Source organism: Mauremys mutica, chromosome 3, assembly GCF_020497125.1.
Source record: "Mauremys mutica isolate MM-2020 ecotype Southern chromosome 3, ASM2049712v1, whole genome shotgun sequence".
NCBI classification, from domain to species: domain Eukaryota; kingdom Metazoa; phylum Chordata; order Testudines; family Geoemydidae; genus Mauremys; species Mauremys mutica.
In genome coordinates, this window is record NC_059074.1 from 125,939,606 (window position 1) to 126,083,784 (window position 144,179).

General features: G+C 43.8%; 2 protein-coding genes across 3 annotated transcripts; both read left to right on the forward strand.

Moving 5' to 3' along the window:
* The first annotated feature begins 13,977 nt into the window (after window positions 1–13,977).
* On the forward strand, window positions 13,978–82,660 carry CEP43 (centrosomal protein 43). Of its 2 annotated transcripts, XM_045011663.1 has the most exons (13): window positions 13,978–14,278; window positions 31,997–32,050; window positions 34,350–34,404; window positions 35,138–35,226; window positions 38,774–38,908; window positions 45,774–45,854; window positions 59,120–59,179; window positions 69,672–69,892; window positions 73,938–74,050; window positions 74,313–74,381; window positions 79,624–79,663; window positions 80,278–80,371; window positions 81,243–82,660. In XM_045011663.1, exons 1-13 carry the CDS (start codon window positions 14,198–14,200, stop codon window positions 81,321–81,323), a joined length of 1,173 nt encoding a protein of 390 aa, XP_044867598.1. In that variant the 5' UTR covers window positions 13,978–14,197; the 3' UTR covers window positions 81,324–82,660. The 2 variants fall into 2 exon arrangements, with proteins under 2 accessions (XP_044867598.1, XP_044867599.1); XM_045011664.1 differs by lacking the exon at window positions 59,120–59,179 and having other exon boundaries at window positions 13,981–14,278; window positions 81,243–82,659.
* Window positions 82,661–134,146: 51,486 nt separating this feature from the next.
* CCR6 (C-C motif chemokine receptor 6) lies at window positions 134,147–142,419 on the forward strand. The gene is made up of 3 exons (XM_045010839.1): window positions 134,147–134,916; window positions 137,709–137,783; window positions 139,509–142,419. The coding sequence occupies exons 2-3, from the start codon at window positions 137,775–137,777 to the stop codon at window positions 140,592–140,594; spliced, it is 1,095 nt and encodes a 364-aa protein (XP_044866774.1). The 5' UTR covers window positions 134,147–134,916; window positions 137,709–137,774; the 3' UTR covers window positions 140,595–142,419.
* The last annotated feature ends 1,760 nt before the right edge of the window (window positions 142,420–144,179 follow it).

Sequence of the window (144,179 nt, forward strand, 5' to 3'; positions counted from 1 at the left end):
CCACAGCAGCTCCAGAGCCAGGGCAGAGGTGTCTCTTTCCAGCTGCAGCAGCTCCGGGGCCAGAAGAGAGGTGCCTCTCCCCCGTGTGTGGCCCTTGATAGCCTGCTGTATTGCCAAGCAGATTAGAGGGAACTTAGCTCCTTATTGAATTTTGTGTGCTTTTCTTCACACAAATCCCACAATGATTTGCATATTATTAAATTGTGGCACGAGTGATGATTTCGAAATGATAGAGGACCTCAGGAAGCACTTACAATCTGGCACATTTTGTCCCTGTGACCCATGTGCAGTGGAGACCCTCCACTTTTGGATCTGCTCCAGTCAGTATGGAGGTGAGGTGGGGTGGGAATGAGGGGTGGACAGACTTTGACACTGTCTCCTGACCACAGAGGAATGGACTGGGGATCTGCAAGCAACAAGGCAGTAGGAGTGAAAAGACTGAGTAGACACACATTATCCCTTCCCTAGCCTCTCCCTTCCTTTTAAAATAGTTCTGAGAGCAGTTGCTGGCAGGAGAAACTTTGCCACCAATGAGTCTGAGTGAATGGAGGAGGGTCCTGGAGCAAGTGTAGAGACACAGAACCTCCATGAAGATGAAGCTGTGCTCCACAGGATCACCAAAATCTGCACAGATCTCAAGGGATCCTGCAGGGTTTGTGTGCTTATCCTGTGTGAGTGTGTTTAAACTCGACCCCATCAACAGAAAAATTTGGAAGAAACTTTTTTGGGGTTTCCTGCCAGTGGGAATGATCTGGAGCCTAGTGATTAGCATATTAGAAGCTGAAGGCATCACTAAACAGAGTACACAAAATCTATAGAACTCAATGCTATATTCCTTGTAAGACAGCTAAATAAATGGATCATAGTTTATTTCAAAGATGTCTGTACACAGTGGTAAAGGGGAAGTAACAAAAATACATACTTAGGTACTTGATAAGCAGAATACAAAATGCAAACCATCCAGAAGTCACAGTGCCGTTATCATGTATGTATCTTCATTGTTATAAAAATGTAAGAATGCCAATACTGGGTCAGACGAGTGGTCCATCAAGCCCAGTATCCTGTCTTTCAGAGGGAATGAACAGAATAGGAAAATTGTTGAGTGATCCATCATTCCTCCAGTCCCTGCTTCTGGCAGTCAGAGGTTTTGGGACACCTGGAGCATGGGGTTGTGTCCCTGACCATCTTGGCTAACGGCCATTGATGGTCCTATCCTCCGTGAACATATCTATTTTTTTTAATCCAGTTATGCTTTTGGCCTTCACAACATCCTCCGGCAATGAGTTCCAAAGGTAGACTGTGTTGTGTGAAAAAATGTTGCCTTATGTTTATTTTAAACCTCCTGCCTATTAATTTAATGAGTTGACCCCTGATTCTTGTGTTATATAAAGGGGTAAATAACACTTCCCTACTCACTTTTTCCATACCATTCATAATTGTATAGACCTCTATCCTATCCCCCCTCAGTTATCTCTTTTCTAAGATGAACAGTCCAGTCTTTTTAATCACTCCTTGTATGGAACATGAGTCCAACACCCCATATCAGATTTGTTGTCTTTCTCTGTACTTTTTCTAATTCTAACTCATCATTTCTGAGATGGGGAAACCAGAACAGAACTTAGTATTCAAGTTGTGGGCATACTATGGATTTATATAGTGGCATTATGATATTTTCTGTTTTATTAGCTATCCCTTTCTTAATGGTTCCTAACATTCCATTAGCTTTTTGGACTCTTACTGCACATTGAGCAGATGTTTTCAGAAAATTATCTAAGATGACTCCAAGGTCTCTTTCTTGAATGGTAACAGCTAATTTAGAACTCATCATATTGTATGTATTAGGATTATGTTTTCCAATGTGCATTACTTTGCACTTATCAACATTGAATTTCATCTGCCATTTTGTTGCTCAGTCACCCAGTTTTGTGAGATGCCTTTGTATCTCTTCAGTCCGCTTTGGACTTAACTACCTTGAATAATTTAGTATCATCTTCAAACTTCATCACCTTACTGTTTACCCCTTTTCCAGATCATTTATGATTATACTGAATAGCACCTGTCCCAATACATATCCTGGGGGAACTCCACTACTGACCATTTTCCATTCTGAAAACTGACCATTTATTCCTATCTTTTGTTTCCTACCTTTTAACCAGATACTGATGCATAAGAGGTCCTTGCCTCTTAGCTCATGATTAAGGTTATGTTTTAGTCATGGGTATTTTTAGTAAAAGTCATGTTCAGATCACAAATAGTAAACAAAAATTCACAACCCTTGACCACCTCTCCATAACTTGTACTATATATCCCTGACTAAATCTTTGGTAGGGGAGGGCAGCGGCCCAAGGGGCACCATGGGTGCCTCTGGGGGAAAGAGGGGTGGCCTGGGAACCCACTAGTACCGAGGGGGAGCACCGCTGATGCCGGGGAGGAGGCGAAGGGGTTGGCAGCGCTGGCAGGTTCCCTACCCGGCTCCTCCTGGCTCCCCGGAAGCGGCAACATGTCCCTCCCTCAGCTCCGTGCCCTGCCCCTGCCCCAAGTGCCAACTCCACAGCTCCCATTGGCCAGGAACTGTGGCCAATGGGAGCTACGGGGGTGGTGCCTGCGGATAGAGGCAGTGCGTTAGGCTGTCTGCTAGGAGCTGAGGGAGGGGAATGTCACAGCTTCTGGGGAGCCTCCCAAGATAAGCACCGCCCAGAGCCCACCTCATCCCCACCTGTGCCTCAACCCCTAGTCCCCTTCTACATGTACCGAAAATCGTGCTGCTGGGGCAGGGGGAGGCGAAGGGGCCGGTTGCCCAGGACTGCCCCAGCAGCAGTAGGTGCAGCTGGCTGAGCAGCTGCCCAAACTCCTCAGGTGGCTCCCTGACTTTGATGACCTCTGTGAGAAACTTGTAGCCTTCCTCATGACTGCTTTCTCTGCTTAAGAGCCTTTGGCGTGGGACCTTGTCAAAGGCTTCCTGTAGCACAGGGGAGGGCAAACTATGGGCCACGGGCTGGATTCAGCCCATCAGGGCTTTGAATCTAGCCCACGGGACTGCCAGCCCCGTTGCACAGCAGGGCTAAGGCAGGGTCCCTGCCTGCCCTGGCCCCACGCCACTCCCAGAAGCAGTTGGCACCATGTCCCTGCAGCCCCTGGGGGGAGGCGAGGGAGGGCAGAGAGCTCCGTGCATTGCCCTCGCCTGCAGGCACCGCCCCTGGCAGCTCCCATTGGCCCAAAATGGGGAATTGTGGCCAATGGGAGCTTCTGGGGTGGTAGATACAGGTGAGAGCAGCACACAGTGGCTCTGCCTGCCCCACCCCAGCCCAGGTGCCACTGCCAGACATGCTGGCCACTTCCAGAAGCGGCACAGGGCCAGGGCAGGCTGGGAGACACTCAAAGTAAGCAGTGCCTGCCTGGAGCCTGCCCCCCAAACCCTTCCTGCACCCCAACTCCCTGCACTGAGCCCCCTTCCACACCCACCACTCCTCACTCTGAGCCCATTCCTGCATACCGCACTCCCTCCCACACCCCAACCCCCTGCCCCAGCCCTATATTAATGGGCCTGCATACAATTTCCCCATCCAGATGTAACCCTCAGGCCAAAAAGTTTGCCCACCCCTGTCCTATAGCTCAGTGGTGAGAGAACTCTCCTGAGATGTGTGGGATCCTTTTTCCCCTTCAGGTAGAGGACTGAACCGAATCTGGGTCTCCCACATCCCAGGTGAGTGCTCTAAGCACTGTGTTAAGAATTGTAAGGGAAGCACTGCAATCTCCTCCTCTGGACAGATTCTGAATGTGGCCCAATTTGTTAATGGGCCCCATGGGGAAAATACACATTTGCCCACCTTTCTTTTCCCCATTTTTGAATTGCACTGGGATTTAGGCAGAAGCCAGGCAAAAGGACAGAAATGTAGATACTTAAATATTTTTTATCCTGGAAATTTAAGTACTGGTGAGTTTAGACACAGAGGGTTAGGTGACAACCAAGCAGAAGTCTTGTAGATCTCAGTGGCTCCTGAGATTGGTACTTAGGGGCCTAAAATCATGCACTGAGGCACATAAGGTCCATTATGGATCTAGGCCTCCCTCATTCCCACACAGGAGCTACTCATATGGCTAGTAACAGTAAGGGAGGGAGAGCAGCCTCTGTGGGGCCATTGCACCATCTTCCACAGAAGTAGCTGAAGAGTAGGGGCCAGCAAGAATCATATCATGGTCCCTGCTCTGCTCCTGCATCAGTGCAACTACATGCTGGCCCTTCATCAGGGCTTGTGGCAAAGCCACAATTTAACTATATATTGCCACTTAGCCAAGAATAGCTGCTCCAGAAATGGGTATTTTACGTTAACAAAAACTAGCTAGCAGATTTGTTTTAGCTTTCTCTTCAATTTTTTCACCCAGCACATTGTTTACCAGTTTATATTGTACATTAAAGGTAATCATTAGAGGTGTGAGTGCCTCTTATGTAATGCTAAGTGCTTTCAGTTTCTACTTAACCAATGAGAATGAGGGTACTCAGTATACCTCTCAGCAGGCACTTGTTACCATGCGGGAAAGAGTTATATTCTGGTTCTTCTATTCATGATAGAAACAAGAGGGATCATATACTTATATGAAATAGAGAAAATAACTATGTCCTATATATACTTATTAAAATTGTATATGACAGCCAAGACTGAAACATGATGATACAGCACCTTGTCTCAAGCCTACCACAATGTTTTTTTGCATTAAAGCTGTAATTGAACATGTTTGTTCTCCATACCTCATTATTTCCAGAGCAGCTCAAAAAGCAACTCCTTTTGAGTTCCCATATTTGTAATCAGGCCTTTCCTGGCTGTTGTTTCTAAAACATCTGTGTTACTTTTGTCTTTTCAAGAACTATAAGAGATTGCAGAATCTTTGCTCCAAGGAGTGTGCCATGTAAACACAGCAACAACTGACTATAAACCAAGAGACAGTGCCAAGTGTATATAGGAGGACAAATTACAACAGTGTAAGATCATCTGATATTCTTAATGTTACTGATGAATCCTTTTGTTTCCTCTCTATTGTTAGAAAAAATATTAGGGTTGGTAGATGGTGTCAGGAATGAAGGCTGTCTGGAGTAGTGACAGTGACAGAAGGACTGTCGTGTGGTAGAATTATTTTTATGACAGTGTCATCTATAGTTTTTATGCTAAGATAAGAATGATCAAATCCCATGTTTACAGTTTTAGGGTGTCTGCTGATCACCACAGCAGTCAGAAAGGGGAAATTATTTTTAAAACATCCAAACTTTTGAGGTAGTCTTTACACATCATGAAGAATCAGTAAGAGACACAATCTTTTGCTTTGAAGTTCACTCTTATCACCACAGAGTGCAGTGAAGTCAAATTATTTTTTCAACTTCAGCTCCTTTGTTGTGATAATTCACGAAGAGCCAAACCCTGCTTGCCTTTTTAACATAAATGGAAGTATTGACTTCAGCAGGGTGCGTACGGAGAGCAAATATAGCAGCAAGAGTTAATATACTGATGCTAATATATCAAATGTTTTCTGCTAATGAGAACAATGTGGCCTTGTCTATCTTCAAATAGGGGAAAGAGGAGAATGTACAAAATTATAAACCAATCAGCATAATTTTGATCCCCAGAAAGATACTGAAACAAATTATTAAACAATTTGTTGAAATCTAGAGAATAAGGTTGTAATAGCCAAATGCCAAGAACAAATGTTAAACCAATCTAATTTCCTTCTTTGACAGGGTATTGGAATTATTTGAAATTATTCATATTAATATGGGAAACCATCAAACACTAATTTAACCATAAATTCCTTTATTAAATTTAAAGGCCAATACAATAGCTCTAAACATGCCTAAAAAGCCTAAATAATAAGCAATTTACTACATCTAAACAGTAACAAAACATTTATAAGCATTTGATTAAGAAACTTACAAACAGGCTAAACCTAGGGGTGCTTAGACCCTTATTGGTTGGCTCCAGCATGGTCAGGCAGCAGGTATTAACAATGAATCCTTTAAGACGGTGCTTCTTAACCTTTACTGTAGCCTGCACCCCTTTGGTTCTCTGAAATATGTTCTCGCACCCCTTATCAAAAATCATTGAAGTAGGTCAGTTCTTTAAACCTAGATATATCATAACTATAGAATGAAAGAGATAGAATTATATATTTATTTTAATTTTGCAGTTAAAATTTAACACCGTAATCGTTAAAAAAAGTATAATGTTAATACGTACATAGGTTTGATTAAACAAAGTAGTTGTACTTACTTGCCTGTGCTTAATTTGTGTTTTCGATGATTTACCCTCTAAAAAAATCTGGCATGTCACACCCACAGAAAGGGCATCTCATACCCCCAGGGGGTGCATGCACCCCAGGTTAAGAGCCACTGCTTTAAGAGGTTACTTTTTATACCCTTTAACAAACACATGCTGTCACTTCCCATTACAGACTCCAGCTAAAAACCAATTTGAGACCATTCACCCTTATTTCCAGTCTTAACACAGAGAAGTTTTTTACAATCTCCTTTCTCACCAGGCCTTTCCTCCTCTCCTTCTTGATGACCAACAGTTTTTCTTTTGCACCTGGGTTCACATAGGCCCTAAATTTTGAGATAACACTGGTATGTGTGGTGGGAACGACCATGCTGGTTCATTTAAAGACAGATTTATTTTGTTTTATTTAAAACCATCTGCAGACACCCTTATTGGTCAGAGGCCTTCTTTTTAGAAACTTCCCCTTATTTCATTAGTTATTCTTTGAACTAGACATCCTTCCTACTTCATTCCTTCTGACCTTTTACATTATTATTTTCAAGGCATTCCTTCTACTTGCAAGTCAGATCCTTTCTTTACAACACATATATAGTCCCTTAAGTTAAATATGAAATTAAAGAATTAGAGTTATCTTACACAGAGTGACTGGTCTAGTGGATAGGAGGATGCTGTAGATGTGACACAGCTGGACTTTAGCAAGGCTTTTGATGCAGTCGCATATGAGTCTCATCAGCAAACTAGGGAAATATGATCTAAATAAAATTACTAGAAAGTAAATGCTTGTGAACTGGACTTCCGATACAACAGAGGTACAGGCTGCTTAAGAGAGCTGCGACTGTGGTGGTTTTTTAAGTGAAAGCCTGGGCTTCGAAGGAATTTGGAAAAACCATGGAGAACGACTACCGGATGGTCTCAAAGGTGTTCTGGCAACCCATTTGTCACCTTAAGAGAGGTCAGTGGGACATTGCTCAGGCTGTTCCCAGCAACGGTGGTAAAACACTGGCCTCAGCTGAGGAGATTGTTGAAAGCACTTTGAGGAACTCCTCAACCCAGTGCACACGCTCTCTTTTCAGGAGGCAGGGCTGGAACTCCCCCGGTGAGATCAGATCTATTTCTATTGTAGAGGTCACTACAGCAGTAAAGTGCCTTCATAGTGGTAAGGCAACAGGGGTGGACAAGATTCGTCCAGAGATGTTGAAATCATTGGACAACGTTAGAGTGTTGGAGTTAATGTGCCTCTTCAATGTTGCACGGAAGGCAGGTTTAGTACCTCTGGACTGTCAAACCAGGATGGTGGTCCTGATTTTTAAGAATGGAGAGTAGAAGGTGTGTTCCAACTAGAAGGGGAAAATCACACTCCTCAGCCTCCCCAGCAAAGCCCATGCGAGGGTGTTAGAAAGGAGGCTATGCCCGTTAGTTGAACCTCAGATTCAGGAGGAAAAATGCAGGTTCCATCCAAGCCATGGAACAACGGACCAGCTCTTTGCTCTCTTGCAGATATTTAAGGGGTCATGGGAGTTTGCTAATCTGGTCTATTTTTGTTTTGTAGACCTGGAGGAAGCATATGATTGCATTCCTTGAGCTATTTTGTGGGAAGTGTTTTTCGAGCGTATAAGGTGCCAGTGCCACTTTTGCATGCTATCCTGTCCCTCTATTCTTGGAGTGAGTTGTGTTTGTATTCTTGGCATTAAGTTGAGTTTAAGGTGGGTATTGGACTCCACCAACAGTGTATTTTGTCCTCACTCTTGTTCATGATTTTCATGGACAGGACATCAAAGTGCAGCTGAGCTGTGGAGTGCATCCAATACGGGGTGTCATAGGTCTCCTCCCCCACTTGGACCTTTTGGGTTCCAAGATGGGGACCTGCATGGGCTCCTCTAAATTAATCCTAGTCTAGATCCGGTTCTGCTGCCACCAGTTAAGTTTAAAGTGGGTAACACACTGCCTGTCCCCCAAACTTCCCCTGGGGAACCCAGATTCAAACCCCTTGAATCTTACCAGAGAGAGAAACAGTCAGTTCCCCTCCCCTCCTTCCCCCTCTCCAGCCTGCTCTGGAGAGATTACACACCGAGTCAAATCCTTGACTCAACACAAAGAGGGACTCACCTCCCCCTCCCCTTCCCTTGAAATGCAACCAAGAGAAGAATCAATCAAGTCCTAAAAAGAAAAGAGTTTATTAAAAGAACAAAAAGAAAGTACACTCTCTCTGTAATACCAGGATGGAACAATACACAGGGTCTAATTTATAAACCTGGAGAGATTTCTCCCTCCCCCTTTCTTTCTCAGTAAAAGCAAAGTAACAGCAACAGAAATAAAGATATTCCTTGAGCAAAACACACAATTGCAAATGTAGAAATAAACTTATAATACTGGTTCGCCTTGTTAACACTTACTAGCCTGAATAGATGAACAATACTGCAGAAATCTTGGAGGACTTGAACAGGTGTCTGGACTCCCTTAGCTCCAAAGAGAGACTCCTCTCAAACAAAAACCACAGAAAAAAACTTCCCTCCACAGAGATTTGAAATTATCTTGTCCCTGATTGGTCCTCTGGTCAGGTGTTCATCAGGTACTGCTTGTTAACCCTTTACAGGTAAAAGAGACCTTAACCCTTAACTAACTGTTTATGACACGGGGACTTGGAGGTGGGATCTCTGCTATTTGCAGATGATGTCCTTCTTGCTTCTTCAGACTTATCTCCAATGCGCACTCAAATGTTTTGCTGTTGAGTGTGAAGCAGCTGGGATGAGAATCAGCAACTCCAAATCAGAGGTCATGATCCCTTCTCCGAAGAAAATGGACTGTTCTCTCTAGGTGAATGGGGAGCAGCTGCCCTTAGTGGACAAGTTCAAGTAACTAGGGGTCTTGTTCACAAGTGATGGTAAGTAGGAGCGTGAAATTGACCTGCAGATTGGTGCAGCAGTGGCAGTGATGAGGGTGCTGTACCGATCTGTGGTGGTGAAGTGGGAGCTGAGTACTTGGATGAAGCTCTTAGTTTACAGGTCAATCTAATCTATGTCCCCATCCTCACTTATGGTCATGAAATTTGGATAATGACCGAAAGGACAAGAGAGCAGGTAAAAACAGTGGAAATTAGGTTTCTCCACAGGGTGGCTGGGCTTACTCTCTGAGACAGGATGAGGGGCTCAGCTATGTGGGAGAGCCTCAGATTAGAGTTGCCACACCTCCAGATCCAGAGGAGCCAGCTGAGGTGGTTCAGGCACCTGGTAAGGATGACCCCTGGAAAGCTTCCTTTGGAACTCTACTGGGCACGTCCCACTGGGAGGAGGCCCCAAGGCAGACCCAGTACATGCTGAAGGGGTTACATCTCCTGACTGGCCTGAGAATGCGGGAAATATCCCCCCGCCACCCCTTCCAGGAGGCACTGGAACCTGTTGCGGAAAAAAGGGAAGTCTGGTCCTCCCCACTCTCCATGCTGTCGCCGCGACCCTCACCAGGAAAAAGGCATAAAGGAAAGAAAAAGCAAAGTAAATGCATAACTGGCAGAAAGACCACTCTCAAAATGTAGTTATTAATGGTTTAACTGCCAAACTGGAAGGATGTATTTAGTGGGCTCCCGCAAAGGTCTGTCCCTGGGTTTGGTATTATTGAATATTTTCATTAAGGACTTGGAGGGTGGAGGGGATAGTATGCTTATAAAATTTGCAGATGACATCAAGCTGAGAGAGGTTGCAAACACTTTGGAGGACACAATTAGAATTCAAAATGATCTTGATGAATTGGAGAACTGGTCTGAAATCAATAAGATGAAATTCAATAAAGACATGCAAAGTACTACACTTAGGAAGGAAAAATCAAATGCACAAATACAAAATGGAGAATAACTGACTAGGCAGTAGAACTGAAAAACAGGATCTAGGGGTAATATAGGGGATCACAAATTGAATACGAGTCAACAGTGTGATGCTGTTGTGAAAAAGACGTCATATGTAGCATCATATGTAAGACATGGGAGACTGGTGAGGCAATCAGGTGAACTGTGTCTACTTTTGGGCACCACACTTCAAGACAGATGTAAACAAATTGGAGAGACTCAAGAGGAGAGCAACAAAAATAATAAGTTTAGAAAACATGACTTTTCTAACTATAATTATACATGCAACAAGTTACCTAGGAAGGAGGTGGAGCCCCCATCTTTGGAGGTTTTTAAGAACAGGTTAGACAAACATCTGTCAGGGATGATCTAGATCTACTTAATTCTGCCTCAATGTAGGAGGATGGACTAGACCTCAAGGGCCCTTCCAGCTCTACATTTTCGGATTCTGTATTTTGCTTATTGCAATATTTTGCAAAACTAGGTTAAAAACATTTTTTATAAATTTGAAAAAACAAAAGTTTATGCATTGATTTTAATGGGGTTTCACATTATGGGTTTGCCCACGGAGAGCAGCTTTCAGGATCAGGACTTTAGACTGCAATACTACATTCTTTGCATCACTCTAGGTATGAGCTCAATCATTCAGCAATACATGCAGCAGGAAGGACAGAGAAATATTAACATGGTGAAACAGGCCATGGCATTGCTAAAATCTGACTTCTCAGATTTCTTTTTAAAATAATCTTAACCTTGAATTGTGTAAAGGGAAAATAGTATGTAGCTCATTAGTGCCACCTATTGCACATTTCTGGAAACAAAATACCAATCAACAATACATGTATACTAGTGTACAGTATCTGCATCTTATGGTTAACCACTTTGAATTTTCTTATATCTTTTAAAATTTCTAATTACATATTTCATTTGGGGTTGCTTCATCTCCTGAACTTCCTACAACTTTCCCTTCATTTCTATAGTTTACTACAAATGGATTCAAAGGTTTCTTTACATACTGCAAAGAATAATCACATACTGTAAAGCATTTGCATGTTTTAGTCTATAGCATTAGTAATGCTTTACATGTTCAAGGCACTGCATAACCATTAATTAATCCTCACAAAATCTCTTTGAGGTAAATAAATCGCAATTTATAAAATACTTATCTGAACCATATTCCAAACATAAATTCATCAAAACCACTTGCGCCCTCATTTTCTTTTGTTGAACAGTATTTTTTCAACAGTATTAACAAATGTTAAAACATTTAGAGAATCCTCAGTCTCTTTTTTGTTTTAAATCTGTGGTAACTCTGCATATAGAATTTAATTTGCATCCCCCTCCCTTAGTTGCATATTTGCTTATCAACAGGGGTTGGATCAAGCCAACTCCTGTTTGGCTTACTCACACAAATAGTCCCATAAATTGAGTAATTAAGCAGAGCAGGATTTGGTCCCAAGAGCATTTTAAAAGTGATTCTCAATTTTTGCTGTGGGTAATGTGCTGTTCATTGAACTACATGTGCCTTTCCTAAAGTTCTGCTGCTTTTGCTATGAAACATTCTACTGAAATGAATGTTACTTAGTGACGTGCAAACAGCTGTGAGAACTACTCAGTTATATTAACAATAGAGCAGATCAGAAACATTTTCATGGAAACTTTTTAATGAAAAATACCTGATTACATTTTAGTGATTTTTTAAAATGTTGATCAAAATTTTTCAAAACTAAATGTTTTAAAAAAAACTTTTAAACTCTCCCCCCATCTGAAAAAAAAAACACTCTCTCACTTTTCTTTTACTCCTTCCTCTTCCCCCCCCAGCAGAAAAAAAAAAGTATTGTTTCCACCTACACAAAACTGAAATGTAGGGGGAAAAAAAGTATTGAAAACCCCAAAAATATTCATAGGAAGTTTTTGAAAGTGAAAAATTTATTTTTAAATATTTCATGAAATATACTTATCTGTTTTCAACTAGCTGTAATTAAGATGTGAAAGTATCAGATTAAGATAAAAGCAATTTTATTGATCTGAATTTATGCTTTCAGTTTTCACACAACAGAACCACCCATTATCCTAATTATTCTATACCAGAGGTTCTCAAACTGTGGTCTGTGGACCACCAGTGGTCCACGAACTCCATTCAGGTGGTCTGTGGATAGTTCTCTCTAAGGTGCACACCTGGGCGGCTGCACACAAGACTAACTAGGTGCCTGGACCCTGGAGATGACACACATGTAAGGTGAGGTAGCGGCCTTAGGGGGAATAGGAGGTAGGAAGGAGGGGGAAGTGGGGTAAGGGGAAATTTGGGATTTGCAAGGCTGCGGCAGCCAGAGAAAGAGGTGACTTTCCCCAGTTCCAGGGCTGTGGCTACCAGGGAGAGATGGCCCTCCTTCCCAACTTCAGCTCTGTGGCAGGATAGAGACCCCCCCATTCCCAGCCTCAGCTCTGTGCCAGGGGAGAGAACCGGCCCCACCCCTTCCCAGCCCCAGCAAGGGAGAGAGGGCACATCCATTGCATTAGAAAGGTAAGACTACTGATATTAAAATACGAGTTGTGTGCTTTTATTTGTTGAACAAAAAAGTTAATTATTAGTAAAGGTTTTTCATATAGCACTTTTATCCAAGGTGCTTTACAATAGTTAAGTATCAGAGGGGTAGCCGTGTTAGTCTGGATCTCTAAAAGCAGCAAAGAATCCTGTGTGGCCACACAACAGCAGATCTTAAGGTGGTGATCCTGCAGCAAAAAACCCAACAAACTTCAGGACCAGACTTCAAAGAGAAACTGCTGAGCTTCAGTTCATCTGCAAATTTGACACCATCAGCTCAGGATTAAACAAAGACTATGAATGGCTTGCCAGCTACAGAACCAGTTTCTCCTCCCTTGGTTTTCACACCTCTACTGCTAGAACAGGGCCTCATCCTCCCTGATTGAACTAACCTCGTTATCTCTAGCTTGCTTCTTGCTTGCATATATATACACACCTGTCCCTGGAAATTTCCACTACTTGCATCCGACGAAGTGGGTATTCACCCACGAAAGTTCATGCTGCAAAATGTCTGTTAGACTATAAGGTGCCACAGGATTCTTTGCTGCTTTTACAATAGTTAGCAAACAGTACAAACAACATTTGGAAAGATCATTAAGTGGTCCATGAAAAATTTTTGAGAACCACTGTTCTAAACCATTTTGCTGTTATGAGTCAAACTCAGATGGTGATTTAAACTATGCAGTTAGTGTAAATTGAGGAGCAAAGAAGTGTGAAGTGGTCACCAAGAATCACTCTTTGCATGGATTTAGCATCCAGGCTCCATTTCAGCAAGGTACTTTAAGCATGTGCCTAACTTTAAGCACAACATTCATCCCTATTCTGCAGAGCCCTTAAACACCTGGCTAAGTTCGGGCACGTGCACGATTTCCAGGGATGCTTAAGCCCCACTGATTTCCTTGAGGTCCATGGGGCCTGCGCCTCCTTGGGCGCTGTGCTGAAGAGGGAGGGGATCACTCACGTGCACCGGGTGAGGCAGCAGTTTCACTGGGGCCGGGCGGGGCCTTGGATAGGTCCCAGCCAGGGGAAATAATTTGCGGGGGGAGCGTTAAGCGTGAACAGCCTGGACAGGAACGACCGGGTCGTGGCCCTTTGTCTCACCTCTCCCGTTATTAGCCGGTTTCCCAGCTGCACCCCGGCTCCGCGCTCTCCACCCCCGGTTACCCCAGGGCAGCAGCCGCCGCCGCCAATCCGGGCCCCTGAGCAGCTCTAGCGACCCCCGCGACTCCCCCCTTCCAGGGCCGAGCGCCGCTCCCCAGCCAAGGCCCCGGCCTAGCCCCGCCCCTTCCCTTTAAACTTCCCGCGCCCGCCCGCCCGCCAATCGCGGCGCTGCCTGTTGGCCCCCGCACATTCCACGCGCCGGGCCCGAGACAGGCCCTGAGCAGCGCCAGTCCCGGCCCGTCGCCGCTCGGGTAGCCAGTAAGTCGGCACGGCCGCTTGCCCGCTCCCCTCCCCCCCCGCCCCGACGTTAGCGCCTCTTCTCTTCCCCGCGGCGAATCTGCGCGACCCGTCCCGCCGCTAACATAGTTTGGGCGGTTGTCAGGGAGAAACAAGATGGCGGCGGAGGAGGACACGGAGCTGCGGGACCTGCTGGTGCAGACGCTGGAGAGCAGCGGGGTACTCAATAAAATCAAGGTATTGGCGGGGGAGGGGTTTGTCCCCTGGGGCGCGAGACACGTGCGTGTGTTGGGGGGGAGGGGAGCGGGCGGAGCCAACGGCACTAACGGTACTAACGGCCACTCCGCCCGCCCCGCGCCATGAGGGGGAGGCGGGGCCGGGGACTCGGTTCGCTTCCTCCTGCGCCGCCCCTACCCCTGCTGGGAGCTGCTAGGCCCAACGCCGACCCCGGGAGTCCGGGACGCGATCGCCGCACTTGTCTGGCCTACGGCGCCCGTGGCGAGCCTCTGCCCTGCGGGATCTTCCGCGCCCGGGGAGCGCCGCAGGCCTGGCCCCGGCCCCGGCCCCTGACCCACCCGCTCGGCCCCTGGCGCTGCGCTCGGGGGCGAGTTTGCGCCCCACGCTCGCGTGTCAGCTCCGGGCCCAGGGCGCGCCTGGCAGAGCCCAAGCAAAGGAACCCGCTCCAAGCCCTTCCATGCTGCAAGCAGAGGCCGTCCAACGTCCCGGTTCAAATAGGGCCCCTCCTGAATGTCCGTGGGCCTGACCCCTGTAGCCTTATTGATGGATGCGTGTGTTGATTACCGAGTGTTGCAAGTGATTTTCGCTTTTATTGGTTAAAAAAGAATCGATCGCCTGAGGGTTACAGCTGCAGGAGTAGTGCTGGTATTAGGAGATCTAGGTGCACACAAGAAACACTGAGCAGATAAACAATCCCACAAATACTAAAATACAGTAGCAGATAAAAAGGGTTCAGCTGTGTGACCAGCATCTCTCACATCTCCCAGTGGGAGTCCCTGGAGTGTCAGTCATTATTCTCCTCATCCTTATCATCACCCAGGGTTGTCATCCTGGTGTCTCGCTATCCATGTCTTCCTTGTGCACACAGGCTGGCCAACCCCTTTTATTCGCAGTCGTGCTTGCACCCACTAAGGGTCATTCATGTGCATAAGGGTTAGTGACTGCGTATTATAAACTGTAAGCCTTTCTTTGGTTGCTAACCCTTGGATTTCCTTTAAATGAGGTTATGTTGGCTTCTTCTTGGGTCACGTAATTAATTTCTTTTAATTCTTTTGACATTCCCATTCAAAATAGACCTGTGAGGTTTCCCAGGATGCCAAAAGGATGAATTCCTTGTTTGTTTCTGGGTATCTTTTATTCTTGTCTGCACCCGTGTGTCTGAATTGCCTTGCAAATCCTGAGGACAGCCGCACTGTTTGGGCCTGACTCAAATATGGTTAACGCTTGTGCATTAAGGAGGAGTCCATGGACTGAGGGTCGAAATGACAGTCTGGACCTATACATTGAATGCTTCCGCCGACGTGCACAGGCAGAAATTGTGGAAAAACAACATCGCTTGCCTCATAACCTAAGTCGTGCAGAACGCAATGCCATCCACAGCCTCAGAAACCATCCTGACATTATAACCAAAGAGGCTGATAAAGGAGGTGCTGTTGTCATCATGAACAGGTCTGACTACCAAAAGGAGGCCGCCAGACAACTCTCCAACACCAAATTCTACAGGCCACTTCCCTCAGATCCCACTGAGGAATACACTAAGGAACTGAACCATCTACTCAAGACACTCCCTACACTAACACCGGAACAAGTCAACATACCCTTAGAGCCCCGACCAGGGCTATTCTATCTACTGCCCAAAATCCACAAACCTGGAAATCCTGGACGCCCCATCATCTCGGGCATTGGAACTCTCACTGAAGGACTGTTTGGATATGTGGACTCTCTACTCAGACCCTATGCCACCAGCACGCCCAGCTATCTCCGTGACACCACTGATTTCCTGAGGAAACTACAATGCATTGGTGAACTTCCAGAAAACACCATCCTGGCCACCATGGATGTAGAGGCTCTCTACACCAACATCCCACACGCTGATGGAATACAAGCTGTCAGGAACAGTATCCCTGATGATGCCACAGCACAACTGGTTGCTGAGCTCTGTGCCTTCATCCTCAGACACAACTATTTCAAATTTGATGACAATATATATCTCCAGATCAGTGGCACCGCTATGGGCACCCGCATGGCCCCACAATATGCCAATATTTTTATGGCTGACCTGGAACAACGCTTCCTCAGCTCCCGTCCACTCACGCCCCTTCTCTACCTACGCTACATTGATGACATCTTCATCATCTGGACCCATGGGAAGGAGACTCTGGAAAAATTCCACCACGATTTCAACAGCTTCCACCCCACCATCAACCTCAGCCTGGACCAATCTACACGGGAGGTCCACTTCCTAGACACTACGGTGCAAATAATTGATGGTCACATTAACACCACCCTATACCGAAAACCTACCGACCGCTATGCCTACCTTCATGCCTCCAGCTTCCATCCCGGGCACACCACAAGATCCATTGTCTACAGCCAAGCACTGAGGTACAACCGCATCTGCTCTAACCCCACAGACAGAGACCAACACCTACAAAATCTCCACCAAGCATTCTCAAAACTACAGTACCCGCACGAGGAAATAAGGAGACAGATCAACAGAGCCAGACGTGTACCCAGAAGCCTCCTACTGCAAGACAAACCCAAGAAAGAAACCAACAGGACTCCACTGGCCATCACATACAGTCCCCAGCTCAAACCCCTCCAGCGCATCATCAGGGATCTACAACCCATCCTGGAGAATGATCCCACACTTTCACAGGCCTTGGGTGGCAGGCCAGTCCTTGCCCACAGACAACCTGCCAACCTGAAGCATATTCTCACCAGTAACTGCACACCGCACCATAGTAACTCTAGCTCAGGAACCAACCCATGCAACAAACCTCGATGCCAACTCTGCCCACATATCTACACCAGCAACACCATCACAGGACCTAACCAGATCAGCCACACCATCACTGGTTCATTCACCTGCACGTCCACCAATGTAATATATGCCATCATATGCCAGCAGTGCCCCTCTGCTATGTACATCGGCCAAACTGGACAGTCTCTAAGGAAAAGGATAAATGGACACAAATCAGATATTAGGAATGGCAATATACAAAAACCTGTAGGAGAACACTTCAACCTCCCTGGCCACACAATAGCAGATCTTAAGGTGGCCATCCTGCAGCAAAAAAACTTCAGGACCAGACTTCAAAGAGAAACTGCTGAGCTCCAGTTCATCTGCAAATTTGACACCATCAGCTCAGGATTAAACAAAGACTGTGAATGGCTTGCCAATTACAGAACCAGTTTCTCCTCCCTTGGTTTTCACACCTCAACTGCTAGAACAGGGCCCCATCCTCCCTGATTGATCTAACCTCGTTATCTCTAGCTTGCTTCTTGCTTGCATATATAAACCTGCCCCTGGAAATTTCCACCACTTGCATCTGAAGAAGTGGGTATTCACCCACGAAAGCTCATGCTGCAAAACGTCTGTTAGTCTATAAGGTGCCACAGGATTCTTTGTTGCTTAAACCTATTGGATTATCCATCTAGTCACTCTTCCAGTTGGAGTGTAAAATTAGCACCAAGGGATTTATTTGGGCAAATGTAAGGGGATTAGAAAAACCTGAAGTTGAAAAGTATATAATGACAGAGGGAAGTCACTAACTTTAAAAATCAGCTCGGTTTGGTCAGGTATGTGTGCCACACTTTAAGCAAAACTGTGCAATTGAAACATTACTGTCCCCTGTAGTTGGAAATAAGTGTGCTGTTTTTTGCTTCCTTTCTTAAATTTCATTCATAGATGAAAAGTGCTCACTATATATAAGACCATATGTAAATACAGTTGATTATAGTATGGTTACTACTAGTAGTTGCTAGTTCAATTTAATTTCTTATGTAAAGTAAGTGTGTGTGTGTGTGTGTGTGTGTCCTTGCTTAAATACTTCCGTTCTAATGTCCTGCAATTTGTAATTAGGCTTGGAAAGTTTTGATTTTTATCAATAAATGTTGGTAAACATTAATTTCACCAACATAAACAAACAACAAAGAAATATTTTTATCTATGTTTGAAATTAACGATTAGGCGAAGTAAGAAAAATGCTGCTTGAGAATTTCTTAGAGTTTAATTTTAGGATGTTTACTTTATGTTCTGACACATGATGTTGACAGTTTGTGTTTTAATGGTAAACAAAGATTTATCTTGATGTTTACTGTCATTCTCTGATCACCCATAACTTCTTACAACTGTGAAAATTAAATAGATAAAAACACTGAAAAATTAAGTTTAAAAATACATGTTGGCTTTATGGATCAAAATCATTTGAAAAAATTGAACTCTGCCAAGTCTAGTTATAATACAGAAACTCACAGTAACTGATAAGGTTAAATTTAGCTGGCCTTGGTTGAGATAAAAGTAGTGAGAGACTCTTGGAAGTTTACATCCTACTCCTCACTTGGCCCCAGTGCCCTACAGAGACTTGTAAATGGTTCCTGTAGCTTCTGCTGATAGCTTTTTTTTTTTTTTTTTTGTTAGTGGCTCCCACTGATGCCATGCTTCCCAGGGCTTTGGAGCTGTGCTCTGACTCTGCTCAGGCTCGAGGCAAAACCCTGTAGCTCTGCTGCTCCAGGTTCTGCTCCAAAGCTCTGGTGCTTCCCTGAGATTGACAGTTTTCATATCTTAAACACAGTATTCTAAATGGCCATGTAGTAGCAGCCGCCTGAATGAGGGTAAGCACAGACTTTTGATAGGTAGTTGTGGTAATTTATGGGAGTTGCGCTACTTCTATTGATCTGACCGATTTTGATAGGCATTTGCATTTCAAGTTGGTTTATATCATGCATAAGGAATTTTTCTTACAGTACATTAAATGTAATAATACTCAACGTATTGCTTGCTTGAGTATTGTGTACCTGTTAGTACTTTATTATTTTTTTTAATAATAATATCTAAGTTAGGGAAAACAAGCTATGCTCTGATATTGCGTATTTATACCTCAAAATTAAACAGTCTACTTTCCAAGGATGGGTGAGCGTAAAAGCTAGAAAGTAAGGCATAGAAGGATGTGTGTTCAGTATCATGTGGAGATCAGTAAGACATAAATGAGAGCAAACTATAAAAAGGGTATGTATGTGACTCTGATGCAGACGAAGTAGAGAGAATGTGAACTTGTCATAAGAGACGAATGTGGAAAGACTCTAGTTAAAATAGAATATATTCAATAGAAGACGTATTATAAAGGTGACCAGCGATAAAACTGGGGAAAATATACGAGACCTATTTGGTTAGTTTTAGGCCTTCTACAGGGACATGTGAAGGAACTTGTCCTGCAGGAGTTTGTATGCGGTTGTAATAATAATAAACGTAGTTTGCTCGGGTTTGGCTTTTCTTTATATTAATATCTTGTGCACATTGGCATTTGTGTCAATTATTTAACTTGACAATGCAAAATGTCTATTACCTTCTAAAACCGTTAATGTTTTGCTGATACACACTTCTTAAACTGAAATATATAATATTAGTGTTCATAATCCATGAGCATGAAATTAGTTAATATTCAAAAACTATCCAGGTGTGTGTTTCTTCCTGTTACTTCATGTATTCTTGTGACATGTTTCTACAAAAGCCTGTTCTTCACATTTGTACTCTTATTACTTGTTTCCACTAAAACTGACAATGTGGTGTGTGCTGTACAAACACAAAAGAAGATTTGGTTCCGAAGAGCTTGTGCTTTTTCTTTTCTTTTCTTCTTTCAGGGAGACAGTCTTCATATGAAAAAGGAAGGCTTCTACTCTTTCCCTTCCTCGTCCCTCATATCCTGCTTTACAACCACTTTTTTCTGACTGGATATGATTTGTTCAAAATAATTTTATGCTCCTTTAGTTGGGTGAAATGTCACTAGTGACATGGGGTTTGCAGCACTCACAACACCTCTTGGTCATAGCAATAGGAGAGCAAGACTCCTTTGACAGCATAAAGCTAACGGCAGCCTGGATAAGTCAGTTTTATAAGTTCATCTTAAAAACTGTTTCTGTTGGGTAGTTATCAGGTTTGCCACAAAAAAGGGTTAAAAAAAGAATAAAATTTATATTAATTAAGATGTTATAAAGTTGATTCTTTATTTTAAAGAACTTATTAGTTTCCATAGCTCCTTCTGTCACCGTTCAGGGCAACTGCACCTATATTCCCCTCCATGGTCCATGAAGAGCACCAACTCGAGGACCCAGGCTAATCAGTCATGACCTCTCTTGGGTAGAGATCTGTGCGTCTCTCCCTCTTTACCAGGGTTTTTCCTGCCATAGTTTCCTGTGGTATCACTAACAAGCCAGACTGCCCAAACAGGCCAGCATCTGCACTAGTATTTCTCTTTGAAGGCTATAAATAGCTGTGATTGCCAGTAGTCACAAGTTACCACACAGCTCTTTCTAAGAAGCACACTTATTCTTAAATCAGAGGCATTACAGAGCAAATATATTAAAAACAATAAAAGAATCTACACCCATGCTACCAGGCTTATCAAAGATCACTCCCCACAAAACCCAAAAAGAACTCTGGTAGGAGTCAGTCCTTCAAACTTAACCAAGGGTTTTTTCTGTGGTTATAGTTTAGTAATAGTTTGAGCTAGCACACTCATTAATAAGTTGGTCTTTTCTTTATACAGTTTGAACTTTTGATCTTGAGACTCCGGGAACAGGTAATCAGCAGACGGTGGTTGTCTCCTCAGGGAGTAGTTTGCATAACTGGAGGTGGCGAATTTGCATTCACTTCCACCTAGAGATTTCCTCAGGCAAACCACTTGACAATGTTTGTCTCAGAAGTCCATTCTCGTCTGGCACATTGTTCAGTGTAGTCCTTTAAAGTTCATAACACTTCACAAGGTTCACATCCTGTCTCCCCTCTAGGAGAGTGGTTATGTACAGTCCTGGCCCAGACCATTTAAAACAGTGGACCTCAAATGTACTTAAACGTAATAAACTCTCCCAAGGATATTGCAAAAAAGATCATATCTGTCATACCATCCATTTATTATAAAGCACATTTTAATAATGTCTATTAATTACTAATTGCCTGAAATACTCAGCACATTTTGTACTATTTAGTCTCACAGGGTGTAATCTCCAGCCTTCCCATCCCTCTTACACGTATTGTTACAGAAGCAGCTTCATTTCAGGAGGACAGCTTGTTCATTAAACTGGAATGACTGTCTAGGTACCATTATAAATAATGTTAACTATACTTTTAGCATTTTTTAGCTTCTTTGAAGTAAATGAGTATTTTTTAAAAAGAACAGGAGTACTTGTGGCACCTTAAAGACTAACAAATTTATTTTTAAGAAATAATTGTTCATATTTTAAATTTAAAACTTGTGCTTGAGCTGATTTCAAGTGTTCCCCTCTTTTTATTTGTAGAGTGGGTATCTCCTACTTTGTTAATGACATGAGAGCCAGATCTGCTTGTGGCACATGAACTTAATCACTATGATAGGATCTTAGCAGGGACAGTTATTTTCATTGATGTAATGTGGTTTTCTAATAGGACTGGGGGATCACTTTGTATGTGGCTCAGGAGGAGATGTCACCAGAGGCTAGGGTGACCAGATCGCAAGAGTGAAATATCAGGACACATTGGGCGAGCAGGGTGGGGGAGACGACGATGATAGACACAGGTGCACAGCCCCGACCAGAGCCATGAGAGGGGGAACATGGCCCTAGGAAGCTGCAAGAGGAGTTGTACGGCCCCTGCTGCAGCCTGCACCACAAGCCACAGGGCAAGGATTCATGGCCCCAGCTCCAGCCCCCAGTAGAAGCCACGGGGCCAGGGGCACAGGGCTCTGGCTCCAGCCCCCGGCTGAAGCTGCAGGACAGGGGCACAGGATCCTGGTTGCAAAGTCAGATCCAGTTGCAGGGCAGGGGAGTGAAGGGTCCCAGTTCTAGCTCTGGCTCCAGCCACAGTCGCAGAGGGGAGGCCCCCAGTCCTGCCTTCAGCCACTGACAGCTGAAGCAACCTACGTCACAGAGGTCTGGAATCAGTGAGTCTAAATTATAGACTTAGTCGTAATACATATTTAAACATACAGATTTATTTGTATACTAAACAAAGAGGGGTAAAGGGCCGGGTTTTTTATTCAGTCAATAAATCAACTTTCCAATTTGCATACCTCTCAGATATGCCAGAAGTCTACTATTTCTGGGATAACTTTGCCATAGTCATGACTTGCTTCTGGGCAATCTCAAAGCTGTAGAAGTCCTTGCAACTCATCCGGAAATTCATTTTGACAAGGGTTTCACTCCGCACCAAGTCTATGCTGCTTCGATTCTGGACATCAGTCCATGCACCTTTCATGATTGAAAATACACGCTCTGAGTATGCATTGCTTATGGGTATACTGAGCACGTATGACACCAGCTTTGCCATGTTCAGGAATTCAGTGCTACTGTCCTTGTTTCTCAGCACTTGACACCAGAGTTCCCCACCTGAATAGTTTCCAGGTTCCAACTTGGAATTGATGTCTTTGATGATAGAGCTGATCAAGATCCACTGTTTTCTGAAGGTTTACAGCTGTCACGGCCGCAGACAGATCCTTGTATTCGAATACCCTATTAACTTTGATGTTCAAGCACTGGGTATTGAACAAGTAGCCAGTTGTTGAAAAATCAAACCATTTCTTCAAATATAGGATCATAAAATTTCATTAAATCTTTCTGGAGACATGTAGCAGTGACAGGCAGCATGTCAATTAATGCATTTTCAACTTTGGAGCCAAAGAATTTGTCATTTTTCCATTGCTGAAGTTTAATTCTCAGAGTATTCATTATGGCATACACTTCACATGCTGTCATACTCTCATTTTCCAAACAGAGCACAGTATCATTGAAGATTTTCAGGACATTCTGGAGGGAAAACAGATGAACCTCAACTTTGCTAGGCCCCTCACCTTGTTCACAGTTTTCACTGTCTGAGAACAGCATCCATAGAAATTTTGGGCACTTCTCACTGCCCAGAGAAACAAAATAGCACTTAACAGCCTGTCACATATTTACAAGCCTGTTTACAGCTGGAAAAAGACTCAATCAGCACGTTGGAACATGGCACAGTAAAGTGGCATACTCTATTTCTACAAAGTCAAACATATCCTTCAATACTGCTACTCTCTTAGCAGAACTGCTGAAATGATTGAACATCTTAATCACCAGAGTCTGTGTCAATTTGTAGGGTATTGCTAGCATGTTTCACAGCGTTGTGCACAACATGGGCAGGGCAGTTTGCTGGCAAGATATTTTCATTTTGTTTTTTTAAATTCTGGTACACTGATTGTCGCTTTCCATAATTCACGTTTGCATTATCAGCACAGTAGGAAGACACTTTGTTTAGGTCTAGTTTGTGTGTTGCAAGTTTTTCAAGTAATGTGTTGCTTATTGCCTCTGCAGTCTCTTCACTTTGCTCATAGAAGTCTAACAGTTTATCTTGGACCTCATGTTCAGGTGTCCAGGTGTCAATGATAAAGGGAAAGTTTTCACATTGCCCTTGTTAGATGCATCTGTGGCAATGAGAAATAGGGACCATCTGGCTTGCTGAGGTCTTTTAAAAATTCTGTTGAGAACGGTGACAGCACATTATTGATCAATGCCTCTGCTTTAGTCCGGCCACAGCTGACGTGCTTTGTAATTGTTGAATCTGGATACAAGGTAGGCTCCAGTTTAAGTTCACAGTCACACAAGTGATAGGAGTGTTGATGGGCTACTGTGCAGTAAACTTGAGTTAGTTCAGTAGCGATAACCTTGTTGAAGGATTCATTTGGCTTGCTGAAAAAATGTGAGACCAAAGTATTGCTCTTGTGAGTCTGGGTGTTTTGTCCATGATTTTTTGATTCAGCATGATGCTTAACATCAGACTCGTCACCATGGCAAATGCTAAATTCCTTCCTGCATGCTTTACAAAAGGCTTTTGAATCACACACACCTGGATTCGGAAATCCTAGGAAAGTGGCTTCTCATTCTGTCCTGTATCTGCACTGTCTTTTTTTGTTTTTTTGGTAGTTGGCTCCTCCCTTGCCGTTGCCATTTCAGGTGGGGTTTTCCGCTGAAGATTGTTAGCTTAGCTAGCCACTGAAAAGAACTACTACTTATGTGTTATTACGTGCCCACTGTAGTTTGTCCTACGGTATGCACTGTGGTTCAGAACTGTAAACTACATATCCCTACCGTAAATTTGCATTACACCAGAAAACAACCTGAAAAACCAAAATTGCCAGTAGATAACCAATCACAGTCGGGTTTAATGGGGCATTCCCAATCAACTAATTTTCTATTTCACTACCAAATATTAAATTTTACCTGACTATCTCGACAAATGGTGTCCCGATTGTACATCAAACAGATGTACGCTGCCAAGTGCAATCCCTGCTTGCTAATGTGGGTAAGTGAACTGGGCAGCAGCTTAGCAGTGCTCTGCCCCAGCCTGCTCTGTGTAGAATCAGCATGTGCAGAGAGAGGCAGGTGCCTCCTTTCCTTGGCTCTGCCATGAGCAAGGTGGACCGGTCTGCACACACTCTGCTGGGGAGGAAGATGCAGCCTCTGACACTTACCTCAGGGACCTGCCGGCCACTTCCTGGGAGCCACCTCAAATAAGCACTGCTGGGACCCACCACTGCATTTCCTACCGCCGCCTTCAGTTGAGGAAGTGAGCAGCAGGAGGGGCGGGGCTGGCCTGGGGCATGCATGACATGGCCAGAGGCACGCTGGTCCGCCTGGACCTGTTCTACCAGCATGCATCTTCCTGTTGGGGGTGGGCCCATGCTGCGCCACGTAGCTCCCCTGCCCAGTGCCCCCTGGATGCATTATGCCTTGCACCCCCTGAACCCACTATGCCCAGAGCTCCCCCACAACAAATGAACAGTGTTGTGCACACCGCCCCGCCCACAGCCCCACCACAGCTGCCCAGCACCCCACACAGAACCCCCCCCCAAAACTCGCTAGTTTCCCAATACACACAGATTTTCCCTCCCAGTGCCCTTCCCCACAGCCCCACCACCACAGCTACACAATGGCCCACACACACAGCCTGCCTAGTGCCCTGACACACACAGATCTCCCCCACTTCCCAGCACCCCCTCCAATAGGCCCCCACTACCTAGCACCCCAAAACACACAAACCTCCCCCACTGCCCAGTGGCCTCCACACCCTCACAGCCCAGCACCCCCCACACACACCTCCCAGACACTCACCATCACACTCTGCCCCCTTCCCTGGCCGCACTCATGAGCCCTGCTGGGAGGCCTCTGGCTCCTAGACTGAGAGTGGCGAGGGGAGTCTCCAGATTCTCCACGTGCTGCACCCGCCACAAGCACGAGCTCTGTGGTTGGTGGCTCCCATTGGCCGGGAAAGGCACCAGTGGGAGCTGCCAGAGTAATGGAGTGGGGCTTACAGGCACCGGCAGCATGCAGAGCTGCCGCCCCCTTCTCCCCCCCCCCCCCAGCCAAGAGTCAGAGGGACCTGCCAGGGGCTCAGATGGGGAGTCCCAACAGTGCTTACCTGGAGCGGCTCCCAGGAAGCATCCGGCAGGCAGGTCCCTCTGGCTCCTACGGTCACAGGTCGGGGCGGGGGGGCTCTCTGTCTGCTGCCGGCACCTGCAAGCCCTGCCCCTGCAGCATGCGACGGAGACCTCCTTGCTGCCTCTGTGCCTGGGGCTGCACTGCAGGCTCCTGCCAGTGGGCAGGCGCCGGGAGCTGCCCCAGGAAGAAGAGATGAGCAGCACCGGCAGCAGCGTGTGTTGCTTCTCCACCAGACGGTCCCGATATCAGGACAAAGTGTGTCCCAACTGATGTAAGGTTGGGATACGGGACAAGTCCCCTAAAATTGGGACTGTCCCGATAATATCGGGTGTCTGGTCACCCTGCCAGAGGCCCTCTTCTTTTAGGGATGTTTGGAAGGAGTACCAAGGTGTCTAGAGAGAATTACTCATCCTGTATTGTGGAGAACCACTGAGTTTGCCTCTTAACCTGCCTAAGGAGAGGAGACTGGTACCCCCTTATGCACCAGTTCCTGTCTTCCATTAATAAACGATTAAGGCCTGGTCTACACTACGCGTTTAAACCGGTTTAAGGAGCGTAAAACCGATTTAACGCCACACCTGTCCACACTAAGAGGCCCTTTATATCGATATAAAGGGCTCTTTAAATGATTTCTGTACTCCTCCCTAACGAGAGGAGTAGCACTAGTATCGGAATTACCATATCGGATTAGGGTTAGTGTGGCCGCAGATCGATGGTATTGGCCTCCGGGTGGTATCTCACAGTGCACCACTGACCGCTCTGGACAGCAATCTGAACTCGGATGCAGTGGCCAGGTAGACAGGAAAAGCCCCACGAACTTTTGAATATTTCCTGTTTGCCCAGCGTCAGCACATGTGGCGATGCAGTTAAAAATCAAAATAAAAAAAAGAGCTCCAGCATGGACCATGCAGATGTGATCGCTGTAAGGGCAGGCAAATCTGTTGTATCAGCGCTCCATTACAGAAGACGAAATTCAAAAACATTTTTAAAAATTCTCCACACAGACGCCATAGCAGGGACTCAGCGCACTGCTGTGTGACAAGCGTAGCGGAAAGCCAAAGAATCAAATGGACGTTCATGGAGGGAGGGAGCGGGGACTGGAGGACTCAAGCAATCCCACAGTTCCTGCAGTCTCCGAAAAGCATTTGCATTCTTGGCTGAGCTCCAAATGCTTCTAGGGTCAAATACAGTGTCCGCGGTGGTTCAGGGCACAGCTCGGCAATTTACGCCCCCCACCCCCAGAAGTGAAAGGGAAAACAATCCTCTATTGACTCTTTTACATGTCACCCTATCTTTACTGAATGCTGCAGATAGATGCGATGCTGCAGCAGTCAACACCAACATCCTCGCTCCCCCCTCCCCCCGCCATGGGTGGCTGATGGTGCAATATGGCTGATATCCATCATCGTCATCAGCCTTTTGGCACATGGGGCAGTGCAAAAGGACTGGTAACCATGCCGACTAGCATCCACTGAGGTCGACCATGGGCGCCTGTGTAAAAAAACTCCTGATTTTTCCTGGTAGATGGTGCAGTATGGCTGGTAACCATCTTCATCATAGCAACAGGGGGCTGAGCTCCATCAGGCCCCGCCCTTCATGTGTAAAGAAAAGATTCAATTGTCCCTGGACTAGCAGCGCGATGCTGGGCTCCTGTCCCCCACACTGCTTAATGTCCTGTCTGGACTATCATAGCAGCTGGAGGCTGCCTTCCCCTCATTTTATCTCACTAACAAGTCACTGTTTCTTATTCCTGCATTCTTTATTACTTCATCACACAAGTGGGGGGACACTGCTAAGGTAGCCCAGGAAGGCTGGGGGAGAACAGAATCAACAGGTGGGGTTGTTGCAGGAGGACCCCCTGTGAATAGCATACAGCTCATAATTTCTGCGGGAGCTGACACAGAGCAGCTGTGCTCTCTGGTTCTCTGATACACTGGTTATCTAGTACACTTGCCCCATATTCTAGGCAGGACTGATTCTATTTTTAGATACCAAAAAGGAGGGATTGACTCAGGGAGTCATTCCCAATTTTGGCTTTTGTGCCCCCGGCTGATCTCAGCCAGGGGCACTTATGACAGCAGTAGATGGTGCAGTGCAAAAGGACTGGTAACCATGATCATCTTACTGCCAATTTATGGCATGATAGATGGTACAGTATGGCTGATAACCATCTCTGCTGTCATGCAAAAGCAAATGCATGCCGCTGTGTAGCGCTGCTGAATCGCCTCTGTCAGCGGCATCTAGTACACATACGGTGACAGTCACAAAAGGCAAAACAGGCTCCATGATTGCCATGCTATGGCGTCTGCCAGGGCAATCCAGGGAAAAAAGGCGTGAAATGCTTGTCTGCCGTTGCTTTCCCAGAGGAAGGAGTGACTGACGACATTTACCCAGAACCACCCGCGACAATGATTTTTGCCCCATCAGGCACTGGGATCTCAACCCGGAAATTCCAAGGGGCGGGGGAGGCTGCGGGAACTATGGGATAGCTACGGAATAGCTACCCACAGTGCAATGGTCCAGAAATCGGCGCTAGCCTCGGACCGTGGACGCACACCACCGATTTAATGTGTTTAGTGTCGCCGCACGCACTCGATTTTATACAATCTGTTTTGCTAAACCGGTTTATGTAAATTCGGAATAATCCTGTAGTGTAGACGTACCCTAAGAGAATACTTCAAGTGTTCAGTCTGATCAGGGAATGCTTTGTTTAACCTGCTGTAAGTGCATCTGGCTTCTATGGCATTAGTAGAGTGAGAGAAATCTGTTTGAAACCAACAAGGAAGTTAGGTGACTTGTAAAGAAACAAAATGAGGTAAACTTTAAATGTTAGGTGCTGGTGGGGAAATTAACCATAATCTTTAAATTTGTAAGAATAATATTATAATTACTTAGTTGATTTCTTAACTTTTTTACAAGCTCCTTTTTTTTTTTTGACTGATTCACAAGGGCTGTTACCCAACATTCCCAGAAAAAATCAAGCACTTCATGAACTTTTACTGTCAAATTCAATTGTAAACATTGAACATTCCCACTGAAGGGAAATCTTTGCTGGGAATATTGTGTCTGGAGAAGCCTTTTACTAGAAAACTTTTATTATAGTAACTGAAATATTGTCATTTCAACTTCTGTGGGGGGCAAAAACCCCAGTAATGTTCTGTCTTAACTTGTGCTCAGAAAATATATATTGAGTAACACCCTCCCCGAGCACTGCAAGTTTCAGCTCTGTAAAGTGCCAGTGTAGACGGTGCTCCAGTGGTGGGAGCTACTTCCTACATGGAGGTGGTTGGTTGGGTTTTTTTTTTTTTTTTTTTGAGCGCTGGGAGAGAGCTATGCCGCGACTACACAAGCCATGTTAAAGCACTGCCATGGCAGCGCTTAAACGTTGCTAGTGAAGACATGCCCTTAGTGACAACCATACAACACAATTCTCATAACTTCATATGCATTAATTATATACATATATGGAGAAAGAAATGACTTTCAGCAGATCATAACTTTTCCCCTGATACCTTACAAGGCATGCTTTATGTGTAATATAATTATATACAGATGAGGAATATGGGGAGTTACAGGGTGCTCCCCCAAGGTACAGAATGTCACACCAAGTATGCTATATCCACTGTATCATGCTTGGCCACATGTTCCTTGATCTCCTCAAAGAATTCTAATAGATTGGTGATTTCCCTCTACAAAAGCCATGTTAATTTTTCCCCAACAAATTATTTTCATCTACATGTTTGATAGTTCTATTCTTTACTATGGTTTCAACCAGTTTGCCTGGTACTGAAATTAGCTTTACTGATCTGTGATTGCCTCTGGAACCCCAGCTGTATGGAAAGCCTTTGGGTCCAAGTTTCCATGCAGCTTACAGGCAGTTCTCTTTTGTGATGGTACCTTTTAATTTCCATCTAACTAGTTCACTCATTTTGTGTAGGTTCCCTTTCTGAAGTTAAATGCTAGTATGATGTGCTTCTTTGGTATTTCTCCCCACTGGTACTCCCACAAGGATGTTAAATTTAATTATGATATAGCTGATATTACTGAGCGATTCAGCGATATTCACCTCTTGGACCAGATACTGAGTTCCACTTAGGACTAAATCAAGAATTTCCTCTTCCCTTCGGGGTTCCAGGACCAGCTACTCCAAGAAGGAGTCACTTACAGTATCTAGAAACTTTTATCTCTTCATCCCGTTCTGAAGTGACATGTACTCAGTCAAGATGGGGATACTTGAAATCCCACATTATTATTGAGTTTTCTATTTTTATAGCCTTTCTAATCTGCCAAAGCATTTCACAGTCACCCTCACCATCCTGGTCATGTGGTCAGTAGCATATTCCTACTGTTATACTCTTATTATTCAAGCATCGAATTTCTAGCCATAGAGATTCTGTGGTACAGTTTGATTTATTTAAGAGTTTGACTATATTTGACTCTGCTTTCTTTCACATATAGTACCACTCCTGCACCAACATGACCTACTCTGTCATTCCTATATATTTTGTATCCTTACCATGTCCAATTGATTATCCTCATTCCACCAACTTTCTGTGATGCCTATTATATCAATATCCTCATTTAATATCAGGCACTCAAGTTCACCTATCTTAGTATTTAGACTTCTGCCATTTGTATACAAACATTTATTAAGTTTGTCACTTTTTAGGTGTCTGCCATGATCTGATGTAATTGAATGGAACTCTCTTTCATTTGACTGTTTCTCTTTGATTCCTGGCTTTATCAATTTCTAGCCTGTCCTCCTTACTAGAATATAGACTTCCCATTAATAGATGCTCCCCTAAGGGATGTCTGTGTCTGAACTGTGTGCTCCTCCACAGCTGTTTGCTTTCCCCCAGCCCTTATTTTAAAAACTCTACAACCTTTTTAATTTTATATGTCTGCAGTCTTGTTCTGTTTTGCTTTAAGTGGAGCCCATCTTTCCTGTATAGGCTCCTCCATTCCCAAAGGGTCCCCCAGTTTGTAATAAACCAAAACCCTCCTCCATACACTATTGTCTCATCCATGCACTCAGACCCTGCGTTTCTGACTAACTGGCCCTGCACAGGGAACTGGAAGCATTTCAGAAAATGCTGTCATGCAGGTCCTGGACTTCAATCTCTTACCTACCAGCCTACATTTGGCCTCCATGACCTCTCTCCTACCTTTCCCTATGTCATTGGTACCTACATGTACTATGACCACCAGCTCCTCCCAGCACTGCACTTATCTGCCTAGATAACTTGAGAGATTTGCAACCTTTGCACCTAGCAGGTAGTTCACCATCTAAATGGATGAAGGTTCATTAAAGGTATATATGTTTGGTTTTTTTTCAACAAATGCAAGGATAGACCAAAATGCTGTACCTTGGAATATTGTATGAGGGATGTAGGGAAAGTCAAACATAAGGAAGTATTTATGCAAGACTTAAATTTGAATGTTCAAGAAGAAAAATCGATGAATGAATGAAAATGAATAAAAAAAAATAAAAAGCTATACTCATTTTATAGAGATCGTTTTATACCTTGAATACTGCTCAGATTCGTGAGTTTAGATTCTGTTGCATGTCTCCTGACCAGACACTGCAGAAATGTCTATATCTTACTATTAACATTTTCTTAATCTTTGAGTATGTTGTTTGTGTACATTTCCTTGTCATAGAAATGTTTATTAAATGTGGGCATTTCAAAGACATGTAAGGGACTTAAATGTCCAACTTGTATTCAAAATTAATAGGAATTAGGTGCCCAGTCCACCTAGGCAGTGTTTAAAGAAAAAAAAATCCCACCCTGACGGTAGAAATGACCTAATAGGCCATGTACAGTGGAACCTCAGAGTTATGAACAACAGCATTTTTCTTCTGCATAGTAATGTTTCAAAGCTGTATTAAGTCAATGTTCAGTTGTAAACTTTTGAAAGAACAACCATAATATTTTGTTTAGCGTTACAAACCTTTTAGAGTTACGAACAACCTCCGTTCCCAAGGTGCTCATAACTCTGCGGTTCTACTGTAGTTCACATTCCTATTGTTTCTTCCCTTTGTTTTTTTTTTTTTTAGATTGTGAAAACTCTTCTTTCCCAGCCCGAAGCCACATTGCATATAGCTGTAGTTTAATAAAATGATGACATTTAGGGGTATTAAATTCAATACAAGTACCTCCGGAAGAAGCTGGGGTCAGTCTAAACAAATATTTGGCAGGCTACTTGTTGCTTCTTATATTCGAATTGTGGGGAGAAAATAGTGACAGCAAAAATACGGTTTCTTTTTTAATTTGATAGGCAGAACTACGAGCAGCTGTATTTTTGGCACTTGAAGAGCAAGAAAAAGTAGAGGTAAGGAGATAAAATAATGTAATTTCTACTTCAGCTTTCAGTAAACTCTTAATGCAATAAAAAGTACAAAAATACAAATAAAAAGTTCGTTTTTTGTCACTTTGCCAAAAGTATGTTGATAACCTTAGATCCTTACTGATTTCAGTGGTAACAGGATCAGGCTTTAAATATGACAACAGAAATATCAAGATTTTACTCAAAAAATTTTCTAGTTCTTTAGATGTTTGGGTCACAACAGTGATACGAAGTGTTGGAGTTTATTCACTGAAAAATATAAAAAACTATCTATCTCTTCTATTTTTTCCTTTTTATAAGATCTGGTTACATTCATAACATCTCATTCACAATCGGTTAGCTCTCTTGGGTAAATATTGATCTTGGCTAGTTTTCAAATAGCATGTTATCCAGTTGTCCAGAATGACTCTTAAGAGGATAGGAAAGAGACAAGGTGGACGAGGTAATATGTTTTATTGGACTAGCTTTTGTTGCTGGAAGAGATAAGCTTTTTAGCTTCAGAGGTCCTTGAAGAAGAGCTCTTGTCTCTTCCACCAGCGGAAGTTAGCCCAATAAAAGATACTAGCTCACCCACCTTATCTCTGTCATATCCTGGGACCAACACGACTGCAACAACACTACAAACATCTAAAAAAGATACTCCAGTCCATCAAGTGTGTTCAGAAATTCTTTTAAAATGCTTCTTATTGATATTATATCATATTCGATCATAAGACTTCTGAAATGTAAAAGATGGAAGTACTTTCAAAAAGCACATTATGAAAAATTAATTAATGCATGCAGTTGCCAAGAGTACTTCTGCATTTTAAAAAAAATATTCTAAAGGAACTTTATCAGTTTACTCGTGTATAAGCTTACATTTAAAATGAGAGCCTCTGAATTATCAATGTAAAGTTTAAGAAAACATATTTCTCATTTGCAAATTTCTGTGCTTTTTGTGCTTCTGGTGACTCTGCAGCAATAGTTAACACAGACAAAGGCTCTCCCTGGAGATGTACAGACATCATTATTAGACTGATTCATGAACAGTGATATTTTGGTATGCTGGTGATCTTGGTTTAGAATTTGGCATTATCTAAATTGTATAGTGATTTTTCAGACCAAAAACTGCAAGTTAATTTCTCCTTGATTTTAAAATGTAAGCTAAATAGAACAGATCTAGTAGGGGAAATTAGCACTTAGACACTTGCAGGAAGGTATTGCAAAAAATAGAAAATAAAATTGTTTAGTAATCCCATGTTAACTAATAGTTTAGTCCATATTTTCCTGAAGAATCTGCAAATTCTGTTTTTAAAAAACAGAGCAAGTGCAAAATAGTAGGGCTGTCAAGCAATTTAAAAAAACTAATTGCGCGATTAATCATACTGTTAAACAACACTAGATGTTTGTATGCCCCTTCATAATATCTGGCATGTATGCTGGTTACAAAAGTCCCATGCCAATGCCTGGTCTCACTTTCTGTTGACATTGTAAATAGGAAGAGGGCAGAATTATCTTCTGTAAATGTAAACAAACTGGTTTGTCTGAGCGATTGGCTGAGTGCACTTGTAGGCTCTAAAGTTTTACATTGTTTTATTTTTTGTACATAATTTTACGTTTGTAAGTTTAACTTTCATGATAAAGAGATTGCACTACAGTACTTGTATGAGGTGAAATGAAAAATACTGTTTCTTTTGTTTATCATTTTTACAGTGCAAATATTTGTAATAAAAATATAAAGTGATCAGTGTACACTTTGTATTCTGTTGTAATTGAAATCAATATATTTGAAAATGTAGGAAAAATTCAAAAATATTGAATTTCAATTGGATTCTATTAACAGTGCGATTAAAACTGATTAGTCGCAATTAATTTTTTTTTGCATTAATGCGGCCAATTAACTGCGATTAAGCGACAGCCCTACAAAATAAAATTGGCAAACTTCTGTTTTTCAGTAGTTGTTTTGCTCAACAGCTAAACTTGTAATTTTTTTAACTGTATGGAAAAACATAAAAATCTGTAACCTGCTGAACTATTCCTACCTTATAATAATGTTTCTATAGCCAAACTATAATCCCCTGGGGTTTGTAACAGAAATATCAAGACAGCCTTAATTATGGCTATCTAAATGTGCTGCTTTTCTAATTACTACTAGTACACTTAGTCTAAAAGTACATTTTATTTGGTAAAGTGGATTGTTTAAGCTGTGAGGCCTGTATGCCCAGAACTCTTGATGAGGTGTTAAATTGCTTTGCAGTACAGGGAAATCCTTATTTATTGTCCTTGATTTTTCATCTTTCAACAGAACAAAACACCCCTGGTAAATGAAAGCTTGAAAAAGTTTCTAAGTACAAAAGATGGTAAGCTCTTCCCTGTTCATTAACTTATACATTCCTCAGATATGACAAATATTTTGAAGAAAATGAAGGTAAATCCATTTGCTCTTGTTTTGCAATATGATCCTGATTTTGGTCATAAACAGATTTGCAGTAAAGGTAGAAGCCAGTCCTGCTCCCATTAGATAAATATCAAAATTACCATTGCACATGCTGAAGTTAAGATTGAGTCCAGAGTTTTTAAAGCTAATATTCTGTTATTGCCATAGTCTCAGTTGAGAGGACTGATTTCTGTAGGTATTTGAATTAATTGCAGAGGAATTTTTTTTCCATTGTTTTGTCATTTGTTGATTTACAATAATTCAGTTGAGCCTTTTTAACACAGCAGAAAGAGCAACCTGAAGCTGTAATATGAAATTAGATTGTAGAGCTACAGCATTAAAAGTGTGTGTGGGACAGGCACCAAGATTAAGATGTCTTTGAGCTAGTTTTTTATTTTATTTATTTTTTTAAAAGATTAAATGGGGCATGAATTTTAGAAGGAGCCTTGAGTTTTGCTCCAACAGTTCTGGTTTAATTTAAATGTCTTCCTGATTTGGATTGAGGATTAGGCAGTTAAATACCTAAACCAGGCCTGCAGAATTGTGGTGGACAGAGGAGACCAGATTGAGGATCTCTTTAAAATCAGGTCCTTAATATAAGAGAATTTAATTCTGTTTGATGTGCCAAATGATTTTTTTTTCCTTTTTCTTTTTAGGTCGCTTGGTTGCTGGTCTTGTTGCAGAATTTCTTCAGTTTTTCAATCTTGACTTTACATTGGCTGTTTTTCAGCCTGAATCAAGCACAGTAAGGAAGATACTGTTTTTAATCATATGCTAACTTGACTGTTAGAATCTGAAATGAACAAATGCAGAAGCTTTATTGGATTTGGTTTTGGTCTATGCATGTTACTCAAATTTATATGCTAAATATCAGTAGGGCCGCCCAGAGGATTAAGGGGGCCTGGGGTCTTCGGCAGCGGGGGGCCCCCGCTTCGGCAGTAATTCGGCGGCAAGGGGGGGGATCCTCCCACCACCAAAGTGCCCCAAAGACCCATGGCGGGGGGCCGCCGCCGAATTGCTACCAAAGACCCGGCACTTTGGTGGCGGGTCCCGGAGCGGAAGGACCCCTCCGCCACCAAATTGCCACCGAAGACCCGGAGCGGAAGACGCTCCGGGGCCCCGGGAGTTTTTCGGGGGCCCCGGAGCGAGTGAAGGACCCCGCTCTAGGGCCCCCAAAAAACTCTCATGGGGCCCCCTGCAGGGCCCGAGACCTGGGGCAAATTGCCCCACTTGCCCTCTCCTCCCGCCCCTACCCCCCGTCTGGGTGGCCCTGAATATCAGCTGGAATTTAGTAATGTGTACATGCATCCCTACACTAATCCAAGCCATAGACTGTCACAAGTACAGAAAAAGGATGCTTATGTAATTGATTATTCATAGGTTGTTGGGTTTTTTTAAAGTTGACTCTGCTAAAAGCATAAGTGCTTCATCAATTCTTTTCTCCCTCTGTCATTTTTAAATAAATTAGTTTTGTCTGTGGAGCTATCTGTGCTCATAATAGTCAAGGGTTCTATTAATCAAATAATGATGTTCCTTTGGCCTGTGTGCCAAATTTTATGTCTCTATTGTGGAAGAAATGAACTCCACTCTCAGGTTGGAAGCAACAAAATCAGAGACAGCTTTAATCAGGACATGCAATTGCAAGGGAAGAACACAGCTGACAGAGAGCATCCCTGCCTCAGTTTCTCCAAAGTACAAGCAAAATCACACAAGCATTTATACCTCTTTGTGACATGCATTAATTAAAAACATCAGCATTTTATTTAGGCTATTTGCTATCTATTCCAGTATTTTCTCACTTTCTCTTCTCAAACATCGTTATCTCAAGGCTAGATCACACTGACTATTCTGCTTTTTTCCACTCGCTTCTGACGTGAGCCCTGCTTCTGCAGGTCTCTTGATATTAGGCTAAGACTTGACAGAACAGTTACTTTGTCTCTGACACTTAAATGGCTGCATTTAAACCCTCTCTTTCTTTCCCTGCTTCCACACTATCAATGCAGCAATACTGAATTGAGAGTAAAATAACTCACTCTATAATGTCAGAAAGTGGTTCTGCTGTAAGAGAAACTGGAGGAAAAATAAGTGATTGTATGCAAGTGAGCCAAACAACACAATAAGCAACAAGGTTATGTGCTTGGGGTGTTGGCCTACAATTCTGTTACAAGAGGAGGAGACTGAAAATGGCTTTTTTTTTTTAAGTAGTACTATATTTAGCTATGTCTTCTAAACACTTTTTCAATTATAAAATACCTATATATGACATTGATTATTTCTAATTGAAAATATTTTCCATCTGTTTTAAAACAAATGTTTATTCCTTCACAAAGTTTTTATTCTTATTGATCACTTTTCAGTTTAGTTTTCTAGAATAATTGCTAAACTAGTTATTTAAGCTTGAATTTGAGCAAGAATGATTTTTTTCACGTGAATGAAATATTGATTTCATATCCATTTTAAAAAGTGGCTAGATATAAGGCATTTGTTAATTCAGTCTAGATAAACAGATTAAAAACTGGTGATTCATATTAAATCCTAGTGGAAGGACTTTTGCCCTGTTTCACAGAAGAAAATTCAGAAAAATCTTCTGCAACTGACTTAATCCTAAAACCACCTAGACTCCCATGCTGTGCTAAATGTCCTCAGCTCCATGTGTCTTCAGAATCAGCTCTGATTAAGAGGAGCTTATATACCTGAGAAATATTTCAAGTATTCCCTATTCATTACATAACATGAAGGTCTGTTCTGAAAATGGCACTTCCTACTAACAGATTTCTCCCTTGCTGTCTCTAGAGTCACATCTGCTGAGTTCAGTAGCCAAAAATGCTGTTACTACACTGCTTCTGTTAGCCCTACAGAACCAACATAGCTGAGAATGCAGGCTGAGTTCTCTTTGTTGTGTGTTATCAACAGTTGTTTGTTTTTTTGTTTTTTTTTACTAAGATGCAATCAGTTATTCCTCTGCAAACTTAAGGAAAAGCATAGTTTTCTATTGATTAATGAAAAGAAAAAGACCCAGCTTGACTCTCAAAATCCAAATTGAGATTGTGGGACTGGCATTTTTGGGGTGTGGTAAAGGTGGGAATCTTTGTTTGTAAAATGAGCATATTTGATAAGGAGCTGTATTGAAATAAAATAAATATAGAATTCCACAATGGCACATTTATGGTCATTTTTCAGATTATAATCTCTTTTGAAATCTGTTTATCTTTCAGTAACTTTCCATAATTTATTTACAGTATTTGCTATTGATTTTGTTTCCTCACAGCACACCCTCTTATATGATCCTAGAGTGAAGTAATACATTTTGTGCAGTTATTTCTGTAGTAGTAGACCCCTAATTTAATGGGATTGAGTAATTCAGAGGATTAGAGGGTTGTACAGATGTTTTCAGTTCAAGGTCTTTGATTTGAGTAAAGCCAGGCCTTTACGGACTAAATGATTATATAGTTGTGATGGCTCATCAAGTTGCCTATGTGAAATATGTTGGCGATTTTAGTCTGTTTTGAATGAGATGATGTCTACATCGCAAGTAAAATTTAGTGTTTGATTTCCCTGTATTTTTGAAAAGAGGGCTACAGCTCCCATTAAGTCACCTTAAGAATTAAAGAGGAAGGATGCCATTTGTAGTCATTCTGTACTCATGTCAGTGAAACTTGGACAAACCATACTATCACATTTTTGTCTCTCAGCTACATGTGTAAAAGTTGAATTTAGAGCTACCTTTGTTCATTTTTTATTGAACTGATTTACAAGCTATTCTATAATCTTGTTGCTGATGTTGAGAACAAAGGAATTTGGAAAAAAGATTAGGACAAATTTTCATCTGGGTCGTTAGTTAAAATCGGATTTCTTTGGACCCATAGAGGCTGGAAATTAAGGCTTTGATTCTGCATACTGCTCCACATAGGTGAAGCCATGTGCTTGCACAGTTCCATTGAAGTCACTGAAACCCTGCATGGAGGCCGTGGTCCATTTGTGCTGAGCTTGTTGCAGAATCATTGGTTGAAGTATGGTATGACCCAGTTTTAAAAGGTAATAGACTAAAATAACTTGAATATAAAATTATTTTAATCTTAATTATGTGTTAAGTGACGTGGAATATTCGTTTTGTTTTTGTAAGTTCTATAATGTGGTATAAAATAAAGTTGCTGTTTAGTGTCAGCTAGTCCTGATATGTACATGATTGCAACTGGGAAATCTTGATTGGATGGTCAAATGATTGCTGTGCTAACTCCTAAAAGTTTACCACTTTCATTTGAGTTTAAGATTATATCTTAACTTTTTTCCAGCTAAATGGGCTTGAAGGGCGAGAGAATTTAGCCCGAGATTTAGGAATTATAGAAGCAGAAGGTACTGTAGGTGGCCCCTTATTGTTGGAAGTAGTCAGAAGATGTCAGCAGAAAAAAGGTTCCAGTGGTGGTGAAGTAAGTATTGTTAAAATGCATTACACCTTTTTTTTACAATTTACATTTTTATGTAGTTTATAAACTGCTTGTCTTGTCTTAGGGATGAACTGTTGGAAACTTTGTATGGAAATAGTATCTTAAGAGAGAGTTTCCACCTTCAGGACTTTCATTCCTGGGTCTTAGCTCTTAGGGTATTTTGACCCTGGAGGGCAGTAGTAGATAGAATGGGCAGGCCCGCTACTGGTAATCATTTGCCATTTCTTGACACCTATAAATATCACCATCTAAATGTTCCAGACAGTTCCTTTGGTTGCAGTTTCCATGATAAACCAATACAAAATGAACACACAAGCAAGAGTATACCTCAAATTAAAAAAGAAAACAAATTATAAAAATTGAGAGACATCCATAAATATCTTCACTTCTGAGTGGAAGTCAGTGAGAGCCCTGCAAGGTTGTATCTTCAGAGAAGACAAATTGCATGCAAGTATTTTTATCTTTATTTAGCAAGATACCATCTGTGCACGGTTCTCACTCTTGGGGAGTAAGTAGCTTGAGAGATGTCCCAAAAGAAGAAGAAAAATGGATAAAGCTGCAATGAGAAACAGCAAGGCCAATGCCAGCAGTGTGGATTTTTCTTTTATTTTTATTTTACCAATCTACGAATATATGGCTTGATCCTGCTCCATTGAACCCGGTGTGAGTTTTGCCATTGTCTTCAATAGGAGCAGGATCAGACCTGTGAAGAGGCTTTTTAATCATCGAATACATAAACGATATTTTAGTTTATAAGAGGTGGTAGCAATTAGCGAGAAACTTTGTACAAAAAAAATTAGTGAATTGAGAATAAGGAACCATTCCAAAAGAAACTAATGTTTTTAGGGGAGTTTAAATAAAAGGGCTACAAGAGTTTGCTTGAGAAATCTTTTCCAAAGAAATGGAGAACAGAGAGTGTGAAACAGGATTCCATTCTGGAAGCTGTATCAAAGCAACAGTGCTTTGTAAATATGTGGTGAAGATCATGTTGTTGCTTTGCAAATGTCTGCAGTGGAGACACAGCTGAAGCAGGCTGTGGCAGTAGCATATGCAGTTATAGCTCTTTCATTTCCTGATCTTTGAGTTTTTAACTGTGCAAACTTAAAATTCTCAATGCTTTTTATGGTATATACACCTACGATACATGGCACTTAAATACTATGCTCACTGGTGTATTGGGTTATATGTAAGCACAGATGTCCATTTTACTGTAAACAGTAGTCCAAAGGAACAAAATAAAACACTAAATATTTTTAGAAACCTGCCTTCTATATGGTAAATTCTTACGAAGTGCAACTTTTGCATGGCCTCCAACCAAGAGAACAAAGTCCTCTGTCTTGCCAAACTTGAACTTCAGGTCTATCTTTATTGAGTTACATTTGGTCTAAATTATGTTCTGCTTTTGAGATAACTCATTAAGCATTTATATTTGAATATATATTAAGAAATACTGCGTCCTTTACAAAACAGCTACAGCATTGCCAGTTCTAACTTCTCCCACCTCCTTCGGGGCTAGACCTGATTGTAGCTAAGTGTAAGTTATAGGGAAGTTCTATAGGAATCTCTGCTCCTTTCTCTAGGCTCCGTGTGGCATCAGTTGCTGCTTCCTTTCTTACAGTTGGTTCATGTAAGACACTTCAGCGTCACAACTGCCTTCCTAGTATCATCGCTCAATCAGAAACGAATTCAGCAATCCCACAAGCTGTGGGTTTCCATGTGCTTGTTGTCTGGAGAGACTCCTTGTTTAATTCATCTTTTTCAGCCTGTATTTTTAAAGTCAAGAAACATGTATACAAGCTGGGATAGGAAAATCTGAATTTGTAACTTAACCCTGTCACTAGCATAAACTAAAGATATTTTGGTCAAAGGTGTGAAAAAACACTCCCCTGACAGACAAAAGTTTTACCAATGAAAAGCACCAATGTGGACAGTGCTTTGTCGGTGGGAGATGCTCTCCTGCCAACAAAGCCTTTGGGGAATGGTTTTATTTTGTTGGAAAGAGAGCTCTCATGCCAACAAGGAACGGCTACACTGCGTAACTTACAGCCACACCACTATAGCGGCACCACTGTGCTACTGTATAGTACACAGTGTAGACATAGCTTTAGTTCTTTTTACAATTTTTTTTTTCAGAATAGATTTAATTACTAGAATGTCTTTATAGAAAATGAGAACAGCTTTCCATTATGATTAGGAATGGAATGAGATTCTGTACAACTGCTTAATCAGAAGTGTTCTATCTACTGTGCTTCATCATAAAGTGTTATGTTAACAGCAATTTACTATAATAAGAAAAGTATTCAACATGTTTTAAGAGGATGCAATGATGAATTCTGATTTTTTTGATCCTGATACAATCAACAAACAAACATTCAGTGTGAGATGTAGACTAATAAGGTATTTACTACTTGGTTTCTCAGGGTATGTCTACACTATGAAATTGGGTCGAATTTATAGAAGTCAATTCTTTTATAAATCAATTTTATGCAGTCAACTGTGTGTCCCCACTCCAAGACCATTAAGGCCATTAACTCGGTGGAGTGCATCCATAGTACCAAGGCACTGTGGTAACTATCCCACAGTTCCCACAGTCTCCGTGCCCATTGGAATTCTGGGTTGAGCTCCTAATGTCTGACGGGTCAAAAACATTGTTGCGGGTGGTTCTGGGTACATGTTGTCAGCTTTCCCCCCCGCCCCCCATGAAAGCAATGGCAAACAATCATTTCGAGCCTTATTTCCTGGGTTACCCATGCAGATGCCATACCATGGCAAGCATGGAGCCCACTCAGCTCACTGTCACCATATGCGTCCTGGGTGCTGGCAGACATGGCACTGCATTGCTACACAGCAGCAGCTCGTTGCCTTTTGGCAGCAGACGGTGCATTACGACTGGTATCCGTTGTTGTCATCTCCTGGGTGCTCTTTTAGCCGATCTCGGTGAGGTCAGTCGGGGCGCCTGGGCAGACATGGGTGCTCCTGGCAGACCTCGGTGAGGTCTGTCAGGGGCACCTGGACATAAATGGGAGTGACTCCAGGTCATTCTCTTTTTAAGTTTCATCTCATGGATATTCAGTCCTGCCTGCAGTTGTACTGCACCGTTTTCTGGCGAGCAGCTAGGAGACGAGGCTGGCTAGCAGTCGTACTGTACTGTCGTCTGCCAGCCTAAGATGTATAAAAGAGAAATGGAGTGGATCAAAACAAAAAAGAGACCAGATTTGTTGTGTATTCATTTGCTCCACCCTCCATCCCTGAATAGTGGGGGGAGGGATAGCTCAGTGGTTTGAGCGTTGGCCTACTAAACCCAGGGTTTTGAGTTCAATCCTTGAGGGGGCCATTCTGTGTGACAGTTGTGTGTGTTTCTCCTTGATGCAAACCCACTCCCTTTGTTGATTTTAATTCCCTGTAAGCCAAGTCGCCCCTTCTTCCATCAGAGCAATGACAGACAATCGTTTCGCGCCTTTTTTCAGTGCAGACGCCATAGCATGGCAAGCATGGAAACCCGCTCAGATCGCCACAGTTATGAGCACTGTAAACACCACATGCATTATCCTGCAGTATTTGCAGAACCTGCAAAAGCAAAACCAGGCGAGGAGGCAACGGCAGCACGGTGATGAGAGTGATGAGGTCATGGACACAGATTTCTCTCAGAGTACGGGCCCCGGCAATGTGGACATCATGGTGTTAATGGGGCAGGTTCATGCCGTGGAACGCTGATTCTGGGCCCGGGAAACAAGCACAGACTGGTGGGATCGCATAGTGTTGCATGTCTGGGACGATTCCCAGTGGCTGTGAAACTTTCGCATGAGTTGGGGCACTTTCATGGAACTTTGTGACTTGCTTTCCCCTGCCCTGAAGCGCAAGAATACCAAGATGAGAGCAGCCCTCACAGTTCGCAAGTGAGTGGCAATAGCCCTGTGGAAACTTGCAACGCCAGACAGCTGCCGGTCAGAGGGGCATCAATTCGGAGTGGGCAAATCTACTGTGGGGGCTGCTGTGATCCAATGCAGTCAAAGAGCTGCTGCTATCAAGGGTAGTGACTCTGGGAAATGTGCAGGTCATAGTGGATGGCTTTGCTGCAATGGGATTCCCTAACTGTGTTGGGGCGATAGACAGAACCCATATCCCTATCTTGGCACCAGAGCATCAAGGCAATGAGTACATAAACCGCAAGAGGGTACTTTTCAGTGGTGCTGCAAGCACTGGTGGATCACAAGGGACGTTTCACCAACATCAACATGGGATGGCCGGGAAAGGTACATGACACTCACACCTTCAGGAACTCTGGTCTGTTTCAAAAGCTGCTGCAAGGGACTTTCTTCCCAGACCAGAAAATAACCTTTGGGGATGTTGAAATGCCTATGGTTCTCCTTGGGGACCCAGCCTACCCCTTACTGCCATGGCTCATGAAACCATACACAGGCAGCATGGACAGTAGTCAGGAGCTGTTCAACTGCAGAATGGTGGTAGAATGTGCCTTTGGACATTTAAAAGCGCACTGGCACAGTTTACTGACTCTAGACCTCAGCGAAACCAATATTCCCATTGTTATTACTGCTTGCTGTGCCCTCCAGAATCTCTGTGAGAGTAAGGGGGCGACGTTTATGGTGGGGTGGGAGGTTGAGGCAAATCGCCTGGCTGCTGATTACGTGCAGCCAGACACCAGGGCGGTTAGAAGAGTACAGGAGGGCGCAGTGCGCATCAAAGAAGCTTTGAAAACCAGTTTTGTGACTGGCCAGGCTACAGTGTGAAAGTTCTGTTTGTTTCTCCTTGATAACCCCTCCCCTCGGTTCTCTCTACTTCCCTGTAAGCTAACCACCTTCCCCTCCCCCCTTTGATCACCACTTGCAGAGGCAATAAAGTGATTGTTGCTTCATATTCATGCATTCTTTTTTAATTCATCACACAAATAGGGGGATAACTGCCAAGGTAGCCTGGGAGGGGATGGGGGAGGAGGACACGGCCACACTGCACTTTAAAACTTATTGAATGCCAGCTTTCTGTTGCTTGGGCAGTCCTCTGGGGTGGAGTGGTTGGGTGCCCAGAGGGCCCCCCACTGCTTTCTTGGGTATCTGGGTGAGGAGGCTATGGAACTTGGGGACGAGGGTGGTTGGTTACACAGGTGCTGTAGCGGTGGTCTGTGCTCATTCTGCCTTTCCTGAACCTCAACCATACGCCGGAGCATATCAATTTGCTCCAGTAGCCTCAGCATTGCCTCTTGCCTTCTGTCACCAAGCTGACGCCACCTATCATCTTCAGCCCGCCACCTGTCCTCGCGTTCATATTGTGCTTTCCTGGATTCTGACATTGTCTGCCTCCAAGCATTCTGCTGGGCTCTTTCAGTGTGCAAGGACTACATGAGCTCAGAGAACATTTCATCGCGAGTGTGTTTTTTTCCCCTTCTAATCTTCACTAGCCTCTGGGAAGGAGAAGATAGTGTGAGCATTGAAACATTTGCAACTGGTGGAGGGGAAAAAAGAGGGAGCGTGGTACTTAAAAAGACACATTTTAGAGAACAGTGGGTAGACTCTTTATTTAAAATGGGTTGGCAATTTAAAAGGAGAGGCTGTGGTTTTCGGGGTAACATGCAGCACAAACCCAATTAACCCCCTCTCACACCCAATTCTCTGGGATGATCGCTTCACCCCTCCCCCCACCGCGTGGCTAACAGCGGGGAACATTTCTGTTCAGCCACAGGCAAACAGCCCAGTAGGAACAGGCACCTCTGAATGTCCCCTTAATAAAATCACCCTATTTCAAGCACGTGACCATGAGTGATATCACTCTCCTGAGGATAACACAGAGAGATAAAGAATGGATGTTGTTTGAATGCCAGCAAACACTGGGACCATATGCTGTGTTATGCAATGATTCCAGACTATATGCTACTGGCCTGGCATGGTAAAGTGTCCTACCATGGAGGATGGAATAAGGCTGCCTGCCCCAGAAACCTTTTGCAAAGGCTTTGGGAGTATATCCAGGAGAGTTTTATGGAGATGTCCTTGGAGGATTTCTGCTCCATCCCCAGACATGTTAACAGACTTTTCCAGTAGCAGTACTAGCTGCAAATGCCAGGGCAAATTAATAATTAAACACGCTTGCTTTTAAACTATTTAAACGGCTTTGTCGTGTGGACGAGTGTAGGGTTAAATCGATGTAACGCAGCTAAATTCGACCTGAACTCGTAGTGTAGACCAGGGCTAACTTAGCTTCAGTCAAACACTTGTGACTGGTTAGTGTTTATGCAGTGTACTATGTGCAGTATAAAAGATATTACCTCACCCACCTTGTCTCTCTGGCTAGTGTTTAGTTAACTTTTGGCACATTCCTAATTGTAATGAAAATCCGTACGATCTGTTAATCTGAAATATTGTTTTTCTGCTTAAACCTGTCATCTTTTTCGTCAGAAGTATTTTTAAAAGAAAACTGAAGCATTTGTATTACAAAATATTCACTGAGATGAATATAGTGAAGTTAGATATAGATCACCAAATTTAATGGGGTCTGCCCTGTAAGGAGAGAGAATGAAATCCAGGTAATAGCATTTATTATCATTCCTGGTCAGGATAGTCATTTAAACAAAAGAATGTTTACTAGACTTTCAGAAGTAGTGCATTCAGCTGTTTCACTTACACCAAGAATGTGTTTAAATACACACTAATAAATTAGCCGGAAGAAAACTTAATTTGAAAATAGTTCTGGCTTAGAATTGCTAAAGTGGCTGCACAATGTCACAATTTGTATGTAGTGAAGGGGCAAAGAGTTTTGCACCCTTTGTTGTCATCATTTGGCATTCTGACAGTGTTATAGAATCTTAAGTATGTTGTTTCTTTGTACAACTTTGGTTTAGGTTGCTCCAGTTCTGTCTGACATGCGTTCTTCACCAAAATCACCTGATGGAAGATCAAATACACATCCAATATCAAGTAAGGTAAGTTAGCAACATAAAAGGAAATGCTAAATGTAACAATTTTTGTTTAAGTTCATTAAAAAGAGGTTTGTTTTTTTTAATGTAAAAGACTATTATTGTAGAAATGCTGACTGATTCATTTAGCAGGAATCTTTTGGCCATCATACTCAGCTGATTGAGGCTCTGGTCTTTCTTTTCCAAACATTTTGAAATATAGAAGAGCTATGTAAATCCTTGTGTAGTGACAGTGGAAGTTGAAATATTGGTCATTTGATTTAATTTATCAGTAGTGCCTTACATGGGAGATGTATAATCAAGCTCTTAAATGGTCTTTGCCTGGTGCTAATCATCCATCTTTCAGACATGAAGCTGTATCCTTAATCTGAAGGTGCTCAGTCTGAAAGTATTTTAGTTAGTTGCAATATTAACAACTTTCTGCATACTGTTTTAATGTAAAATGTTGTGAAGATTGTCATAGGATGTGTTGCAGCATGCTGTTAGATAAGCAGTACAGAAAATTTGGTGTCATGGCAAGTTCTAGCCATGTCTTAAATGTGTTCGGCACAAGGTGAGGGGCTAATTGTCACAACAAGTGATGATATCACATCATGAGATAAACACTGATGTGTTCAACTGTGTTAACGAAGTGACCCTGTGCATTTTCTATTCAAAACAAAAAAAGACTACTCTGGACACTTGTGCTCATCCAAGGTTAGTCCACTTCACTTCCTCCTCAATAACAAGGTTTCCATTTTTAATTTTTATTTTAGATGAGTAAAAACTGAAACTAGTTTTGTTGCTTCCCATTTTACTCCAGTTTTGGGGAATTGGAATGTGGATGTGGAGTACATTAAGTGGTGCATTCCAGCAGTAGTTTCAAAGTCCTACTGTTTCCTTTTTCCCTCTGATACCTGTATCAGCAGTTCTGAATGACACATCACTTACAGCTTAGTCTCTAACCGCCCCCTTGCTTCCCAAAAATACTTTAGAATAGAGAACAACAAAAACTTGATTCATTTTTTTGTATGTAAAAATAAAACTAAATTTTAAAAAGAAAATTCTTGTGATGAAGGAAGGGGAGTCCAATTGCTGTAATTCTATATAAAATAGGATAGAATAGTACAGCTTGTTATGAAGAAGGGGACAGAAAAGCTCGTATGGTAGAAGCTGCTTAATTGGAACACCCTGCTGAATTCCCATCATCTTGATTTAACAGCTGTTTCAATTAATAGTTTCCCCAAATATTACTTAAGATTATCACCATATGTTTCTCCAACTTGAATCACTTAACTGATGCTTGGTTATATACTAGCTATATTTTTACTGCATAGATCTTGCTTTAAAATTGGTAATTTATTTCAATCATCAAAACATTAAAATTGGCATAAACTATACATCACTAAGGCTTTGGCTACACTTACACTTCAAAGCGCTGCCGCGGCAGCGCTTTGAAGCACTAAGTGTAGTCAAAGCGCCAGCGCTGGGAGAAAGCTCTCCCAGCGCTGTCCGTACTCCACCTCCCTGTGGGGAATAACGGACAGCGCTGGGAGCACAGCTCCCAGCGCTGGGGCTTTGACTACACTGGCGCTTTGCAGCGCCGCAATTTGCAGCGCTGGAGAGGGTATGTTTTCACACCCTGCTGCAGCGCTGCAAATTTGTAAGTGTAGCCAAGCCCTGAATGTTTTCTGGCTGTCACTATGTGGAACAGAGCAAAAGTGTACTGATGAGTTTTAACTTTCATTAACACATGTATCTGTATTAGGCCAGAAGTCATCCCAGCAAACTACCTTTGAGCAAGTACACTTCTTTTAAAGCAACAGCATACTTATTCAGTTTAATAGGGAAAACTTGTTTTCAGAACTCATTCCACTAATATAATTATTCACATCTTATATAAATGGCTTCAGCTGCCACTTAAATTTTAAAAAAAAGTATATCTGAATAAAGCACATTACAACTGAAGGCATATTACAACATTCAAAAAAAAGTTTGAAATGTCAGAGTGCATAGCAAGAAAAAAATCAAGAAAACTAGTAACGAGTGGCTGCTTTGGAATTTTTCATTCATTTCTTTTGTTTCAGAGAGTGGAAATTATAGAAGAGCATTAGGAAAGTCTGTGCTTATTGGAAGTGCCAGTTTGTCTTGTAATGCATTGTAGTCTAATAAACAAAAATAAGTCTGATCGATGCCATCTCGGCTTATGATTGCTTTTTAATCCTATTTTTTAACTTGTGTGTGTCAGTTAGGTAACCTTTGGTCAATATTTGGTGTTCAAACTGCCAGAAAAGAAAAGTAGAAGAAATATTCATAATTGCAAGTAATAGATTTAACTCTGAAAGCTAACGTGTATTAAAGATTGGCATTTTAAATAGACTTGAGAAGTGTTACAGTGATCATTACAAGTAAAACGTGTGAACTGTTTTCATACAGTAAAGGATAATATCTTTTAAATATGTATTTTTAAAAAAACTTATTAAAAGGGACAAGAAAAAATGTTAAGATCCCTTAAAACAGGGAGGATTTTATTCTGACACATCAGTGTATGTGCCTCAATCACTTCCGGATTACATTTATTTAAACAGGTTATAGTTAGAAAGTGTGGAGGGGGAAACAAAAAGAGCCAGGGGAGATGGTTGTTTTTGAGCACTTGTATAGAGTTTCATATTCAAAGGACTGAGCAAATACTAATCCTAACAACAATCTTGTGGCATAGGCGAGCCCCATTTTATACAATTATCTACATGCAGTTTACATAAGGTTGGAGTTTTTACCAGATATGAGACCCTACTGATGCCAGAATCTTGTCTCCGGTTATTCTTGCTCAGAAGTTTTAGAATCTACTTAAGACATTACCAAGCATTTATTGATCAAATATATCCATTTTGGTCATTCTAAAAGGGAATTCAGCGGTGTACAGTTGTTCATACAAGATCCTTAATCTCATACTGATGGCCAGGGCACCCTGAAATCAAGCCATATGCCAGTCCAGGGTAACTGCTTCTTAGAGAGCAAACAAGCAAATAATCAGTTGCTTTTGGTGCTGGCATTGCCTTGACAGTATACACCTCTACCCCGATATAACGCTGTCCTTGGGAGCAAAAAATCTTACTGTATTATATCGAACTTGCTTTGCTCTGCCAGAGTGCGCAGCCCCCACCCCCCTGCCCCCCGGAGCACTGCTTTACCGCGTTATATTCAAATTTGTGTTATATCGGGTCGTGTTATATTGGGGTAGAGGTGTGATTGGCTTTCCTGTTTCCTGAATGTCTACAAACTCCATTTTAGTAAATTTGTGCAATACTTTGACATACTGAACATACAGTATTGAGTTGTTCCCTGAAAATAGGCATATAAATGACAAAATTATCTGGAAAATCAGTCATTCTTACAGAGCTTTTGTGCAGTTTGTGTGCAGTGGACGCTTCTGCTGGTTCTTGATTTAGAAATCATCTTTTGTGTCTGACTAATTACCCACTGTGCTTTTTATGATACCAGACCCACTTGGTATACTTCCAAGGGTTCTGAAGGAGCTTAAGTATGAAGTGTTTGAACCACTAGCAAAACTGTACGAGCTCTCATTAAAAACAGCTACTGTACTGGAGGATTGGAGGATAGCAAACGTATCTGTGGATGATTTGTGGAATTACAGAGCTGTAAACCGTATATCTGTACCTGCTAAATAGGTTAAAATTATAATTAAAAATAGAATAATAAAACACCTGGAAGATCATATTATGTTAGGATCTAACTAGCATGGTGTCTGCATAGGAAAATAGTATCTCACTGATCTACTAGAATTTTTGCAACATGTCAAAGTAGTGGATAAAGATGACATAATTTATGTAGACTTTCAAAGGGCCTTTGACAAGATGAAAAATGAAATCATGGGATGAGAGGCAAATTATTGGATCATAACCTCACTAAGAGGAAAAATTAAAAGGAAAAATGTACTCATAGCAAAAGGTTGACAGCAGGATGCCTCAAGGTTATATGTCATATCCAATGTTTAATACATTTATAATATGGAAAGGGGGTGAGCAGGGAGATATCTAAATTTAGATAAGACAGTTCTTTGAGTGATTGTGCATGTCAATTCCACTTCAGAGGGGTGTGTGGGGGTGTGTGTGTGTGTGTGTGTGTGCGCGCGCGCGCAATTGTCAGAGATTTTTCCCTCAGTGGTACTCGTTTGGATGGCACATGCGCCCTTTGCTGCATATGCCACCTTGCAAAGTTATAAAGGGCAGAGCTGCTGCCTACCCCCCTCAGTTCCTTCTTATGGCCTTTGACAGTTGTTGGAAAGTGTGATTTTGCTATTGCATTTTTTCCTATGTTTATATGGTTGTTACTCGTTTTGGTAATTTCAGTAGTTTAAACTGTTTACGGAAATGAGTTTTCTTTTGAAGTGTTTGTAAATATTTTGGTTCCATTGCTGGGTTATGCCTTGGTCACTGGGTTTCAAGCTCTGCTTTCCTTCAAGAAACTGATGCCAGCGAGTGACCTGCAGACTAATTGCCTGAAGTGTCTTGGGGAATCTCACATCAGGGACTGTTTTCAAATTTGCAGGACTTTAATCTAAGAACCAAGACAGACAGACAGAGCCAGGCTTAAGTTTCTTCTTACGGAAGCGGCTTTGTGTCCACCCTCAGTGTATTCCCACTCAGGGCAGGTACCGAGTGCATCCATGTCAATCAGAAGTGCTCTGCCTCCCAAGTACTGAGGAAGAGTGACCAGAAGATGGTATGTAAGGGCTCAGTATCTGGGAGAGCAAGGTCCTCAGCACCAAAGTTTAGCAAGCATTTGTACAAGGACAACAGATAGCACTCCAAGGTCCACTCCGAGACAGTCATCTGCTCAGCAGGGACTATCAGCACCGGCATCTCTGAGGTGGCTTCGTCTGGTTTAACTGTACAGGAGACTATCCCGGTACCATCTACTCCGGAAGCTTATGCAGAAGCATGGGACCTACTGCATATCTCAGGGTCCGCTTTGCTAACAATCCAGGAGTCTTCTTGCCCAGTACCAGCACCTACTGTAACTGTATCATCCCAGCAGATGGTACCATCCATGCCTCCAGTCTTCCACCTGCCTCTTTGTGTGCCTCTACTGTCCAAAGGGAAGCTGGCCATGATCTTACCATTACTGCTGTCTCCGGGCTCCCAACATTAATCCCCAGCACCAATGGGAACAGCCCCTTCCTAAGAGGCTGATTTATCTTCAGACTCTGAGGTTGTCTCTGTGTCGCAGCCACACCAGGAACAACTCCATTTCTCTTCCACCACCTACCATCCTTTTTAAAGGCGAACATTTATTGAATACTCAATCATAAAGGACATTATTTTTATTCATCAAACAAACTAAAGAAATTAAAACTTAACTAAACTTAATTTTTTTTAAATTAACAACTGAACTTTACTTAAAAAATGAGACACATAATACCAAATTTTTGCTGTAGTGATAACCAGGCATATACAAAGATACAGTCAGTTTTCATGATCTTTATCTTTAACCAGATAATGAGTTAACCCAAATTGACCAAAACAAATTAAGGTTTCTTCATCTTCCTCTCCTAGAGAATGAGATGTCGCTCATCAGGTGTTATGGACTTAAATTCCTCAATCACATCATTGTAATTCACTGACAAAGCCAATTCGTGTTCAATGTACAAAATCATGAGTGAGTCAAGGCGCTGTTGGGACATTGTACTTCTTAGTTTGTTTTTTACATGTGCTACTTTCGAAAAGGCTCTTTCACATGAACAGCTTGTAACAGGTAAGAGTGCAAAGCATTGAATAGATTTGTAAAAGGCCTGGAACATGGAAGACCGATCCGATTCCCTTAGCCAATGAAGCCACTCTCTGGTGGTGGTCATAGTGGCTACCTTTAGGAACAGATCCATCATAACCCCGAAGCAATCTGACTTCAGCTTCCAACTCATCCAAGGACAGTTTAAATTTGTTGGCAATGATTCTCATATCGTCCCTGCCAGTGTCTCAGCTCAGCAGTTTTCCCATTGCAGTCACAATTTTACAAATCTCCTGTTCAAATCGCTGGTCAGTGCCGGTAATCATTGAGTCTAGGAGTGAGTAAAATGAAGTTATTCTCTCCTGCTTCTCTTTTGTATCAAAGTGATGCTGGGACGCAAACACATCATCAATACGAGTGGCTGTTTTTCTCTTCTTATCGATTCCCCCAGTTATATCATTCTCTACACACATTTTCACACTGTCATTGAAAATATTCTGGGACACTTCTCATCGCAGCCAAAGAGTTACTCAAGCTTTTCACCTCTGTCATTGCAGTAAGTAAGTTGAGATCTGGAGCTTGAAGAGCCTTACTCACTTTTACCCCTTCTGGAGAACAGGGTATATCATGTGAAGGGCAAAGATGAACTTGAATGAATTTAGTTCATGGATAAGGCCCCTGGCTTTTATTATAGTGTCAGCAAAGCGAGTTGTTTCGATAATCTCTTGTAAAGCTTGTAAAATGATGGAGTAGTTTTGTTTTACAGCAGCCACTGCTTCTGCTCTGCATGCCCATCTTGTGTTTGATAGTGACTTCAAAGTCTTCAACTGGGATCCTACTTCTTGTGAAATCTTCTGCATTACTGCATGTCGCACAGGACTCCCTTCCATGAAGGTATAAAGAGTCTGACTAACACCAAAAAAAATCAAAGACAGTTCTGTTTTGTTTACTTGAAGTGCATGCATCTACTAGGACGAGGTTCAAACAATGTGCATAGTAGTGTAGATAGAATATTTCACTGTTTCTTTCTTTACATTTCATTTGAACTCCCGCAGTACATCCAGACATAGTAGATGCGCCATCAAAACAGACAGACATCACTGATGACCGACCAGTCAATTTTAAGAATGCCAAGGATGTCATTTAACTGGTCAAAAATAGATTGAGCATCAGCTGTTAATAGTTTCTGAACAGACACAAAATGTTCAACTGGACTTTGTTTTTCCTTGTCAGAATACCACGCCACAATGGACATCTGCTCATGGTGTCCACAGTCAGTAGTGTTGTTGGCAATTATTGAGACCATTTTTCCATTTAGTGAGGACACAATCTTTTGTTGCACAACATTGTGCAAGGCCACAATTAAATCCTTTTGGATGCGATTACTCAGATAGGTAGCGTTTCAAGGAGATTGTTGCACATGCTTTGCCATTATGGGATCATATTTTTGGAGCATATTGACAAGATTTTAGAAATAAACCTTTCTCAAAACTGTCAGCGTTTTCATTGTGACCCCTGAATGGTCTCCCACCTTTCGCCAAACACAGAACAATGTCAATCAGTCGCTCCATTACACTTCGGTTATGGCACCGTTCTTCTTTAGACAGATAAGCCTGCTTGCCCTCATCCAACAATACATCAGTAGGTTTCCCTTCATTAAAACTTTACCATGAAGAACAGCTCAACACATGAGATTTTGACAGTCGGTCATTTTTAAAACATTTGTTAGCCCTATGCCAGTTTCTGAATCCCTTATCAATAAATGCTGGATCAGTGTGACCTTTTGTTTGCTGCATCATTAGAGGAGAAGAAACGGCAGTAAAAGCATTATTCTGCATCCTTTGATGGGCTATATTCTAACCACCTACACTTTTCATACCAATCGGACTGAAAACTTTTTTGTTTATTCCCTATTTTACTTCTAGGAAACATGCTCAATCTAAGATGAGAAGGACCTCTAGATAATAGAGACCGGCGTTCTAATCTATTTTTTTGAATATCACAGACTGAGTCATCAGATGCAATGTTTGATGGCTTTGAATAGGAACTATGCTGACCTGAACTAAGAGACAAAATCTGTTTCTGTTGGTCATTACTCAGTTTATTGCATGCACTAGAACTGGTGGCGGCATTATCTTCATGTAAGTTCTTAACCGAGGAGTCCGAGGTATTTGCACTACTATCAGCACATTCATCATAATTGTTTGTCTGCTCCTTTTCTTATCTTAACAACGAACTAATCCATATTTTAAAATTAAAAGGGAGTATCATACGATTGAATTAAAAGATAAAGCCACAGGTTTGTTATGCTATTTCAGTAGAATACACATGACAAAGATTACAAACACTGTAGACACTGTGCTGGGCACGCCTGACACAGCCGCTTATATAGGTCAAAGAATTTTCTAGACTAGTCGGAGAGGGGAGGACCAATGGTAATGCGGTGGCACCACAGTAGTGGGGACGCATGCTGGGAGCAAATGTGGGCTTTTTATACATTTCTACAACATCTATATTACACAATTCGGCGCTTATTGCATAATACAACAATCCATACTTTAAAACTAAAAGAGGATATCATGCGATTAAATTAAAACGCAAAGCCACTTTTTTCGCGCTGCCCTTGCCATGCCTCCAAGTACCTCCCCCAGAGCTTCCATTGGCCACAGTTCCCCGTTCACGGCCAATGGGAGCTGTGGGGGTGGTGCCTAGAGCAACGCACAGAGCTCACTCCTCCACCCCTCCCCTGGGGCTCAGGGACGTGGTGCTGACCGCTTCTGAGAGCGGCGTGGGGCCTGCAGCACCACGGGGGGCAAGTCCCATGGGCCGGATCCAAAGCCCCGAGGGGCCAGATCAGGCCATAGTTTGTCCACCCCTGCATTAGGATGTGCCTGGGCACACCCGGCACACCCTGTGCACACGCCTATGCTTGGAACACTTAAAAGGAAACTGAACAAAGCTGTAGTAAACTGACAGTAGGGAATCATTTTGCATTATCAGAAATGTAATAGATAGAGAAATGCTGTATGTCTTTTCTATCTTCTGTGGGAAATTTGTTTTGTACATATAAAGTGATTGCTTTGATAGCAAGCTTTACATAAGAAACATCAGAATGACCGTACTGGTCAGACCAATGGTCCATCTAGCCCAAAATCATATTTTCTGACAGTGGCTGATGCCAGATGCTTCAGAGGGAGTGAACAGAATGGTGCAATTTATCAAGTGAACCATCCCTTGTCCAGTCCCAGCTTCTGTCAGTCAGAGGTTTAGGAACACCCAGAGCATGGGGATGCATCCCTGACCATCTTGACTAATAGCCATTGATACCTATAAGAACATAAGAAAGGCCGTACCGGGTCAGACCAAAGGTCCATCTAGCCCAGTATCTGTCTACCAACAGTGGCCAATGCCAGGTGCCCCAGAGGGAGTGAACCTAACAGGCAATGATCAAGTGATCTCTCTCCTGCCATCCATCTCCATCCTCTGACGAACAGAGGCTAGGGACACCATTCTTACCCATCCTGGCTAATAGCCATTTATGGACTTAGCCACCATGAATTTATCCAGTCCCCTTTTAAACATTGTTATAGTCCTAGCCTTCACAACCTCCTCAGGTAAGGAGTTCCACAAGTTGACTGTGCGCTGCGTGAAGAAGAACTTCCTTTTATTTGTTTTAAACCTGCTGCCTATTAATTTCATTTGGTGACCCCTAGTTCTTGTATTATGGGAATAAGTAAATAACTTTTCCTTATCCACTTTCTCAACATCACCCATGATTTTATATACCTCTATCATGTCCCCCCTTAGTCTTCTCTTTTCCAAGATGAAGAGTCCTAGCCTCTTTAATCTTTCCTCGTATGGGACCCTCTCTAAACCCCTAATCATTTTAGTTGCCCTTTTCTGAACCTTTTCTAGTGCTAGAATATCTTTTTTGAGGTGAGGAGACCACATCTGTACACAGTATTCGAGATGTGGGCGTACCATGGATTTATATAAGGGCAGTAATATATTCTCAGTCTTATTCTCTATCCCCTTTTTAATGATTCCTAACATCCTGTTTGCTTTTTTGACCGCCTCTGCACACTGCGTGGACATCTTCAGAGAACTATCCACGATAACTCCAAGATCTTTTTCCTGACTCGTTGTAGCTAAATTAGCCCCCATCATGTTGTATGTATAGTTGGGGTTATTTTTTCCAGTGTGCATTACTTTACATTTATCCACATTAAATTTCATTTGCCATTTTGTTGCCCAATCACTTAGTTTTGTGAGATCTTTTTGAAGTTCTTCACAATCTGCTTTGGTCTTAACTATCTTGAGAAGTTTAGTATCATCTGCAAACTTTGCCACCTCACTGTTTACCCCTTTCTCCAGATCATTTATGAATAAATTGAATAGGATTGGTCCTAGGACTGACCCTTGGGGAACACCACTAGTTACCCCTCTCCATTCTGAGAATTTACCATTAATTCCTACCCTTTGTTCCCTGTCCTTTAACCAGTTCTCGATCCATGAAAGGACCTTCCCTTTTATCCCATGACAGCTTAATTTACGTAAGAGCCTTTGGTGAGGGACCTTGTCAAAGGCTTTCTGGAAATCTAAGTACACTATCCTCTGTCAACTTATCTAATTCCTTTTTGGACCCAGTTAAATTTTTGGTCTTCACAACATCCCCTGGCAATGAGTTCCACAGGTTGACTGTGTATTGTGTTAAAGTAGTACTTTCTTTTGTTTGTTTTAAATATGCTATCAATTTAATTTCATTGGGTGACCCGTGGTAATGTGTTGTGTTATGTGAAGGGGTAAATAACAATTCACTTTCTTCATACCATTCATGTATTTATAAACCTCTATCATTTCCCCCCCCCCCCCCACCGAGTCGTTTCTTTTCTAAGATGAACAGTCCCAGTCTCTTTAATCTCTCCTTATATTAAACCTGTTCCATACTCCCAATTGTTTTTGTTGCCCTTCTCTGTACTTTTTCCAATTCTAATAATTTATTTTATTTTTTTGAGATGGGGCATGCAGTACTGCATGCAGTATTCAAGGTGTGGCCATACCATGGATTTATATAGTGGCATTAGGATATTATCTATTCCTTTCCCAATAGTTCCTAACATTGTTAGCTTTTTTGACTGCCATTGCTCTTTGAGCAGATGTTTTCAGAAAAATATCCACAGTGACGTCAATATCTTTCTTGAGTGGTAACAGCTAATTTAGTCCCTATAATTCTGTATGTATAGTCGGGATTGTGTTTTCCAATGTACATAACTTTGCATTAATCCCCATTGAATTTCATTTGCCATTTTGTTGCCCAATCACCAGTTTTGTTAGATCCCTTTGTAACTTTTCAGTCAGCTTTGGATATAACTATCTTGAGTAATTTAGTTTCTTCTGCAGACTTTGCCACCTCAATGTTTACCCCTTTTTCCAGATCATTTATGAATATATTGAACAGTACTGGTCCCAGTACAGATCCCTGGGGGACGCTGCTATTTATCTCTCTCCATTGTGAATACTGACCATTAATTCCTACCCTTTGTTTCCTGTCTTTTAACCAGTTACTGATCCATGGGAGGACCTTTCCACTTATCCCACTATTGCCTATTTTGTTTAAGAGCTTTTGGTGTGGGACCTTGTGAAAGGCTTTTTGAAAGTCCGGATATGCCTTATCCACTGGATCACCCTTGTCCACATGCTTTTTGACCCCCTCAAAGAATTCTAATGGATGGGTGAGGCATGATTTCCCTTTACAAAAGCCACGTTGACTCTTCCACAGCATATCCTGTTAATCTATGGCCTTGTCTACACTTGCAAGTTAGAGCGCATTAAATCAGTCTCAGGCACCGTAATTCCTGAGGTGTCCACACTGGCAAGGCACTTAGAGCACCTGGACTCTACAGCTGGAGCGCTCCTGGTAATCCACCTCCACGAGAAGCATAGAGCTTGCTGTGCCCAGGTTGGAGCGCCGGGGTGTCAGTGTGGACGACGTATTGCATTACTGGACTGTGATTGGCCTCTGGAAACATCCCATAATCCCTTGAAGTCAAGTGGCAACTCTGGTAATTGTTTTGAACTCGGCTGCAGGCATGCGGATATCCCCTTTCAAAGCTCCGTTTCTGACATCCCGCATGCTTATCTGCTCCGGGACACAAAGCAACTGTTACTGTGGAATGCTCCTGCTGCAGAGTGTGTGTGTGTATGTGTGAGAGAGAGAGGCGGGGGTGGGGGCTGATGTTGGGTTTTCCCCCTTCCCCCTGCCGCTGTCTGAACTTACAAGATAGCATGCTAACGCACTCTGCTTTCCAAAATACAGTCTCTCCCTCCATATACACACAACACACTCCCTGTCACACTCTCCGCCCCCTCATTTGAAAAACAGCTGGCAATCTAGTAGGATGCCCATGGAACAATGGGATTGGGAAACCTGCATCATGTGATGCTGTGCCTGCCCCATTAGGCATTGTAAACCCTTTCCAAAGCATGCTGCAGCCACTTGCACACTGGGATAGCTACCACAATGCACTGCTCTCCGTGGCGTTGCAAGAGCTGTTAATGTGGACATGCTCCACAGTCACAAGGAGCACAGTGTGAACACACAGCAGCACTTTCCCTGCTGCTGTCTCTGAGGGCTGGTTTAACACCCGGTGTTCTAGATCTGCAAGTAGTGACGTAGCCTATGTTTCTGATAAATCTGTTCTTTACTATAGTTTCAACCAGTTTGTCTGGTACTGGAGTTAGACTGACTGGCCTGTAATTGCCAGGATCGTCTCAGGAGCCTTTTTTAAAATTCGGTATTGTATTAGCTGTTTGCCAGACATCTGGTATGGAGGCTGATGTAAGTGATAGGTTACATACCAGAGTTAGTAGTTCTGCAATTTCATACTTGAGTTCCTTCAGAACTCTTGGGTGAATACCATTTGACCCTGATGACTTGATAAATTGAAGCATATTAATTTGTTCCAAAACTTCCTCTATTGACACTTCAATCTGGGACAGATCCTCATATTTGTCACCTAAAAAGAATGGCTGTGGTGTGGGAATCTTCCCCCACATCCTCTCCAGTGAAGATGGATGCAAAAGCTCATTTAGCTTCTCCACAACAGCCTTATCTTCCTTGAGTGCTGCTTATAGAGTATCCTCTTTAATAAATCCTTCCCTAAGGGATGTATCTGTCCAAACCATGTGCTCCTCCAGACCTGTTGGCATTCCCTCATTCCTTAGTTTAAAAACTCTTCTATTACAGGCTTCTCTGGGGAGTTCCTCATGAAATTTGTTCATATAGAAACTAGTATCTGACAGATGTTAGTCAGTGTCCATTATTTTATTTGCTAGACAGTTACCTCTTCCAGATGAGGATAGGTTGTTAATGTTCTCATGAAAATTTCCACATGGCCACAGAGAGAACATCCCTGAAGATGGGAAAATCTAGTTGCAATGATTTACTGCTTAAAAAAACTTGCTATATATAAATGCAGGTGGTTTAAACTACTCATGGTTTTTTTTTTTCAATTTCTTTGTGCTATTATTATTTTTATGCATAGATACCAAGGTATAAAGGACATCGTAAACTGAAAAAGTGCTTGGACAAGGCTGGTGAGCAGGTAAAATGCATGAGAGGAGAAGATGCTGGCAGGTGCTTTAGTCTTCCTTTAGGAAAACAGATTATACTAAAAAATAAAATAAGCTGACAATGCAAACACTAAAGTTTATTGTAATTTAGCTATTAATATAAAGGTATAGAAATGGCACTCTAAGGCACCATACTTAGAATATTGTATACATAAAAAGCTTACTACATAAATCATATTAACAAATGAAAAATTAAGCGTTCTGTTGGGCACTTCATTGTTAACTAATGCTGTTGATGTGTGGCGGGAACGACAACCGCATGAGTTTAAGTGTAGAATGTCTTCAAGTTTGAATTTCTAAGGGCTTTTTTTCTTAATGTTGCATTAATTTGGCATACCCTCCCAAAACTAATCTGTGAAGCCATTAATCTTCTCCTTTACAGCCCTCCTTAAGATCCATTTTTACCTTGTTGTCTACAAGACATCACCAGATGATAATGGGTAGATAAAAAGCTAGTGGGGATAAATTATATTTAATTGTAAAATAAATCCTTTAAAAAAATATTTGGAACCATTATGTACGTGCTTTTACTACTGTCATGCTTACTCACCATCTCCCTTTCCTCTTGTTGCGTATTGCATTTGTTTCTTGTCTTTAAATGATAACCGGATTCTGCTACCCTTATTTATGTTTATTACTTTACTTTGCATTCTCCCATTAAAACTGGGAGTGATTGTAGGTTAAGGTACCACTCAATCTTGGTAAGGGAAGTGGGATCTTACTGTGTAAGGATGGTATAAATCAGGACTACAACAAATAGTTACTGCTGTGTATTTGACCTTTCTGAAAAAAAATTCACAGCCACCTTTCAGAGTTTACTATCTTTGCTTTTTTCTCTGTGTTTTGCATCACAAGTGATTAGAGTATATGAATAGATTAATTGCCAGATTTTATTTTATTTTAATGTACTTTATTAGTTACTAGGCTTGCGAATAGGATCTTAAACAACTAAACTTGAAGAATCAGCTTTTTATAAAAATATTAGCCAGTTGAGTTTTAATTTAGAAAAAATTGCTCTTGGTTTGCAACCTTGTCTGTCTGCATCAGATTTCCACTAATATTTACAATCCCTTTAAAAAAGAAACTTAAGTGGAAATATTGATATAACTTCAGTTTTAGTAGTACTGCTATATAACATGAGGTGTTTTGCTCTCCCACTGTAGAATATTCCTTGAACGAATAATTTTTAAAACTGACTCTCTTGCCTTGTAACATGGTTCGAGATTAACTAATAAACACTTTTGGAAGATAACTTGTAAATCACAAATGATCCAACTTCCCCGGCACATACCACTCTTGACCTCTTCCCATTTAAAATGTCTAACTTTTTAGGCTGTTTAATTTGAAAAAGAGTTGTGTGGGAGAGAATGATAAAAATGCTAAAACCCCATGTCTGTTAGTTGACTTCCCTCTCAAGTACTTGTAAAATGAATGAGTTTTCAATTCTGTATTAAAATTTGTCATAAAAGGTATTATTGAATGGCAATAGGTCTCTCCATAGTTAAGGTTACAACAATATTTGAATTACAAGATGGATTTTCAACATTCCTCTAAGTCAGTGGTTCACATCCAGGGGTACATGTACCCTTTTGGGGGCACACAGAGGTCTTCCAAGAGGTATGTCAACCTATCTAGATCAGTGTTTCTCAACCTGGGGGTTGTGACCCTTGGGGTGGTGTCACAGGATGAGTTTGAGGGGGGTGCAAGTGCAGGGCCAGCGTTAGAGGGTGGCAAACAGGGCAGTTGTTCGAGACCCCACACCACAGGGGCCACACAAAGTTGGGTTACAAGCTTCAGTCCCGGGTGGCAGAGTTTAGGATACAGTGCCGGATGGCAGGGCTCTGGCTTCAGGGGTACAGTAGTCTGGAAAGGTTGAGAACTGCTGCTCTAAGTTCCTTCAGAGATGTTTCTTCCTCAGACTTGATGCAGATTTGTCTATGGACAAACAGTAACTCTTCTGGCCAATTTGAGGTGAATTGGCCAAACTATTTCTGAGAAAAGGAAGTTGGAAATCTAGGTATAATTCAGATGTGGAGAGATTACTATAATGCTGTTTGCTATGTTTAACTTCCAAAATGATGAGCCTTATTCAGAAGATCTTGCAGAAATCTAGTGACACTTTGCAGAATCGAGGGTGCATATAATCGTTCTCTTCTGTGTTAAGAGTTGTCAGAATTCCCTGTGAGGCTGCTGCTTAGGTCTGTCAGACCATGTAATGCTTACATAGCGTCTGCGGGATGTTGTAAAGATAGTCAAAATGCTGAGTTTTTTTTTTTTTAAATATAATGCATCAAGTGCCCCTCCCCAAGCCATATGAATGTAGTTCAATGTTTTTTTCTAACTGTGTAAGAGAGTTTTTTCATGAATAACCTCACCCTCTAAATAGCCAGTCATCCAGTAACTGTTTCAAATTATTTCACTCTGCACACCTCCTGTTCTGCGGAATGTCGTTTGAGAAAAGACGGTTGCTCACCGTAGTAACTGTTGTTCTTCGAGATGTGTTGCTCCTATCCATTCCAGTCAGGTGTGCGCGCCGCGCGTGCACGGCTCTTCGGAACTTTTTTACCCTAGCAACTCCGGCGGGCCGGCTGGCGCCCCCTGGAGTGGCGCCGCTATGGCGCCTGTTATATACCCCAGCTGGCCCGTCTGCTCCTCAGTTCCTTCTTGCCGGCTACTCCGACAGTGGGGAAGGAGGGCGGGTCTGGAATGGATAGGAGCAACACATCTCGAAGAACAACAGTTACTACAGTGAGTAACCGTCTTTTCTTCTTCGAGTGATTGCTCCTATGCATTCCAGTCAGGTGATTCCCAAGCCTTACCTAGGCGGTGGGGTCGGAGTGAGACGTGGCGGAGTGTAATACCGCGGAGCCGAAGGCTGCGTCGTCTCGAGACTGCTGCACCAACGCATAGTGGGAGGCGAAGGTGTGGACCGAAGACCAGGTGGCCGCTCGACAGATGTCCTGGATGGGGACATGGGCCAGGAAGGCGGCCGACGAGGCGTGCGCTCTCGTGGAGTGAGCGGTGAGGCGGCATGGTGGCACGCGAGCAAGCTCGTAGCAGGTCCGGATACACGCTGTGACCCAGGAGGAAATCCGTTGGGAGGAGATCGGCTCGCCCTTCATGCGGTCAGCAACCGCTACGAACAGCTGGGGCGAACGCCGGAAGGGCTTCGTCCGCTCGATGTAAAAAGCGAGCGCCCTGCGGACGTCGAGGGTGTGCAGCTGTTGCTCCCGAGGCGAGGCATGCGGCTTCGGGAAGAAGACCGGGAGGAAGATCTCCTGGTTGAGGTGGAAGGCCGACACCACCTTTGGGAGGAAGGCCGGATGTGGTCAAAGCTGTACCTTGTCCCCGTGGAAGACGGTGTATGGCAGACTAACCGTTAGAGCACGGAGCTCAGAGACTCGCCTCGCTGATGTAATGGCGACGAGGAAGGCTGTCTTCCAGGAGAGGTAGAGCAGGGAGCACGTGGCCAAGGGCTCGAAGGGGGGACCCATCAGCTTGGCCAGCACAAGGTTCAAATCCCAGGTCGGGGCAGGACGCCGCACCGGCGGGTACAAGCGGTCCAGGCCTTTAAGGAAGCGGGAAACCATCGGGTTGGAGAAGATGGACCGACCTGCCACAGATGGACGAAAGGCGGACACTGTGCCAGGTGAACTCTCAAGGAGGAGACCGCAAGACCTTGCTCCTTAAGGTACCAGAGGTAGTCCAGGATGGTAGGGACAGGGACTACGAAGGGATTGAGGCCTCGTTGGTCACACCAGAGCGCGAACCGCTTCCATTTCGCCAGATAGGTGGAGCGAGTGGAAGGCTTTCTGCTCTCCAGCAGGACGTGCTGAACCGCCGCCCAACAGTCCCTCTCTGCGTGGGTCAACCACGCAGGTACCAAGCTGTAAGATGGAGGGACTGCAGGCTCGGATGGCGGAGTCTGCCGAAGTCCTGGGTGATGAGGTCCGGCCACAACGGAAGGGGGATAGGATCCCGAACGGAGAGCTCGAGCAGCAGGGAGTACCAATGTTGCCTCGGCCAGGCCGGAGCTATGAGTATGACGGTGGCTCTGTCCCTCCGAAGCTTCTGTAACACTCGGTGGACGAGCGGAAACGGAGGCATAGAAAAGGTGATCCTTCCAGGAATACAGGAAGGCGTCCGACAGGGAGCCCGGCGCGTGACCCCGGAACGAGCAGAACAGGTGGCACTTTCTGTTTGCCTTGGAGGCGAATAGGTCTATCCGGGGAAACCCCCACCTGCGGAAGATTGTGTGCACGACGTCGGGACGGAGAGACCACTCGTGGGAGAGGAACGACCTGCTGAGATGGTCGGCCAGCGTGTTCTGTACTCCCGGAAGAAAGGATGCTTCTAGGTGAATGGAGTGGGTCACGCAGAAGTCCCACAGGAGCATCGCCTCCTTGCAGAGGAGGGAGGAGCGGGCTCCGCCCTGTTTGTTCACGTAGAACATTGCTGATGTATTGTACGTGAACACTGTTACACAGCGGCCTTGCAGGTGGGTGCAGAAGGTGCGACAGGCCAAACGGATCGCTCGCAGCTCGCGGACATTGATGTGCAGAGCGAGCTCCTGAGGCGACCACAGGCCCTGGGTGTGAAGGTCGCCCAGGTGAGCTCCCCAACCGAGCGCTGAGGCATCCGTGGTCAGAGTGGCGGACGGGCGAGGAGGATGGAACAGGACTCCCGCACAGACGACCTCCGGGTCTAGCCACCAGTTGAGGGACTTGAGGGTTGGCCTGGAGACTGTGACCACCATATCGATGGGATCTCGATGCGGCCGGTACACCGACGCGAGCCAAGACTGGAATGGGCGGAGGTGGAGCCGCGCGTATGCGGTGACGTACGTGCATGATGCCATGTGGCCCAGAAGGCGGAGGCAGGAGCGCACCGTCGTGGTTGGGAAGGTGATGAGGTCCCGGATGAGGGAGACCATCGTCTGATGACGAGATCGCGGTAGGCAGGCCCGGGCCAACGAGGAGTCGAGGACCGCTCCAATGAACTCCACCCGCTGCGACGGGATCAAGGTGGACTTCTCGGTGTTGATGAGAAGACCGAGTCGCCGGAAGAGGGACAGTATGTCTGTCAACTGGCCCATTACCAGCTGTCGAGACTGTCCGCGAACCAGCCAGTCGTCGAGATACGGGTAGACATGCATCTGACGACGGCGGAGGGCTGTGGCAACCACTGCCATGCATTTGGTAAACACCCTCGGTGCGGTGGAGAGCCCGAACGGTAACACGGCGAACTGGTAGTGGGCGTTGTTGACCACAAACCGGAGGTAACGTCGATGAGGAGGATAGATCGCGACATGGAAGTAGGCGTCCTTCATGTCGAGGGCGGCAAACCAGTCTCCCGGATCCAGAGAGGAATGATGGTCCCCAGGGTGACCATGCGAAACTTGGGCTTGAGCAGGTATTTGTTCAGCTCGCGAAGGTCCAGGATAGGACGTAGCCCTCCTTTCGCTTTGGGGATGAGAAAATAACGGGAATAGAATCCCCTGCCCCGCCTGTCTTGAGGCACTGCTTCTATGGCACCCACGCTCAACAGAGTCTGGACCTCTTGTAAGAGGACATGCTCGTGAGAGGGGTCCCTGAAGAGGGACAGGGAGGGTGGGTGGAAAGGTGGGGGCGAAACAAATTGAAGGCGGTATCCCGACTGGACTGTTTGAAGCACCCAGTTGTCCGTTGTTAATTGGGACCACGCCGAAAAGAAATGGGAAAGGCGGTTGTAAAATAAAGGGGTAGGATCCGGTAGGGAGAGTGATGGGCCGTCCTCGTGCGTCCCATCAAAAGGCCTGCTTGGACCCCTGAGGGGCCTTGGAAGAGGCCTGGCCCTGGCTACGCCTGTTGCCGGAAGGACGACGGCGATTTGGACCCGGTCGCCTGCTATTGTACGGGCGGTAGCGTTGTTGGTGGAAGGACCGGGGGGGTTGCTGCCGGAAGGACCTGCGCTGTGGAGCCAGCGTGCGCATCCCTAGGGTGCGGTTGGCAACGCGACCGTCCTTTAGGGTCTGGATCCGGGAATCAGTCTTCTCGGAGAAGAGACCCTGAGTGTCAAACGGCAGGTCCTGTAACGTATATTGCACCTCCGGCGGCAGGGTGGAGGACTGCAGCCAGGAGATGCGCCGCATCGTCACGCCGGAGGCTAAGGTCCGAGCTCCCGAGTCCGCGGCGTCGGCCGTGATGGAGGACCTGGATGATTTCTTTCCCTCGTCCAACATTGCCGAGAACTCCTGGCGGGAGGCTGTTGGCAGGAGCTCTGTAAACTTCGCCAGGGACGTCATGATGTCAAAGACGTACCTGGTGAGGAGGACCATCTGGTTGGCGATGCGCATTTGTAGGCCGCCCGCCGAGTAGATCTTGCGGCCTAACAGGTCCATTCGCCGCGCGTCCTTCGACTTAGGCGCAGGGGCAGGTTGACCGTGCCTCTCCCTGTCGTTGACCGATTGGACGACCAACGAGTCCGGGGTTGGGTGAGTATAGAGATACTCGTAGCCCGTGGGGGGGACTGAATATTTGCACTCGACCCCACGAGCCGTAGGAGGGATGGACGCCGGCGTCTGCCAGAGTGTGGTGGCGTTCTTCTGTATTGTCCGTACAAACGGTAACGCCACTCGCACTGGAGCCTCTGCTCCGACAACGTTAGTGATAGGGTCCTCATTCTCCTGAACCTCCGCCACTGGAAGAGCCATAGCCGTCGCCACGCGGCGAAGCAGGTCTTGGTGAGCCTTCAGGTCTATAGGCGGAGGCTCCTTGGTAGAAGCTCCGGCCACCGCCTCGTCCGGTGAGGACGACGAGGACAAGCCCTGGACAGCGACCTCCGTCGAAGGACCTGCGGACTGTTCGTCGGCTGGGTCGGGCTGCATGGTCCCCTCGCGGTCAGGCTCACGTGGAGGTGAAGGGGGCGGCCGGCTAACAGTCGCCTCTGGTACCCTGCGCTCAGAAGCAGGGGCTCTTGGGGGCAACGGCACCCCCTGAGACTCGTACTGGGCCCATGGCACCCAGAATCCCCACTGCTGTGCCCCCTGAGGTTGGCCGTGTGGGGTAGGCGGTAGGTGAGCATTGCTGTCCACCGCGGAGGCGACCGATGCAGAGCGGGATGGCCATGGCGGTGCCGAGGCGCTGATGGATTGCGCCGTCGACTGAGGCAGTTCGGCCCCGGACGGTGCCAAGGATCGGTGCCGGTCTTCACGGTACCGGGACGGTGACCGAGACCAACGTCTGCCGCGGTGCTGGGAGCTCGACCGGTGCCGGGAGCTCGACCGGGATTCGGACTTGCGGTGCCGGGAGCGGCTGCGCGGGGAACGGTGCCGGGAACGGTGCCGAGACGGAGACCTCTGTCGGTGCCGACGCGACAGCGATCGGGACCTGGTGCGACGCCGGGAGTGCGACCGGTACCGCGATGACGAACGGAACCGGGACTGCGACCGGCGTCGAGACTGTGACCGGTACCGTGATGGCGAGCGGTGCCGAGATCGCGAGTGACGGGACGGTGACCTGCGGCGGGACCGGGAACGGGACCGGGAGCGTCATCCGTGCCGTCTGTCCGGAGAGGGCGGCCGGAGCATCATGGCCGGTTTCCCTGCCGACACGACAGCCCGCGCCGGCGGTGCCGGAGGCTCGGTGCCTCTATGAGCTGTATTAGCTCGCGCGCCGAGGAGAATGTCTCCGGCGTAGATGGCAGCCGGGGCTCGACCACGGTCGGTGCCGGGGAGTGTGGCGGTGCCGGACTCGACGGCCCTTGCGGCGCCGGAGTCAAAGGCCCGGTGCACGTCTTGTGCACGGCCACCGCAGGGGCCGCAGGTGGCGCAATCGTCTTCGCTGAGTCCTCAGCGCGGGCCTTAGCAAGTGCCTTCGCCAGTTTGTGTTTTTTAGAAGGCGAGAGCGAGCGGTGTCGGGTCTTCGGAGCCGCTGGCTGAGGCTGCGGAGCCGCGGTGCCGGAGCGGCTCGGGGCCGCCGGTGCGCTCTGCACCGATGAAGCCCTCGGTGCCGGCGCGGACGGTGCCGGGGGCTGGAGCGACGCCTCCATTAGGAGTTGTTTTAATCTAATGTCCCGCTCCTTACGAGTTCGCGGCTTAAAGGCGGAACAGATCGAACACTTATCTGTTCGGTGACCTTCTCCAAGGCAGCGGAGGCAGGCGTCGTGTGGGTCTCCGATTGGCATAGGCCTCTGGCAAGATGCGCAGGGCTTAAAGCCCGGTGCCTTGGGCATGAGCCCGCACCGGGGGAGGAAAGGGAGGGGATACCCCCCTTTAACCTTATCCTAAACCTAACTAACTAACTATCAAAAACTATCTACACTAAGTACTAAACGAACTATATACAGAGAACAGTAGCGAGAGCTAGGGTAGTGGAGGACAGAGAGCACTCCACAGTTCCAACTGGCCGTCACGGGCGGTAAGAAGGAACTGAGGAGCGGACGGGCCGGCTGGGGTATATAACAGGCGCCATAGCGGCGCCACTCCAGGGGGCGCCAGCCGGCCCGCCGGAGTTGCTAGGGTAAAAAAGTTCCGAAGAGCCGTGCACACGCGGCGCGCACACCTGACTGGAATGCATAGGAGCAATCACTCGAAGAAGAATAAAATACTTCTGAATTGAGCTGGGTGGAGAAATTCCAGTGTAACATTTTTTCATCAGAATTTTCTGATTAATTGAAATTGAAAAGTTTTTCATGGAGATGGTTCCAATTTGATTAAATTCCTTTGAAACCTAGGCAAGAAACATGCCTGGCTTTCTGCTAACTTGCTCACCCAGCTCCTTGGCAGCCTGGGCTCCTAGGGTTCCTGAGGTCTGTGCCTCTGGGGCAGCCCATCATGTAGACTTGCCTTGGAGATGGGGCTCTAGTCTCTTTCGCAGAGAACGTATACATGTTGAGGTTTTGTTCCAAAGGGGGGCGGGACTTCCACAAAATGGAATTATCTTTCTCCACCAAGCTCTGCTTCTGAGTTCTGTTCTCACCTTCACTGACTACCTTTAAAGTGTGATTCTACTCTGAAAAGTGACTCTAAAAATAGCACTTTCTTACTCCATGGAGTTGTTGCCTGTATGCATTCAGAGTCATCTCTGCTGAATATTAACTAGTAAGTTTTGATTGTATTTTATTCTTGTTCAACTTGTAAGAGCCAATGCAACTAAGTGTGAGTAAACAGTATTCCATCCTTTCTTGTGCATCATCAAACTAATTTGTTTAAGTTCCAATCATCTACATCTTTCAAAACCCCTTTGATGTCAGTGGGTTTGTACAGTTGTCACTAACACAACAGTTTGGCTTTACTACTTGTGATGTTGTATAAGAAGGAAGGAACATAGCTTAATTCTCAGTTTATATTGACTTTGTGCCATAATTATTAGAATAAACAGCATTTTACTTGGAAAAATGAACACATATGGTCATGGAGTGCTGTGTTAGCATAGTCACTTTACATAGTTCTGCACATGAATGTTTTGCACTGATATTTTGTTTGCAGTGGTGTTGTAGCCGTGCGGGTCCCAGAATATGAGAGAGACAAGGTGGGTGAGATAATATCCTTTGTTGGACTTATTTCTGTTGGTGAAAGGAACAAGCTTTCAGGCTCCACAGAGCTCTTCTTGAGGTCTGTGGAGCTCAAAAGCTTCTCTTTCACCAATAGAAATTGGTATAATAAAAGATATTACCTTATGCACCTTGTCTCCCTTGCATTTATATAGTATCTTCATAAACATTTATTTTGCAACATCCCTATGGTAGGTAAATATTGATAACCTCTTTTTTTTTATACTGTTGATTGGCAAATAGAGAGATAAAGGATAAGTACCTTGATTATAGTTGTGCAAGGTAGTCTTGGAACCAAGTTTAGAACACAAGTCATTAGCTCTGTCCCATAAATAATCCAGCTGTAGAGCCCCCCATACTTAATCTCTCTATCTCTATATGCCAACACCATCTGTTAACTATGTTTGCAAGGTTAAAAAAATCAAGTACTCAAATATTAGAAAAAAACAGAATTAAGGTTGCTCAGGCAACCTTAATTTAGATAGAAGTGGAAGACTGAAACATGCCTAGTTAGGAACTAAATTGCCTACACAAAAAGTACATTTTACTAATTTCTAGTACATTTTTCTGCATTACAGTCTCTTTGGTTCATTTGACTTTGCTTCTAGGTATAACCTATATTATAAAGTCCTACAGAGGGGATGGGATAGATTTTTTTTTTTTAAGAGCTCTTTAGATGGCTTTGAAATAGGATTTTTTTTCTTAGTTGATACAGTTATATGGGTACAAAAATAGAAAAATTATATCATTTAATTTGAAAAATTGATTACGTGGATGACTTGCATAGTGTATGTTCCCTGATGGTCCTTTATTAACAGTTGGACTGCAGTTCAGTCATGAGAAACTATTTCCATGACTTCAGTCAAGGAAAGGCATTTTCCCTCCTGTAAATTTGATTATTTATTTATGTATTTATGTATTTATTTATTTAAGGTTGCCGAAACCAGTCAAAGTGATACAAGTATTTCATCAGGAGAAACAAAGAGCAAAAGCAGCATTCACTTTCTTCCCAATGAGACAAAGCTAGTTTCTCAACCACACAACAAAGACTTAAATACCAAAGAAAAAAGTGATCCAGCTATAGATGAGGATGATATAGAGGGAGATTCTTTTTTTGATGATCCAGTACCAAAACCGGAGAGAAACTATGGCTGGTAAGTAAACCGTGCTCCCTAGTTAACACATTTATTTGATGCTTAGTAGGTTTGGGTTAGATGTGTTACTTGCATGTAGCCTGTAGTAAAAGGTGGTGTGTAGGTGCACTGTAAAACATCCTGCTTGAAATGCACAATACCTTCTGGGGCTCCCTGATTGCACTGGTGAGTAATTTTCACCCTTTTGGGGATGTTGCATAGATCCCTTCCGATACCAAGCCAACTGATGTGGCTGGTGGGGTTGGTTGGAGAAGGGCAGGTGGAGCCTTGGCTTTGCTAAACCCTGCTCTTTCCAACCCATTTGATGCTAGGAGTAAGTATCTGAGGTACAAACCCTATGCTCCTTGAGCCCTGGAGATGCAACTGTGGCCAACCTTAAAGCAGCTGCACAAGTAGGAGGGGAGAATCTTTATTTCTCTGCATAACTTCACAAGGACTGGCAAAATCTAACCCACAGTACTGGAGTAGTTAAGAAAATATTGTTAGTTCTCTCTCTCTCTCACTCACACACAGACACAGACACACCAGCTTCATACAATACAAGTATTCGGAAAGACTCTTGCTCATGGAAAAAGTTCCCTTATATAAATCAGTGTTCACATTTATTACCCAGTGTGTCCAAACTGACTTGTTTTCAGTAAAGTAATTGTTTTTCTAGAACATGTCACCTTTGCAGGCCCAAACATTTTAGGGCACTTTGTGGTTTTGTAGTGTCTCATGATGAGTGAAATTATATTTTGAAGTGCAAGTCTGACTGAAAGTTGCAAAAGTGTCAAAGCCCACATTCTCATTCCCTTGATCTTGCTGCAGCTCTGAGCAGAGCCATTTCCACTGTGCTGTGTTAGAGCAACTTCAAAGTTGCTCTAACTTTGGGTGTGCCAGAAATGCACCTGAGGCTTGATATAGCAGGAGGTTTACCCATCCATGCCCCACTCTTTCCCTTTTACATTGGCAACAGACAGTGAGGTGGTCTAATCCAGTGGCTCTCAACCTTTCTAGATTACTGTACCCCTTTCAGGAGTCTGATTTGTCTTGCATATCCCCCAAGTCTCACCTCACTTAAAAACTGCTTGCTTACAAATCAAATATAAAAATATAAAAGTGTCACATCACATTATTACTGAACAATTGTTTATTTTCTCATTTTTATTATATAATAAAATCAATTGGAATATAAATATTGTACTTACATTTCAGTGTATATGGAGTAATATAAACATGTCATTTTAAGAAATTTTAGTTTGTCCTGACTTCACTTGTCCTTTTTATGTAGCCTGTTATAAAACTAGGCAAATGTCTAGGTGATTTGATGCACTCCCTGAAAGACCTCTGCATACCCCCAGGGGTACACATACCCTAGTTGAGAACCACTGGTCTAAGCCCTCTTATGTTGGCCCTGCAGTATCAGATGCTCGCTCTTATGCTAGGAGGATCCTGGTGCGGCACAAAGTAACCACACAAGATCATTCTCCCCTCTATTTCTAATAAACCAGCAAACTCTTTTCAGAAAGGGATTATTTATGACTGTTACCTAGTGGGAAATAAAAATTACAAGATATGCTCCTATTTAACGAGCAGCTGACTTCTCATGAAAAATATTGAACAAATACATTAGAAAGAACTCTGCTTATTTTTTGGTTATTTTTTTTTTTTTATCAGTAGCCATATCAGGATTAAAATAGCATCTTTGATTTGCTCCTGCTTATTTAGGATCTTAAGTACTAATTGATTGTAACATCATGTTAATTTCTACAGCCAACTGATTGTGAGGTCATAAACTGGGATAAAACAATAGGTGGGAATACCCGTGTCAGATCTAATAATTGTGCGTGATCTTTAAACTGGCAGCTTTAAAATATTAAAATGAAACTTTCAAAGGAATTTTAGTACTTGTGGCACCTTAAAGACTAACAAATTTATTTTAGCATAAGCTTTCGTGAGCTACAGCTCACTTCTTCGGATGCATAGAATGGAACACACAGACAGGAGATATTTATACATACAGAGAACATGAAAAGGTGGAAGTATCCATAACAACAGGAAAAGTCTAATCAATTGAGATGAGCTATCATCAGCAGGAGGAAAAAAAACTTTTTGAAGTGGAATTTGTTCCTCCAATCATTGAATCTGAGATGGTGATAGTGTCTTTCAAAGCAGGTAGAATCCCAGGATTGTTGCAATTTCCTACATTTTTGTCTTGCCGGATTACCTTGGCTTTTAACTGACATTGTGGTTCATAAGTAAGGCTATGTTTTTGTCAACGACATTTTTAGTAAAAGTCATGGACAGGTCATGGGCAATAATGAAAAATTCATGGAAGTCCTTGACTATTACTAAAAATACCCATGATAAAATGGGTAGCCTGGGCAGCTGCGGGGTGTGGGAGAGGCTGGGAGCTCCAGGGTCCCCCCTCTGCTGGCGGCTCCAAGCTCTGGGGATCCTCCCTGCTACCCACCGTGGGCAAGAGCTCTGAGGAGCTGTAGGGAACCCTCCCTGCTGCCCGTTGCGCCTAAAGTCACAGAGGTCTTTGGAAGTCATGGATTCTGTGACCTCTGTCACTAAATCGCAGCCTTATTCATAAGTTAGAATAACACGTCCAGTGCATCTGTGTTAATTACTGTCCTTGAAAACTAAATATAACAATCATGAGTGCAAATTCTACAGTTCATAGACCTGTGTTTGTCATCTAATAATTCAAAACAACATTAGAAGAACTTAAATAGGTTTATGCAATAGTTAGCAAACAATACAACTAACCTATATTTATAAACATAAGGAAATGCAATAAAAACAGTGTTCAGGAATTTTACTACTACAGTATTACATGAGTACTCAAGTGGTCATCAGTTGTTAAAAGCATCAAAGGCCAATGACTTGAATGGTAATACTTATTCATAATTGCTACCTGAAAATGCTTGGAAGATAAGAGTTCAAGAAAAGAAGGCTTTGTTACGCAGCAAAACTAAATTGCCTTGTAAAGAACAAATCTCCATGGCAGAAAAGAAACAAGGTTTGTCAAATTACATGGATTATGCTAACGATCTCTTTCCATATCAATATTACATACATTTTTAGACTTCTGTATCTTAATTTAGTTTATGTAGCATGCAGATACTGATAGCAATTGCATAGTAAGGCATCTTTGGGTGGGCAAATTGTGGTAAATGAATTAGCAAAATGCTAATTAGCAAGGTTCTACAGATTTTGTGATTTATTATACATGTAGTAAAATAATAGTTTGTAATCTTCCTCCACAGTGTATCACATTTCATGTGCACGTACATGTAATGTGGAGTCATCATAAATTTATATAACTTGTTTAAATATACATTAAAATCACTAAAACCATAGAAAGTTAATGCAAAATCAGATTCTGCTCAGACATCATCTCATTAAATAAGTGTAAAATACATTACATGAAACCAGTCACAACTTGGTCACTGAAAATATTTTCTGGGAATGGTGAAGATTAAACTTAGACTTTCAATGTGCTTGTCGCATCTTTTATTTGTAAATAACGTGTTAATCTATATTCCATTCCTAAATGTAATGGCAGCTAAACCAGTTTATCATGTGGCGATGAAAGAAATCCATTTTGCTGCAATCTCAAGGGGCATGCTTTCTACAACGTGACTGTTACTAGTTTTGTTGAACAAAACTGATCATAATTCAAAAGCAGAAACTAGTTGATATATTTATTTATGCCTCAATCTTTTCCTCTTGGCTACATGGTATTTGTGGGGATAACTAAAGGCCCCCTGATAAAAATAGTGATACTGAAGAAGATGCAGGAGATCTATTTGTGACAGAAGGCAGGCAGGAGTCCATGAATAGGTGAGAAAATAACTTTCTTCTTGCATGTCTTGCTTGACACTTTTACCACCAACTTCCAGTAGAAAGTTTTTGACCTTTTTTAGATTGTAGAGTGAATAGTTCCTTCACCTGATCTTTTGCTGCATACAATATTATTTCTAGGTGCATACATATTTAATGGATGGTAGAAGAGAGAGTCACATATCTAGTTACAAATTGTTTCCCTTTTTAGGAAAACAGAGTCCAACAAACAAGGAGGAATCCTTGCATCTCTTTCTGATGCACCCCCCCTAAGGAGTGGGGTAAGCTCCTTTGCTGGAGCACCTTCACTAAAAGAGCCTGACAGTAAGTATAATATTGAAATCCTTTTGTATCTTGAGTAGGGCAGGAGAGACGGGAGATAGACTAGTTGATCTCAAGATCTCTTCCCAGTCCTATGATTATATGTCTGTAAGTGTTTGCAGGATTGGCTCTTAAAATTTGAATATAATATTAGCCTATAGAAAAATATACTAGACTTAATTGGTTGATGGATGTATTTAAGTATGCCCTTTTTTTCAAACAATAACCAAACATATTTCTGATTTAAATATTTTTTTGGTTACAGGTGCAAATAGAAACTCTGTTTTGAAAGATCTACGCTTAGTGAATGCAAAATTTGGATCTCTTGAATTAGGCAAGTAGTTGTTGAGCATGAGGGAACGTAAACATCCTAGTTTTGATATGCCTTACATTTGAGTTCCATTTCAGCTCCTCAAGGAAACTGAGACACTGAAATATACTGCTGTCTTACTTTGGTAAAAGTTCCATTGGAGTCAGCGGGAGTCTTGCTTGAGTAAGAGAAGCAAGATATTCTTCATACAAAATTCCTAACTGGCAGGAATTATTTGTATGTTTCTACCAGAATTATTTTACACATACAACAGAAACTCAAGCCACCCCATGCATACATTTTGGTTATAATTTTGTAGTTGGTCTGCTTGTCAGTAAGGTATTGTTGACTAGAACAGTGCTACTCAAAGTAGTGGTCCGTGGAGTGGTGCTGGTCTGCGAGCCATTGGCTGCTGGTCCACGGTGAGTTTCCAGGAAAGAAAGAGAGAAATAATAGTATAATTTAAAAATCACACCGGAATTCCACCAAGAATAATTATCAGTCGATAAAAGTCGACTATTAAATAATATTATGTTTTCAGAAGTACATGTTATAATATTGATAAATTAAAAATGGCTGCCAATTTTAATTTAATTTATATCAGAAACAATATAATGAATAAACATTATTACAAATGTTCAAATAATAATTTCTTGGATCTAGTCATTTTATACTATACGCCCAGATGCACAGCCTTTCAGTCAGTCTTCAATGTATTTAAATGGGAACATCTCTGCATGTACACAACACTCCCATTCCAATTAATACAGTGAAGAATGTTAGTTTTTCTGATCTGATGTGCTACGTCCCTATGCAAAAACGATAATAATATGGCGGAAATACGGTACTGGTCCCTGACACATTGGGGGGGGGGGGGGGAAGACTGCCGGCCTGCCACATCAGATAGTTTGACAAGCACTGGATTAGAACACTAGAGGGAAGCCTACTGTAAGAAAAAAATAAAATGTCTTGTAAAGCAGCTTAAGTTAATATGATACTAGCTTTTATGAAGCATTTCCCCATATTGCTATTAGTGTTACATTGTCCTGATTGATGACAACAGTGTCCAGTTACCATTGTTCTCAATTCTATGGCAAAATATATAAAATGAGTAAATTTATCCAGCATGGAAATGCATCTCAGAATTAGTGTTCACTTAAGATCTTTATTTAGAATGGTAGCATAGGCTTTTAGGGCAGATTTTTAAAGGCACAAGTGGAAGTTAGGCATGCAACTCTCATTGGCTTTCAGTGGGATTTAGGCACCTCTAATTGCCTTTTGTGTCTTTGAAATTCTCCCAATTATAATATCAACATAGAATCATAGAAATGTCCAGCCCCCTGCAGTGAGGTAAACCTAGACTATCCCTGACAGGTGTTTGTCCAACCTGTTCTTCAAAACCTTCAATGACGCAGATTCCACAGCCTCCCTAGAAGCCTGTTCCTGAACATAATTACTGTTATGTTTAGCAAGTTTTTCCTAATATCTAACCTAAACCTCTCTTGCTGTAGATTAAGCCCATTATTTCTTATCTTACCTTCAATGGACATAGACAACAATTGATCGCTGTTTGCTTTATAACAGCCCTTAAGTTATTTGAAGACTGTTATCAGCTATCCCCTCAGTCTTTTTTTCCCTAAATATGCTTAGTTTTTGTAGCCTTTCCTCATAAGTCAAGTTTTCTAAACATTTTATCATTTTTTTGGTTGCCTCTAGACTCTATAATTTTTCCACATCTTTCTGAAAATGTAGCACCCATAATTGGATACAGTACTCCAGCTGAGACCTCACCAGTGCTCAGTACAGGACAGTTACTTCCTGTATCTTTCATATAACATTCCTGTTAATACACCCAAGAATATTAGCCATTTTTCAACTGCATCACAATGTTGACTCATACTCAGTTTGTGATCCCCTCTACTCCCCCACTCCCTATCCTTTTCAGCAGTACTATCACCTAAATAGTTATTTCCCATTTTGTAGTTATTTCTGTGCATTTGATTTTTTTCCTTCCTAAGTGTAGTACTTTACACTTGTCTTTATTGAATTTCTTCTTGTTTAATTAAGACCAGTTCTGTTTGTCAAGGTCATTTTGAATTGTAATCCTCCTCCCAAAGTGCTTGCTACCCCTCCCAGCTTGGTGTCTTCTGGAAATGTTGTTTGTATGCATTTCACTCTGCTATCCAAGTCATTAATGAAAATGTTGAATAGTACCAGCTCCAGAGCTGATCCCTGAAGCCCCACTAGATACACCCTCCCACTTTGACAGCAAACCATTGATAACTACTTTTTGAGTATGGTCTTTCAGCCAATTGTGCATGCACCTTATAGTAATTTAATCTAGATCACATTTTCCTACTTTGCTTATGAGAATGTCAGGTGTGACTTTGTCAGAAGCTTTAATAAAATCAAGATATATCACATCTACTGCTTCCCCCCCTATTGAGTAGGCCAGTAACCTTGTCAAAGAAGGAAATTACATTGGTTTGGCATGATTTGTTCTTGACAAATGCATGCTGGCTATTCCTTATAACCCTAGATTCCAAGGCCAGAAGGGACCATTGTGATCACCTAATTTGCTCTCCTGTATAACACAAGCCATAGAACTTCCGTAAAATATTTCCTACATGCTTATAAATTGATAGTTTAATTTGTTTCAGTATCTTTCCAGGTATCGAAGTTAGGCTGACGGGTCTATAATTCTCTGGGTCATCTTTGTTCCCCTTTTTAAAAATAGGTTCTATGTTTGCCCTTTTCCACTCCTCTGGGACCTCACCCATGTTCCATGAGTGCGTGAAGATAATTAGCTAGTGGTTCTGAGGTTCCTTACTTAGTTCTTTAAGTATTCTAAAGATGAATTTCATCAGGACCTGCCAACTTGAATACATTTAACTCATCTAAATGTTTAATCTTTTTTTCCTTATTTTGTCATACATTCCTTCCCCTTGTTATTAATAGGGCTGTCAAGGGAGTTAAAAAAAATTATTCTGATTAATTGTGCTATTAATAATGCTGTTAAACAATAATAGAATACCATTTATTTAAATATTTTGGGTGTTTTCCACATTTTCAAATATTGATTTTAATTCTAACAGAATAAAAATGTATAGTGCTCTCTTTATATTTATTTTTTATTACAAATACATGTATTGTAAAACAACTGAAAAATAGTATTTTTCAGTTTTCCCCCATTGCAAGTACTGTAGAGCAGTTTCTTTATCATGAAAGTTGAACTTATAAATGTAAAATGTATGTACAAAAGAAGTGTATTAAAAAACAAAACAATGTAAAACTTTAGAGCCTACAAGTCCACTCAGTCCTACTTCTTGTTCAGCCAATCGCTCAAAAAGTTTGTTTAAATTTTCAGGAGATGCTGCTGCTTGCGTCTTGTTTACAATGTCACCTGAAAGTGAGAACAGGCATTCACATGGCACTGTCATAGCTGGTGTCGGAAGATATTTATATGCCAGATGCGCTAAAGATTCATATGTCCCTTCATTCTTCAACCACCCTTCCAGGGGACATGCATCCATGCTGATGACGGGTTCTGCTTCATAACAATCCAAAGCATTGCGAACCAACACATGTTCATTTTAATTATCTGAGTCAGATGCCACCAGCAGAAGATTGATTTTCTTTTTTGGAGGTTCAGGTTCTGTAGTTTCTGCATCGGAGTGTTGCTCTTTTAAGACTTCTGAAAGCATGCTCCACACCTCGTCTCTCTCCAATTTTGGAAGGCACTTCAGATTCTTAAACTGGGGGTCGAGTGCTGTATCTATCCTTAGAAATCTCACATTCATACCTTGTTTGCATTTTGTCAAATCTGCAGTGAAAGTGTTTTTAAAATGAACAATACATGCTGGTCATCATCCAAGACTGCTATAACATAAAATATATGGCAGAATGCGGGTAAAACAAAGAGCAGATATACAATTCTCCGCCAAGGAGTTCAGTCATAAATTTGATTAAGGCATTACTTTTTTAATGAGCGTCCTCAGTATGGAAGCATATCCAATGGAATGGTGGCCAAAACATGAAGGGGCATATGAATGTTTGCATTTCTGGCACGTAGATACCAATGCCAGCTACAAAAGTGCCATGCGACCCTCTGTTCTCACTTTCAGGTGACATTGTAAATAAGAAGCGGGCAGCATTATCTCCCATAAATGTAAACAAACTTGTTCATTTTAGCAGTTAGCTGAGTTATGTTACAAAAAAAAAAATCTACATTTGTAAGTTGCACTTTCACGATGAAGAGATTACACTACAGTACCTGTATGAGGTGAATTGAAAAATACTATTTCATTCGTAATAAAAAATAATATAAAGTGAGCACTGTACACTTTGTATTCTGTGTTGTAATTGAAATCAATATATTTGAAAATGTAGAAAAACATCCAAAAAAATTTAATAAATTACAGTTGGGATTCTATTGTTTAACAGTGCAATTAAAACTACGATTATTCGCGATTAATTTTTTTAGTTAATCGCATGAGTTAACTGTGATTTATCGACAGCCCTATTTATTAATATTAATTGTGTTGAGTATCTTGTCACCATTTAATGTTTTTGGTGAAGACTGAAGCAAAAGGTGCATTAAATACCTCCAGCCTTCTTGATGTCAGCAGTTATTAGTTCTCCTTCCCTACTAGACAAAGGACTTGTATTTCCCTTCATCTTTTTTTTCCTTGTTCCTAATGTATTTAATAAAGAACTTCTTATTGCTTTTGATGTCCCCTGCAAATTGCAACTCATTTTTTGCCTTAGCCTTTCTGGTTTTTTGTCCCTTCATGTTTGTGCTGTTCTTTTATACTCCTCCATAGCAATTTGTCCACTTTTTGTAGGATTCCTTTTTGATTTTAAAGTCATTAAAGAGCCCTAATGGAACCATATTGGTCTCTTACTATTCTTCCTACTTTTCCTTTGCGTCATGATGATATACTAATTTCAGAAGTATCAAGTTATACAACAAAATAGAACTACTGATGGTTTGGCTACAGAGCTGAAATCCATGTCCAATTCACTGAAATGCTGCGCTTGATTTAGGCTTTGTCTAAATTAGGAAAAGAGGTTAGGTTGCAATTAGCTAACATCAGACTTGATTTCTCTTTCCAATCTATACAAATTTTGAGAGGATCTACTCTTCCTGCTACCTACAGCTGGATTTATATACTCTGTTCTGACACACAAATATAATTTTGATCTCTTTGTATTTCCTACAGAGGGAATCTGTTTTGTTCAGTAAAATACTTTTTTCATTATTTAGGAATTGGAGATGAAGATGAGTATGTTGATGATTTCAACAGGTAAGAGGGAAGAATACTTCTATTGCTACAGTCTGATATTTAATGGATAGTAAACATCATTCAGTTTTCTAGTTACATTGAACCAGAAGTAGGTTCAATTTTATCATGATCAGTTTGACAATGCTGCCATCTGTCTGCTATACATCTGTGAATATAAATCTTTTTTATACTTTCTCTAGGCAGGAGTGTCCTTAGGATGCTGACAAGCTTTAGGGTTTTTTTTATTAAAGAAAAATATGCTCTTCTCAACAATGCAGTTTTATCATTTACTTTTTATACATTTTAATTAATATTTTTATTTAACTGTCTATATACGAGTCCAAATTGAATCTTGCATCTAGAAAACTCAGTAGCATGAAGGGAAGACAATTGAGCAATAATATTTAAGGCCCTGATCCTACAATTTACATGGCACAGCTTATTTCTCACATCTTAATTTAGTTACAGGTGTGTTCTCAAATATTTTTATCATTTAAATTTCCTTTCTGTAAAAATTGGGCTATCTAACCTAAACACGCTTTGTTATAGAGGTGTGTGAGTGTGGTGGGAATTCTTGTACAGCAGAAAAAGAAAATCTAATTATTTTCACCTTTTATTCTTTTTTCTGTCATTAGTACCAGTCATCGCTCAGAAAAAAGTGACATCAGTATTGGTGAAGAAATAGAAGAAATTTCTGTGGAAACAGAAGATTTGAATGCCAGTGATAAAGTATGACTTTTATTGTGTGGGCGTGCTTTTAATCTTTAATTAGATATTGTGGTTAGATGTTTGGCTGTCCTTTCTGGACAACTGTCATCATATAATAAACACTTTGGGCACAGGTGGATATAGTCATGCCATTCATTAAAACTGCCTTCTATTTATAACCATTCACTTACTGTTAGGGTTAGATTCTATACTGACTCTTTTAAAGCAAATAAATAAATAAATAATAGTAATTTGGTCTAACTCTGCAGTAACTAACAGTTGAGAGATTTTCTTGTAATCTTGTAGCATATGCAAGAGTTTTTATTAACTGCCTTAGTTGTGCTCATATTTTCATTATTCAGCGCTGGCTATCAAATTTCCATACCTCTGTCTGCATTGTTAGAATATATGCCCTTTCTAAATCAGAACACTTTAAAGTATTTTTGCTGGGATTCTGCTGAGTATTTTTGCTGGGATTCTGAGATATTACAATTAATAGGTACTGCTACCAGCTGAATTGTTCTTTGGTGACAGCATGCTAACAGCCTATTGCCTAGATCGCCTTCTGAAAATTTTCAGTGCATTTTTAAAATTGTCAACAGGGCAAGTGACTCCAAATCTACTTGGTTCAAATGAGAAAAAAATTATTTTAAATCAATTGTTCTTTATTTGGTTGGAAAAATAAAGTAGTGGCATTAGGAGCCCAATTCTATAAGGTACTTCTCATTAACTTAATGGGCAGTTGAGTGCACATAGTATCTCATATGTTGGAATTGATACCTTTCAGGACAGGGCTGTAAGCTAGCAAGATGCTTTTTGCAGGACTTTATAGTTTAACAGATTTTGAAATGTAAATAAATATATCTTGTCCGATTTTGATTTTGTTTTCTAGCTTGAAGACCTCACACAAGATCTTACCATTTCTCAGTTAAGTGATGTTGATGCTGCAGATTATATAGAGGATGTGGCATAGAACTGGACAGTAGAGGTGTTTCAAGTGCTGGATTGAGGACTCTTGTGGACTGCTATTTTCAGACAATCATTCTTTGCTGGAATGTCTGTTCCCTATTTGTGCCTTGTGTTTCAGAAAGACTGGAGATGTAGAGAGCTCTTATAAAATCATAGCAAGAACTGAATGAAATAGTTCATTCCAGCTTGAGTCTAATATTGTTCTTCATCTGGTTCAGCAAAACCTTTCACACAAGGAGTTGAATTTTCCACCTGGATGTCCGTTGCTGGCGATGGATACACAAAACCATCAGTCTATAGGAGAACGTAACTGAAGAAATCAGCAAAGCTGCAGAACTTCTACACAGATGTATGGCTTTATAATGAATTTACACTGTTATGGTAACAGTCTGATTTTTAGCTAAGATAAGCAAGAAAACTTAAGAGTTACTGCTTCAACTTACTAAAAACGTCAGCAGTCTATATGAAATTTACATAATATCTAATAAATCTGCCTCAGTACCTAGTCACTCCATGCCTACTTTAAGGGGTCAAGATTTTTCAGAAGTGACTAGTGATTTTTGGGAGTCCAACTTTAGAGGTCTGTAAGGGGCCTGATTTTTAGCATTTTCTGAAAATCAGGCCCCTTTAAGGTGTCTCCAGTTGAACAGCCCAAACTGAGGCACCTAAAATCAGTAGGCACCTTTGAAAATCTTGGCTGAAGTATCTGTCAACTCTGAACTTTCTTGTTTTAATGTATTTGTCAGACCATTAATGTTACTCTAAACTACTTATTTTGTGTGATTATTACATTAATGTTAACAGCTGTTAAAATCCCAATAAAAATGTGAGATTCCCTTATGATCCACAGATCATAAAACAGAATAACAAAATTTCTGAGGAGAGCTGTTTAATGGTTTGTGGAGTTCATGTTACTAGGGGAGATCTTAATTTGTATTGACTCACTTTCATTGTTTAAAATCCATATTTTTAAAAAAAGAGCACCAAAAAAGTATGAAACAATTAAACTTCTCTGTGTATCAGAATCTAATGACTAATGAACAGATTTAAACCCAAATATTAAAAAATAAATACCAGGCCTAAGATATTGAAAACAGTAAGTTATAGCCAGGAGCACATTTTTGTATTTCCATTTTCAACTCTTGAAAAACAGAGTCAGTAATGGAAACATTGACAGTTTCTTAACTATACTGTCATGCATGGCGCTGCTGTAGTATATAGGTCATGGACATTTGTAATACTGAAACAAGCCTTCAAAATGTGTATTTTTTTTGAGCATTGTTAAAAAAAATACATTGGAAAAGATACATGTCAGTGAATATAAAGATAAATTAATCACCTTTTTGTAGGCTTTGTAATTTTATTTCAGGCAAGCTACTAGCCATTTCAATAACAATAGCATGCGAGACCATATAAGAACGGCCGTAGCGGGTCAGACCAAAGGTCCATCTAGCCCAGTATCCTGTCTACCGACAGTGGCCAATGCCAGGTGCCCCAGAGGGAGTGAACCTAACAGGCAATGATCAAGTGATCTCTCTCCTACCATCCATCTCCACCTTCTGACAAACAGAGGCTAGGTACAGCTTATAGAGCTGCTTTACTTTGATTTGAGTCTGACTTAGGCTCTTACGTACTGAGCTAGCAGATGTGGGGCTGTACTGGAAGGTTATACTTGCACAGTAGGTAGATTATTTGAGGGCAGAGGTGAAAAGTGACTTTTATTTATGTGCATCCCCCAAATGGCCAGCATAAAGCAACAGAACATGAGCCATGGTGTCAACATCTTACCTTGTGCCATAATGTAGAGGTCTTGAGCACAGAAGAGAGATTTCCCCAGGCTCAGACCATCCTAGAATGTATGTGCCACAGCCTTGAAGTAGCAAAGACCTTGTAGCATTCACTATTGAGGTTGAGATTCTTTAGGCACAAGATCTCCCACATCTTAAAATTACTACCTGTAAAGGAGGACATGGAAAAAAGAAAGCAGCAGCACGTCTGAGGGTGTATTCTTCCACTAGAACTTCCACCGGAGGCACTTAGAACATGAGAACAGCCATACTATGTCAGACCAAAGGTCCATCTAGCCCAGCATCCTGTCTTCCAATAGTGGCCAATGCCTGATGCCTCAGAGGGAATGAACAGAACAGGTAATTATCAGGGAACAAAGAGTAGGAATAAATGGTAAATTCTCAGAATGAAGAGGGGTAACAAGTGGTGTCCCCCAAAGGTCAGTCCTAGGACCAATCCTATTCAATTTATTCATAAATGATCTGGAGAAAGGGGTAAAAAGTGAGGTGGCAAAGTTTGCAGATGATACTAAACTGCTCAAGATAGTTAAGACCAAAGCAGACTGTGGAGAACTTCAAAAAGATCTACCAAAACTAAGTGATTGGGCAACAAAATGGCAAATGAAATTTAATGTGGATAAATGTAAAGTAATGCACATTGGAAAAAATAACCCCAACTATACATACAATATGATGGGGGCTAATTTAGCTACAACAAATCAGGAAAAAGATCTTGGTGTCGTTGTGCATAGTTCTCTAAAGATGTCCACGCAGTGTGCAGCAGCAGTCGAAAAAGCAAACAGTATGTTAGGAATCATTAAAAAGGGGATAGAAAATAAGACTGAGAGTATCTTATTGCCCTTGTATAAATCCATGGTATGCCCACATCTTGAATACTGCGTACAGATGCGGTCTCCTCATCTCAAAAAAGATATACTGGCATTAGAAAAGGGCCAGGGAAGGGTAACTAAAATGATTAGGGGTTTGGAATGGGTCCCCTATGAGGAGAGATTAAAGAGGCTAGAATTTTTCAGCTTGGAAAAGAGACTCAGGGAGGATATGATAGAGTGATAAAATCATGAGTGATGTAGAGAAAGTAAATAAGAAAAAAAACTATTTATTTGTTCCCATAATACAAGAACTAGTGGCCAGCAAATGAAATTAATAGGCAGCAGGTTTAAAACAAATAAAAGGAAGTTCTTCACACAATGCACAGTCAACTTGTGGAACTCCTTGCCTGAGGAGGTTGTGAAGGCTAGGACTATAACAGCATTTAAAAGAGAACTGGATAAATTCATGGAGATTAAGTCCGTTAATGGATATTAGCCAGGATGGGTAAGGAATGGTGTCCCCAGCCTCTGTTTTTCAGAGGATGGAGATGGATGGCAGGAGAGAGATCACTTGATCATTACCTGTTGGGTTCACTTCCTCTGGGCCACCTAGCATTGGCCACTGTCGGTAGACAGGATACTGGGCTAGATGGACCTTTGGTCTGACCCAGTACGGCCATTCTTATGTTCTTAAGTGATCCATCCCGTCACCCATTCCCAGCTTCTGTCAAATAGGCTAGGGACACCATCTCTGTCCCTCCTGGCTAATAGCTATTGATGGACCTATCCTCCATGAACTTACCTAGTTCATTTTTGAACCCTGATATAGTCTTGCCAGAGGCTGTTGTGAAGGCCAAAGAGTTCTACAAGTTGACCGTGCATTGTGTGGGAAAAAATGCTGCTATCATGAAACTGTTTTTCAAAGCCTCTCTGATGTGTGGCGCACCTCGGTATGCTCTTCTAATTGCCCTGGTGTCTGGCTGTTCAAAATTGGCCACCAGGCAATTTTCCTCAACCTCCCACCCCGCCACAAATGTCTCCCCCTTACTCTCTCAGATATTCTGGAGCACACAACAAGCAGCAATAACAATGGGAACAGTGCTTTCGGTGAGGTCTAACCTACTCAGCAAACAGCGCCAGCAACCTCTTAAATATTCAAAGGCACATTCTACCACCATTTGCATTTGCTCAGCCTATAGTTGAACTGCTCCTTACTGCTGTCGAGACTGCCTGTGTACGGCTTCATGCGCCATGGGAGCAAGGGGTAGGCTAGGTCCCCAAGGATAACTATTGGCATTCCAATATCCCCAATGATAATTTTCTGGTCTGGGAAGAAAGTCCCTTCTTACAGCTTTTCATACAGCCCAGAGTTCCAAAAGTTGCAAGCATGATGCACCTTTCCCGACCAGCCCACGTTGGTGAAATGGCCCCAATGGCGTTGCAAGTGGATCACAAGGAAGTACCCCTTGCAGTTTATCTACTGTTTGGCAAGGTAGTCCGGTGCCAAGATAGGTATATGCATTCCATCTATCACCCAACGCCATTGCAGCAAAGCTATCCAATATAACCTGCACATTTCCAAGAGTCACAACCCTTGTTAGCAGAACATTATTGATTGCCTTGGCTAATTGGATCATAGCAGTCCCCATGGTAGATTTGCCCACTCCGAATTGATTCCTGACTGACCGGTAGCAGTCAGGGGTTGCAAGCTTCCACAGGACTATCACCACTTGCTTCTCAACTGTCAGGGCAGGTCTCATCTTGGTATTCCTGTGCTTCAGGGCAGGGGAAAGCAACTCACAAAGTTCCATGAAAGTAGCCTTACACATGCGAAAGTTTCGCAGCCACTGGGAATCAACCCATACCCGCAACACTATGTGGTTCCACCAGTCTGTGCCTGTTTGCCGGGCCCAGAATCGACGTTCCACTGTATCAACCTGCCCCACTGCTGCCATGATGTCCCAATTGCCACATCCCCTGCTTTCAGGAATGTCTGTGTCCATGTCATCCTCACAATCTTCCTCATACTGGCGGCTCCTATCTAGGCTCTGCACATACTGCAGGATAATGTGCAAGGTGTTTACAATGCTCACAAAAGCAGCGCTGAGCTGAGTGGGCTCCATGCTTGCCGTCCTATGGCGTCTGCATGGATAACCCAGGAAAAAAGGTGCAAAACGATGGTTTGCCATTGCTTTTAAGGAGGGAGGGTAGATGAATGACGTATTCAAAATCACCCACAACAATTTTTTTGCCCCATCAGGCATTGGGAGCTTAACCCAGAATTCCAATGGGCAGCGGGGACTGTGGGATAGCTACCCACAGTGCACCACTCCATGAGTCGATGCTAGCCACAGTATTGAGGACGCACTCTGCCGACCTAATGTGCTTAGTGGGGACACGCATGATCAACTGTATAAAATTGGTTGCTAAAGATCGAATTCTATCAAATCAACCTAATTTTGTAGTGTAGACATGCGCTTACTGAATTGCATATACAGTAATAGTTTGAGCTGCAAAATAAGCTACAGGGCGGCTGGATTGTATGTTTTGAGATTTCTTCATCTGCAAAACTTAAAAAATTTGGGACTGGAAGGAGGTCACCAGAGTTTGTTTGCTTTTATTAAAACATAATTTACAAACATCAGCCCAAATTGTGTACTGGTTGAATATAGTTGAATATATGATTCTTAAGAACAAAACAAAAAAAGCCCACTGAATTATGCACTTCCAGACAGAATGCTATTAAACAAGTATGACTTGTCAAAGTTGAGAATTAATGAACAAAAACCAACATGTAGCATGTAGAGAGATGTGCCAAACAGTTGCAATTCTGTTTCAACAAGACTGTCCCTGCTTCCCAACATCAAATCATGTTTTGTGTGTCTAAATTGTTTAAATGAAAAGTGGGAAACCACAGCACAGCCATACATGTAGAAACTGACTGAGCACTTTCCCAAAAGTATCAGAGGGGTAGCCGGGTTAGTCTGGATCTGTAAAAGCAGCAAAGAGTCTTGTGGCACCTTATAGACTAACAGACGTTTTGGAGCATGAGCTTTCGTGGGTGAATACATCCGACGAAGTGGGTATTCACCCACGAAAGCTCATGCTCCAAAACGTCTGTTAGTCTATAAGGTGCCACAAGACTCTTTGCTGCTTTCCCAAAAGTGACTTTTTTCTAGCTATACTAAACCCACTCTCAGCTTTGTGCTTTTGAAGATTTACCCTGTGAAACCTCCATAAACATAAATGCACTTAAATAGTGAAACTAAGCACTGAAGAGAACCTTTAAATCCTGTTTAAACTGTTTTGGAGGTAAATAGGCAGAAGATAGTTTAAAATACTTAACTGGCTCTGACTAAATACTTTTCACCTTGGGGAATGGAATGAGCATTTTAGGAAGTATCTCTGGTTATTTTATTAAAAGCATTTCTGTTCAGCAAAAGGTCAAAGCTAGCTTAAACGTCAGCTTTCTGCATCACCTGTAAGCATTCTGCATCATCTGTAAGCATTCCCCATTAATTTCAGTAGCTACCTGAGTCAGACATCTTAGCCATAGATTATGTAAGTGTCTTCGTGCGCCTTTTTGGTTTTGACATTTTCCTTTGTAGTCAGTTTGAAGCTGCAAACAAAAGTGTTTCTTTCTTAAAATGCAGCTTCACTTGACTTCAGCTCGAGCTCAGTTAACATACAGCCCGGGGCAAAATTCACTGTAAGGCAATAGTCCAACATGCAAAATGTTGGGAATCACCTCCATGACTGCCTCTCCAAAAAAAAGAGACCTGCTGATTGAGGCTCAGTGCATAACCCAACATCAGATCCTCTCAGAGTATGGCACAATTTAGTGAACATTTAAAGTGCCAGTTTCTCAATTCAACAAATGAATTCCAAGAAAAGCATTGAATTCTCCATATATTTTTTAAACTGCTCTCTGACATTGTATTATTGCTATTGACTTAAGCACTGAGATACTAAAAGCCATGGAACAGCTGAGATTTTAAATGAAAGTGAGGAATTTTAAATCTGTAAGTCTTATGAATATGTGCAATACTTTCTATCACTTTCTTTGATATTTACAATATATTAAAACCAGCCACAACTTTGTTTCCTGCACTTAGAGCTTTTTTTCAAATATTTTATTTTAAATACATTTCAAAGAGATGAGAGATACGGGCAAATAAATTGTACAACTAAGTGAACAAAAAAGTGGCATGAATGCAGCCTTTGATCTCACAAGCTTTATAAATAATTTCACTTCAAGCTGTTTTGCCCTGTGTCTGGGCATTGAGTTGGATATGGATCCTCACATTGGAAAGGTGGTCAGAAAAATGACACAAGTATGGAAAGAGGAGAGGAGTTCTCTTTTTACTTCTGAAAGACTACACTGTCTCATGGTAGAGTTGTTTTGAAATGCCATATAGGTCACAGCAGACATAAGTAGGTAAATAAGAGGATGCTGTGATGGGGGAGGAGCTGTTTTATTATAAACAAGTGAAAGTTGGTCCCTATTTTTTCACTTTTTATTAAAGGAGCATACATTATACAACCTGTGAAGAGAAGCATGGAAAGAAAACACTCTCTGCAGGATAGTTACCAAAAAGACTAGAATTGATCTGTGTACCTAGTTGTGTATGCATGCATGCTTCATTTAGTTACCTTGATTGCATGCAGAAATGGCCAGTTGTGGTTCAATTAATCGTTTACATGCATGATATGTGCATGCAGTAGCTGTAATTTTACCTGCAGATTAGGGCCATTTTCAAAATAGCAGCCTAATTTGACTTCAGAGGGAACTGTCAGCACTGATAAAAATCAGGCAGGTGTCTTAAGAACACATTTAGAAACCTAACTAGCCTCTGATCTTTGACAATCTTGACATTAGACCATTGTTGGGTGCTGGCTGTTCAGCATCTAATCATATGTCTCTATATTTAAAAATAACCATTTGCCATCAAAGGGTTTTTTTTAATTGTATTAGTAGAAAAATTCAAGCAAAGCAATGAAACTACTGAACAGCTGAAAAACAATCAGATAACCACAACGGATATTGGTAGTAAAATCAGGTCATCTGCACAGCTCCCCTGTAAGAGCAGCACATGTAAGAATTGCCTCAGAGCCTTCACGCTTGTAAGTAGAAAAACACTCCCACCACAATTTGATGTTTCAATATTGTATCTCTTGGTGGGCAAGTGCATTAATACAATGGAGCTTCAGGGTATTCTGCAAGGAAAGATTACTCACCTTATAGTACCTGGAGTGCTTTGAGGAATGTGTTTTCCTTTGGTCTAGTGCACTTCAGATTGCACATGCGCTCCACATATCCAGAACCAGAGAATTCTTCCTAGCCGTGTCCATTTGGTCTATGCATCTGCCCCTGCGCTTCTCATGCGCTGCACCAAGATATACAGAGGGCTGCCGGACCACCACCACTTCAGATGCGATATGATGCAGCGGGGTATGGGGGGAGGTAGGGGACACAGTGCACCGACATAGGGACAACACATCTCAAAGCACTACAAGGTGAGTAACAATTCCTCCCATGAGTGCTTGTTTCTATGGGTAGTGCACTTTAGGTGATTCGGAAGCAGTGTTCTCCCCAAGATGGTGGTTGTCCAGAGCCCTGCACCACTATTGAATTCAGGACCATCCTGCCTATGAAGGCACTGCTTGAGCTGCTGAAATGATTCTCTCGGGACTGGTGGGCATCAGGGCTTTGCCCATAGTTGATTCCCTGGGCCGATCCTTCACACCGCCAGAGTGCAATGTCTCGCGTGACTGGGAATGGGATAGGGAATTCTGCTTCTTCTTGGAAAACATAGATGGGGAACTTTCCTTGTCCTTGTGGCGTTCCTGTGTCTCCCTTCCTCTTCTCTATCCTGGCTCTGCTCACCCGGGTCTCTCAGAACAAATGGGGGGAACAGGGAGGCCATGGAACCAGCCAAAGCTGTGTTCCAAGGGGACACTCCTATCTTTTTTAGGTGGATGTACAGGGGAGTCTCCCTGGCCAGAGTCTGGATCCACCCTCAAGGACTTATCCATGAGAAACATGTTGAGGTGGAACTCTGTCGGCTGCCTTGTTCTCCAGTGAAACAACTTACCGCACCTGGAAGGAATATGGGCTTCTTCTTCGAGTGATTGCTCCTATGCATTCCAGTTAGGTGTGCGCGCCGTGCGTGCACGGCTCTTCGGAAGATTTTTACCCTAGCAACTCCGGCGGGCCGGCTGGGCGCCCCCTGGAGTGGCGCCGCTATAGCGCAGGATATATACCCCAGCCGGCCCGTCTGCTCCTCAGTTCCTTCTTTCCGCCCGTGACGGCCGTTGGAACAGTGGAGCACAGCTCAGCTGACCTCCACTTCCCTAGCTACTCGTAGTTTTCTCTCATTCTTCTTCGAGTGATTGCTCCTATCCATTCCATGTAGGTGTGCGCGCCGCGCGTGCACGGCTCTTCGGAACATTTTTAGCCTAGCAACTCCGGCGGGCCGGCTGGCGCCCCCTGGAGTGGCGCCGCCATGGCGGCGCATATATACCCCAGCCGGCCCGTCCGCTCCTCAGTTCCTTCTTTCCGCCCGTGACGGCTAGTAGGAACAGTGGAGTGATCTGCTTTCCTCCACAGCTTAGCGTTCTCCGTTAGTTAGTGTATATAGTTATTATAGTTGTTAAGTCTTCTTAATAGTTCTATAGTTAGTGTTACGATAGTAATTAGGGAATTAGAGGGGTTAGCCCTCTTCTTCCGCCCCGGTGCGGGCTTATGCCCGGACCGGCGGGTTTCAAGCCCTGCGCGGCTTGCCAGCGGTCTATGCCGGTGAATGACCCGCACGACTCCTGCCTCCGCTGTCTTGGAGAGTCGCACCGGTCGGACAAGTGCCCCATCTGCGTCGCTTTCAGGCCTCGCACGAGGAAGGAGCGGGACTCACGCTTAAAACAACTCCTCATGGAGTCAGCACTCCAACCGCCGGCACCGGCACCGACGGCGCCAAAGACTGCCTCAGCTAGCGGCGCGCCGACCGCTCCCAGCCGCTCCGGTGCCGATGCACCTCGGCACCCGGCACCGAAGACCCGGCACCGCTCCCCCTCCCCGGGGAAGAAGCGCAAAGTGCCGAAAACGGTCTCTGAGAAGCACAAGAGACCGTTAGCCCAGCCGCCTCCGACTGTAATGGTGCAGGCTGAGGCTGTGCACAAAACGTGCACCGTGCCGTCGACTCCGGCGCCGCAAGGCCCGTCGAGTCCGGCACCGCCCAGCTCCCCGGTACCTACCGAGGAGGAGATGAGGCTGCCGTCCACGCCCGAGGCGTTCGCGACGGCAAGACACTTGATTGACCTTACCGCTGATGCAAGCGCTCAGCTGCCGTTGCCACCGGTGCGGACTCTCAAATCTATGGGGAAGCCGCTTATGATGCGCCCCCCGTCCCCGGCCGACCGAGCTGATCGCAGCACCGCCGCCAGATCTCCATCCCGGTCTCGTTCACGGCACCGATCTCCACCGCACCGGGCACGACGATCCACGTCGAGACGACGCTCACCGTCCCCTCGCCGGTCGCAGTCCCGGTACCGCTCCCAGTCGCAGTACCGGTCGCACTCCCGACGACGTTCCAAATCACGGTCGCCCAGTCGCCGGCACCGCACCAGGTCCGGCTCCAGGCACCGCGACAGGCGTCGAGAGTCACGAAGCCGCTCCAGGCGCCGCCGCACGCGGTCCAGATCCGCATCCCGGCACCGTCGGTCGAGCTCCCGGCACCGTCGCTCGCGCTCCCGACGCCGCAGGTCGAGCTCCCGGGGCCGCCGGTCGAGCTCCCGGGCCCGAAGGTCAACCTCCCGAGGCCGAAGGACAAGCTCCCGGCACCGCCGGTCGACCTCCCAGCACCGAGCCACGCGCAGGTCCTGTTCGCCGGCTACACCACATGACGACCGGCACCGCCCGTCGGCACCGCGGGGACACTTCACTCCGGCACCAGACGTCCGCCCGGCCACCGCGTCGGCCCCCCCCTGGCCATCAAGAGAGCCCTCAGTCGCGTCCCCTGAGGGCAGCGCCATTGACTTCCGGGCGGGGTCCCTCCCACCAGAGCATGGACCTCAGCAATGGGGATTTTGGGTGCCTTGGGCCGAACATGAGCTGGGTCCTCCCCTTCCGCCGCGACAGCCAGGCTCGGTGCGGTCGGTACCGGTAGCCACGGTCAGCAGGCCGCCTCCGTCCCCCACTCCACAGGCCGCCGCCCACGGCACGCACTTGGGCCATGAAACGCGGGCACCTATTCCCGCAGACACGGAGCAGGCACCGGAAGAAGTGCTACCCGGTCCTTCCTCATCCTCCTCCCCCGATGAGGCGGTCGCAGGGGCGGCACCGTCGGAACCTCCGCCACTCGACATCAAGGCACACCAGGACCTTCTCAGAAGGGTAGCTAAGGCCATCAACCTACCCGTGGAAGAAGTCCAGGAGGTGGATGACCCCATCACAGACGTGGTGGGAGCGGAGGCCCCCGTGAGGGTGGCACTCCCCTTCATCCGGACAATTCAAAAGAACAATGCCGCTATCTGGCAGTCGCCCTCCTCCGTCCCGCCTACGGCACGCGGAGTTGAGAGAAAGTATTCGGTCCCCCGAGGGGGTACGAATACCTTTATGTTCACCCGGCTCCGGACTCTCTCGTTGTCCATTCTGTCAATGACCGGGAGCGACACGGACAGCCCGCCGCTGCGCCAAAGTCGAAAGAGTCCAAGCGCATGGACTTGTTAGGCCGGAAAATCTACTCAGCGGGCGGACTCCAACTCCGCATCGCCAATCAAATGGCCCTGCTCTCAAGATATACATTCAACATCTTGGGCTGCCTAGGGAAATTTACAGAGCTCACCCCGCAGGATTCCCGCCGAGAATTCTCGGCGCTGCTGGAGGAAGGAAAGCTGGCTTCCCGTACCTTGATTAAGGCAGCGGTGGATGCAGCGGACTCGGGTGCCAGGACCATAGCATCAGGGGTAACCATGCGTCGCATTGCATGGCTTCAGTCCTCTACTCTGCCGCCGGAGGTCCAATATACGCTCCAGGACCTTCCTTTTGAGACGCAGGGTCTGTTCTCAGAAAAAACTGATACTCGCATTCAGACCCTAAAGGACGGCAGAGTGGCAATCCGCACATTAGGGATGCACACGCCGGCCACCCAGAGGCGATCCTTCCGGCGTCAACCTTATCGGCCCTATCAGTATAACAGACCTCGTCCGCCTAACAATCGGCGCTCAGCCCCCTTCCGCCGCAGACCATCGGGCGGGCGGCGTAACCAAGCCCAGGGATCGTCCAAGGCCCCTCAAGGCCCAAAGACGCCCTTTTGATGGGACGCCCGAGGGCCGCCAACCTCTCTCCAATCAGGATCCACCCCTTCTGTTTTCCGATCGCCTTTCCCACTTCCTCCAGGCGTGGTCATCTGTAACATCAGACAGCTGGGTCCTCAGCACTGTCCAATACGGCTACCGCCTACAGTTCATCTCGCCCCCTCCCTCCCACCCACCCTCCCTGTCCCTCTTCAGGGACCCCTCTCACGAGCAAGTCCTCTTACAGGAGGTCCAGTCTCTGTTGAGCGTGGGTGCCATCGAGGAGGTGCCTCCCAGCAGGCGGGGCAGGGGATTCTATTCCAGATACTTCCTCATCCCCAAGGCGAAAGGAGGCCTTCGTCCCATCTTAGACCTCCGGGAGCTCAACAGATACCTGTGCAAGCTCAAGTTTCGAATGGTAACCTTGGGGTCCATTATCCCGTCCTTGGATCCGGGAGACTGGTTTGCTGCCCTCGACATGAGGGATGCCTACTTTCATGTGGCAATCTACCCCCCCCCACAGACGCTTCCTGCGCTTCATGGTCAACGGAGCTCATTACCAGTTCACAGTGCTCCCCTTCGGCCTCTCCACCGCGCCGAGGGTATTCACCAAGTGCATGGCGGTCGTCGCCGCAGCCCTCCGCCGTCGTCGCATCCACGTCTACCCATATCTCGACGACTGGCTTATTCGGGGCCGCTCCCACGAGCTGGTGGCGCATCAGGTGACCGAGATTCTACATCTGTTCCGGTCTCTCGGCCTGCTGGTCAATACCGAGAAGTCCCTCTTAGTTCCAGCGCAAAGAGTGGAGTTTATAGGAGCGGTCCTCGACTCCAATCTGGCCAGAGCGTCCCTCCCTCGCACTCGGTACGAGACGTTGGCCTCCCTCATTCGGGCACTGCAGGCCTTCCCGACGACGACGGTACGATCCTGCCTCCGCCTCCTGGGTCACATGGCAGCGGCCACATTTGTGACCGCACACGCCAGGCTGCGACTTCGCCCATTCCAAATGTGGCTGGCGTCGGTGTACCGCCCTCATCGCGATCCCCTAGACATGGTGGTAACGGTGGCAAGGCCCGCTCTCCAGACGCTCACCTGGTGGCTGGACCCGGAAACGGTCTGCGAGGGAGTTCCGTTCCGCCCGCCTCGTCCGTCGATCACCCTGACGACGGACGCCTCGGCACTCGGCTGGGGGGCTCACGTAGGAGACCGACACACCCAGGGTCTCTGGTCACCCCAGGAGCTCTCCCTCCATATCAACGTCCGGGAGCTGAGAGCCATCCGCTTAGCTTGTCTCGCCTTTCGGGCTCACCTGCAGAACCGCTGCGTAGCGGTCTACACGGACAACACCACAGCCATGTTTTATGTCAACAAACAGGGCGGAGCACGGTCCTCCCCACTTTGCAACGAGGCATTGCTCCTCTGGGACTTCTGTGTAGCCCACTCGATTCGCCTCGAAGCGTTTTTTCTGCCAGGAGCGCAGAACACGTTGGCCTGAGCAGGTCCTTCGCCTCTCACGAGTGGTCCCTTCGCCCAGATGTCGCTTATTCCATCTTCCAGAGGTGGGGCTTTCCCCGGATAGACCTCTTTGCTTCACGGACCAACCACAAATGCCACAGGTTCTGCTCCTTCCAAGGTCAAGCTCCAGGCTCCCTCTCGGATGCGTTTCTCCTGTCATGGACAGAGCCTCTTCTCTACGCGTTTCCTCCGTTTCCGCTCGTCCACCGAGTGTTACTCAAGATCCGGAGAGACAGCGCCCGCATCATACTCGTCGCTCCGGCCTGGCCGAGGCAGCACTGGTATACCCTGCTGCTCGAGCTGTCGGTTCGGGAACCCATTACCCTTCCGCTGTGGCCAGACCTCATAACCCAGGACCTCGGCAGGCTTCGTCACCCGAACCTGCAATCGCTGCATCTTACAGCTTGGTTCCTGAGTGGTTAACCGACGCAGAGAGACATTGCTCCGCAGCGGTGCAGCAAGTTCTGCTCGAAAGCAGAAAACCTTCAACGCGAACTACTTACCTCGCCAAGTGGAAGCGCTTTGCCCTCTGGTGCGACCAGAGAGGTATCAACCCTTTCTCGGCCCCCATCCAGACTGTCCTCGACTACCTTTGGTACCTCAAAGGTCAAGGTCTTGCAATCTCGTCCCTCAGGGTGCACCTGGCAGCGCTGTCAGCTTTTCGACCAGCTATAGGAGGTCGCTCTATCTTCTCCAACCCGATGGTATCAAGATTCCTTAAAGGGTTAGACCGTCTCTACCCGCAGGTGCGTCCTCCTGCTCCGACATGGGATCTGAACCTGGTCCTCGCCCAGCTCATGGGCCCACCTTTCGAGCCCCTCGCTACGTGCTCTCTTCTCCACCTTACCTGGAAGGTGGCCTTCCTCGTGGCAATCACATCCGCCAGACGGGTCTCAGAGCTCCGCGCCCTGACGGCGGGTCCCCCGTATACCGTCTTTCACGGGGACAAGGTGCAGCTCCGACCACACCTGGCCTTCCTCCCCAAGGTGGTGTCGGCCTTCCATCTCAACCAGGAGATCTTCCTCCCGGTCTTCTTCCCGAAGCCGCATGTCTCGCCTCGGGAACAGCAGCTGCATACCCTCGACGTCCGCCGAGCACTCGCGTTCTACATCGACCGCACGAAGCCCTTTCGGCGTTCGACCCAGCTGTTTGTGGCAATAGCCGACCGCATGAAAGGCGAGCCAGTTTCCTCGCAGCGGATTTCTTCCTGGGTGACGTCCTGCATCAGAACGTGTTACGAGCTTGCTCGCGTTCCCCCGTGCCGACTCACCGCACACTCGACGAGGGCACACGCCTCATCGGCCGCTTTCCTGGCCCATGTCCCCATCCAGGACATCTGTAGAGCGGCCACCTGGTCTTCAGTCCATACCTTCGCGTCCCACTACGCGTTGGTGCAGCAGTCTCGAGACGACGCAGCCTTCGGCTCAGCGGTATTACACTCCGCCACATCTCATTCCGACCCCACCGCCTAGGTAAGGCTTGGGAATCACCTACATGGAATGGATAGGAGCAATCACTCGAAGAAGAAAAGACGGTTACTCACCTGTAGTAACTGGTGTTCTTCGAGATGTGTTGCTCCTATCCATTCCAATCCCGCCCTCCTTCCCCACTGTCGGAATAGCCGGCAAGAAGGAACTGAGGAGCGGATGGGCCGGCTGGGGTATATATGCGCCGCCATGGCGGCGCCACTCCAGGGGGCGCCAGCCGGCCCGCCGGAGTTGCTAGGCTAAAAATGTTCCGAAGAGCCGTGCACGCGCGGCGCGCACACCTACATGGAATGGATAGGAGCAACACATCTCGAAGAACACCAGTTACTACAGGTGAGTAACCGTCTTTTCTGTTTATAGTTGTAGTTAACTCTGTTTGTTTGTAGAATAGTATAGTGTATTTATTTTACAGGGGTCGGGGTTTATCCCCTTCCCCTCACTCGGTGCCGGGTCCGATGCCCGGTCCACAGCGTGTTCTAATGCTCGGCCGGCCACAAGCCGCTGCCGACAAGAGATCTTCTCCTAAGTGCCTCGAGGGATCTTACCTCCCAGATAAGTGCCGTTTGTGAGGCCCTTAATCAGTGAACAAAGGGGAGCGGGGCTTTCATTTTAAACAGCTCTTGTGGGAGGCAGCTCTTGCTCCTCCACTCTCGGCGCCGAGCGCTAGTTAGTTTTCACGGCGCGCTCCCTCGGCACCAGATCGCCGGTACCGCCAAGGCCTCCTGGCACCACCGTCGCTACTGACGTACCCTCGGCATGGACCCCTCTCCTGGAGGATGAAGAGTTACTCCGGCCAGGCAAGAGCCGTCGAGTCAGGTGCTAGAAAGCTCCCCGGTACGCACCGTGGTCGAGCTCGCCCGGAAGCTGCGTCCGGGCCGCCTGCTCCGCAGCCGAGCGCTATGTTCAGTGGGACCGCCCGGCACCGATGTCTGCCGCGGCACCGTCAATGTCCGCACCGTTAACTCCGGCCAGGCAAGAGCCGTCGAGTCCGGTGCCGAACAGCTCCCCGGTACGGGCCGTGGTCAAGCTCGCCCTGAAGCTGCGTCCGAGCCGCCTGCTCCGCAGCCGAGCGCTATACTCCGTCGGATCGCCCGGTACCGATCTCTACCGCGGCACCGACAATGCCCGCACCATTAACTCTGGCCAGGCAAAAGCCGTCGAGTCCGGTGCTGGAACGCTCCCCGGTACGGGCCGTGGTCGAGCTCGCTATGAAGCTGCATCCGTGGTGCCAGTTAAGGTCAAGCTCACTATTCCCTCCACGCCGGAGACAGTGTCCACGGCGAGGGGGCTGATTGCAACGACAGCATCTGCGCTGCCTCAATCCCCGGCACCGCCGGTGGGGGTTACATAGTCGATGGGCAAGCCTGGCTTGATCAAACCACCCTACCTCGGCACCGCAGAGCGGCACCGTTCAGGGTCGCGGTCCCGCAGATATTCTCGGTCCCGTCACCGATCTAGGTCTCGGCACCGTTCTCCATGTTGGTACCAGTAGTGCTTGCGGCACCGGTCAGCATTCTGATCCCTGGTCCAGAACACTCAGCACCGATCAAGCCCCAGGCACCGGGACGCTCGTAGCCACTCCTGATCATCGAGCCTCGCACCCTTGGTCGACCGCCCAGCACAGCTTCAGTGGCGGGTCCCGTTCTCGGTACCGGTCTGTCTACCGGTACCGATCCCCGGTGCCGCATCGAGCGACGTCAGTTACAGACGGAGACTCTACCAAGAGCTTTCAGCTCCTCCAGGGCCATCCAGCCACGCATCAGTGTCGTCCCGTGCGGACACTTCATATGCGTAGCACTCTGTTTTCCGATGTGCCCTCCAGAGTCTTCGAGGAGACGTATCAGTAGTCATTCTGGACGCCGTGGGTGTACTACCACGCCAGAGGCGTACCGGTGACCCCATCTCGCTCCGTTCCCTCGGAGCTCTGGGTGCCAGGGGTGACAATTAGTCGTCTCCGTCCGACCGGTACAGAGCAACCCCCGGTTTGGCACCGGGCTCCCAGATCCCACCGGACCAGGAGGTCGTCCAGGAGCTCGAGCCCACACAGGACCCGCTTGTCCCTGGCCTTTCTTCTTCCTCCTGCCCAGATGACGCGGGGGCAGGAACATGCCGCTCCGGCCCTCCTCTAATCGAAATGCGACCAGCCCCTAAATCCAAAGAGGCTGGGCGTGTCGTCTTACTGGGCCGTAAGATGTACCCGGAGGGGGCCCTGCAACTTCGTGTAGCGAACTAGCAAGCCCTGCTTATCCGCTACTGTGGGTAGCAGTGGGGAAATTTACAGAGTCGCTTCTTCGGAACTCCCGTCAAGAGTTCGATGCCCTCCTGCAGCAAAGGACGGAGCTGGAGAGAGCTTCCCTCCAGGCCTCGTTGGGTGCAGCTGACTCCGCTGCCATGACTCTGGCCTCGGGTGTTGCCACGCGGCGCGTATCATGGCTCCAGTTGTCGAGCCTTCCCTCGCAGCTGCGGCACGTGATACAGGTCTTGCCCTTCAATGGCACAGGCCTGTTCTCTGAAAACACTGGCCCTAGGCTGCAGAACCTAAAGGGCAGCAGGGTCACTTTGCTCTCTCTCTCTCTCTCTCTCTCTCTCTCGGCATGCACACGCCGGTGATTCAGCGCTGACGTTTCCGTCCCCAGCCTCCGCTCTTACCCTGCGCCTTGACAAAGTCAGGACTTGGCCAGCGGGCGTGGCTTACACGGTCGTGGCCATCAATCCGGACCCCAAAGGAGCCGAAATTAGGGTCCTTCTAACCACCAACGGGGCAAAAGCCTACACATCCTCGCCCCTCCTGGGGACCCCTCTCATGAGCGATTCCTCTGGCAAGAGGTGCGGACGCTCCTCTTCATCGGAGCTATACAGGAGGTACCTAAGGGCGAAACCTAATCCCCTAGGCGAAGGGAGGTCTCAGACCTACCCTAGACCTGCGGGAACTCAACAAGTCACGATGCAGAGTTCCGCATGGTACCCAGGGCGACCGTCATCCCATCCTGGGATCCCGGAGACTGGTATGCCGCCCTCGATATGAAGGGCGCGTATTTTCACGTCGCCATTTCTCTTCCACGCAGAAGGTACCCTCGGTTTGGGGCCTACCATCGTTATTCCCAGTATACGGCCCTCCTGGTTGGCCTCTATACAGCCCAGGGGTATTCAAAGTGCATGGCTGTAGCCGCCGCCTTTCTTCGCCACCGTCGCATACACGTTCTCCGTATCTAGACGAGTGGCTCCTTCGTAGAACCACCGGGCCCAAAGTACCAGTCATGTGGGCATCGACACGAACCTATTCCTGTGTCCAGGCCTGATGATCAATAGTAAAATCCACTCTGATTCCCATACAGGGAAGGGAATTCATTGGGGCTGTCCTGGACTCCAGACTCGCACTTGCCTAGGTTTCCTGAGTCACATGGCTGTCTACACGTTTGCAACCAAATATGCCAGGCTTCGCCTCTGTTCACTTCAATCATGGCTCACCTGGGGGTGCCACCCAGGCAGAGATGGCATACTCGTGGTCGGCTCGTTCCCCCCGAGCAGCCTAGGCTCCCTCCACCGGGAGTCGGCGTCCTCCCCGGTGCATCCGGGGATGCTGTTTCTTTCACCCCTCGGGGTCCCTCATGACAGACAGCCCATCTCTCACCTGGCGTAGTTTCGCTCTCACGGCCTTCGGTCAGCGCAAGAGCTGGCCTTACACATCAATGTCTGAGAGCTGAGAGCAGTGTGCCTTGTGTACCAGGCGATTCAGCTGGCGGATTGCTTCAGCAGATCCTTCCTGTCTCACAAGTGGTGGTTTCCTCCCGTCTTTATCTATTCTGTTTTCCAGAAGTGGGTCTTTCCCCGCATAGCCCTCCTCGCTCTTGCGAGAACGGGCAGAGAGAGAGAAATTCTCCTCGTTCCAAGGCCTCTCCCCAGGCTCGGTCTTGGAGGATTTTCCTGAGGCCATGGATCAGCCATCTACCGTACGCTTTCCACTGTCCCCGCCAGTCCACAAGGTCCTACTCAAACTCCGCAAGGACAGAGCGCCCCTGATCGGGATCGCTCCAGTGTAACCTGGGCAGCACTGGCACACCATGTTGCTACACCTCTCGGTAGCAACCCTCTTGGCGCAGACTCCATGACGTGGGATCACGGCAACCTTCACCACCCGCTCTTGTAATCCCTGCACCTCACAGCAGGACTCCTGCGTGGCTAAACCGATCCGAGTTACGTTGTTCGACCTCGGTTCTACGGGATTCTCCGGGGTGGTATAAAATCGTCCATTCGGTTGAAGTATCTGGCCGAGTGGAAGCGTTTCTCATGCTGCTCCGAAACGCGCAAGGTTTCTCCCGCCGAGATCCCGCTCCATTCCATCTGGTTCCTCAGGGCTTGGAGCGTTTATACACTCCCCCAGTGGGGCCCCGCCATAAACCTGGCTCTTCAATCTGGTTCTAACCAGTTTTATGACTGCCCTATTTGAGCCAATTGTTGTACCAATATAATAAAAACCAGCAGGATCTTATTAAGAGGGATAAGGCAAAGATGCCACATTTATTGTAAATACCATAACAAAACAAAAGACAATGTTTTCCTACTTGTTTCCATTACTACTTATTCCTTATACACACAGACACACAGACACACAGACACACACACACATATTCATTCACACAATCATTCATTCAGGTTCTGTATAGATGTTATAGTTACCAGCCTAGATGTTGCTCATGCCAAGTTACTGGCCAGGTATCTTGGTCATGAGGATGGAGCCGAGTCTGTGTCAGATGCATCTGATGCTCCTGGAGGTTGGTATCAGAACCATAGACTCAAAGTCCTCAGTCTTTAGAGTCCAGTTTTATAGGGATTTTTCCCTATGTTAGTTCATAGGAGTTGCCTCATTCTGCTGTTGCTAAATCAATCAGCAGATGGCTGGCTCCATTCTGTCAGATGCTTGTTTTTCCTTCCTTTGAGGTGTGGTGGGTCATCTGGTTGATCCCACTTGACACCTTCTTCAGCCAACACTGAATTCTTCAGACTGGTAACTCCCTAACCATTCAGTCACATACATTCTCTATCTTAATCACATCTATTTCACTGTTTTGGCTTACTTAGAGTTAATTAATGTTTAACAAGTTTTATACAAAGTATTTCTTTGAGCAGGCTTCACACAGACACAGCTGGTGGCTTGCAGGTTAGAATCACAAATTTACTTTTAACATAAACCTTTAGTTATGAGGCATCAATTAACAATAAGTCATTTTTCATATAAACCATGTCTAATATAAACCTTCTTTAATATCCCTACATAATGTCAACATGCTCGTTGATATAACTGTCCTGCAAGACAGTTTCCGGTAGTCTTTCCTGCGGCCACACGAGTCTCCGAGCTTCAGACTCTCACAATAGGCCCAAGGTATACTGTGTTCCTCAAGGACAGGGGCAGTTATTACCACGTCCGACCTGCCTCCCTAAGGAGGTGTCGGCCTTTTATATCTACCAGGATATCTTCCTTCCGGTCTTCTTTCCGAAGCCACTCTCTGTGCAAGGAGAGCAACGGTTGCCCTCCTTCGACATCTGCAGGGCGTCCGCAATCTATATCTAGCGGACAGAGCCCTCTCGTAACGCCCCCACAACCTTCATCGTACCGGCATACCGGACGAAGGCCATACCTGTCTCCTCCTAGAGGATTTCATCTTCAATGACGTTGTGCATCTGCACCTCTTCTGTTTGGCCCATGTTCCATAGAGCCACCTTGCTGCACATTCCGCCAGGGCTCACGCTTCTCAGCTGCCTTCCTGGCTCGCATTCCCTTTCTGGGGATGTGTTGTACACCTATCTGGTCCTCGGTCCACACCTTTGCCTCATTGGTCCCGGAGTCCAGAGCTGTTGCAGCCTCTGGCTTAGCGATTGCGTTCTGCAACATCTAACTCCGACCCCACCGCCTATGTAAGGCTTGGGAATCACCTAACTGGAATGCATAGGAGCAATCACTCGAAGAAGAAAAGACGGTTACTCACCGTAGTAACTGTTGTTCTTCGAGATGTGTTGCTCCTATCCATTCCAGACCCGCCCTCCTTCCCCACTGTCGGAGTAGCCGGCAAGAAGGAACTGAGGAGCGGACGGGCCGGCTGGGGTATATATCCTGCGCTATAGCGGCGCCACTCCAGGGGGCGCCCAGCCGGCCCGCCGGAGTTGCTAGGGTAAAAATTTTCCGAAGAGCCGTGCACGCGCGGCGCGCACACCTAACTGGAATGGATAGGAGCAACACATCTCGAAGAACAACAGTTACTACGGTGAGTAACCGTCTTTTTCCCAAGGCAGTGCAAACAGGCGTTGGTTACCAGAAAGGGCTTCTGGCAGTCCATTCAGCTCTTGAAGCTGGGGCTCATTTTGGCATATGCTCCCTACCCCCAGAGAATAGCACTGGGGAAAGAGGTTGAGCACTGCACCCCAAAATATACCAAGTTAAATTATAAACTATTTACAGGTAAGGCTGTGGAGGCACAATAAACATCTCGGGCTCCTTCTCAGCCCACACTGGGTAGGAAGGAACTGAAATGGCGGTGATCTGGCAGCTCCTTTTATACCCTCTGTGTGTATCATGAAGAGAGCAGGGGAACATGCACAGTCCAGCCAGACTCTGCTAGGAAGAATTCTCCAATTCCAGGTGCACGTCTAACCTCAAGTTCACTAGACATATCGACAAGCACTCAATGAAGGCGGCTTGTTTTGCGGGGGGAGGGTGTCTGGGGAGGTGTAGAGTGGGAGATGGGATAGCATGTTGGTCTGCAGCTGGATTTTGTCATGGGTGAGTGTTGTCTGAGGTCTGTTTATAGCTAAATATCAGTAATGTTAAAGTAATATTTGAAATTAATCCTTGAAATAGCTGAGAATAGGTTTGGAGTCTCTCAGGGCCAGTCTTGCTATCCTGTTTCAGGCAAAATTTCCTGAAATCCATGGGAGTTTGTTTGCATAAAGACTGCAGGATCAGTTCTTTAGGGAGAGGTCACACCTTAAATGGTATAAAATTACTTTCTGGCTACAGTCCTGAGACAAAACTGCCTTTATTTTGTTTAATGAGCCAAAGACAAGCACTTTCAAAAACACTGTGGTAAAGAACAAGTGAGGAAATATTTGGGAAAATGTATATCTATGTAAACAGGCTGCACCGGAGAGTGTGCAGTTAAAGATAAGGAGGGAAGTGGTATGATCCGAATGGCAGTGAGTTAGAAAAGTCTTAGGTAAATTGGTACAATGTCAGAATCAAAGTACTGATCTTCAAAAGAGAAAGTGATTCTTGCACCTACTATTTCATAAATTGAAATTTTGTCCCCTTGTAAAATAGGACAAATATGAAAGGGCAAAAAAAATCATGAAACTTCTAGAGGATAATGACAATTATTTCTACAAGGAATAAATCTGTTTATAAAGAACAGATCTTGCCAGAAACGTCTGATTGTATAATTAGTTTATCAAATATATTTAGTGTTTTAGTAAGACATCAGATAGTGTCTCAGAATCCTACACTCCATTAAAATAAGCACCTGAACTGAAAATCAGTAACCAAAGGTTGTGTTAAAGGCCAAAGTATCAAGTTGAGGGAGTCTAAGGCACTGCAGATATGCCAGCTCCAGTCTTATTTAATTTTTAATGATCTAAAAGAAATTACAGCAATTTACAGGTGGTATGAAATTCGGAGGAATTACAAACACCCCTGAGATCACAGAAATAAATACAATGGAACACAGAGAAATTAGAAACACAGTCAGAAACTAACATGCAAACACATCTTGGAAAAATGCAAATTAATACTGGGAAAAATCCAAACTACACATTCATGAGGGAGACATTTGGAAAGTAGTGAAACTGACAAAGCTATGGGTGATGAGAGCCAGCAAGTTACACAGAACTTTAATACAACAACATAACAAAGTCTAGTATATACACAGAGGCATATCTGGGCAGAAAACCCGTTTATGCTGCTCTTGTACAAGGGCACATAAATACCGTGTTCACTTCTACGTGTGATATTATTAATGGAAAATCAGTTAGTGACAAATCACAGGGGATTTTGAGATTAACTACAAATATGGGCAGGAGGATGGAGGAAGGGATCGATTTATGAATGAAGTGAGACTAAGGGGGAAACAACAGCCTGCACCCACTGTTAGCAGCAGGGATGGATAAGTACTTAAGGCAGTAGGAATAACTAGGAATAAGGAGATGTAATTTTTAGAAGCACAAATGTAGGCTGAAAAATGCCCAGGAAGTGGGGTTTATATTTGGCTGTGGAATAGGCTTGCAAGGGAAGTGCCGAAAGCCACCTTTGGGAAATGTAACCGTTGCCTGGCCAAAGCACTAAACACAAAGAACAATCCTGCACTGGCAGCGCCACGCAATGCCTATTTAGGCCCTTTCCACCTCTTGTCGGTTGGTTGCTATAAATGCTGTAACCCAGTTGTGGCTCTGAGGGCTAATGGGGCACAAAGGGACACAGCAGTGCAGATAGCTAGTGTGTCTGTGAGTACCTCTATGCTGCTATGTTTAGGCTCCCACGAGCTCGCTTGCTGAAGGCAGAGGTGAAGCTGCCACAGCCCAGGCTCATCACCTGAGTACGCACCCATAGTCCCAAGCAAGCTTGGACCCTGGTAGCTAGCCTGGGCCGCTGCAGCTACACTAGTTTTAGGCCTAGTCTATACTAGGGAGGGGGGGGGTCGAACTAAGGTACGCGACTTCAGCTACGTGAATAGCGTAGCTGAAGTTGAACTACCTTAGTTCGACTGACTTACCCGTCCTGATGCCGCGGGATCGAAGTCCGCGGCTCCCCCATCGACTCCGCCACCGCCGTTCGCGGTGGTGGAGTTCCGGAGTCGACGGGAGCGCGTCCGGAGTTCAAACTATCGCGTCTAGATTAGACACGATAGTTCGAACTCTGAGAAGTCGAACTCTCCGCGTCGACCCGGACGGTAAGTATGGACCTACCCTTCGTGTGCTAGCTTCACACCTCCCGTTAACAGTGTAGACGTAGCCTAAGGCACAGTTGCCTAGGGTTTAAGGGTCACATGGTTTCCTGCAGCAATTACTGTACTGGTGTAGCTTGTTCTCCAACCCAACCCCAGCCCTGCCTTCTAAGGCTAGCATTTGGTTAGTAGGGGTAGAACCATGGAGATGCCCCCTCAGACTGTTTGACATCAGAGGCAGCACTAACCAGCTCCCGCTACCTTTGGACTTTGGCTGCACAAGCTGCTAAATTACAGATGCCTCTTTCTTAAGTGCACTGGAGAGGGAATGGCCCCTTTGCCTCCTCTCTCTCCCCTCACTGTGCCTGTGTAGGATGTTTGTGCTGAATTTATTAAGATTAGAATGGTGCTTGATTCAGATTCAGGGCTGCGTGATATTTATAAGGCAAGCTACATTTGGAGAGGAGGTATCACACCCGACCCTTTCTTGTCACCCAACAGAGTGTTGGCTCTTTATCCAGCACAGATCATTCCCCACTTTTCCCCAAGGAGCAAGATGCGATGAGTATTTGAGCCAAAGGTACATAGCTTTGGACTGTAAGTAACAACCCTGAAAGCAAAATGGGTCACAAATATAGGCCAAGTGCAGATGCATCATGGAACAGGAAATCTTGCAGAACGCTTTTTTTTCACTCTTCTCCTCTCCCATTGTGGTTTGTTACATGTGGTCTTTGAATAAAAAAAAGGATGCAGCCTGACTCATATAGTTATGTAATAACATAGTTACTTGTAGCTAGCCCAGAGCTGGAGATGACTGTGGGAGCTGAGCTGGTTCTATGCAAACTAGAGAAGCCCCAGTCCTACAGTCCCTCTGTCCCTGGTATAGGGTGAACTGCACTTTGGACTCCTTTAGTCCCTCCTCAGTGCACCCAGCAGGTGCCAGGCCTGGCTTCCTGCGCCTCTGAGTGGAGCCTGGTGGCACAACCACCTGGAATTGCTTCTCCGAGTGTGCCCAGGCCCCCTATTTTGCAACCGTATTAATGCAACTGTTTGGCCTTTGTAAATCCTTTCACTCTGGAGACTGTGACCAGTGAGGTAGTTAAAGCCACACAAAAGCAGCTTCTTTGGAACAAAGCATTATTCATTCACCAAAGATGCAAAGCATGGGGAGCAAAAGACAAAACAATAACGGGCCCGTGTGCCCGAGTCTTACCTACCCCTTACTCTTTCTTTGCCAGTTTTGTAGGTTCTGCTCAACCCAGCTAACCCGCATCTCTTGCTGGGCGAAACAGACTGTCATGCTCGCAGCATGCTCTGCATGTCCCCATGCCAGCCTGTCAGCTTTTGCTGTCACTTCCTGGGCAGTCTCTGGTCACAGACTCAATCTCCACCCTTTTCTAAGCCCAGGGTCCTCTAATGTTTCAGTGTTTCCTTTGATCTGTTTCTTCTCAGCCTTGGCAAAACAGTTCTGTCAGCCGGGTTGGGACCCGAGGAGACGTCTCTTCATGGCTATTAACTTGGCCATCATGTTGGAGCACTTGGTGGGATGCTCCTTATTTAGGAGAAGCATTTGATGTTGCCTTTCCTGCTTGGTTCCTTGAACAACCCGTTTTGATCTAACTCCATAGCCAGTAATGCACCATAAACAAACACACAGAGGCATGCACCATATTTGTAAAATAATAATAATAATAAATACAGCTATTTCCCAGTTTGTCACACCCTCCCATACACTAAACAGCCAGGAGACATTCTAGTGTCACACTGCCACTTACGGTGGTATACGTTGGTGTGAATTAGCCACCCCCCGAGCAAGATAAGTTATACCAACCTAAGCGCCATTGTGGACAGCGCTATGTTGGTGGGAGAGCTACCACCACTGACAGAGCTACCACCGCTCATTGGGGTGGATTAATTACATCAGTGCGCGAGCTCTCTGGCAGAGAACAACTTCTCTGTCATTCAGGCTTTGTGAACACTTAAAACACTACAGAGGCACAGCCGCAGTACTGCAGCTGCCCAGATTCTCTACATGTCACTCCAAAGACAGAGTGGTACATGGGCACTTTTTTATCTTTGCATTTAATATGATCCCAGAGACACTCGACTGGACAGATGTACGAGGATTTTAAGGGCAATTCTGTTGTGTTTTGAAAGTCCATTAAATGCAGTGGAATGGACCTAAGGAAAGACATGAAAAATGATAAGGCTGGTGTCACAAACCTGCTCAGTAGGTTTCAAATGTTGTTCTAAAGTGCAGGTCACCTGTAATTTCAACAGTTTCACTACCAATACCTTTGATCTAGTCTTTCTATTGTTAAACAGCACAATAATTAATAATAATACCCTGTACTTATCCAAAGATCTCAAAACATTTAGAAAGATTAGCTAATTAGTCCTCAAACAGCCACATCTAACAATTGGAGAAACTGAGTCACGGAGAGGTCAGGCGACCTGCCTCACAGAGCTAGGAATAGGCCTTCTGGGTTCTGTCTCCTGGTTCCCCACTCTCACCACTAGTCACATTTGTAAAACAATTTTGTTTTAGTAGCTAACAAGTTACCTGAACGTTTGGTTTCCTGACCCTCCTATAGGCTACACAGGCAACACAGTCACCGAAAAGTCAAGGTGTATAAGGCAGGGGCGGTCACTGAATGTGAGCAAAGTGCTTTAACCATAGACAATATGTTACCTATTACCTTGTGCACCCTTCTAATAAATCCGATATGTGTCAGTGTTTGAGGACTGCTGTATGTAATGAGCCACATCACAGAACCACATAACAGCTAATACTTATTTTTAAGTGCAGCATCACGCACTGTGAGTGGCTACCACATACACACACACTGACATATAAACTGACCCTCACATAAGACCATTGATAAAGAAACTAACAAATGATGGGTGAGCTGTGTGTAAATTGACCCACATCCTCTGTAAGCTTTCCTCCGCCTAGCACTCTTTTCACATCACTTCTATCTAGGGCTGCCACAACCTTTTATTCAGCTTCCCACGTCTTTCCCCATTTCAGCTTGGATATTGACCTTTGACATCTCTGGATTTCAGAGCTGCCCTTGACCTTCCATACCTTCTTTCCAGCCTCCCAAGAATTTTCCCCCTACCCTCTCCCTCACTTCTGTCTCTTCGGCTGTCTGTGGCTGTGTTAAGAGTTACTGTAACTGACTCGCTAAAGCAGTTGTATGCAGTGTTGTTGTAGCCGTGTCAGCCTCAAGATATTAGAGAGACAAGGTGGGTGAGGTAATATCTTTTATTTGTGTTTTATTTTATTAATATCAGAAGTTAGTCCAATAAAAGATATTACCTCACCTACCTCGTCCCACTAAAGTATATATTTTTTGAGATGAGACGACCACATCCGTGTGCAGTATTCAAGATGTAGGCGTACCATGGATTTAGATAGAGGCAATATATATTTTCTGTCTTATTATCTATCCCTTTTTTAATGATTCCCAGCATGCTGTTAGCTTTTTTGACTGCCGCTACACATTGAGTGGATGTTTTCAGAGAACTATCCACAATGACTCCAAGATCTTTCTTGAGTGGTAACAGCTACTTTAGACCCCATCATTTTATATCTATAGTTGGGATTATCTTTTCCAATGTGCATTACTTTGCATTTATCAACATTGAATTCCATCTGCCATTTTGTTGCCAAATCACCCCATTTTGTCAGATCCCTTGTAACACTTTGCAGTCTGCTTTGGACTTAACTATCTTGAGTAGTTTTGTATCATCTGCAAATTTTGCCACCTCTCTTTTTACACCTTTTCCAGACCATTTATGAATATATTGAACAGTACCGGTCCCAGTAAAGACCCCTGAAGGCCACCACTATTTACCTCTTCCCATTCTGAAAACTGGCCATTTATTCCTACTCTTTGTTTCCTATCTTTTAACCAGTTGCCAATCCACGAGAGAACCTTCCCTCTTATCCCATGACATGACTTATCTTATCCCATGACTCTTTGCTAAAGAGTCTTTGGTGAGGGACTTATCAAAGGCTTTCTGAAAATCTAAGTACACTATATCCACTGGAATACCCTTGTCAACATGCTTGTTGACTTCCCTTAATGGCCTTACCTTCCTTGAGTGCTCCTTTAATATCTTGACCGTCCAGTGGCCCCACTGGTTGTTTAGCAGGCTTCCTGCTTCTGATGTACTTAACACATTTTTTGCTGTTACTTTTTGCGTCCTTGGCTAGCTGTTCTTCACATTTTTCATTTGCCTTCCTAATTATATTTTTGCACTTCACTTGCCAGAGTTTATGCTCCTTGTATTTTCCTCAATAGAATCTAACTTCCACTTTTTGAAGGATGCCTTTTTGTCTCTCACTTCTTCTTTTATTCTGTTGTTTAGCGACAGTGGCACTTTTTTGGTCCTCTTCCTATGTTTTTTTAATTTTGGGTAAACATTTAAATTGAGCCTCTATTATGCTGTCTTTAAAAAGTTTCCATGCAGCTTGCAAGGATTTCACTTCTGTCACTGTTCCTTTTAATTACTGTTTAACTAACTTCATTTTTGCATAGTACCCCTTTCTAAAACTAAATGCTATCATGGTGGGCTGCTGTGGTTTTTCTCCCTGTCTCCCCCACAGGGACGTTAAATTTTATTATGTTATGGTCACTATTGGACTCTTCACCAACATCAGTGTGGGATGGTCAGGGAAGGTGCATGATGCACACAGCTTTTCAGACATAGATGTTATATCCTTGGGGCAGCCGGTATAGGAAGCAATCACTTGAGGCCAGAGAGCAGGCAGCTAACCAAAACCTCCATTTTATTTACAGATATACAGAGAGCTCACTCAGCCGGTTGAAACCGGCTGAGCTATCCCTTAATAGTCTAACTCAGTTGCCATAGTAACAAAACCCATGACAACCAAATACACAACATATTCCTCCCCCCCTAATAAGAACATCCCCTAAATAAAACACACACTAAACTAGAGAAGGAGGGTAGACTGCCTCCATTCCCGGCTAAACCCTGGGGATTATTTTGCCCCATACCCGTGGGTTCGCCCTAACTAAAGATCCAGCCGATGAGGAGGCCTTCTGTCTCTAGGTGGATTACGGCGAACTTCTGGTGTTGTTGCACCCGAAAGTACTAGGGGCTCAAGGTCCGCAGCACGAATAGGTGAGGAGGTGGTATCAGCTCGTGCTGGGCAAAGGGGTATCTCAGCTGCCGGCAGTAATGGAGGAGAACAGTCAGGAACAGGTGACTCATGATTAGGTGTCTCACCAGGAGGGGTGAAGTCAGACCCCTCAACTGCAGATGGGTCCTGAAGACTGGCATGACCTGGCAACAGCTGATCTACATGTCGCCGCCAGGTAAGATTCTCTGCAGTCCGGACTGTATAGGAAACAGGTCCTGTTTGAGTGATGACTGTGGCCGGGACCCATTTAGCTCTGGAAGTATAATTCCGAGCCAAAACTGGCTGTCCTGGGCTAAAGGTTCGGTCTTTTGCTCTGGGTGCCCGTCTGATGACTTGATATTGCTGCTGACGTTGCACAGTTTGTCTGGGTTCAGAAGGTTTCAGCAGATCAAAGCAAGTGCGCAGCTGTCGTCCCATCATTAGAAAGGCTGGGGAAGCCTGGGTCGTAGCATGAGGTGTGTTTCTATAGGAAAGTAAGAAGGTATCCAGACGCTTTTGAATGGAGTGTTGTCCCTTTGCTGATTTCAAAGCGTTTTTCATTGTCTGCACAAATCTTTCAGCTAATCCGTTGATGGACGGATGATATGGTGCTGACGTGATGTGGTGTATCCCATTTGCCTTCATAAAATTTTGAAACTCCTGAGAGACGAACTGCGGTCCGTTGTCGCTCACAAGTTGTTCTGGCAGACCAAAACGACTAAAGAGTCCTCGTAGTTTTTGGATAGTACTCTCTGCAGTAGTGGACTGCATTATAGAGACTTCTGGCCATTTAGAATGGGCATCTACTGCCACCAAGAACATGCTTCCTTCAAGGGGGCCAGCAAAGTCAACGTGAATACGTTGCCACGGGTTTTCAGGCCAGTCCCATGGGTGTAGGGGTGCCCACTGGGGTGCATTTCTTACACCCTGACATGACATACAAGCTTTTGCCTTCTCTTCAATAGCACTGTCCAATCTAGGCCACCAAAAATAGCTTCGTGCAATTTCCTTCATGCGCACTATTCCACAGTGACCGGAATGTAGCTGTTCTAACATCTGTGATCTCAGGGGTGGTGGAATAATGACACGCCTCCCCCACAACAAACAACCAGATTGGACCGATAACTCCGTCCACCTGGACATGTAGGGAACAAGGTCGGGTGAGACCGGAGAGGTTTGTCGAGATTTTCCATGCATCACCAGGTCCATAACTTGGGATAATACTGGGTCTACGCGGGTTGCCTTCTTTATCTGAGTAGCAGTGATGGGTGTATTCTCTACCTGTTCAAAGTAGAAGATTTCCTTTTGGGCACTATCTTGATGTTTGACCGGTAAAGGCAACCTTGAGAGGCCATCTGCATTGCCGTGCAGAGTGGATTTCCGATATTTGATTTCATATGTGTGTGCAGAAAGTATCAATGCCCAACGTTGCATACGACTAGCAGCTAATGGGGGAATGCCTGTGTAGGGTCCAAAAATTGATGTCAGAGGTCGATGGTCTGTAAGAAGAGTAAACTTTCACCCAAACAGGTACTGATGAAACTTCCTAATTCCAAAAACAATTCCTAATGCCTCACGTTCGATTTGGGCGTAGTTAGTTTCTGCTTTGCTTAGAGTGCGTGAAGCAAAAGCAATAGGTCTTTCTTCTCCCGAAGGCATAATGTGTGACACGACCGCTCCCACTCCATAAGGGGAAGCATCGCAGGCCAATTGCAGGGGTAAGGATGGATCAAAGTGCGTTAGAACTTCAGAATTTAACAATGCATCCTTAGCTTTGTTAAATGCAACATCACAGGCTTCAGTCCACTTTCAGGCCTTGTTCTGCCCAAGGAGCTCATGAAGTGGTTTTAGCAGTGTGGCTAACTGTGAGATGAACTTCCCGTAATAGTTCAGTAGTCCTAGAAATGAGCGCAGCTGGCTTACATTTCGAGGTGGGGGAGCCTCCACAATAGCTTTAACTTTTGCAGGGGCCTTATGAAGACCTGCAGAATCAATGATGTGTCCCAAATATTCAACAGAGGGCTTGAAGAATTCACACTTGTCTTTGCGAACTAGTAGGCCATACTCTTCCAGTCTTTGTAGGGTAGCCTCTAAATTCTTTAAATGATCCTCTTCATTTCTTCCAGTGACCAGGATATCATCCAGATAGCACTGAACTCCTGACAAGCCACACAAGATCTGGTCCATAGCCCTCTGGAACAGGGCGGGAGCCGATGTGATTCCGAAGGGTAGGCGACAGTATCGATAAAGCCCCTTATGAGTCACAATAGTCAACAGCTCTTGGGACTTTTCATCGACGTGCATCTGTAAATATGCTTGACTCAGATCAATCTTACTGAACTTTTGTCCCCCAGCCAGGCCTGCGAAGAGGTCATCGATGCGGGGAAGCGGGTATTGCTCTGCACACAACACTGGGTTGACAGTGACTTTAAAATCACCGCAAATCCGGAGAGAGCCATCTTTCTTCACTATTGGAACGATAGGAGTGGCCCATGAGCTATGGGTAACTGGTATTAGGACTCCATTGGTGACCAGGCGCTCCAGGTCTGCTTCAACTTTTGGCCTGATGGCATATGGCACAGTTCGGGCTTTCAGATATTTTGGTGGACTGCCAGGTTTAATGTTCAATGTCACAGTGATTCCCTTCATACTTCCCAAATCATCTCCAAAAACAGCAGCATGTTTCCTTAGTATAGGGGTTAGACTGGTTTCTTCTTTAGTCATCCGGTGCACTTCTGCCCAGTTCAGCTGAATCTTCCCAAGCCAAGACCTACCCATTAAGGCTGGGTAGTCACCTCTCACCACAAACAGTGGCAATTTAGCCGCCTGTCCATTGAGCTCCACCTTAACATCAATAGTGCCCAACATGGGCACAGCTTCACCTGTATACGTCTTCAGAACAGTTTTTGTTGCCTTAAGCGGAAGATGCTGTAGCTTTTCCTTATACACAGTCTCAGGAACCAGCGAGACAGCTGCACCAGTGTCTAGTTCCATGCGTATAGGTTTGCCCTCCAATAAGGGGGTTACCCAGTATTCATGTGAGCCCGCTGCCAAAGACAAAACATGCAGTGGCACTTCCTCTTGTGAGGAGGTGTCACCTTGATCATCCTGGGTCTGCTCTAGGGTATGCAAGGTTCCTCTTTTTGTCGGCCAGACCACAGGCCTCTTTTTCTTTTGTTTAGAGGCATACTCAATGTGTCCCTTTTTGCCACAGTGTCGACACACCAGGTCCTTACACCAGCATTCTGATGCCTGGTGACCCAGCTTACCACAGCGGTAACATTCTTGACTCTGCACAGTTTTGTGGGTCAGTTCTTGTGACATTTTTTGCACCCTAGGGGATACACCGATGTATTGTGCCTCCCTTGTAGCCAGTTCCATGGAGACAGCAATATCAACAGCCTTCTGTAAGGTAAGCTGAGCCTCTGTCAGTAGGCGCTTCCGTATAGCTTCACTGCAGAGGCCACACACTAACCTGTCACGCAGGGCATCATTTAACATCTCTTTAAATTCACAGTGTTCTGCTAGCTTTTTTAGAATGGCTACAAGTTGTACAACTGTTTCATCTTCCTTTTGGTCTCTTTTGTGGAACCTATATCTTTCAGCAATTACCAGTGGTTTTGGGGAGAAATGAGACCCCAGGATTTCCACAATGTCACTGTAAGATTTAGTCTCAGGCTTAACAGGGTGTAGTAAGCTGTGTAGCAGAGAGTAGGTTTTAGCCCCTACAACAGTTAAGAATATTGGCACCTTCTTCGCTTCTGTAATGTCATTTGCAATACCAAAAAGCTCAAAACGCTCAGTATACACATGCCACTGCTCTGTATTCTCATCAAAAGGCTCCAGGGGCCTGGTCAGAGTAGCCATGATTTTTAGTTTCACTTTCACAGTCAGTGCAAACAAGCAGCTTTTTTGTTTGTTTGTTCTTTACCTTAACTTCTACTTCCTTCTGTTACTGGAGCAGCACCAGGATCCCATCCTCGTCGCCAGTGTTATATCCTTGGGGCAGCCGGTATAGGAAGCAATCACTTGAGGCCAGAGAGCAGGCAGCTAACCAAAACCTCCATTTTATTTACAGATATACAGAGAGCTCACTCAGCCGGTTGAAACCGGCTGAGCTATCCCTTAATAGTCTAACTCAGTTGCCATAGTAACAAAACCCATGACAACCAAATACACAACAATAGAGCTTTTCAGAAAGCTGCATTCAGGTACTTTCTTTCTTGACCAATGAATTACCATTGGGAATGTTGAAATGTCAATACTGATCCTGGGGTGGCCCAGCCTACCTCTTGCTCATGAAGCCGTCCACTGTCCCCCCTCGACAGCACCAAGAAAAGATTCAGCTGCCAGCTCAGAAGGTGCAGAATGACAATCAAAAGTGCTTTTGGTCATTGCAAGGGACACTGGGGTTGTTTACTCACAAGATTGGACCTCAGTGGGAAAAAAAAATCCCACTGGCTTTCTGGTAGCTGCCTGCTGTGTCCTACATAATATCTGTGAAACAAAGTGGGGAAAAGTTTCTGCCGGGATGGAGGGTGGAGGTGGAGCAGCTGTCTGCTGAATTTGAACAGCCAGACACAAAGGCTATTAGAAGGGCTCAACACAGGGCTATGCCACTCATTGGGGCTTGGAAAGGCTATTTTAACAGTGCGCCAGAGTAGCATGTGATATTGTAGTGTGCTCCACCTGGATCTGCTTTTTTGTGGCCTGGTAGGATTTGTGGTGATTGCTTTACATGTAGAAATATAACATTATCAATGCACCTACTCATATTGTCTGTGATGATCCTATGAGTTGTGTGACATTGTGCAGTAACAGGTAATTGGTTGCTTTCAGGACTGCTGAGCATTCAGCAGCATATGTTGTGAACTAATCAAGATGAATTATGTTCCAAATAATATAATTTTATTCTATATCAAAATCAGTGCAAAAAAGGTGCAATTTTATAACAAATACATTAAAAATTGTAAATGTAAAAATTAAGATAACAGAACTTATGAAGAGGAAAGAACATTTATGTCCTTTTAAGCTACACATACACCAGTGATAGCTTTCACAGGTCAGTGTATGTGAAGCTGTGACTTTCTTAAATGTCCCCTCTGGGTGGAGTGGAAGGGGTAGTGCAGTGACTCCTGATGTCACATGAAATGTTGAGGGTGGGGTAGGGAGGTCCCAATATTCAGGGCCGGCTCCAGGCACCAGCTTATCAAGCAGGTGCTTGGGGCGGCAACTCCGGAGCGGGGAAACACTTTCAGGTATTCGGCGGCAATTCGGCGGAGGGTCCCTCACTCCCGCTCGGAGCGAAGGACCTCCCGCTGAATTGCCGCAGATCGCGATCGTGGCTTTTTTTTTTTTTTTGGCTGCTTGGGGCGGCAAAACCCCTGGAACCGGCCCTGCCAATATTGAATGCTCAATGGGCTGCAGGGGGAGGTGAGCTCAGGATTGTTGAACCTGCAGGTCCACCAGAGTCCACAGCATCTGCGTTTGCTGCCTGACAAGCCCAATTATGTCTTGGTGCCCCTCCCTCTCCTTTTCCCGCTGGGACTCCTGGACTTTACTCCTCTGCACTCTTTCCTTCTCCAGGCAATCCATGATGTTCTTTCTCCAGGCCCTGTGCTCATGGTCCAATGCCACACTGACTTGCAGCATCTCACTCAATGTGTCATCCCAAATCCTCTTCTTTGGCCTCACTATCTGGCTCAGGCATTCTGTGGGTGCGGAAGGGGAGACCCTGAAGGCTGCAATGGCAGCAGCTGAAGATAAAACACACAGAGGTTCCATTGTCAGCGTAGTCACTACAGAAAGCAAAACTTAAGATGCCAAACTCATTCCCCTTGTTCCCCTGAAATTTTAAGCACTACATTGTCACTTCTGCTTGGGATTGCTTGTGCACGGTGCCAGTCACAGAACCACCCATGGCGAGTATGGCCCGCTGGGGGTTGGGGTTGTATGATTTTAGTATTGTAGGGCAATGGCACAGAATACTGGCACCGTTTTCCACAGGCGGTGGTGATTGTAGCTGATATCTCACTCCTCAAGCTAACAAAGGCAGAGGGAGCACAGCTGCTGCTGGTGTCCAGAAACCACCCAGGACCGAATGCTGCTAGCCTGTGCACTGCAGTGGTGTCTGCAGGAGTTATTGCTGAGTGGCATGGGTAAGTGTCTTACTGCCACAGCAGAAAAAAGGCAGCCCTCCCTAGAAACCTTTGGGAGAGGATTGCAGATACCTCCATGGAAGTTTCCTCGAGATCTCTCAGGAGGATTCAAGGCGAATCCCCGTGTACCCAAACAAACTGGTCTGCATCCACCCCACCCCCAACCAAACTCTAGAGGAGAATGAAGAGCAGATAGCGACGCTACTTCTTGTTTGTCCAGGATTGTGATGGGGTCTCCATCAAGTATGGCATGCGGCTTTTTGTGAAAGAGGCAGGTTTGTGGCTCAACACCGGGTTGATTGTTGGCCTCCCTGGCTTTTTGGTACACCTGCTGCAGTTCCTTGGTTTTCACATGGCCCTGCTGCTGGTCCCTGTCATACCCTTTCTCCTGCATCCACTGAACAATCTGCTCATAGATGGTGACATTTCTATGGCTGGATCGGAGCTGTACTCCAGGCAGGAGCAGGGTGTGGAGCGTGTAGCTGGCATGGTCATCTGGGCAGTTGCACACAACAATGGAGAGCTGCTAAGTGTGTTTGGCAAGTCAGGGAATCAGGAAAAAGAATTTCAAAAATTCGTGGAGCTTTAAAGGGTGGATGGGCTTCTGGTCTCCATGACCACTGGGTAATGGAGTTCACATTGGTGACCAGGGCAATCAGTGTGGTGCATTGTGGGATAGCTGCTGGAGGACAGTCTACACATGCACTGCGTCAACCTAAGTACATAGACCATGCATTGCTCTATGCTACTCGGGGAGGTGGTGTTACAATGTTGCTGTAACTGGGATCTTACTGAGGTGGGAGATAAATTTAAGTGTAGACATATGCACAACTAGGTTAACTTCAGCTGCCTTGTGTAGACCTAACTGTGTAGAGCAGACCAGCCCCAATTGTTTCAAACTTATTTGAAATTCTCCTTCACTGCCCTGCCGCCCATCACTCCCTCTCCCCCCCCGCCCGCCAATGATATGACATTGTGAGAGTTACTCAGTTGTCAAGTTGAGATGAGCGTACGCCATGTACCTACAGAATTGGGATGAGGCACTGCCTTGCAGTATTTAATGCTGCATTACAAACCTGAGCAGTTCTTGAAAATTAAGTCTTTACAAAAATAAATAAAATAAAGCAATAGAAAATTCTCCCAGACTTTATGGAAATCCAGGGAGTTTAGAGTTGAAGCATCCTCAGCCTTTGAAAAGTCCTAAACGTGAGCATGTCACCCATTGCCTACAAAACACCAGATGCCTGAGCTATACACAATTGTCCCAGGTTAATTAAAGGCATGATGTTAAACTGATTTAGCTGAATGGGTGCAACTTTGTATGTGGATACTGACATCAGCTTAAATCTTGCTGATAGCAGTTTAGCCTGAACCTGTAACAAAAAGCACCTCTAAATAAATAGCATGTCTTATGTTAAATGGTGCAGCTATGGATGTAGATCAGGGCTGAGATGCAGAATGGAAAAAAGGAGTGGGAGACAAGAGGGGTGGAAGCTCCTTGCCTGTATATCTGGTGCATAAACCGTCACTAACTAGTGCTGTAATCCCTCCCAGCAGAGAAGTGGTGAGAGGCCAACAAAGATTTGAGGTTATAGAGCGTAGAATGGAGCCTTATTTGGATTCAGGATTGTACAGAGAATTCAGAAAGGGATTTGGGGTTGTCGTCCTCCTGACCATTCATTTGGTGATAGGGGCAGCGTAGACAGTGATATTCTTAGGAATGCCTCTTGCCACTAGCCCTTGAGGTCCTTTGTAAGGGGGCTCAAATGTCCATTTGGTAGCTACTATTCGGCGGCTTAAAAAATCCCTTGGTTGGTTGTTCCTTACCCTTTCCCTTTGCATCCAGTCTGCTGCTTCTTCCACGTCCTTTTCTGTTCCTTCCTCTCCTTTGTTGCCTCTTCTTCCTCTTTTTGTCTCCCACTGCACCTGATTCCATCCACTGTTACCTCCTGTCTGCTCTCCTTCATTGCCTCTTCTCAGCCTCCCTCCTCAGCTCCCACTACTCTCCAGGCCCACTTCAGCCACCAAGCTTGGTTGTTGTAAGACTGAGCTATCTGTTCAGCCATGGATTTATGTATAATACAGTCTAGCATTTCCTATTGATTAGATGCAAGATTGAAGGTTGGTAGATGAATAAACATTCTAACTTGTTTAAAAAGACAAAACAAAGAACCTAAACCACGTTACTTACAGAAAATAGAACAGAACTCATTCAGAGCTGTTTTCTCATTTGAGAATAAAACCTTGAGCTGTTTTCAGCAGTGTGACACTTTTCACACCAGTAGCTCACAGTATCTTAAATAAAAAAATGTTCAACCACAAGCCTCCTGACACTTTTAAATAACCTTTCTGCACACTAATTCTTTTTTTCCATCACTTCTGAGAATGACAAAGACTGAAAAAACCCAGGCAGAATATTAACATGAAAGTACAGATTTTTTAAAAGTCATAAGAAAACCGGCACGAACACAAAGGAGAAACAAGTTTCCCCCCACACCTGCTTTGTGAAGCTTGTAGTGCCAGATTTACCCTCTGTTTTCCACCAACACTTCATTTTTATAGAGCCTTCCTGACCCTCCGTATTCATGCTTGTATAGGAATAGGAAGCACCAAAATGACACAAAGGAATCTGGTCCCACAGGATTTCTAATGCAGTTTTGCAGACACAAGAGGTAAGGGGAAATTTTGGTTAACATTGAAATTAATGGAGCTATTTCAATTTATACTTGCTGAGGATTTGGTCCATAAACTTTTTGGTGTTTATTCAAACTGACCCTGAATCTTCAATTTGTATTTATTTAATTTTGGGGGGGAGGACGAAGAGAGTTGTCCCTCAGTTGTCTGCATGGTGCATTGTAGATGGATCCTCACAAGATGATATTATTAGAATGTGGAGCTAGACTCTCTCATTCACTTATTCTAAGGATTTGGGCAATCTGGTGCATCAGGGATTTTATTTGGGTAAACAAATGATACAGCTGATCCAGAAAAGGGTGTAGGAATACTGAAATGACATGTTACTTACTGATACTATGGTATACTGTAATATTTAGCAGTTTGCATTAATTACTCAGACAAATTCTGCAAATTCTATAGTTACATGGCTCTCAGTCCAGGGTAATTCCTCTGATTTCAGTGCTGTTTATCTGGCTTTGCAGCTGGGTAACTGAGTGCAGCACTTGGATCACAGTAAAGACGAAACTGAACTCCTGTAACAGTAATTCTGCAACACAGTTAACTGGGACACCGTGGTGAATGCCAGTTTGTCACATTTGACATTTAGATTAAGTTTATCCAACATTTTATCACCACATGCCTCTGCAATTCAGTTAAGTTTCATATTTCATTTGTAGAAACTGCCCATTTTAAAAATATCAAAACTTTAAAACAGAGAGTCAAATGACGAGGGCCATTCAAGTACCCAGATAGATTAGAATGAAAATAAATAATAAATTACTGGATGCTTCCTGGTTACCACTGTGTAAGCCAGACAGAGAGCAGAAGCAATGCACCATTTGTGACTTTCATGACAAAAGGACCTTCAAGACAATCCAACTTTAATTGGATTAATAGGCCAGTGAGGTCAAGAATTGTTCAAACAAAATGACTCCATGAATATCAATCTTTATGTTTAAAGGAACAGAACATTCGTTCAGCTCAGTGTAGGAAGAAATTCGTTCTCCCAGTTATCCATGCACCTGTCTCAGCAGAAAGGAGCAGGAGTGAATATGCATAGAGAATTCATTACTCTCTTACAGAGAGAATTTATTCCTCCAGATCAAGACTGAGATACACTGATGGGAGCAGCCTGGGGAATGCGGCCTGTGCTTTATCTGTGCCATTTTTCTTCTCATTAGTGAGAACGTACTCCCCTGAGCAGCTTCATTGGTTTCAAAGGAACTGCTTGTGTGAAAATGTGTTCACTGATGGAAGCAAGTGTTGCATAATCTATACGCTAATATATAGGGAATTTTAGTCTTCAGGACTGTCAGTCCAGCTTTTAACAAGCATCAAAACCCTGATATAGCAATGCACGTAAGCATCTGCTTAACTTTAAACATGTGAGTAGCCCCAGTGGAGTCAGCGAGGCTAATATTCAAAGGCTTATCTTAGCTTTAAGCACGTGCGTAAGTTAAGTGTTTTACTGGATCAGGGCTAGAGTGTGTAGTGCCTTGATTAAATTCACTACAGAATTTTAAAATACAAAGTGGGATTTAGCATTCCACTGTGGATTATAGTGAAGTAATAAAACTGCTATTTTCTTTGAGCCACATGTCATTTCGAATAAAGAGAAGTGTGAGAGGAAGTTATCCCTTTGCTAATACAGGGTTTGTACAGAATACTGTTTTCCATCAAGACATACTTGGTGTTATCTCCCTTGAATCCTCTTCCCTTTCTGTGGGCTCCCAAATGATATATTGCTCTATTTACATGAATGGTGTTCTCTAAACAGATCTCTCTGGGTTAACAGCTGATGTATCAGATATAGTACCTAGTATAATGAGTTCAGTTCTTGTATATTCAGTAAATGTTATTTGTTATGTGCTTTAAGATATTACTTAAGGTTTAGCATTAAAGGGCTGGATTGGTATTAATGATGAATTATTTGATTTAGATACAATAAGGAAAACCACTGTCCAGTCTCCCCAAACTTCTGCCCAAAATTCAAACCAAACGATCTATTAGAGGGTGCAATAAAGTTTATATTAAAATATTTTTTCATTCTTTTTTGTTCTGTGGCTGTATGTTTGAGCCAGAACAAGATCCATCAGCTCTGAAATGCATGAGAAATCCTATGCTCATGATATTTTAAGCCAGTTCTGCAAACCCAAACAATTCAGATACGTTTTGGATAGGCATCAGAATTTTGGGTTGCATCTCTCCATTGAACCCCAGTCCTGTATCTTCCTTAGAATTGTCCATCCCTTCACAGCCTGATGCACTGTAGAATGATCACCAACATATTTGAATCAGTAGCCAGTTGCTTAGATTTAACGAGTTGCTTAATTTAACCAATCCATTGTGTATCCAATCCAGTTTGTGATATTTATGGTTCAAGTTGTGTGATATGTGATTCAGAAGAGAATGTAGAGCGATGACCTGAGTTAGCATGAAATAAAAGCGCAGTAATTTGCACCAAGTATGTGATGAGTCCCCGAATCAGAATCACTCTGTACTGGAATATATGAGGCTCAGACTGGGCCACAGTGATTCACAAATGCGTGACATCCAGGCTTGATCACTGCAACTTATATCTAGAAACAAAACCACATACTTTGAATGAGCTCCAATGGGTACAAAAAACAGAAGTCCATCTGCTTAGCAACACAGATTGTCATGAACGTTTTAGCTGGTGTTCTGCTCTCTGCACTGGATCTCCATTGCAAACAAAAACCAATTCATGGTTCTGTCCTGATATATGGGATGGACCCAACTATCTGAGAGAGCACCACTCCCTCCAGGATCTCTCATGAGAGCTATGTTCCACTGGAGCAATGATAACCAAGAGGAAGGCTTGTAGGAGGAGGCAACAGAACTTTCACAGGAGTTGGACCTAGACTATGGAATTCCCTCCCACAAGAAATTCAACCATTCACAATTAAATGCAAAGCTCATCTCTTCTATTTGCCTTTTCTCCATGTACAGGCAGACAGGTAAACACACACACAAATAATGTGGGGAGGAGGGAAAAATGTATCCCCCAGGCTGAGAAAGAGAAAAGGAAAGATTGTTCCTATTATTTCTATTTTTAAATACTGAGAGGTCCTCAAATGACATGGTGATGGGAGCTACATAATTACACAGATTAATAGACAGTTGCCTCAAATCTCTACAAAAAATGTGAATCTTCAGCATGTTGATTACTTCTGATGACAGTGCTGAGCTGCTGCTCTGAACAAGAGGTAACCTTTGTTTCACTTCTCTCTAGTCTAACCCATTACACTGAGTCACGTACTTGTGTGAGCTGTTGTCTAGCATGTTAACTCCATGTACAATGTAGAATTAATATAGAGCAATCACTACATACTCCTCCTGAGACAGTGATGAGTGATGTGCAACTTGTTACTTTTTTGAATCATTATTTTCATATATCTTTTTGGAGTTACTGTAACCAACTCTGGAAACAGCAGTTATTAATTTAACTGCTAATCCCCAGTAACAAACTACATGCATTAAAGGCTAGAGATCAAAAGATAACAGACAAAATCAGCAACAGCCTACTCTTAGAAGTGACATGAAAGGCATTTTAATTGCCAACATCTGAGTTCAGAGAAATGTGTTAGTTGATGTCTGGCCCTAAATTCCTTGGTTCTTCCTCAGGCAAATCTGCCCACTAAAGCCATTGGTGTTGAAATACATTAATAGATTTATAGGTTCCAAGGCCAGAAGGGACTATTGCGATAATCTAGTCTGAACTCCTGTATAACACAGGCCATAAAACTTCTCCAAAATATTTTCTAGTGCAGATCTATTACAAAAGCATCCAGTCTTGATTTTAAAATGGCCAGTGATGGAGAATCCACCATGACAAAATTACCTTCACTGTTAAATATTGACGCCTTTCTGGTCTGAATTTGTCTACCTTCAACTTCTAGACATTGGATTGTCTTATATCTTTCTTTGCGAGACAGAGGATCCCATTATCAAATATTTGTTTTCCATGTATGTAATTATAGACTGTAATCAAGTCACTCCTTAAGCTTCTCTTTGGTAAACTAACTAGATTGAGCTCCTTGAGTCTATCACTATAGGCAGGTTTTCTAATCCTTTAATCATTCTTGTGGCTCTTCTCTGGACCCTTTCCGATCTATTATCATCCTTGAATTATGAACACCAGAACTAGACACAGTATTCCAGCAGTGGTCACTCCAGTACCATAAAACAGAGGTAAAAACTCTGACTCGAAATTTCCCTTGTTTATGCAGCCAAGGGTTGCATTAGCCCTTTTGGCCATGGAGTCACACTGCAAACTCATGCTCGGTTGATTATCCACCACAACCCCAAATCTTTTCCAGAGTCACTGCTTCTCAAGGTAGAGTCCCTCATCTTGTAAATGTGGCCTATATTCTTTATTCCTAGAAGTATACATTTACATGTATTAAAATGCATATTGTTTGCTTGCCCAGCTTACCAAGCATGTCAGTGACCTGGAGATAATGCTGTCCACTTCTTATTTCATCGTCACCACGTGAAATTGAGAACAGGCATTCTCATTGCACTGTTGTAGCCAGTGTCGCAAGGTATTTACATGACAGATGCACTAAAGATTCATATGTCTCTTCATGCTTCAACCACCATTCCAGAGGACATGCGTCCATGCTGATGACAGGTTCTGCTCAATAACGATCCAAAGAAGAGTGGACCAACGCATGTTCATTTTCATCATTTGAGTCAGATGCCACCAGCAGAAGGCTGATTTTCTTTTTTGGTGGTTCGGGTTCTGTAGTTTCCTCATAGGAGTGTTGCTCTTTTAAGACTTCTGAAAGCATGCTCCATACCTTGTCCTTCTCAGATTTTGGATGACACTTCAGATTCTTATACACTGGGTCGAGAGCTGTAGCTATTTTTAGGAATCTCACAGTGGTACCTTCTTTGTGTATTGTCAAATCTGCTGTGATAGTGTTCTTAAAATGACCATGTGCTGGGTCATCATCCAAGACTGCTATATCATGAAATATATGTCAGAATGCGGGTAAAATAGAACAGGAGCCATACAATTCTCACCCAAGGAGTTCAGTCACAAATTTAATTAACACATTATTTATTTAACGAGAATCATCAGCATGGAAGCATGTCCTCTGGAATGGTGCCTGAAGCATGAAGGGGCATATGAAGGTTTAGCATATCTGGCACATAAATACCTTGCAACACTGGCTATAAAAGTACCATGCAAACACCTGTTCTCACTTTCAGGCGACACTGTAAATAAGAAGCAGACAGCAGTATCTCCCGTAAACGTAAACAAACTTGTTTCCCTTAGCGATTGGCTGAACAAGAAGGAGGCCTGAGTGGACTTGTAGGCGCTAAAGTTTTATTTGGTTTTGAGTGCAATTATGTAATAAAAAAAAAATCTACATTTGTAAATTACACTTTCACGATAAAGAGATTGCACTACAGTACTTGAGGTGAATTGAAAAATACTATTTCATTTATCATTTTTACAGTGCAAATATTTGTAATAAAAATAATTAATAGAAAGTGAGCACTGTACACTTTGTATTCTGTGTTGTAATAGAAATCAATATATTTGAAAATGTAGAAAAACATCCAAAAATATTTAATAAATTTCAATTAGTATTCTGTTTAACAGTGCGATTAATCACTATTAATTTTTTTAATCATGATTTTTTTTGAGTTAATCACGTGAGTTAACTGTGATTAATTGACAGCCCTAATATTATTTTTTTATAGCTGCCTTCACTTTCCCTCTAACTCAGATCAGTTTTTTAATCAGCATGGCCTTCTTCGTTGATTGTGTCTTTTTAGGCACCTAGAAAAGTGTTCTTAAACAATTCCCAATTATCTCGTGCATTTTTCCAATTAAATTCCTTTTTCCATCTGATCCGGTTCATAACTGTTTTTAGCATTGTGAAATTGGCCCTTTTAAAGCACTAAATATATATATATATATAACTGTCCTAGAGTTTATTCTATTTGCACATTATATATGTTATCAAGTCATGATCACTTTTACCTAAGCTACCATTAATTGTTAGTTCTAGGATCAGTTCCTCTTTATCTGTCAAAAGTAGTCTAATATAAATTTCCCCATGCTAGTTGCAACACTTTTTGAGTTAGGAAATTATCATCTCTAATATTTAGAAATTCCAAGGATGTTTTAGTATTGGCAGCATAACACCTCCAGCATGTGTCACTCAAATTGAAGTCCTACGCAATATATATTAGAGTGACCAGACAGCAAATGTGAAAAATCGGGATGGAGGTGGGGCGTAATAGGAGCCTATATAAGAAAAAGAAGCAAAAATCAGGACTGTCCCTATAAAATCGGGACATCTGGTCACCCTAATATATATAGATGCTTAAGGAGCTGGTCTTCCTGTTTCCTAGTGTGATTTGGTGGTCTGTAGCAAACACAGACTAATATCCTGTACTCCATTTTGTGCTTTATCTGTTAGGATGTTGATCCATAAGCATTCTAGATGATCATCTACTGAGTTATCAGTGATTCAAAAACAGGTAATGCCATTTTTGACATACAGTGACACTCTTCTTCCCCTTTTGCCCACTCCATCCTTCCTAAATAGATTACAACCATTGACTGTAACACTCCAATAATGTGAATAATCCCACCAGATTTCAGTAATACCAACAAGATAAAATTTATGCTCATGAATGAGTAATTCCTCTTGTTTGTCACTAGGCTCCTACCATTGGTATGTAGGTAATTCAAGATCTTCTTCTCATCATATCCTTTAGTTCCTTGATTAATTTTGTTGTCAACATCTCAATTTTCTGTTAAATGAGTGCTCACATCTTCCCCCTTTTGTTGTTAGTTTACCCCCCTCCTGACTATTCTAGCCAGCCTGTCCCCACAGAGATTGGTTCCCCTTCTACTGAGGTGAAACCCATCAAAACTATACAACCCTCTATTCCCACAGAAGGTGGACCAATGTTCCACAAAACCAACCCCTCCCCACCACTTACCTAGCCAGCTGTTCACTTCCAGGATCATCTGCTTTCTCTTTGCTTGTGGGATAGAAAGGATCTCAGAGAAGATTGGTTAGATATTCTTCTCCTTCAGCATGATTCTGAGTTCCCTGAGTCATCTGTCATCTAGGAGCTATCCCGTGATGCAGTATCATCAGTGCTGATATGAACCATCACCCGGTGGATCCTTGCCCATCGACTTCAGAAGCCTATCCAATCTCAGAGAGACAACTTATGTCTTGGCTCCTGGAAGTCACCACAGTGTCCTGTTGTCCGCCTACCCATTGCAGACAGTTCTTCTGTTTCTTCTGAGTATTGAATCCCTAACAAGGATCATCTATCTTCCTTGGACAATTGGAGATCTCTTTGTGGGCAAACTTGGGTTGTTGTTTTTTTACCAGTTGGGCCAAGCTGCCATTCACATGTGTGTCTGTTTTTTTACCAGTTGGGCCAAGCTGCCATTCACATGTGTGTCTGTACATCTTTGTGTTACCTTGGTCTAGCCGGATCTTGAGAAGCATCTTTCACAGTTTCCACACTGAGGCCCTGGTGTTGAAACTTGTAGCTGTGTGGAATTCTTCCTGGTCCTCTTCTCTCTGGTGGCCACAGTCTGCCCGTCCTTATCTGTCTCCAGCCATGTATAAAGCCACAGTGACCTTTTGCTTCTGGTGGTTACAAACTTCTAGGCCTCCTCTCTCTCCATCTTCTTGATGGGCAGCTCTTTTTCCCCTTGAAACTGGAGTAATGATAGTTCCTGAACCTGCTGTCTAGAACACCCCTGCTTCTCTGATTTTCAATTGCATCTCTATTTGTCCTTCCAGTTCAAGCATCTTTTCCTCCAGTGCAACCATCAATTTACACTTTATGCACAGGAAGTCCCTTCTGGCTTCAGGCAGGAAAAGAAGCATGGCACATCCAGTGCAAGTCACCAGAACTGTTCCATTACTAGCCATATTGAAATTGCGTGCAGAGCTGTACCTGGAAGGGAAGCCTCTCACACTCCTGGTCTAAAGTCCCTCCAAAACTTTCCTGTTAGCTGCCTCTGCTCAATTGGGGCATTCCCAATTTCTTGTAGAAACAGAGTAATACAATGAAAGCATAACTCTGAGCAGAAGTCAGGTCAGTGTATTCAATGTGCTTGGCTAGAAATGTCACCATTTGGGGGTTTATATAAATGATGAGAACCTTTGAGAAACTACCAGGGTGCTTTTTTCAAGGAGGCATGAAACTCAGACAGAGAGGAAAAAATTGCCACAAGGTTCATACTCTGACTAAACCATCAAAAATGTGGAAATTATTATTATTATTATTATTTCATATGTAACTCCCCTCTAGTGCCTGAAGTTTGTAGCATTTATGATATGGAGACTCATTCACTGGACACACCTCTACCCCTGTATTTAGGCATGCTTAGGTGAATTAAAGATGACAATTCAGCAGATTTTCCTTTCTTTAGTCAGTTTAGTTCTGACCATAACAATTATTTTGATACGTCGTCATAACATATTGTTTGTCTTTTCTGCAGAAATGTTTTGGCATTCAAATTTCTGGTGAAATTTTCTGTTGACAAGTTAGATAAAAAATTTTGTTTTCCTAAAAATATTTGTGGAAAATAAAACATTTTTTCACCAGCTCTATTGAAAAGTTAACTACAAGTGTGAGGACACATGTACTGTTTCTTTAAATCTGTTTCAGGAAGCCAGGAAGCATGGGAGCTGGAGAAGGTTCTAAACAGAAGTTCTACAGTGATGAAGATTGAGAGAGAAAAGCTTTAGAAATAATAATGTTTTCCTCATTCTGACACTTCCTTGTTCAATGTAGAAGAAAGGGAGACTTTCTGTAATTCTTTATCATTGCCACATAGGTCACTTCCTATTTTCCCACTCATACTGTGTTTGCTCTTGCCTTATTTGTTACCTTCCATGGTAAATGGTGCGTGCATGCACTGGTAACAGAATATTGACAATGTGATGAGATTTTTGCAATCAGAGTAAAATGTCAAGTATCTCATGAGCTAAGAACAAGAGCTAAGCACAGGGGTCAACCATGCAGTGCCTCCACCGCACTTGCGTCCCATGTGCAATCATGTCCCCATCCTCCTTCTCTCTCCCAGACCTGCAACTCTCTTTCTCCTCCATCCCCAGAAAAACAGCTGATAAGGGCTCAGCTTTCTTTGCCTGGCTTCAGAGTGGACCAAGTAGATTGAGCTAAAATCTGAGCTAAACCCTAACATTGGAGACCTAGCTCTGTCCCTCTCACTTCCATGGGAGTTAGAAATACCCTCTGCTAACTGATCCTACCCTGAGGAAGGAAGAACCCCCAATCCTTCTAGAAGTATGTGTCTGTGAGGGCCAGGGATGGATATGGGCAGGGGCGGCTCTAGGTATTTTGTCGCCCCAAGCACGGCAGGCAGGCTGCCTTCGGCGGCTTGCCTGCGGGAGGTCCCCGGTCCCATAGATTTGGCGGCAGCCTGCGGGAGGTCCGCCGAAGCCGCAGGACCAGCAGACCCTCCGCAGGCATGCCACTGAAGGCAACCTGCCTGCCGCCCTCGCGGCGACCAGAAGAGCGCCCCCCGTGGCTTGCTGCCCCAGGCACACGCTTGGTGTGCTGGTGCCTGGAGCCGCCCCTGGTTATGGGAAGGGCAAGAGCAGAATGTGTGTGTATGAAAGCAAGAAAGAGAGAGAGAGACGGAGTCAAGGTTGTGAGTAAAAAAGAGAATTTGAGCAATTTGAGAATAAAAGGCAGCAAGTAGGTGGTGGGAGGGCTTTCTCGGGTCATGAGAAAAATGTGAGCAAGACTGATGGAGAAAAGGGAAGGAAACAACTGAAAGAATACAACAGAAAGATGAAGGAGTGGGATGGAGGGAGAGAGAAAGATGAAAAACTATGCACTATAGAAAAATAAGTTTGTGAGGGAAACAATAAGGAAATAGGCAGAAGAGAAAGATAAAAATAGATCTGAGGGAAAGTACAGTGACAACATGTTGTGTTAACTTACATACAATAAACTAATATTATAAACTAGTATATTATTTAAATTCTGAGCTCTTAAGGAATGACAGGGAGGCCAGAGCCTGTGATGGATGCCATTTTGTGTACATCTATTTTATAAATCAATATATGTCAATCTAAATTTAAATGAATTCAAAACATGGGATGGTACAAAGTGGATGACACATGCTGAAGTTTTCCAAGAGTAGCCAAAAAAAACCAGGATCAGCCCACATTAAGGCTGTGGGTTTCATCTGCATAACATGCACAGTATTTTTCTTACCTTTTATATTTTTTTTATTCAGTTAGTGGTGGCAGACAGCTCACAGGTGGTGAGATTTGACAAACCACAATAACCATATTAGCAAAATGAGAGTAAGTTTCCTTTCGAGCTGAAATATAGGACGGTGTGGGGGTTTCATTTGCATAACATGCAGATTTTTAGTAAGCTGTCTTAAAAAGAAAAAAACCCCTCTTCTTACAACACTTTGAAGAAGTCTAGTGTCTGCTTGAACGGCTGTCTGGATTTAATAAATGGGTCAAAAGAAGATGTGCAGTGGTGGTAAGTCGGACTAGCTACCTTAGCCAATGAAAATGGAGTTAATTCTTCATTTTCAAAGTCTGCTTTTATTGCTGCTAATTGTGTCTATTACAGACTAAAAGCAAAAGCTACACTTTAATTAGAGAATATTAGAATACAGAAAAAAATCGGCAATGCTTTGTATAGTGTCCAAGCTGAACATCTGATCAGTCTACTTAATGGGCAATAACAATCCCTCTTATTTTAACTAAATGTGCTTAGGGCTCAGATTGTAAATCTGTATCTTCTGACTTCCCATCTCCACCACTGACACCAATTCCTTGTGTGGCTTTGGGAAAGTCATGGAGCTACTCTGGGTCTGTTTTTCTATCTATAGCACAGTGATGATGATAATACTTAATTACCTCCCAAGGTAGTTGTACCATTGCTTTGTAAATGCTTAGAATGTGGGCCAGCACCTGATAGGGACAATTAAGCCCATTACTAGCAGAAGAATTCTTCATTGGGAAGTGAGCATCTGGACTAAAAACTAGCACATTTATTGAGTTATGTATCCAGTTTAGAAGAATATAAATCATTACCATTACCATATCCTGCTTACTTTACTCATGTGAGTAATCCCACTGAAGCTGATCAGACTACTCACAGCAGTGAGGTGAGCTGGAGTTGGCTTTGTGTAATGAAGTCAGCTCTGAAAGAATTACAATCACCTTTTCGTTCCAAAGTTGTCAAAAGTTTTCTAATGGCAAGGAAGAAATGTTAAAGACCCATATCCTGCAATGCACTCTGTGAGCCAGGGGTCTGCCTGGATGTGGCTCATGGCAGGATCGGGGCCAAAATTTTAATATGGCAAGTAAGATTGTTATGAATCAAGGGATCTGTTTTATATATTAATAGAAACTGCTTTTCTCTTTAGCAAGTTCCTCAAAGACATGCTATCACCCATAATAAAGACTTGGTATAAATAACTGTCTATACCTCCGTTTACAAATGCATTGTAACAGGTAACAGAATTTCCTATTAGGGATTTTTAAAATATTTTATAATAATTTATTAGAAAGAAAATAATTTCTATCAGCATTATGAAAACATTTTCACATGCTACTTTAATATAAACTGTTAATGACTGAGGAGGTTATATGCTATAGCTTGATACTTCAGAAGCAAGAGAATTAGAAATAAAACTAGTATTTATATCTCCAGAACAGTCCAGAAACCACATCATGAGCCCGATCCAAAGCCCAGTAAAGCTACTGAAAGACTTCTATTGACTTCAGTGAGTTTTGGATCAGACTCTTTGGATATGCAACTATTCACTAGACAGCAAAACAGAATAAACAATCTAAAAAAAAAGAATTGGCAAATAAGATCTTAAGGAAAAGCTTTTTTTTAACCAAGCTGCTTAATTTCTTGACTGTAATAACTGTAGGTTTCATTTGTTCTTAATAAAACAAGTTTAACAGCTGTTAAAACAGGCCTTTGGGGACCTAATTTACTGACAAGATTGTGACATTTTAATGATAAGTTCATTTTTATACATCATAAAACAAATACATTATATAGAGTAGATTACTGTATCTACAATTTTTTATTTTTATTTTTGCAATAAGTAGAAAACACTCATCCACAAGCTCTGGGCACCCTGCCAGTTATCTAAACATACAAAACAAAAATGCAATATGCTCAGCTCATGCATTCTAACACACCATTAACATGTGCTTAAATACTATCCCTCGTCAGACACTGGACAGTATCTCGCTCCATCTACCCCTCTTCAAAGGCCAGGTGAAACAAATGGGCCCTGGCGCATGCCATGGAAGTCACTAAATCAGGCTATTTCAGAGCTCTGGAGCCATTCTGAATTCTGTTAGCCTGATAGTCACCTTCTCTGTTATATCGAGGGTGAACTCACATCAGTACCTCTGCTGACCACCACTGTGGCAGTGTTTCATAGGATGGGAGACCGTCACTCAGATAGACTGGCTCTAGATCATTTAGGGCTATATCATTTAAAACCAGCATCGTTAAATCTGTCTGTAAGCTCACAAGTAATCAGTGCAGATAACATTGCACAGGCGTTATGTGCTTTCTAAAGGACACTGTACTTACAAACCAAGCAGCCACCTTCTGCACCAGTTTCCAGCTTACAAACCATTTTAAGATATAGTCTCATATAAAGTGCACTGTAATAATCTAACCTGGAAGTGACAAAGGCATGGATAGTGGGAGCAAGTTTCCATATGGTCACACCTGTCAGACCAGGCATAGATGGTAAAATACCTTGGGAACCACTGCTCCCACCTGATTTTCTAAATGCAGCTGTTGGCCCTAGCAAAGCCCTATGTTATAAACTCAAGTGACTAACAACAATTGAATTTAGAGGCAGATATCTCTGCCATTTTTTCCAGTTGTTTCTCCCAGCCTACCAACATCACCTCTGTCTTGGCTGAGCCTCGATCCAGACATCTTTCTCTCTTCCATGCCTCAATCTCCACTAGACACTGGGTCAGTCTCTCAACCATTTTATGACTTTAATAATCTGCCACAGGCCTATCCAAATGGAACTTTGGGTTCGACAATACAATGACAAGCGACTAAATTCATCCCCAAAATGACTCCATTGAAGTCAATTGAGTCAAATCACAAATTAATTTCACCCCTTATTTGTTTGACATGCATAGTCACACACCAAAAACTGAAGGAAATTTTGTATTAGGGCTGTCAATTAATCACAGTTAACTCGTGCGATTAACAAAAAAAAATCATGATTAATCGCAGTTATAACAATAGAATACCAATTGAAATTTATTAAATATTTGTGGCTGTTTTTCTATATTTTCAATATTGATTTCAATTACAAAAAAGAATACAAAGTGCACAGTGCTCACATTATATTATTATTTTGATTACAAATATACGCACCGTAAAAATGATAAACAAAAGAAATAGTATTTTTCAATTCACTTCATACAAGTACTGAAGTACAATCTCTTTAGCGTGAAAGTGTAACTTACAAATACAGATTTTTTTTGTTACATAACTGTAGTCAAAAACAAAACTGTGTAAAACTTTACAGCCTAGAAGTCCACTCAGTCCAACTTCTTATTCTGCCAATCACTAAGACAAACAGGTTTGTTTACATTTACGGGAGATACTGCTGCTTGCTTCTTATTTACAATGTTACCTGAAAGTGAAAACAGGCATTTGCATGGCACTTTTGTAGCTGGTGTTGCAAGGTATTTACATGCTAGATATGCTAAACATTTGTATGTCCTCTGGAACGGTGGCTGAAGCATTAAGGGAAATATGAAACTTTATCGCATCTGGCACATAAATATCTTGTGATGCCAGCTAAAACAGTGCCATGCAAATGCTTGTTTTCACTTTCAGGTGACATTGCAAACAAAAAGTGAGCAGCATTATCTCCTGCAAATGTAAACAACCTTGTTTATCTTAGTAATTGGCTGAACAAGAAGTAGTACTGAGTGGACTTGTAGGCTCAAAAGTTTTACATTGTTTTGTTTTTGAAAGCAGTTATTTTTTGTTACTTAATTTTACATTTGTAATTTCATGATAAAGAGATTGCACTACAGTACTTGTTAGGTGAACTGAAAAATACTATTTTTTATTTTTACAGTGCATTTATAATAAAAAATAAATATAAAGTGAGTACTGTATATTTTGTATTCTGTGTTGCAATTGAAATTAATATATTTGAAAATGTAGTAACCATCCAAACATATTTAAAATAAATGGTATTCTATTGTTGTTTAACAGCACGATTAATCATGATTGATTTTTTTAATTGCTTGACAGCCCTAGTTTTTATCAGTAATAATGAAAATGTGTGTGTATATATAAAGGGAAAAACTAGATGAGGGCTAATAAGAGAGTATATGTGCTCGTGTCAGTAATGTTAGCAAAGGATTGGATTCTATCATCTAATTCCATTCAGGGCCTTTAATGCTGCTATATGGAGAAGGGGACCTTAGAAACAGATCTAGGATAGTAACTATAAATCATTATTGACTTTTGACATAATAGTTTGATCAGTTATTTAATGTTTTGACACCATGCAATGTGTTTGATTCTGTGGGTACGTCCTGTAGACAGCAGCCTGGCATCTATAAAATTATTCCAGTCAAAGAAACTCAGGTAGGGAACCAACTTTATTGCTGTATGTTCAACTTCCAAAAAGAACTGTGTCACACCCAATATCTAGTATTTCTCCAAGATCTAGCCTCCTATTGATTTAAACAAAATTTGTAAGGCCCACTGAAACAGCATCATCTGGTGACATCCAATAATATTACAAACTATGACAATTTTACACTCAGGATATTGAGTAAATCATTCATATTTGAGCGATTTATTTTGTGTTTAATTTCCTGTTACTGCAAACATTTGAATTAACATAAATGAATAATAAAATGCATGGAAATAAACATGGATATTATCCAGAATTCATACAACATAAAATCAAATCCTTCAAAGGCTAATTAGAACAAATGTTAACATTGTGCCTGAGCTATGAATATATAAATAGCAAACATGTGCACAAAAATAGGGGACTAAGATTTTCCTGTTTTGTCTGTGCAAGTGCACATTTTGCGTGAGTACAATTCAGGTACATCATTTGGAAAATTTAGAACTTAATATGTAGTAAGATCTTATGTGTACTTCAGAATAAATTTACTGCTCAATTAAGTAACTAAGGCAGGACCTGATCCTGCAACCACTTAGATGTGTTTAACTTTATAGATACTGCCAGTAACCCCATTGACTTCAACTGGACTCTCCTATGCATAAAGTTAAGTATTTGCTTAATTGTTTGCAGGATAGAGGCCATAATTCATATGTTCCAAGCACAATGAAACTATTTAATTAAAAATGAAGCCATTTTATTAGATACAGGCCTATTCTCCCTGGTTCCAATGCTAGTAGGACCATTTAATCAAAATTATCAAAATTTTAATAGTGTCTAATGACTAAACATGTAACATCCAGTTTTGTCATCTACAACACACCTATTGTTGAATCTCTGCCCTTACATGCAAAACAGATTACTGTTGTTAGATGTTAGGAGGAAGTGGTGATCATTTGAATTTAACCATTACTTATAATAATGCTGCTATTTCTTGTTTCTCGAGTTCCTAATATTCAAATGCCTTTTTACTGAAGTTGAGGGTGACCACAACAGAACAGAATACCTACTTCCTCTTTGCCTGACGCTTCATTTTTCTGTATTGGTGAGTAATGAAATAAAACAAGGCTATGCAAATATTTGAACAGTAGTCTGACCAAATCTGTTTAATCCATACACCTGGAAAGTGTAAGAAGTGGAGCTGTGATGATTTTTAGCACTGTTTGTAGGTTACCTACTGATTTAATTGAAGTATCCGAAATCTTCTTACCGTTCAGAAATCTATCTTCCTTACCCAGACTTATCATTTATACACCTCATAAGACTCTTCTGTCTATATTGTTATAATTCCAGGTTATTCACTTGTTTACCTTTGCATCTTATTAGTACTTTTGACAACTCATGTATGGGTTGATAGTGAAATGAAATATACTGAGGTACATGCACTGGAAAAATGGCACAACAAAAGCATGTTGCTGGGTTTGTATTACATATAGAGTATAGATTATATGTGAGTGGGTATATATATAGAAGCACTATTAAAGAATTTATGTTTTTTAGTGGATCAATATGAAAACGTACCCCTGATAATTACTTAATACATTATAGAAAAATAGAGCCAAAAGCAGGCACACTAACCAAATGCCTGTTAAGAGCCCTCTAAGAAGAATTATTACTGGCAACAAATTTTTGCTTATATAGGGTCTGAATTCGCTCCTAGTGCAGTCAGCATGAAGTGTAGCAAGTCTTTGGACTCAGGGTTAAATACTTCAGTCCTTATTCACCCTATTTAAAATGGGGATTAAATTCTATATCCTCACCAAACTGACAGAATTTACTTTTTATAATTTATGAGAGTTTTTCAAGTAAATCTGTTAATTCATTTGAGTTATAAACTTTTTTATATCACCACTTCTGATTTTTTGCTTGGTGGGAGAAGATGAACCTAATCTTTAGGGTCTCTGGAGTTTGAGAATTGAGAACAGACTCACTTGTAGATTATTCCAAAATCTAAGGCATGGGTTATTTTTTTTAATTGATGTGTATGGTCTGTAAATACTTTGAGCCATAACTATTTCTATTTACACTGCATGCAATTTTTCAATTTATTTGTTGTTAGATGCATTTTACAACTATTGTGGCAAATAATAGATTTCACATTGATTAATTGTGACAGAGTGTGTGGTTTTTAATATATAATTGCAAGGTAAATCACCTAGGGAGAAACTGACAGAGATAGCACTGTCTTACAGTTATTTAATTCAGGGCTTCATTGGCTGAACTATAAGCAAGGACTCAGGTACAGCCTGTCTCCTGCATAGGAAGGAGCAGCTGTCCTGCATGTGAGTGCTGATACTTACAACAAACAAGAAAATCAGCTGAGACAGTGGAGATTGGACAGTGGACAAATGACAATGGCTGGATGGAGGCAGAAAGTGCCTACTCAAGATGTAAAGGAGCAGATAGAGACTGTCTGAGGGTCTTGAGAGTGGACTTGGCCAGGAAGCAGAGCTGGGGAAACAGTGGAGCCTGTTAAACAATCACATCTGTTTGGTTTGAAACTTTATACTCAGGGCCGGCTCCAGACCCCAGCGCGCCAAGTGCGCACTTGGGGCAGCATTTTGCCGGGAGGGCGGCAGGAGGCTCCGGCGGACCTCCCGCAGGCATGACTGCGGAGGGTCCGCTGGTCCCGCAGCTCCGGGGAACCTCCCGCAGATGTGCCTGCGGAGGGTCCGCTGGTCCCACGGCTGCGGTGGAGCATCCGCAGGCATGTCTGCGGGAGGTCCACCAGAGCCGCGGGACCAGCGGACCCTCCGCAGGCACGTCTGCAAGAGCCGCGGGACCGGCGACTGCCAGAGCGCGCCCCGCGGTGTGCCACCCTACTTGGGGTGGCGGAATTCCTAGAGCCGCCCCTGTTTATACTTTCAAGAAAGAGCTTTAAATAGTATTAAAGCTTCCTCCACCAGGTGCTCAAACCTCTGCAGGCTTCCAGGCTCCTGCAGCTTCACAACTAAAACTTTGAGAAGCAGGCAAAGGAAGTTGGAGCACTGGTTAAAGCTTTCTCTAATGGGCGTGCCAGATCTGAAACAGAAAAGACCATCTCCTCAGTCCCACTCACAGAGAGCCTCTCTCTCCAGCCCCTTCACAAATGAGTTTGCAGTCCACACAGCTCCAAAAATCAAATTTTTTAAACCCAAATAATTCCTACACAAAAAAAGTTTGTTCAATTAGAGTTAAAGTTGACTGTGTGTGTTTCCTCACAATACTGAAAAGCAAAGAAATCATAAGTTAAGGCAGAATTCACACAACTAATACCAGTCTCCAAGTGTTAGTCCACTACCACTCTGCCTCACCAACACAAACACACTCAATTTCAGTTCAACATTGCTATCACCTTCAACTACAGTTGACCAGAGAACAATGCTGTCTCGCGGCAACTTGCTGAGGTGTTGAAATTAGTTTTTGTTCTGCATTTTGGCATGAAAGCAAAACTTTTCAAACATTTTCACAAACATTAAGGAAGAGTGCATGGGTAAGACACTGGCCTGTGGTGGGGGAGACCCCAGTTTCAAGTCCCTGCTCCCCAGCAGAGTTTTTTATCCCAGATCACTCTGAATCTGGCAGAGCAGGAACTTGAATCTGAGTCTTCTACATCACAGGCCAATGCCCTAACCACCAGGCTCTAGAATATTGTATAAAACTCACTTTCCCCTGCCTCAAAAAACTTCCTACCTTTTCAATTAAGACTTCATCAAAACCAGAACATCTCAGTGAAAACAATATATTTTGATGAATTTTGTTAGTCTTAGTTTTCTCTGTTGCTGCATATTTCTTGTTTTGATCTCTTGACACTTCCTGTTTTGCTCTCCTGATCCAATCCACTTCCCTCCTACACAGGCACTCTGAGGATACCAGAACTGTTCTCACCAATTCTTTTCTCATCAGAAGAAGCACATCACCAAAATGACTGGGGTAAGCAGTGTATTGGTGAAGTGTATTAATAGACCAATGAAACAGTTGATTTGGAAGTGGTAGTTCTATGAAGTGCTGGACAAATTGTTATGACCTTGGGAGTGATTGACTAATGAGAGTTATTTGTGATGATGTGATGTTTCATAGACTGTGTTGTCACTGGATATCCTGCTGAAGTTTTCATAGGGAGTTCTGTGGTCTATTCCAGAAGAGTATCTCCCCCACATATAGTTCAGTTATGATTTTATTATGCTCATTGGCCACCATATTTCCAGGAACTCAATGAACAATACTACAAGGAGTACAGCGCTAATTTGAATGCTAGAAAGAATGCTGATATTTCACTGGCTCTTAGTAATATTGCTAAAGCGCAAGAAAAACAACAAATATGCTATGCTAGAAGAAAGACTTGTAAATATGGTAAAACAACATTCAAGGTTAGGGACCATGTTATGTAAATGGTGGATTCTTTGTAACTTGAAGTCTTTAAATCATGATTTGAGGAGTTCAGTAACTCAGCCAGTAGTTAGGGGTCTATCACAGGAGTGGGTGGGTGAGGTTCCGTGGCTTCCTGGAGGTCAGACTAGATGATCATGAGGGTCCCTTCTGACCTTAAAGTCTCTGAGTTATTTTTCAGCTGTTCACCTGACTCCTTCAACCACATCTGTCATTTTGAGAAAAATCTTCTGTTTAAACAGTGTATTTTCACAGTTGTGGGAAAGAACTAATGCTGGAGGAGACAATAAAGATCTAGATTGTCTGAGCTGTGCTCAGTGCAACTATGCAGTGGGGGAGAGAGAATTTTATTTAGAGAACTTTTTATGTATCACCAACTGAAGCAGAACATTTCTGAGGGTGCCCTTTGTTAGAGTTTTGACAGCATATCACTGGAGTGCACAAGGATTTTGGTGGTCAGGATGATGAGGAAACAGGGCCGCCCAGAGGTCTCAGGGGGTCTGGGGTCTTCAGCGGCAGGGGCCCCCCGCTTTGGTGGTAATTCGGGGAAGGGGGGGGTCCTTCCACTCTGGGACCTGCCGCCGAAGTGCCCCGAAGAGCCACGTCTGGGCCCCCCGCTGCCGAATTACTGCTGAAGTGGGACCCGCCGCCGAAGTGTAGCCGGGTCTTCGGCGGTAATTCGGCGGTGGAGGATCCCCGCCGCGGGTCTTCGGGGCACTTCGGCGGTGGGTCCCAGAGCGGAAGGACCCCCTGCCGCCGAATTACCACCAAAGACCTGGCTGCACTTCGGCGGCAGGTCCCACTTCGGCGGTAATTCGGCGGCAGGGGGTCCTTCCACCCTGGAGCGGAAGGACTCCCTGCTGCCGAAGACCTGGAGTGGAAGAAGCTCCGGGGGCCCAAGCCCCGCAAGAGTTTTCCGGGGCCCCCGGAGCGAGTGAAGGACCCCGCTCCAGGGGACCCAAAAAACTCTCGTGGGGGCCCCTGCGGGGCCTGGGGCCCGAGGCAAATTGCCCCCCTCTCTGGGTGGCCCTGTGAGGAAAAGGTGGATTTGGAAGAGAAGTGACCGGGAGTAGTATTTGTATGCTTAACTTTCAAACACTGTTGGGGCCAAATATTTCCATGACTTTTATTGAGACACCGGGATGTATCTAAAAGCAGAATTTGATCCTTTCTGTCTCATACTATCAATTCTCCACTGTTTACGCAACAGAGAGAACGTGCAGAAATGAGCACTAATGTTTACACTAACTGTCTGTATTGTTTTTGCAGGTAGAACTCAACTACACAGAATATCCAGACTATTCATTTGATTATAGTCAAATTCCAACACCATGTGACAAGGGGGAAGTCAGAAACTTCACAAAAGTATTTTTGCCAATTGCATACTCAATTATATGTGTCTTAGGCTTAGTGGGTAACATCTTTGTAGTAATGACCTTTGCTTTATATAAAAAACCCAAGTCTATGACAGATATATACCTCTTCAACATGGCCATAGCAGACATATTGTTTGTTCTCACTCTTCCATTCTGGGCAGTAAATTATGCTGCTGAAAAATGGATCTTTGGTGACTTCATATGCAAAATTACCAGAGGTATTTATGCAATCAACTTCAATTGTGGTATGCTACTCTTGGCCTTTATCAGTATGGACCGATACATTGCTATTGTACAGGCAACAAAGTCATTTAAACTTCGGGCTAGAACGCTAGCATACAGTAGACTGATCTGTTTGACTGTATGGATATCATCAATTTTAATTTCCAGTTCCACTTTCATATTCAGTCAAAGCTACAGCCACTCCGTCAATGAAACAGAAGAGATTTGTGAACACAGATCCAATACAGAGACAAAAGGCACTACTTTGAAATTATTGCTGCTGGGTATGCAACTTCTATTTGGATTTTTTATCCCTCTGCTGTTTATGGTATTTTGCTATGCATTCATTGTCAAAACCTTGGTGAAAGCTCAGAATTCCAAAAGAAACAAAGCAATATGTCTGATTGTATTAATTGTGATTGTTTTCCTGGTTTGTCAGGTACCATATAACATGGTTCTTCTTGTGACTGCCAAAAATATGGGTAAATTGAATAAACTGTGTGATAGTGAAAAGCAAATAGCCTTTGCAAAGTACATTACAGAAGTCCTGGCCTTCTTCCATTGTTGTTTGAACCCAGTGCTCTACGCTTTTATTGGGGTGAAATTTAGAAGTTACTTTGTGAATATAATGAAGGACCTTTGGTGCCTGAGATACAAGAAATACAAGACCAAGAGTTCAAGGGTAAGTTCTGATACCTATCATTCAAGGCAGACAAGTGAAATTATGAGTGACAATGTGTCATCCTTTACTATGTAATATAACTTCAACATTATTACGGAGGAGCTTTGATTATATTCATTCAACAATCCAAAGCAATCTCATTATTCATGTCACAGCTAGTGATTTTGACTTTCCGACACCCTAAATAGTAATTTCTATGATATACAGCTCCCTCTCTCAAAACAATTAACATAACAGAAGAATGACACGACTATGGAAAACTCGTATTAATCACTGTCTAGCTAATGTTTATGCTGTTTTCAAATACAGGCACTTAGAATTCTCCAGAAAGCTAAATTTATCAAGCAACTGCCTTCATTCTAATGAAAAATTGCAAGTTTGATTTAAACATTGCCTTGATATTTTGGTTTTAAAACAGGGCTCCAGTCAGCTATCTCATATCATAACAATTTTAATAGAATTCAGGTTGTAGATTCCTCTAAAACTAACCATTTTGTAAATTTGTCCTTGAGAAAGGCCAAAGCACCACTCTGAATATTTTGTCTATTTGCTTTATTAAATGAAATTTTAAACTCACGAGTGATTTCTGTTTTTCATTGAAGATGGCCTAACAGGGCAGTATTTGGCTCACTTGATACTTGGATATTTTATTTTATTGGACAAACAGTGACATGGAGAAAAATCCTGAAGTCTTTTCTCAATACTTATTAGTCATTAAAATTTCTGTTGAACTCAGTTGTGCTACCTGCTAAACTGATGCAAATCTGGAGTAACTCCACAGACTTCACAAATTGATATGCTTGAGAGCAGAATTTGGCTCATTGACTGCAGTATAAAGTCTGCCAGAGTTAATACTGAGTAAGGACTTTAGTATATTTGACCCGTTACGAATAAACCTTGAATACTTATACAATAAACCGTAAGAATTATTAGTCAGTACTGGAGGCATACAGTACAGCGTAATCATCATCCAGCATTAAACTGGGATACATCTGTTATGCAATTTAGCTTTTTTCACATTTTATATTTACACATGATTTCAACAATAAAGATTCAGGATGGAACTAAACGGATTTCTTAAATTATGCACAACACTCAGAAAAATATGTAAATAGCACAGCTACCTTAAAACGGTTGTTACAGTTTCTTTGATACTTCTGTTTAGTTAATTAAAAGTTCTGTTTGCTGTGGGAGCTCATAAATTGCAACAGAGGTCAGAAGAGAACCAGAGAAGAAGTCCCATTCCTTCATAAACGGATTGGTAGGAGAATATTCTAGACAGGAGCTTGGAATCTTTGAGGGAATGATTTTGGTTCTGAAGTTACTAGCAGGCAATCAATTTCAGTCTGAAATGGAGGGTGGGGGGAAAAGTGTAGAAAGGAGCAAAAGCAGCTGCTTTGCTTCACTCTCTACAAGCACAGCTCCTTTGCAGAACAGCTGAAATAGGGGAAGTGACTAGCTAGATCCCGATAGATGTCTGGGGAATAGTTTCTGCATGTGGACTGTTCCCTTCTCAGATCAGTATAAGTTTTGGCTTTGGCAGAGTAACTACCCTTGCGTGATTTTAACTGGCTGCAGAAGGGAGAAGCAGATTGGAGCCAGCCGAGTGCCTGTCAGTGGCAGCATGAGAGGGCCAAGAGCTGTACTGCTGGTGCTGATGGGGTACTGTGGGAGAACACAGATGAGATATGCTACATGGGGACTGTTCTTATTGGAGCAATTCATTGATGTTTGTAAAGTAGTTTGAGATTTTCAGATATAAATGTTAAGTCTATTTTTTTCTTAAGAACATAAGAGTGGCCATACTGGGTCAGACCAAAGGTCCATCTAGCCCAGTATCCTGTCTTCCGACAGTAGCCAGTGCCAGGTGCCCCAGAGGGAATGAACAGAACAGGTAATCAGTGATCCATCCCCTGTCGCTAATTCCCAGCTTCTGGCAAACAGAGTAGGACACCATTCCTGCCCATCCCGGCTAATAGCCATTGATGGACCTATCCTCCATGAACTTATCTAGGTCTTTTTTGAACCTTGTTATGGTCTTGGCCTTTACAACATCCTCTGGCAAGGAGTTCCACAGGTTGACTGTGCGTTGTGTGAAAGAATACTTCCTTTTATTTGGTTTAAACCTGCTGCCTATTAATTTCATTTGGTGACCCCTAGTTCTTGTGTTATCAGAAATAGTAAACAATACTTCCTTATCTACTTTCTCTACACCAGTCATGATTTTATAGACACCAGTCTGATTTTTCTGACTATCTCTTCAAATTTTGAAATTAGATATGGCTTTTATTGTTAATTAACTGTAAATTATACAAACATGATACAAAAATACAAATATATATATATATATATATATATATATATATATATATATATACATAGATTTATTCATATATAGCAAAGCATTCTTACTAGTAGAAATTCCAGCAAATAAAAGTTTGATAACAGATTGGCAGAAAAATAATACAGTTTCATCTTCATTATCCTAATGTTAAATAGCTGAAACAGGGTCACTTGCCTACATTGAAAATTCCTTATTCATTCTAAAAGCTGTATTATAAAGCCTATTCAATGTTTCCTCCTTCCCCTATCATTAAATACAAGATTTTGAACTGTATTTTGCTGTTTATAGTAGAAAATACCATTTAAAATGTGTTTAATATTACTTCTATGATTTTTGCAAATTAACCTGGAACTGTAACAGATTTCCAAGGTAGTGTTTGAAAAAGCTGTATAAATAAGATATGCTTATTATAGTTCATATTCTGTGTATATTAAAAAAGATAAACTCCTTATCAATGTTCCCTCTAATTTTTTACATCCATGTGTGGAATGAATTTTGTTATGTGCACCAATATGGAGGTGATGTGTGGCGGGGTTGGGGCCGAGGAGTTTGGGATGTGTGAGGGGGCTCAGGGCCAAAGGGTTGGGTGGCGGGGATGTGGGCTCTGGGGTGGGGCTGGGGATGAGGGGTTTGGGATGCAGGCTGCCTCGGGGCTTTTGCTGGGAGAGAGGACTCCTCCAAGCCCTCCTCGCCACGGCAGCTCCGGGTCCGGGACAGAGGTGCCTCTTGTCAGCCGCGGCAGCTCCAGGGCTGGGGGAGAGGCACCTCTTCCCGGCTGCGGCAACTCGAGGGCCGGGGAAGAGGTGTCTCTCCCGCCTGTACAGCCCTTGATAGCCTGCTGTTCAGTCACGCAGCTTAGCGGGAACTTAGTTCCTTATTGAATTTTGTGTGCTTTTCTTCACACAAATCCCACAATGGTTTGCATATTATTAAATTGTGGTGTGTGAGTGATGATTTTGAAATGATAGAGGACTTGAGGAAGCACTTCCAATCCTGGCACCTTGTTTTATCCCTGTGACCCCTGTGCAGGGGAGACCCTCCGGATCTGCTCCAGTCAGTATGGAGGTGAGATGGGGTGGGAATGAGGGGTGGACAGACTTTGACACTGTCTCCTGACCACAGAGGAATGGACTGGGGATCTGCAAGCAACAAGGCAGTAGGAGTGAAAAGACTGAGTAGACACACATTATCCCTTCCCTAGCCTCTCCCTTCCTTTTAAAATAGTTCTGAGGATAGTTGCTGGCAGGAGAAACTTTGCCACCAATGAGTCTGAGTGAATGGGGGAGGGTCCTGGAGTAGGTGTAGAGACACAGAAC

Bases quoted from the DNA above. Each gene is read 5' to 3' on its own strand.
- CEP43 (XM_045011663.1), top strand. From the start codon at position 14,198: ATGGCGGCGGAGGAGGACACGGAGCTGCGGGACCTGCTGGTGCAGACG. The intron at 38,909-45,773 runs GTAAGTATTGTT...ACTTTGGTTTAG, and splicing joins AAGGTTCCAGTGGTGGTGAA to GTTGCTCCAGTTCTGTCTGA. The intron at 79,664-80,277 runs GTAAGAGGGAAG...TTCTGTCATTAG, and splicing joins TATGTTGATGATTTCAACAG to TACCAGTCATCGCTCAGAAA.